At 43.0% G+C, this 101178-nt stretch overlaps 2 protein-coding genes across 2 annotated transcripts; one reads left to right on the plus strand and one right to left on the minus strand.

Annotated features, from left to right (window-relative positions):
* Positions 1 to 17361: 17361 nt before the first annotated feature.
* On the plus strand, positions 17362 to 54301 carry ATF7IP (activating transcription factor 7 interacting protein). The gene is made up of 15 exons (XM_054167622.1): positions 17362 to 18427; positions 22472 to 22552; positions 23399 to 23544; positions 24722 to 24859; positions 26373 to 26438; positions 27114 to 27187; positions 27692 to 27780; positions 29009 to 29626; positions 31183 to 31259; positions 32626 to 32928; positions 43169 to 43247; positions 45014 to 45178; positions 46100 to 46285; positions 49543 to 49655; positions 51041 to 54301. Exons 1-15 carry the CDS (start codon positions 17365 to 17367, stop codon positions 51455 to 51457), a joined length of 3615 nt encoding a protein of 1204 aa, XP_054023597.1. The 5' UTR covers positions 17362 to 17364; the 3' UTR covers positions 51458 to 54301.
* Positions 54302 to 59837: 5536 nt separating this feature from the next.
* PLBD1 (phospholipase B domain containing 1) lies at positions 59838 to 98324 on the minus strand. Its single transcript, XM_054167851.1, has 11 exons — positions 98224 to 98324; positions 89601 to 89820; positions 83425 to 83508; positions 81406 to 81544; positions 73693 to 73857; positions 72005 to 72149; positions 64746 to 64946; positions 64494 to 64634; positions 62625 to 62810; positions 61444 to 61550; positions 59838 to 60038 (listed from the first exon to the last, which is right to left on the minus strand). Exons 1-11 carry the CDS (start codon positions 98294 to 98296, stop codon positions 59871 to 59873), a joined length of 1629 nt encoding a protein of 542 aa, XP_054023826.1. The 5' UTR covers positions 98297 to 98324; the 3' UTR covers positions 59838 to 59870.
* Between the last annotated feature and the right edge of the window lie 2854 nt (positions 98325 to 101178).

The following is a 101178-nucleotide window of genomic DNA, read 5'->3' on the forward strand; positions in this document are numbered from 1 at the left end:
CACTGTGCTGTAATAAATTTGTGCTTGTTGGTACTACTGTGTGGTATGTGGGAGGTACTTAACTGCACATAGTTGCTGCAGTGCTAATAGTTGGCAGCTTGGAAGGCAGTACAGAGTCCGTCTGGAGGCACTTGCAGTTGCAACGTTGCCTTGAAGGCAGTGGCATGCTCGGTGAGCTGCAGGAGCACTCCTGACACATTCAGCCACTTGTGTGGAGAAGTGGGAGTTGCAGCAGGCTTTAACAAGCAGATATAGGCTACTAGCCGGGAGGTACAACAGCACAGCTCACGCTGGCTAGAAAATAGTATTCATGCTGCTATGTAAACAAAGCAAGATCTTAGTATCAAGATGGCTGACTTGGAAGTCTACTTGTAGCTCCTGATATTTATGCAAATGAGCTACATGTCAGTGGCTTGCTCAGAGGAGGAAGCTCATTTTGCACGTGCCAGGTAAGAGAAGCAACTCATTTTCTGCATTAATGTTTAAGAGGCCTTTGAAGTTGCCCATCCCCCCACTTTGGCATAATGCCAGGAATGATATTTAAATATGAGGCATTTTCTGAGAAGCCCACAAGTCATTTGTTCTTGCTGTAATTATTTTTGGGTTGCTGTTGTTACAGGGAACTTTAACAATAATTACAAAATATTTACTTAAGTAAAACTGGAGACTTCAAAATTACTCGAAATTTGAATATCTAGTTCAAACCTCTGCTGTTTTGCTACCGAGTTGTGGGGTTTTTCCCCCTCTACAGTGACTCTAGTTGATGTACATGGAGGCTAAACAGTACTGTGAGCTTACCCCTAAAAAGGGTGCAGAATTAAGAAGGCTGTTTTGGGTTTTGGTGGGGTTTTGTTGTTGCTTTTGTTTTGTTTTGTTTTTAATTTATTTATTTCATGGCATTCTGAAGAAACTTCATAATCCTGGCTGTAGTTTGGATTATCTTCTTTTTGAGATGACAAAGTCTGGGACACTGAACTGTTGTTCGTGTACCTGTTAGTATAAATGCCCATTCTCAAGTGCATATTTGTAAATTTGGAAAAGGTTTGTGTCTAGATAAGGAAAGAGATGAGACTATGAATTTCTCTGCTCAACCCCTTCAGAAGACAATAAGCTTGCTTTAAAGCAGCAAACTTTAACAAAACAACAGTATTGCTCATTACATAATGTGTTGTGGTTATGCATGCAGTGCATGAAATGACTGCATGGGGCAGATGCGCTAGTTCTGCACAAATGCATTTGTTTTGTTTCTATTTTACAAGGAAAAACATTGTGACAGTGTGGGATACTGGAAAAGGGAGATAGCAAAAGAAAGTTACTCATTCTGGCAAGTCTCTGAGCTAGAGAAAAAGATTATTGTAGGTGCGTGAACAGGCCAAGGAAAACATGGTTGCTTAAAGGCAGACAGCAACTCAAGATGGGGATGTGGTACTGGCAGTAGATGGGCCTGGTCTGTCTGAAGGAAGAATGAGATTAATCAAAAGAGAATAAAACTTAAAAGGTAGAAGGGTAAAATAGGCAAGTGGATTATTTGAGTTTAATGATGGTGTGACAGTTTTAGGCTGTGCCTTTAAGGAAAAGGATAGTTACCACAGATGGTGACCAGGTCTAAAGGTATTGGAGCCATACTCAAATGGACTATGAATTAAGGCCAGCTGAGATGGTGTAAACTAGAACTGGTTGATATTGAGGAGGAGGAAATTGAACAGTAATAAAGGTATCCCTCTGTGTTGTCATGGCAAAGTGAAATGCTGCATGATAACAACCTGGGCCAAATGAGTCCTCCTTTGGTATGTATCTCATTTAATGGGAAACTTTGAATAAGGTTTTTTTAGTGATAACATTTTATATAGGACACAGTTTTGCTTGTCATTTAGAAGTCTGTTTATAATCATGTCTAGAGTAAAAACAAATACAAAATGGTGTGTGTATGGGGGTGTGCATGTGAGAAAGTATGTAAGGAGGTGTGTGATGGATTACCTCAAATAAATTACCATAGAATTCACGGTTAACAACTACAAAGGTTGTCCATTAAGGGAAAAATTCAGTGAAAATTAGTCTTGCTTTCACTGTAATGTGAAAGAGGCAATTCAGGTCCCCTCCCTCCTTTTCTGTAAAGTGTAAGTGCAAGGACACTTCTCCAATGGCATTGAGTGGGGCATTAAAAATGTTGAAAACTGATGAAAAGAAACAAAGTGTTTCTTAGAGAAAGCTTGGAGTAGTAAAGCAATGGATAACAAAGGTGAGATTGTTAAAAATTGAGAAATAATGCTAACAAACGCAGGTGACAAGGATAACGTGATTCACAGAGAAAAGATAGAAGATTACAGTAAATGTTTGGGGTGTTTTTTAGATAGAAGTATATTTATTATAATATCTGGCAGATAAATTTAGTATTTAACATCTAGAAGTTGCAAGGAAAGTACCAAAGAGTCCATAACAGGCATTTCTTAACAAAGGCTATAATAGCAGGTATTCATAATCTCTGCTCAGGAGTTCTAAAGTGATTGGCTGACAATATTTTTTTTTCCAGAAGTGTCCCTCCCAGCATCTTAAAATAGAAGAAAAATTCCACAAGATCTTAAAAACTCATTTAGAAAGGTCAAGCAGGATAATCTAAACAATTACTTAACCTTGCATCAGTTGTGGCGACACATAGTGGAGGGACAACTGAGTGATACAGTAAACATGAAAAAATATTATTTGAATTAGTGCTGAGGTGGTTTCCTAGAAATAAACCTCTACTATAAAAACAAGGATGTAAATCTTAATATGATTTGGTTTAGAACAACGTTCCTTGGTGTCAATGCCTGATGTGTATAATGCAATTATGCGTTGATACAATCTTTTGATTAAAAACCAAACAACTCCCCTCACCCCTCTCCCAATCCTGTAAGAACAAAAAATTGATGTTAAAGCTTTTTAAAACTTTTGAAGGGGAGAGAGGTTGGAAGAATAGGCCAAGTAAAGTTACTTTACAATGGGCATTGAAAAGCAGTTACTTCTGTTAACTTCCGGAGGCTACAAAGGACTCTTACGGTGTCATCTGGATCACTGACAGAGTCATCTGGATTGTTAGCTTAGTGAAACCAAATCAGTCTACTACTGCACAGCAAAATCTGAAGTTGTACATTAAGAAAACATCTATTATAGAACATACCTACTTAACAGGAAACCTTACCCTGGAATTAAATAAGGGTTGTAGAACGAAAAAAGTGAAGTCCCAAGTCAAAAGTTAATGTACAGGGGCCAAAATTCTGCTGAATACAAAGAAAGAGTAAAGAAGTCGTACATTTGTCTCTAGTAATCTACTTTGTTCATATGATGATATGAACTCTGCGTCAGTACAGGTTACAGTCCTGTTGTCCATAGGAATTTGGGGGTTTTTTACAGTGTTGAAGAACTGGGAAATGGCCTGGGGAAAATATCTCAACACAAAACTGTACAATGATTTAAAAGTTTGCAAAATCTCCACAGTTTTTAATCTCTAAACACAATTTGGTTCGGGTTGGTTTAATTTGGTTCATGGGATTTGGGGTTGGTTGGGGTTTATTTGTTTGTTTTAATCTTAAGCCTGTTAATGAAAGCAACATATATCCCTGATTTATTAGTCCCTGTTTGCTGCTAACTTACCCTTGATGAAGATGGAAACACTTTGGCGATCATCTAGTTAAGGTAAAATGGAAAAGAAACTTTTCCCAAACAACTGTGGTAATTAATGATTTGGTTCAGATGTAGTATGTAGCAGTTTGAAAATTTGTGACAGGATATTTTTCTTCACACACTGAAGGATTGCTGTGGTACTGCTCCAGCTTCTCCATCATTTGGAAAAGGCCATGATACTCTTAGTGGCAGCCTTCTCTTTGAGAATTACTCACTTTGAAAACAAGATGGAAATTCTCAAGATTCATTGTCTGGTCAAAAAAAAACAACAAACAAAACCCAAGACATGCTAGTATCTACACCCAAACTTTTGTCTTCAATTGGTTCTGAATAATAGTGCCAGCCTGCAATTATTCAAGTTTTGAGAAGAAACCATTTGGGTTTCCAGCACTGCTGTCAGAATCATCAAGAAGGCTTGTCCAGAGTGGCTTTAGCACCTACGCAGACAACGAGCACTGTAAACCTGAGCTAATACTGTGAACCCAAGCCCACAATACCATTATGTTACAACGTGGGAGTCTAATGCTTTCAAACTTTATCAGAAGCAGACTTAAGTCTACCCAAAACCACAATGACCAGATACAATTCTACAATTGCAGGCTGTCTCTTAACACAAAGGGCCAAATGCATGTAATGGCATACTAGACCTCTCTTGCAATTATCCTGTGCCATATGACTGGTCAAATAATTAAATGCAAATGCATTGTGGCATGGATAAAATGTCATGAGATTTCACCAAACCCTGACACCTGTGTCCCAGCTGTGGGAGTGAGAACATTTCTGTGGATGCCAAACTGAGCAGATACTTACTAAGTTTTACAGCTCGCTAGAAGAATTGCTTCTGATTTGCAATACAGTTCAAGGTGTAGAGATGGTTTTGATTAAAAGCATTTTCAGGTTGAGGGTGACTTATAACTGGATTTCAGTCTTCCTATTTAAGATTCACAAGTAGATTGTCATATTCTGACAAACAGCTTGTTACTTTGCTATATGTCAAACAGGTGTTTCATTTCATGAATTGCCCTTGTTATTGTGTATCAAGTCACTTACCTGTTTCAGAGATCAATCACTGGCTTAAAAAAGTAACATAATTGGAAGTAGCTAGTTGGAAGAACAGTCCAGGTGACTAGTAGTTTGTCACCCAATGACCCCTCCCCAGCCAAGAAGGGGAATTGGGAAAATGAAGGTTGAAATGGAAACACATTTCATGAAACAACAAAACTAATTCCAATGCCAGTTGAAAGTATATAAAGTTATATTCTGCCTAGTGAAGATACCACAGTCACATTCAATTGGAAAGCAGTCCTCAGGAAGAGCCCAAGCAAGAGGCTGCCCTCTTTCTCAGCAAACTTTGCCCATTCTACTGAACCTGACATGTATGGTATGGGATACACCTGTGAGCCAGCTCAGGTCAGCTGCCCTGGCTGACTCAAAACTCCTACCGGCTGCCTTATGATTCTGTCCCAGCAAAAGCGGCACACCTGGTGACTAGCTGAAGCTTTTTTCCATGGATATTGTCCTTGCCCTGGATCTCCAGTTGTTGCACAAAGAAGTTGTTGCTACACCATTCTCATCCCCTAGATGTCTGGGTTTGTTCTCTCTTTCGGTTTCAGTACTTCTCTGATTTTACAGACTGGTGCATGCTTGCTAGTGAAGCTCTGCTCTCGGCATACGAAAACTCGGGAATCTCCAGGCCTGACAGATGCTGAGAACGTATTTGACTACTCAGAGCTGAGCACATGTGCTGTCTGCTTCATCTTCCTTTCACTGCTTGGATAACCTGGAAGATCATGATGTTTGCAGTACAATGGATCTTTGAGAAATTAAAGCCCTTCCTATGGAACCTCAGAGAGGTGTTGCCTGAACAGGATGATTATGCAAGAATCTGAGCATTTTGACTTAATATTTGATGAGACTGCCTTTATGCCTGGCCTGGTTATTGATTATCTTTCTGGGAACTGAGACTTTTATACGGGAAGGAAAGACTGATGAAGAAAATAGTTGCTTCCAGAACACCCTTTGGTGCCAAATGTTCTGTTATTTTTAGGATTCAGTTCTTTGCAGAGTCTTGTGTGCTTCTGTACAGCATTCTGACCATTCTTCTGTCTGTAAGACTTTGAGACAACCAAGTTAATCACACCTATATAGTCTCTTGATGCCCATCTTAAGACGTGTTTCAGATGTTTTGCAGGGTTATATTCAAGAATACCTTCTAGGGTGGTCAGAATATGGACACGTATCATTCCCAAGCAAGCGGTGTGGAAAGGATTATGAGATACTGCTTCAGACACAAAGAAACTGCTCTTCTCTCCCACAGCCTGTCTTGTCCCATTTCATAATTGTTAGTGCCACCTTCCTCAACCAGAATTGTAGAGGCAAGGTTACCAAGACACATACATATCTATTTCAAGCCTTAAAATGGATTTCATTACCTCAAGGTAATCCTGAGACATCTATGGAGTTCTTATTGTATGGGTGCACACGTTTTCTGGACAAAGCAAGAGGCCTGCTCCTGCTATCCCCAGACAATGCAGGAGAGCAGATTTTTCTATGGCAAACACACTGTTTGGGTTCCTTGCTTTATCACAGGGTAGCACAAGCACCGTGCTTCTTTTTCAAAAGTAGATCAGCTTGCTGTATTCTTGTACTTGCAGTCCTTGTGCCATGTTCTCTTAGCTTAGATACTGGGAAGCTTTAGGCAATGGAATGGACAGAAAAATAACAGAGGGCATTCCAAGATGAAATTTGGGCATGCTGCTGTGATAGATCTCATCCCATAGAATTTATGTATTTTTCTCAAATTACTTGGTAAGCCAAAGAAAGCTGAGTTAGCCACCTTGTTTAAAACACATGTAACTATTGTCTTACTTGCCTACTATGGAAGAGCAGTTCCCTAAAAAGGTGTTGAATTGCTTTTGTGTTTTTAACCAGTCTACTTCCTCTGCTATAGTTGTGATGGCTTAGTGAGATACACACAGTCTCTGCTCCAAAAGCTTAGCATCTTGAGTCCAAATCTTCAGATAAAATAGGGGTGGGGGATGTTATGTTTGTGTAGCTGTTAGTTTGAGAAGAGGGGGAGGGAGAGTTATGGCAGGCATTTATGTAGTTCATATTGGGTTTTCACTAAGCAAGGTCTCTAAGGAATTATTCTAAGATTTGGGTGGGGGTTTTTGTTTGTTTTTTAATTCTTGATCTTAACTTAGAAGGTTTCTCTTCATTTTTCTGAGCATTAAGATCAAGTACATTAAGATCTGCACATATATTTAGTATGAAAAGAGTCTGAACCAAAACTTTATGGCAAAGTTTTCTCAGCTCTTGGTTTTCATTGTGAGAAAAACACAAACATTGCAATGTCCAAGAACCATTTAATTGAATATTGGATTGTGCCAGGACTTGCAGAGGTGAATCAGTTAAGAACAGTCAGAACTTCTCTGTTCGTTGAAAGCTAAATCCATTCTCTGGAGTATGTCTGTCATGTCAAGGATCAATTGTTTCTTGTGTAGTTTTCGCTGAATCTGTACAAGATTTTAAAGAAGCCAGTAACAGCTTCCAAAGAAAATGGCTGAGAAAGATTCTCAAGTGTCTATCCAGCTCAATAGCTTCTGCTGCCCTTTCCTCGGAGTCCTATTACTTAGAGAAATTCTTGCCCAGGAAGGTCCCATAGTGACAAATGAATGGATTAATATTCACCTTTTGGGTGCAGATATAACTGAAAATACAAGCTTAGAGTTGATCACACATACAGAATCATCAGGAGAGTCTGGGGTTAGTCAGCAAAATGATCAGCCACCATATACAAGAAGCATGCAGACAAGCATTGTAGCTTTCTGGTTCACCAGGCAAAAGTCAGCCTGTGGAGGAGCTACATTTAGAGTACTATTTTTGATATTGAAAGAGAAATACTTCTGGAAGTGCAAGCTGATCTCATTTGAGGCCTGTAGCTTTCTTATTCCAAAAGGTAGAGGTCTTTATTTGTCAGGTGGAACATCTCTGTAGTCTTCCTTTTTATTTTGCATTTGTGTCATCTAAGAAAACCTGCAGCCTACTGTGTTCAAGAGGAACACCAAGAAGATATTTCACCTGTAACATTTTTCTACTTTCTTCAAGGACCTTTGTCTGAGAAGTTGAGAAAACACAATGGTAGATTCCTTCTTGGTTATAGAGATGTCTTCAGACTACAGATTTTCATTTCATTTGCTTATGTTTAGAAATCCACCTTCCTTTGTAATATTAACAAAGAGCTGTAATTCAAAGAAAATATTTCAGATTTGTAGTCCTAGAGTTTTGCTACATGTATGGCTGTTGACATTTGGCCATCTTGCAACACTAAAGTTAAAGCAAGCTACTCAGCAGCTAGAGCACAATGTTTATAGAGGCTGGTGATTGGAATCCAGTCCTGAAATGGAGCTGAGTGAATATGAATTTGCAAGAAAAATTATGAAGCTGAAAGTATGCTTAAGATTTGCTGTACTTACTCCTGCAGCTGGCTGAAGTAGTATGCCAGACTTGAGAAGTCCTCTGCAAAGGTACCTCCATGGAAAAAAATAAGAGTGTATTGTATCTAGAGCAGAGACAGTGCTAGAATGCCAGCTGCAAGCGTCCCTTGAAACTTTGTCTTGTCAAATGGATGAAGAAACAATGCGTGCAACATAGCCATCCTTCTCCCTTATTAAGGCATTTGGGATGGACACTTCCAGCTGGAGATGGGCAGCCAGTATCATCTTTAAAAACAATGTAATTTCTTTTTCCCTGAAGAGGCTTAAGAATGTTCTGGCAAATAAGGGCATCTAATTCATCTGCCAGACAATTCCACTTGCCCATGAGAGTTCGGCTACTGACAGGGTAACAGTGGGTTTTATGATCCATATAAAAGGAAGAACCAAGTCCTTGTTCTTTTAGAGAGCCATTATGCCTGGATTTTGAAACAGAGTAGGATTCTCAGACTGGTACCTCCAGGAGATTGTTCAGAAATGTATCTAAAACATCTTTTTCCTTGAAAACTACAGTTCATGTGTGTGTCTTGATACAGAAGATTGGGAAACAAAGAAAAAAGAGCATAATGGACTTAAACTTGGTCATGCACTTCCTGTAGTCAGAAACTTACCAGTTCTTTCTCAGTGTTGATGTGGTCTGGCAGCATATCCTCCAGAAGGTTCTAGTCCAAGTCCTGAAATGAAAACAGAAACCCTCTGTAGTGTTTCCTTTGTCAATCTGATACTGCTCTGAAATCATCCATGAGACTCATTTTTGATAGAGTGATATAAAACTCTCTAGACTCCCTAGCTGACACCTTTTTATTAAGAACCATATTACAACAGGAGAAAGTGCAATAGCGGGATTACTTCTGGCTAGTTTTTTTTCTTCTTCTTCTTTCCTTACTCTGCATTCATGAGGCATTGATAGAACATTAGTTTGGTTTATCATCTCCTGGGTAAGTTAACTAAGTGCTTTTTTACCTTGCGGAGTTTAAGGCTGTGATTTTAAGAGCAGTTGCCTGAAGTGCGTGCATGATACCACTTAACTTAGTTCTCATCCCAAGGGCATACATAGAATATCATCCTCTTTCTCTCTCTTCCACAATTCTTACTCAGCCCAAAGGAAAATGTGACAGCATATAGTTCATGTAACAGAAGAACTCTTACTACAAAACAGTCAGGAATACTTCTTAAATATTACTTAGTAAGGTGAGAAGAGAGTTTATAAGAATGGGACTCTGTATGAATGCTGACTAAACTATTTCAGTCAGTGTTTTTGCTTATTCTGATAGAGTTCTGGAAAATTCATTGCCTTTTAAAAATACTGCTACTCTATTTAAAATGTGCAGAGTAACCATGTGGGCCACAACATGCTGGCCTGTAAGGTATTGTTTGGTAGTAAGCCTCTGGGTTAGATGACAGTCTCTGTGGGCAGTGTCTCAAGGAGCAGTTAACTCATAGCAGTACTACCCATGAAAACATGCTAACTGCATGGATGTTTGCAGCCTCTTTTCTTCTGCCACTGTGGAATCTGCTGCTTGAACCTGGCATATTGGTAGAGTCGCCAAAGATTGTTTAGATAAAAGGAGTACATGTATAGGCACATGTGCAGTATTCTTTGAGAGAGCTCAATCTCGTATATAGACTATTTGTATTCCAAAAGTAAAATAAATCTAGATAACATGCTAACTGATCCGTGGTGTGAGGGGTTTTTTAATATTTATTACTGGTGTTACTTTTCTTACATTAAGTGGAGAAACCAGAAATCAGAAAAGGCAACACAGTCACTGAAACTGAGCAGGGTTTCTGTAGCACTGTGATGACTGTTTCTTGTTACATGCAACTCTTCAAAGACATTTTATCTGCAGAAGATATACACAGATGTTTAAAAAATGTATTGGAGAACAGAAGGTTTTCTTATTTTACTGCCTCTGACTTTTGATGGGTTTTATGTGCAGATTTAGGGAAAAGAGTCTTTATGGGAGAGGATCACCACAACAGGAACTGTATTGGCAGATTCCTGTTTATAAAGAAAAAGCACTCACTGGTTCCCCCAAAAAAATCTGTTTGGTTTAATTTTATAAAACAGCTTTCAAGAGCTCACTTTTTAATTTGGTATCTGCTCTTACGTAATTGGTGCATTACAGATCTTTGGGAAATGAGGAATGAGATGGGGTTATTAAAAGAGCATTAGGTTTCAATGACTATTCCCAAATGGCAATGTCAAAACTGAGATCAAACTAAGAGATGTTGCTTAGCAACGGTGGTAGTCTCTGGTGGCCACAGATGAATGCAGTGAGTCTTTGCAGCAACACTGTTGCTGTGAAGTGAGGCTGTCTGAGAAAAGATGTCTAAAGAAACCAGTTTTCCTCATGAAATTCGAGAACGATTTTGTCCTCATTCTGGTGAACCTTCGAACTGCCTTTGTCAGGGATGGGGAAAAAACAACCCATCAATTAAACAGAGTGTGCAAATTAATGTTTCCTTAGTGACAGACAACATTTTTCTATCAAATATTTTGGTATTGTATTTTGTATTATAGTAGCAATGAGCTGTAGTCTAATTCCTTGAATTGTCTTCAGAATTTGAGGCAAGATTATAATGAATCAAGTTGTGCATAGGCTATAGTAGCAGAACTGGGAGAAAAAAAAATCATTATATCTGAGGATAGATTGTTTTCAATACATATTTTCTTTTGCTTGTTTGGGGGTTTGTTGTTCTTGTTGCAATGTATGACCCTTGCAATGTTCCCTGCTGTCCATTTATTCAACTGTATTGTGCATTCTTGCAGTGCTGCAAACCCTACTTGGCACAGGTTCATTCCTTTTCTTATTCATTTAAAAATGCCTTAGTGTGAGCATGTTGAAATCTAACCTCTTTCTTACACAACTTGTGAACCATTTGGAACATTCTTCTTGGGGAGTTTCCTTTCTGGATTCAGCTTGCTCGCCTTTAGTGTGAGTACACAAATTGTACAGGCGTGTCTGGTGAGGTGTGACTTGCTAAGCATAACTTTGGGAGCCAAAGAGGAATCTGTAAGTATGAAGTCCACTTTTCATGACAATTTGATAACATCTGTTGCAGATGTTGTGGATAACTGAATTTTCATGTCACCAAACTGACATAGGGCATTAAACAGAGCAAGAAAGACTTTTGTTGCTGTTCCTGCACGCTTAGAAACGAAGACAAGAAAGATGATGTGCAGCTTACATGCTTATCTTCTAATGGTAAAAGATAATTACGTCAGAATTACTTTTTTTCCTTCTCTTTCAAAAATACCCAACAAAACATACAGCCCTCTGAGCGAGCTAAGTGTGCCATTGCACCTCTAACGCCTTTGATTTTTGGTACAAAACTTGACGGTTGCGTGCCCCTTGGTTCCTCGTGTTTGCAGCGCAGCGGTTCCCCTGCGCCTCCTCGGCAGCGTCGTGGGTGCGCTCTCGGGGCGGCGGCAGCCCCGCACGGCACGTTCTCATCCCCGTGCCGTGTTCTGCCTGCGCTGCGCCACCTTCCGTCACCGCCGTGCCTGCGCTGCGCTCTGTCTTGCCCCGTTTTGGTGACGCTGAAGGGCTCCCGTTCTATTTTTAGCCGGTTGCCGGGCAGATTTGCCCTTGGCTCCGCCTCACGGTTGAGGATTGGCTCATGCAGAGGAACTCTCCCGCAGCCAGATTTAAGTTTGGAATATCAGAAGTTGAGCAAGTTTTTGATTGTAGATGTATTCTGGCAGTTAGTGTCCACCTATGGAATTTATGTAATATGGGCTTCCTGTTTATATTTAAGGATAATGGCAACTCTTAATCCTGTGCTGAAGATGGAACTTCAGTATAGCCTTTAAACTGTGTATAAGAAAAGTATTCAAGAAATGTCTTAAAATGCATAAATTCAGCTTTATAGATAAAGCTTCTGTTTTTTACAGAAAGAAATATACATAGTGCTTTAGTTTGGGCTAAAAAATCAGTCAGTAAGAAAGCTGAATTTTGCTGTTACAGAACCAGCAGTTCTCAAATTGAAAGCTTGTGTTTTGAGTTGTTGATAAAAACTGAAATCTCTGATACTTGTGGGAAATAAGAAAACACAGTATCTACCCCTGTTGGTCTGGTTGAGTTCCACTCAAGCAGTTTTGCTGGTTTAATGACCTTTACATGACTCTTAAAATTTAGTTTACAGGAAAAGTAAAAACTCTTCTTGGAGAATGAGCTTAAGCTTCATGTGCTAAAGAGCGTGTGTTTCTAAGGCACTTGAGTTGCTTGTATAAGACTACTCAGGATGTGTATTTTAATTAAAAGTTGCCTAGGAAAGATTCTCACTTGTTTTCCATTCTTCTGTTTTCAAAAGCATGTGTTTTATGTGTAGTAGTTACCAAGGCATAAACTGATGAACCATGTAAGGACTATTCTGCAAGACTACCAGCAGATGAAAGATCTTAGTTACGTATATGGACTGCCAGTCCATTTTTGTCATGAGGAATCCATTTGTCTTACAAGGCATGGGAGCCTCATGGAGGGGAAAAAAACCAACCTCCTGAAACTAGTAATGCAGTATGAGACACAGGTTCATGAGCTAACGTCAAAGGTGCTATTATCCTCTGGAGGTAGAGGAATACACAGGAAAACTGCTTAGTTCACTGTGACACCAAAATGATGAGAGTGTAGTTCAAATTTGTATGTGAAGTGGTCGATCAAGTACACTGCACGAGACCGTACAACTTCCCTGAAACTGTACTGACAGTTTACTCTGGTTTACCAAGCTTGTAACTATACAATTGAGCGTTTTTCTCCGGTATAGATACACCTGTGGACTTAATGTTTTACGAGCTGGTTCTTCAAAAGGCAAAGTTTGCAAAGGTGAGAGAGAAGTCACATTGCACTTGTGAAAAAATGCCGAGTTCCATGCGTCTGTTGGGACACCTGAAAAGCGTGTGCACTGCACAGTATTTGAAGAAAGGAAACCAGCTGCGGTATTTGAACCTAGGCTGGATCCTCAGCAGCTTTTCAGGTCAAACGTCACAGAAACTCAGTAGTCTTAAAATAGTCTAAAAAATGTGCCTGGACGTTAAACATTGAATCTGTGCACTGCACTCCAGGTTTAGCACTCCTGTGCCTCTCCAGGTCTCAAACTGAAAACCCGTAACTTTTTCTTGTGTCATTTACCAGCTCTTTGGAAAACCTGGTTAGCTGGATGCAAAGCCTGCTTGCCTGCGCTGTGGGCCCCGCGTTCGTGGCCGACTTCTCCCCGACGGCCTCGTGGGGTTTTGTTGCTGGGCAAGATTTAAGGAGCTGCCATCTGATTGGCTGCCGTGCAGCTGCTGCTTGCAGCCAATCGGTGCGGGCCTCGAGCCCGTGCCCCCCCCCTCTCCACACCCCCCGGTGCCAGAGCACATCCCGCGGGGAGGGGCCATAAAGGGGGCCAGGGCTGCGGCGGGCTCCCCCTCAGGCCCGCCTGAGGAACTACAGGGCTGTGCTGCGGAGGAACGTGCTGCTGTTTCTCACACTGCAAACCTCAATTCTGGATATTAAACACGGGGAGGGGGGGGGAAACACAATAAGCTAAAGATTTGTTTTGATTTTTGTTTAATCGCAGTGGAGCATGTTGTGCTGTCTGTGCACTAGGTGCAATAGAGCAGGATGGTGACGTACCTTTTTCTCAGAAAATGGCACCTCCTTTTCACTTTGTTCAGCCAACACTAACATAGCTGTAGCCTAAAAGGGAGGAAAAACTCAAATCACTTGTGGTTTGCTAGAAGAAGCTTTATTTGCGCTTTTCGTGTGCCCTCTGTTTTGTTTATTGCGCTTTAAAATAAAGGCATCGTTTTATGTGCATCTCGGGTGTGTATCCTGCACTCAGTCACACCAGTAGACATATTAGTGGCAGAAAAACAGATTGCTGTCACATGATTGCAGCACATGTTCTCCAAGAAGAGATCACAAAGGGTTATTTTTTTTTCTTTTTTTGAAAATAGCTTTTAGATTTCTGACAATTCACATCAACACTGCTATAGAGGATTTCAACCGAAACCTGCTTTTTATGAACCACTACTTGAAAGGTAGGTTCTGTTCACCACTTTCATTCTTTGGTGCTCTCCATCTGGAACAAAATACTCCTCGCCATTTGCTGCTTTGCTTTCCGTGATTTGGCTGTGCTGCATTTTGGGTGGAGTTGAATATTTGAGCATTGATTTTTCACGATCAAATGCTTTATTTCCTCTATGTAGTTCTTGTGCATTTGGCAAATGTTTAATGGTTATGGTGTTTTTAGCTATCACTGTGTGCGCTTCAGGAACCTTGTGCCAGCGCTGTTCTAGACAGGTGATATTATGCAAACCCCATTGTGCACTATTGTTTAGACTCCAGCTTACTCCCCCCTCCATGTTTCCATGACCTTCTTTGTCTGCTGCCTGTTACCAGGCAGGATTCAGGCAGCTGCTTGCTGATTGGCTGCCGTTTTGAGCAGCTCTTGGGCTGCTCATAGGAGTACATGCTTATAGGCTAATCTGTAGCAGCTAAGTGTTAATGCCTTCCTTTGATGCTTTAGAGTTGCAGTCGTTCTGCAGAATAATAATAATAAAAATAAGGAAATAAAGGGGGAAAAAATTGAATTGGCCGAGAGAGGAGTCCTTCACAAGTTCCTAGCTACACTGGTACATTTTGGTTTTGCCATGCAGCACACATTTCATCATGAGGAAGAAATCTGCAAATACTGGAGGGAGGTGCCTAATGGTGTGTTTGCCTCTCATGCTGCAGTATATATCCAACTTTAAAATGAAAGATGGAATCTTCATAATTTGTATCTAAACAAATATGCACAATGTGTGTGTGAGTGAGTGTTTCGAAATTGATTATTGTGTTTAAAAAATGTCAAAGCAACCCAAAAACCTAGCACCTTATTTACAGCATCTGACTGCTACACGCTTAGCTCTACACGAAGGAGTCAATTTGTGCATTCTGTACAAACGCCTTTCTTCCAAATCAAAGATGCCCTTCCATTGCTTATTGCTTGGGCCACTTGGTTCCTTGTTCCATGGTCGCGTGAACTGAAAGACACAAGCATCAGGTGAGGGAAGTGCATAGCAAACATAGCTAAACTGTGTGTTGTTAAGTGTAAGGGCAGGCTACCAACATACAGCAATTTTGAACACTACTAGTTTTAAGCTTTGTATTTGTGCGAGACTGAATTCGTGTAACCCGCTCTGCGTTGCTCTCTGAAGGGCGGCCTCCTCACCCATATGAAAGAGTGGAAGGCAATATTTATCAGATGACTGCTGATTGGCTTTTACTGGTATGACCAAACCTGTCTGGACTGGTTGCTGATATATTTGTTTCTTTTACTCAGCTCTCACGTGAGATCTGGTAATTAGCTGCAGTGTGCTCCCTTGTGGGTATGGCTGGAAATACTTTTAAGGCTGGTCTGCGGTGGTATATGGTACTTTGCTGTTAGTGAGCATTTCATGATCATAGTCTTATCTATCATTATGATTTTGTCATTTATGGTAGCTTTTATTGGTCATTATTTGATTTCAAAAGATTGTGAAATTGAGCTGAAAATACGCATGAGTTAATCACCTAAAAATGGAATTTAATGGGAAGTAGTTTTGTTGTTTATAGTTTCACTGTAGAACTGTATTAGGCTGGAAGATTTTAGATACAAAATCCTAAAATACAAGATAAATATAATTTGGAACTATATTAGAAGTTCAAGCTTATTAATGCAGTTACATAGAGGCTATGAAGTCCTTTGTGTATTCTATGACTTGGTTTTACAAGATCATCAAAGATCTGAGCTAGTGTTGGCAAGCATCCTGCTTTCTTTATATATATTAAAAAACCCCTCATACCTTACCTGAAAAGACAAAATACAGTTTATTAATTAATTTCTCAGCTCTATGAACTAAAGTGGGTTTGGGGAAGGTACAAAGTAAACAGTACTAAAGCTATCCTTTGTGTAATAATTCTGCTGTATCAGTAAATAACATTTACATACCTGCTACTTGAGGAAAAAGTAGTATAGAAAGAATTGCCTTAATTTTTTCCACTTGATGTAGTATCTTTTAACTACTGTCATCCAAGTAAATACTTGCATGTTGTGAAAAACTTAAGAGCAGTAGTAACTTAAGATGATGTAGTAGCTCCAGTAGAGCTAAATTGGTTAGCATCAGCTGATTCCAGATCACAGTTGCTGAGTTTCATGTAGGATATAGAAAGTGTCTTGTCTGATTTCTGCTATTGGATGATACTATCTTCTAATCCTTTTAAACCAGGTCCTAAAACAAGACCATGTGGAGGGAAAATGTATTTTAAAAATCCCTATGTTTTGTTTAATAAAAATAAATAAGATTTTGTTGTAGTTAAAGAAATGCAATGCTGGATTAACTCCATTTAGCTATTTTTTTAAAAGTAGATCTTAAAACATTTTTCTTCTTTTTTGCATGAATGGATAGAATGAATAAAATAATGCAGAGGGCAAAAGCCTCACTTTGCCTTGAATAGGAAATTTTCATAGAATCAATAAGGTTGGAAAAGACCTCAAAGATTATCAAGTCCAACCTGTCACCCAAGACCTCATGACTACTAAACCATGGCACCGAGTGCCACGTCCAGTCCTGTCTTGAACACCTTCAGGGATGGTGACTCCATCACCTCCCTGGGCAGCCCATTCCAATGGCTAACAACTCTCTCAGTGAAGAACTTTCTCCTCACCTCCAGCCTAAACTTCCCCTGGTGCAGCTCGAGACTGCATCCTCTTGTTCTGGTGGTGGTTGCCTGGGAGAAGAGACCAGCCGCCTCCTGGCTACAACTACCCTTCAGGTGGTTGCAGAGAGTAATAAGGTCTCCCCTGAGCCTCCTCTTCTCCAAGCTAAACAATCCCAGCTCCTTCAGCCTCTCCTCGTAAGCTTGTGCTGGAGGCCTCTCAAAACTTCTGTGGCTTGCTATAACAATCCTACAAGATGACTGGTCTAAAATGTGTAATCAGAATATCACTGCATCATGTTATGATGGGATCTCAGCGATCTTCACATGAAAGTGTTCATGCAGCAGAGACGTGGATACTTCTCTGAGTAAAAACAAGATTTAAGTGTGTGGTCTGGTGTTTATTTGGCTTTGTAGATCCAGTTAAATCAGTTTGCTTTAAAATGTCTTAAATGCTAACAGCCTTTCATAGGAACTGTGTAACTTGATGATAAGAAGTTGTTGCCTTCACAATCCTTTCTCAACTCTTTTTTTCAAGGTTGAAGATGGATAGCACAGATGAACCTCAGAAAAAAGTCTTCAAAGCACGAAAGACAATGAGAGCAAGTGATCGGCAACAGCTTGAAGTCGTCTATAAGGTTAAAGAGGAACTGTTAAAGACAACTGAAGTTAAATTGTTAAATGGAAAGCATGAGAATGGAGATTCTGATTTAAATTCCCCTTTAAGCAGTACAGACTGTACTGAGGACAAGAGGGAAGTTAATGGCGTAGTGGACTTGCGTGTTAACTCTGAAGAAGAAAAACCAGTTTCTGATGAAATTAGTGAGGCCAAAAGTCCTGAAAATAGGGCAGGGAACACAGTCAGTGACATAGAATCCAAACCCCTAACGCTGTCTCCAGAGAATGTTACTCCCAAGCAAGATAAAGACACTGAGACTGATAAAAGTACTTTAGCTTGTGAGATTAAAAATGAAGTGTGTGATAGCAATAAAGATAATTTCCATGAAGAAAATAATACAAAAGATCATTTGGACCAAAGAGAGAGTGATGTCCCATCAGAAGGTGAAAGTAAATCAATCTGTAATACTAGTGACCCTTCAGAAGAGAAGGAAGAAACAAATGACTCAATTATTAATTCTAGTACCTCAGATGAGGAAAAGAGAGCTGAAAGAGTAACTGCTGAAGGTGATGTTGGAGAAGAGGCCATCTCTAGCAGTGTGGAAGCTGATCAGGAACCAAAGGACGACAAACAAGACAGCACTGCAGATCTTTTAGATAGCACTGTTCAGAAGACAGAAAAGCCAAATGAAAGTATCTTGGACACTACTGACTCTATGGAAACAGATGAAATTATTCCAATTTTGGAAAAACTAGCACCTGCTGAAGATGAGCTGAGCTGTTTTTCAAAAGGTCCTCTACTTCCAGTGGATGACACAGTCCCTGATTTAGAAGAGAAAATGGACAGCTGCTTGAGTTCACCATCCAAGCAGGAAAGCAATGAAAATCTGCCCAAAGAGGCTTTCTTAGTACTGTCTGATGAAGAGGAACCCTGTGATGAGAAGGAGGAATGTGCTGAAGTGATGCCACCAAATGAGCCAAGTCTTCCAGGTAAGAATTTTCTAAATTGATAGATTCTATTCAGCTCTGGGATTTTGTTAATTTCTTAGAATGGCACAACTGGGACATGTTTCTTAATCAAAAGGGCAGCCATACCCACCAATTCCATGTTACATAGTCTTAAAAATTTTCAAGGATGGGATTTGAGGCCCATAAAAGAGTGAAAGTAATTCAAGAAACTATTGTTTTCAAAAATTGGTTTGTTTGGGGTCCTTTCCCTGATACATTTTGCAAACTGGGGTGATGGGTGAAAGAAAGGAAAGATGAGTAATTGCCAGACATAAAGAGAAAGATTTATTGGAAGAGAAATGTGTTAATTTACTGTTCTAGAGGGGAAGGAGGGATTTGAACTTCCTTTAATGTGTGAATAAATAGTAACGACAAAACCATGGTGCTAATCAGGCATGACACAAGTCCCATTTGATTAAAAAGTCTTTCTGTTGCTTTTTCACCAAGAGACAATATTGGAAAGGTTTCATGTAAAACACAAGTCCTGAATGGTTTTCATCCCATGTAGCTATTAAGTCATAGTGGTTTTTGTCTAACTTTATCTGGTGACTAGGCCAACTGGTTAACATTTGAAAGCATCAAGTGTAGAAAGCTGGTGCTTTAATCTCTTCATGTAGTTAGCAGACATTTTATGTTGAACTGAATGGATGTCTTCTGTATTCTGTCATTGTCATACACTCTTCTAAGCATATTTATTTATTGACATAGGGCACTCATTGTCATACTGTTAACACTGTGGAAAATAACAGATGAATAATTAATGTATAAATGGACACTGCTTTTTTATCTGTAATTAAGGACACTGTTGTTTCAAATTATCTTGGGGAGGTATTTTTCTTCTTTTTTGTTTCTTTTTACACACAACCCTCCCCCTTGTAGGGCTTTTTATGAAATGGTGACTATGCTAACTTGAAATGTTAAAACATATCTCAACTGGATAGGAGTTCCGTAGATAGAATCATAGAATCAATAAGGTTGGAAATGACCTCAAAGATATCAAGTCCAACCTGTCACCCAAGACCTCATGACTACTAAACCATGGCTTCAAGTGCCACATCCAATCCCTTTTTGAACACCTGCAGGGATGGTGACTCCACCACCTCCCTGGGCAGCCCATTCCAATGGCTAACAACTCTCTCAATGAAGAACTTTCTCCTCACCTCCAGCTTAAACTTCCCCTGTTGCAGTTTGAGCCTGTGTCCTCTTGTTCTGGTGCTGGTTGCCTGGGAGAAGAGACCAACCCTCTCCTGGCTACAACCTCCCTTCAGGTAGTTGTAGACAGCAATAAGGTCTCCCCTGAGCCTCCTCTTCTCCAGGCTAAGCAACCCCAGCTCCCTCAGCCTCTCCTCACAGGGCTTGTGCTCACCAGCCTCGTTGCCCTTGCATTAAATAAGATTCAAGTCTTCCAGTCTCCAGGAAATCGGTAACCATAGCTTCTCAACTCTGGTACCACTAGTGATGAAACTGTTTCTTTCACTAGCATGTGATGGCATTCTGAGACTTCAGTCTCTAGAGAAAGGGAAATAAGTATATATCTCTTAAGCCATATTTCAGGCTCTTCTTCCTTTTCTGATATTTACCTTTACATTTATGCCAGTTAAACAGACAAAAGGTAGTCTGTGTAGTTTCTTCTGTAAGGATCTTTCTTAGATGTTAGGTGTTGCAGTGTTTGTTGTGCAATTAAAGTCTTCCAGAAACTGTTTGGATGTGGTGACAGGAGAAAGAACATTCAGTGAACTTGTGTCAAAAATGTATTGTGTTAGAGTCCTTTATAAAATGTACATTGCAAAGGCACAACTACTGCATATTTGATCCACTGAATCTGCAAACCAGAAATCAGGCACACTTCTGTCCAGCAGACTTTGGAGGACTGATTAATGGATGTTGAATTCATCAGTAGTAATCTTTAAATCCTTTATGGGTTTATATTTTTTTTCAACTAGATATTTTGCATTTGAATCACTTGACTAAAACAAAAAACCAAATTACTTTTTTTTAATCAAATCTATTTTATGATAGACAAGATGAGTTGTGACCAAGTAATAGAGTAGTTCAAGTTGGGAGGGACCTCAAAAGGTGTCTAGTCTAGTCTCTCCTGCTCAAATTAGGGTCAACTATGAGATCACAGTATCACTAAGGGTGGAAAAGACCTCGAGGATCATAGAGTCCAACCTGTCACCACAGACCTCATGACTAAACCATGGCACCAAGTGCCACATCCAGTCTCCTCTTGAGCGCCTTCAGGGATGGTGACTCCTCCACCTCCCTGGGCAGCCCGTTCCAATGGCTAACAACTCTCTCAATGAAGAACTTTCTCCTCACCTCCAGCCTAAACTTCCCTTGTTGCAGTTTGAGCCTGTGTCCTCTTGTTCTGGTGCTGGTTGCCTGGGAGAACAGATTAGACAGGATAGCTCAGAACTAATCCAGTAAAGTCTTGACAATTTCTACTAAAGTCATGAAAATTTCTACTAGTGAAGACATAGTATTTTATAGACATTCTTAAGTACGAAGGATGGTGTCTTTCCATGGAACTTTTCTATCTTTTCCATCTTTCAGCTGAATATTAAAATGTGTAATTCACAGCAGAAGCACTGTTGAACTTAATGACTCTTCTGTAGATTCTTTGAGTCCTATTTTATTGGTAACAATTAAATACATGAAGCTTATCCATAAGTCTTAAAAACCAGGTGGCAGAGGCACTGTGCCATTTCATTTCCTTAACAATAAATCAGCTTGGTTTTGAAGAATTCATGTGGTATGAATATTATTTCTTGCATAAATTAACAAAATGAAATGTCTCATCATCTCAGGTCTTGGGGTTTGGACTCCTTTATTTTTCTGATTTATTAAGCAACTTAGTTGAAACCTTTCTGATGTTTTTTTGTGATAGAAGTTACATTTAGTGTTAAGAGAGCATCAAGCATATCTTTGCTGCCAATTTCTCCAAAATATTTTGTAGTAGAATAGAACAGAATTAACCAGATTGGAAAAGACCTTTGAGATCGAGTCCAACCTATCACCCAACACCATCTAATCAACTAAACCATGGCACCAGGTGCCCCATCAAGTCTCTTCCTAAACACCTCCAGTGATGGTGACTCCACCACGTCCCTGGGCAGCCCATTCCAATGGCCAATCACTCTTTCTATGAAGAACTTCTTCCTAACATCCAGCCTAAACCTCCCCTGGCACAGCTTGACACTGTGTCCTCTTGTTCTGGTGCTGGGTGCCTGGGAGAAGAGACCAACCACCTCCTGGCTATAACCTCCCTTTAGGTAGTTGTAGACAGCAATAAGGTCTGTCCTGAGCCTCCTCTTCTCCAGGCTAAGCAACCCCAGCTCCCTCAGCCTCTCCTCATAGGGCTTGTGCTCACCAGCCTCTTCCCCCCCCCAGTACAAAACACATAATTGAGGTTCATAGAACATACAGTAGAAGTTTTCAGAAGTGTTAGCATTTTTCCTTTCAACCAGTGTGTTTTGGGAGTGTTATTTCAAATTTTTTTAAGGATTTCCTAAACTGTATGGTTTGGACTGGGTTTATGTTACGATGCTTTGTGCTATGAAGAAACTTCAATTGAAAATTCATACTTCCTGAGAAAAGAAGAACTTTTCTTTGCATAAAGTTTATAGTTGAATGTATCATTTACCAATAAGGAAGCATATTAGTATTTGTTACTGATATATATTGGGGGGGGGGGGTGGTATTTTTTTCATGATGAAAAATGAACTACTATAATTCCATAACTTTCCATTGAAAATCCATTGTTTCATTTCAGTGTTAACTTTGAGATGTTCTGTTGGTTTAAAAGTCAAGCAAAGCCAGAAGTGAATCTTACTGTGTTGTGTGGTAGCTCAAACCTTTGCTCTGAAGATGTCCTCTGGTCGTTTTTCATCTCTGCATTCCCTCTGTGTCGTGCTTACTTCTTGCCTATTGTTTTTTCATATGTATTCTAAGTTCACTAGGACTCTTGTAAGATTGTTGTAGGTCAGCATAAGTAACATACAGGGTTTTGTCTTCTGTTTCTAGAAGAGGTGAAGGAGTGGAAAAAGGAGAGTGAGAAGGTTAAAGGAGAGCCCCAGGAACAAGAGGAGAAATACACAGAGAAAAGTACGTAACATTCAAACTGATGTGTTTCACTGGTGGCACATGTTAGAAACACACAATCTTTGAGGTTAAAAGGGACCTGTGGAGATGACCTAGTCCAAACCCCCTGCTCAAAACCAGGCCAACTAGAGCAGTTTGCTCAGAAGCCATGTCCAGACAGGCTTGTTTCATTTGTGGATCTTTTGAAGGATGTCGTGTCAGGAGCTGGAGGAGTGAATGAAGTCTCCAGTTCCTTTTTGATTCGTCACTGTGATAAAACATTACTTTTATAATCAGTTCTGGTTTGAGCCTGTTCTTTTGTTAGATTTTTGCTTGCTTTCTTATCCAAGAAGTGGCAAAAAATATTTGAATGATTTTTGGTCAGAGATTGGAAGTACAGGTTAAAACTTCATGGCAGGTAGAAAAAGAAAGTTCACTGCTGATACAGGCAGTATGAAGTGTAATTTTATTTGTCTGAAATCCTGAGTATTCCTTTCTCAGAAGATGATTTTGGTTTGTTTCTGAGAAGCCATGTTTCACTGTAGGATGGTGCTGATAGGAGCAGGAAGAACTGAAGGCAAGTTCTGGAGAATGGGATAGTGATACTAGAGCCATTTTTCATTTGGGTCAGTGCTTTGGTGAATGACAAAGCAGAACTCACCAAAAAGGCAGCGACCTACAGAGACCCAGAGGACTGGTTTTCTGCTTCGATGTCATCAAATAGCTTGTTTTTCCAAAGGTGTTCTTACTGGTTTAGGATAAAAAAAAGCTTAAACTGGGTACAAATGAAGCTTCACAGTAATTGTGGCATTTTATAGGCACCTGTTTTCAAAAAGGTCCTTCATGAGCAGTTGTATCTAATTGTTCCAGGTGAAGTGTCAAGGAGAAAACGTTCCAAATCTGAGGACATGGACAATGTTCATTCTAAACGCCGTCGGTACATCGAAGAAGATTATGAAGCAGAACTCCAAGTGAAAATTACAGCCAGAAAAGATGTTGACCAAAAAATAGAAAAGGTAGAATGGAGAGGAGCAAAGTGAAGGCGGCAAACACACACTTGTCACTTGTACCATCTTTAAATCAGCTGTTCTGTCCCCCACGCATGCTCGCTTGCTCGCTCTCTCTCAAACGCTTCCTGGTTTTTGTGGTTGAAAATTGGACATAATTAAAATTACAAAGGTGGCTTCATTTTTATGAAGTCCCATATAGCCCTGTTCTTGAGACCAAATATCATTTGAAAACTATGCTGCAGCAGTTCTGTTTGAAATGTCTTAAATACTTAAATTCTTAAGTCTCATGTGACTGTAGATGGAGAATCTTAGCAAAGGAGGTGCTACAGTGTGGTAAGGGTTAAAATTGTGTACCTAGACTTAAAGAGAGTCTGTCTCCAAATAGAAGTGCAATCAACACAGAGTTTTGCAGGTCTGTTTAGAGCTGTTAGTTGCCTGATTGCACCATTGGTATGGAAAGAAATCTGTGGTCTCAGGAAAAAAAGAAGTGCCCTTCTGCCATTAATAAGCTACTGCATGTTGTAACCTCATTAATGTAGGATGCAGAAGACTGAACCACATTTGTTGCTTGTTTATTTTTGTTTCCTAAGGAAAATTTTTGTACTGCAATAGTTATAGGAGGGAGGGAAAATAGAAATAATAAGTGTGTCAAGTAAACCTTGTGGAGATCAATCTCTCCATTTTTAGCTTCTGTAAGAAAAGCAATGCAGGGCATTTCTGCTAGGGGGAAATGCATCTCAGAAATCAAGTTGTGTTGAAGGTCTTTAGTTTATCTTCTCTGAATGTCAGTGTCCCTGTCAAGAATGGCAAAGTCAGAGAAAGGATTAATTTGTGTAAAGAGAATTTTATGAAATAAAATGCATTCTCTTGTTAAGGTTCTTCTTATATGTAAGAAGATTTTATACACTTTCCATGATGCAGTGAAATGAATTTCCAAAGTTAATGGCAAAGAGGGGCCATTTGTATTTACCAAAAAAATAGATATAGTAACTTTTCTTATCTATGTAGCCACCTGCTTGTTGGTGACTGGATTTATTTGATTGGTGGGGCACAGCTGTTGTCAGTGTCCTGTTTGTTGCAGGATACTTGTTCAGAGTTGAGCATATTTTCATAGATTTATCTCCTAATTTATGAGATTGCATTGTTATTTTTCTTCTTTCCTTTTTTCATCATAACTTTGCAGATTATACAGAGACTGTTAGAAGAAAAACTTGCTGCTTTGCAGTGTGCTGTATTTGACAAGACTCTGGAAGACTTGAAAACACGAATAGAGAAAGTAGAATGTAACAAGAGGCATAAAACTGTGCTTACTGAACTAAAGGTGAGTCTTTGTTTGTCAAACTGCATACTAGAGTCAAATTTAAACATAAGTTCCTCAACTTAATAGGAAGCCTCCTGTAGTTGTCAGCTGAGAAGTAATTTTGACTCCAAAAACTAGATGGGGGGGGAGAAGCAGCATATACTAATGTTGCTTCCAAGCTGTAAAATTCTATTTCTCTACCCAGAAAGAAGGCAGCAATCATCAAAAGCCAGAAATTTGCTTAAAAATGAAAAGTAGTACATAAAGGAGAGGACAGTAGCTCTGGAGTGTGGCCAGCAGGTCAAGAGAAGTGGTGGTTCTCCTTTACTCTGCTCTTGTGAGACCCTGCCTCGAATGCTGTGTCCAGTTCTGGTGTCCCCATCATAAGAATGACACAGAGCTGTTGGAATGAGTACAGAGGAGGGCTACAAAGATGATACAGAGCTGGAACACTTCTGCTATGAGGATAGGCTATGGGGTGCTTTGGTTATTCAGCCTAGAGAAATGAAAACTCCAGGGAGATCTTGAGCTGCCTTGATCCTGAAGGGACCCTACAGGAAGGCTAGAGACTTTTCATAAGGGTGTCTGGCAATAGGACAAGGAGGAATAGTTTTAAGCTAAGGGAGGGTGGGTTTATACTGCATCTTTGGAAGAAGTTCTTCAGTACAAGGGTGGTGGGACTCTGAAATAGGTTGCCCAGGGATGATGTGGATACTGCTCTCTGGGAAAGCTCAAGTCTAAGCTGGATGAGGCCTTGAGCATCTGAGTCTGGTTAAAAAGTGACCCTGCCCATGGCGGGGAGGTTGGAGTAGATGATTTCTCAGGTTACTTCCAAACTAAGCCATTCTATGACTTTATAAAATGTTCAAACAAAGAAACATCATGTAATACTTCTCCATGTTATTTCCCCAGAAACGAAATAACCGTGTTCTAGTAGGGAAACAAATAGCTAGCACTGACCACAGGATGCTTTGTGTAAGTGGTGCACATAGTAATGGCACAAGGAACATCAGAGAGAGAATTTGGAAGCGACAATTAAGAACTTACATCATAGCAAATTCAAACAATAAGGCCACTTAATTTTAACATAAATAGAAGTATGGAGTTTGCCAGACCAGTTTGTACTACATAACCCTTCCCCCTTACCAGCTCAGACAATTTTTGTTGACTTTTGAGCAGATCACATGAAAGGTAAAAAGAGGTGCAGTTTCCACACAGCTGGTACATAAGATATTCAAATAATCAAATACTTTCAGTTGCTTTCATTCTTGCAGATGGATTCTGTTTGTGCAGTTATGAATAGGCAGGAAAATAAATTGACTGTAAGATATGTTGATTGTGGTACACCTGTGTGTCTTCTGCTTTGAAGTAATTTGCTTGCACTGTGTATCAAGGAAGGCTAGTCTCTCCTAATATGAAAATAGCCTGTGAACTGATTTTTTAAAATGATATCTCCTTTAGTTTATCTGATTTATTTGGTGGTTCTGGGGGAGGATATTTATGGTGAGTTTCTTTTCATCTTCTTCCCATTTAGGCTAAAATTGCCAGATTGACAAAGCGGTTTGGAGCAGCCAGGGAAGACTTGAAGAAAAGGCAGGAAGTAAGAACTGGATTTGTTCTTTGTTTTTCTGAATTGGCCTAACTCTTGTGTCAAAAAAATAAAGCTGTTTTATCCACAGAGAGATTGGACCTGGTAGTTCACAAAGTAGATTTGTCTTGTTTGGTTAAAGGTAATGACAGGAAATAATACTCTTTTAACATCTGATAGGTAATTCTGATTTGTACAGAGGGTTCTTTAGGCATTATTGGGGTGAGAGCACCTTAAACTGTGTGTAAGTAAATCTAACTTACTTCAATGTGAAGATCACAGAGTAAGAGTGAATCCCAAGTACCTTGATTTTGAGGTGGAGAGGTGAGAGGATGTGAATGTATACATGCAATAGTATTTCTCTGTGTCTGTAGTGGAGATCTTGAATTAATTACTGTGAAGAAGTGGGAGGTAAAAGTCTATTTGCATTCAAGAAGAAATTTTGATTCTCATCTTACAAAGCCAAGTCAAGACTTACAAAAAAGGGAGGATGAGGGAAAAGGAGGAAAGGAGGACCAAGAAGGTTTGGGGGGGGGGATTTTGAAACATGTGATGTTCTCCTACAGTTTTGGCTCCAAAAACATTTTATCTCTGAGGGAAAAGGAATAAATTTGAAATATATTGAAAGCATAAGTTTTCAGGCTGATTCATGGCTGTTTAGTTATGGGTTTTGTTTTTGTTTTGTAGAATGCACAGAGTGCACCCCTGTCTCCAGGGAAAGCAGCAAGTGATACTGTGAACACAACCAACACAACATATCGGTAAACAAACCATATCACTGTGACTATGTTAACATTTGCAATAGGACACTGGGGATACCTACTGTAAGGAATAATCTCTGTATATTCTTTTTCTGATTAAAGTACTCTTCCTTTTCCATCACTGCTGTTTGTAGTAAATGTCAATCTTCTTTCACAGAAGTCATAAATGGACAGTATTGAATCCATTCTTAGGTAAACTGAGATGAATGTTGGTTCAGCAGTTAAAAAAAATAATGGATAAAAATGGAATTTTAATTTCAAGGAAGGCAAAATTCTCATGGTGAAAGTCAAACTTGGCACAAACACTTGAAAATTTACCAACGGTTTTTCTGGGGGGACTGAGGGGGAAGTATCCAAAGCTAATTTGCAGGAGCAGCAGAAAATAAATGGGTTTGGAAGATCTCAGTGAAAAATGTAGCTCTAAATTTTTTTTCATCATTGTACTGTTCATAATTACACCTGATGTGGCTCATTGAGAAGAGCTAACTGAAATTCATTCCACAGAAGTGCTGGCACAGTGAGGCAGATACTGGAGTCAAAGAGGAATGTAGGAGAGAGCACACCAGCAACTTTTCAGGCCCCTGTGAATACAGGTAAGAAACTGCCTATGGATTGTAAACACACTTCTTAACAGTAATACTGCTTTCCATTAGGAAGCAACTAATGGAAAAGGGTAAAACTGGCTTTTATGACTCTCTTTTTTCTGACATCAGAAATCATTATTTTTAGCTTCCTACCATTTTCCCAGTTTATATTTCTTGTGCTTACCAGATAAATTAGATGCTTCAGCAGACTGCTTACTGGGTATGGCAGCAGAACTTGGCAGGCTCTCAGCAGTATATGGCTCACTGGAGATTTTATTGTATTTGTGTTTTCCAAGGGACCAGTTGTTGTAACATCTCTGGAAGGAGTGTTTAAAATGCTCTGGTTTATGTGTTTTCAACAGTTAAATTTTGAAGCTTTCTTCAAACCCCATTTGTGTCACTGTTCTTTATGTATCTTAATTTTTTTGCCATTTATATATTTTTTCAAACAAGAATACCATATTAACTGTATCTTTACCTAGGCCATTGAATATCAGAGTGTACAACAGAAAAAGAGTATCTGTAGCCTTTCTTTGCAAAGAAGTTAATCATATACCATGTTTTCCATAGACACATTGAACGGTTTGGGTTGAAATGGACCTTTAAAGATTGTCTGGGCTGGGATATCCTTCCACCAGATTAGGTTGATTAAAGCTCCATCCAGCTTTAATTTGAATACTTTAACAATAATAGGACATTCACAATTTCTCTGGACAACCTATTCCAGTGACTTGCCACCCCCATCATAAATCATTTCCATTTGCTGTGTTGGAGTGAGCCCTATGAGGAGAGGCTGAGGGAGCTGGGGTTGCTTAGCCTGGAGAAGAGGAGGCTCAGGGGAGACCTTATTGCTGTCTACAACTACCTGAAGGGAGGTTGTAGCCAGGTGGGGGCTGGTCTCTTCTCCCAGGCAACCAGCACCAGAACAAGAGGAGACAGTCTCAGGCTGCACCAGGGGAAGTTTAGGCTGGATGTTAGGAAGAAGTTCTTCACAGAAAGAGTGATTTGTCATTGGAATGGGCTGCCCAGGGAGGTGGTGGAGTCACCATCACTGGAGGTGTTTAGGAAGAGACTTGATGGGGTGCTTGGTGCCGTGGTTTAGTTGATTAGATAGTGTTGGATGATGGGTTGGACGCGATGATCTCCAAGGTCTCTTCCAACCTGGTTAATTCTATTATTCTATTCATGCTTGGTTTAAATAATTAATTTTTTTTTTCTTTTTTTAATATTGTGCCAGCTCCCAGTCTTGCAGCTTCTTCAGCAGTTGTCAGTGCACAGCCTAAGCCTCAAACTCCAATGACCTCCACCAGCTCCTTGACAACAGCAGTCCTTCCCACAGCTAACACAGCTGCAGTTGTAGGCGCTAGCCAAGTGCCTAGTGGCAGCGCTCAGTCAGTGTCTGTCTCGTTGCAGTCTTTGCCTGTAATTTTGCACGTACCTGTTGCAGTGTCCTCCCAGCCTCAGCTTCTTCAAGGCCATCCAGGCACATTGGTCCCTAACCAGCAGGCAGGCAGCGTTGAATTTATATCCGTACAAAGCTCGTCTACGATTGGTAGCCTTAGCAAAACTACAGTGTCTTTGGCATCAACTAAACCAAATAACAGCACGTGTGTGCCCAGTCCTGGTACTCAGAGGAACTCTCCAGCTGCATCAATAGGCACAACATTGGCAGTGCAGGCTGTTTCTACTGCGCATCCTGTTGTCCAGACCACAAGGACTTCTTTACCCACAGTGGGTACTTCAGGACTTTATAATGCTACCAGCAATCGAGCACCCCTACAGATGAAGATTCCCCTCTCTGCGTTTAGTAACCCAGCTCCTGTGGAACCACCCGTCAGTACAGCGCTTAGAATCGGTAAGTTATGCTTGAATGTTGACACTAGCAAAGGAAAAGAGTTGTCAAAGGGAAACATAGAACTGCACTCCTGTGGAAATTTGTTACTGTATTTTACTGAGGTGTTTCTTCTAGGTTGCCTTTCTGTTGATATTGTCAAGGTGAAAATCATCTCTGTCGTGGATGTGTTCAAGCCTTTGTTGAAAACAATCTCTCCTTAGGAGTCTGCAGCGTAGCTGTGGAAGCTTTGTTTTATTTAGAGCTTCAGTGGTATCATTCCTAGCATGAGGTCAAAACCTCCTACCATTAACAACTTAGTATTTATTTTTAATGCAGCCTCTCGAGATAATCTGGCTGCCTGTCTAAGCAAAGACCTTCTGAAAGGAAAGTATAATCATTAGCTTAATTTTCACAGCACTTAAAAGTAATGGAAATGGGGGGGGGGGGGAAACTGCAGCTGAATACCAGCCTAATTCAAAAGAAGTACATTTATTGTATTGAAAATAAAGTCTCTGAGTACAATGAATCTTCAAATAATGGTATCTATATTAATTATTTTTAAATGCTTTCCATCTGTGCCCATGCTGCAGTGATTCTCTGCACTGTTGATTTTGCATGCCTTGAAACATTTGTTTTTTCCTAAGAGGTCCTCAAGATTTCTAATTGAGTTGGAATTATACTAAAATTCTCATTGGTACAATATAATGCTAAAATGAACTTGTGCAGACCTTAACATCAGCACTAATTTTGTTCCATTTTCCTATCTCTAACTCAGCTATGTTAAAATATGTCTTTCATAGAGCTTAAGAGTTGTATGCTTTTGATTGATTTTTAGCTCTAAAGCTAATATAACAATTTAAATGCAACATAAAAAGGATTGTGATAATCCAGGCACAATGACCAAAACAAGGACCTGTGTGTCCAAAAAACATCTCTCATTTCATGCAGTTCACATAACCTTGGTGCGTACCTGTGTAGTTTTCTCCTCAGAGTTTGAAACATTGGTTTGGGTACTGATAAACTCTGGTTAAAATGAAAAGGAATGAGAGTGATGCATTTGGATTTAGATGTTTACATCATATATTCAAGCAACTTCCTAAGTTGCTAGTTTAGATACATGGTTTGGCCCAGCTAATGAAGATGCTCAGTGTCTCTGCACAGATTGTCTCTGTTACGGATTTTGCAGTCCGTTTAACCATCTGTTAGCCAATTTTTTGTACAAAAGTACTAAATAACTGTAATGTTTTTCAGTTCAATATCAGTTGACATACAGAACAAGGAGAGGTTGGAATATGCTTTGTCCTCAGATAGGCGAGGGAATTGTTCACAAAACATTTTGAATACACTGTCAGGCTTGTGCAAAAGGGAACATGTACTGCTTCTAGGCCGGGAAGTGCTTTGCTGTTCCCTCTGAAAAAATGACAGTAGTCAAACTGAATAGTTACAATTGAAAATCAGAGCTCAAAAATGTTAAATGTGACACATAATGAATGTTGAATGTCACCTCCAAATTTGTGTAGTGGATAGCACTTAGTACTGGTTGGATACTGTAAATGAACAATTTCTTGACCCCTCAGAAAACCAGACAAGCAAGCCACCGACAGATACTTCATCAGCTTCAGCAAACAAGCGAACAGCTGAGGGAGCAACACAGGTAGGTTGTTGATTGCTTCTATATACAATTCTGAAGTTACAATCCACAGGAGAAAAGTTCTTTACTTGTAATGCTCATAATGAAACACCTTTAGGTTCTTGGTTTTTTCTCTACTATCCTTTCCAGCTTCTGTCTGTTTGTATTTTTCTTCTTCTGATCCAGAGTGTTACTTGGAGCATGAGCTTCTAATAATCTGTTTAGAAGTTTTCTGTGTATGTAGATAAGTTAGTGAGGAGCACACTAAAAGCTTGTCTGATTAAACAGAGCTAAGATACAGAAAAAAATGCCCAGTTTTTGTTTGAAGGGCTTGAACTTAAAGCTGCAAATAATTAGTAAATTATTGCAGCTCTCTTATTTCCACTTAAATCCAGAAGTTAATGAGAATTGGAGTTCTATTATATAATTGCCATATGACAGAAAAAAAATCCCAAAACAGAAAAAAGACTTTGTGAGGAGTAACTGCTTCATGATAAAAGAGAAGGGAGAACTTGCTGCACTTTCAGATTCCTCATCTAAAATTTATTCAGCTTGCTTTGAAATGTAAAGGTTTAAATTAAGCTCTTTAAAATGTGCCATAATTAATTTTCCTTCTGCATACAGCTACTTCACAAAGCACCTCATACTTTTATTGCTGTTAACTGGAAATCATTTTATTAAGGGGAATAAAATTATTTTCTTCTAGCCAAAATTTCCACATTTAATGTTTCAGGGTACAGTTAAATCTGAATTGTACTTCAAATTAAGAAAACACACTAGACAAGGTTCTGGTTTTGGCCTGTCAGAAATGGTCTGGCAAAGGTAGCCATTATCACAGGGTATAGACTGTGCCTCACTCTACCTTTTTCTTAAGGCATTTCATAAAGAATGGTTGTTTGGAACTTCATTTTTCAAAGATACCTGTGGATTATAGCTATTGCAACATTTGCCAGTGCTTGATACGTAGGAAATTCAGTAACAGAGTGGTTGAGAGATGTATGGGTTTAGGATCTAATTTTCCATATAAGCTGCATATTTGGGAATTTGTGTTGTTTGGTAGAGCCTGAAACCCGGAAAAGATTTTGGACAAGCAGACTGTGTGTGATTGCGGTATTTAATAATGGGAGTTAGCAAGGAGGAGGGAAATCAGAGACTCACGATGCTTTCCGGTTTTCAGTCTTCTCTTACAATGTATGTCTCTAAGTTTGCTTTCAGTCAACTCAGTTAAAGCATGTGTAATGCCATGGTTACTAAAGAAGGACTTGATTCATTTATAATTGGCCAGTGAGGTATGGGCTTGACATACCATATGATTTGAAAATTCCAGTTAATGCCACCTGCTTTTTGTTATGTAAATCAGAAATACTGTGTATTACTCCACACTTCACAGCACTCAGATCAAAAAGTAGTGCGCTTTGTGCCGTATACCTGTGGCATATTTGATGGTACAACTTTGATCAATTGTTTCGAAAAGCAGTTGAAACAGGAAGAGGCTTCATCAGAAAATAAAGCAGCAGTAGAAGCAGCAGAGACGAATTTTAACTTCCCCGAGGATGTCCTCTTTGGCTTGGAGGAAGAGGAAGAGGATGCTAAGAGCATCAAAAACACCCACAAGCAAACTGGCTGGGCAGCTAACCTATTAAAACAATGGCTGGCCAAAAATGGCAAGGATCCTAGCTTTGAATTGGTGCCAGTAAGTGAACTCAATGATATCTTGAGAGAGTTTTATTACACGATAAGGAATCACGATGGAAATACCTACAGTGTGGCGAGCTACAAGTCAATGCGTGCCGGCTTAAACCGGCATCTCAAAATGCCACCTTACAACCGTCAGCTTTGCTTGATGAAGGACAAAGAGTTTGCTAGTGCAAACACGGTGTTTGTGAGCGTGCTGAAGATGCTGCGCATGCAGGGAAAGGATGAGACTCACCACCACCCTCCCATAGCCGCTGAGGACTTGCGTAAGATTAAACAGTCCGGTGTGCTGGGATTGCACAGTCCGCTGGCGCTCGTCAACAAGGTGTGGTTTGATTTGCAGCTGCATTTTGCCAAACGAGGGAGGGAAATTTTAAGAGATCTGGCTCCAGATGCTTTTGTTGTGGAGAAGGACAAGAATGGGCGTCGCTATGCTATGTTTAGGTATCCTGGCAAAGGCAAAAATGGAGACGATCCTCATAAAATGGGTAAAATGTATGATATGCCGGGGGACCCAAACTGTCCTGTTTTTTCTTTGGAGCTTTATTTGTCTAAGTTGCCTCCAGAGCCCCCTGCCTTCTACCTGCATCCTTTAAAGCTGACATCGGAGCAAATGCAAGAACAACCTGTCTGGTACAAAAGAGAACCAATGGGTGTCAACTACTTAGGTACCATGATGCCCAGGATAAGCGTGGCAGCCAGGCTCTCTCAGCGCTACACCAATCATTCTCTCCGAACTACCACCATCCAGCTACTGTGTGAAGCAGGACTGGGGCCTAGAGAAATAATGGCAGTGACAGGCCATCGCTCCGAGTCTGCTATTAGACACTACTGGGGAGCTGCAGAAGTTCGCTACAGGGCTTGGTCAGATGTAATGCAGAACAGTGCCCCCAGTTACCTATATAGCAAGATCCCAGATGAAGTGATAAAAGAATCGTTGTCTGGTGCCTCCACCTCTTCTATACACCATGTTGTTTTAGGACAAAGCAAAATTTTATTCCCTAAGAAATCCGTGGTGCCACCTGGCACTAATTCTGTGACTTTAGTCCCTGGGGGACAGTCAGCTCTGAATTCCAAAAGCCCTGTCCTGTTGAACCACAGTTCTTCCAAGGTGTTTCTTTCCAAGAACACAGCCAGTGGGAATATATCTACTGGTTCCCTTCAAGGCTGTTGTAATGAACCCGTCTTTATAGAGCATGTGATAAAACAAGAGCCAATGACTTGATGCTTCTGTAATGGAACTGAGTTGAAATTAATTACTAAAATGGAAAAATTACCTTTTCTTTTTTTTTTTTCTTTCTTTCTTTTTCACTTGGTCTAACAATGAATTTTCTTATGGTCTAGTTCAGCAGGAAGTATCCTGTTGGCAGTCCTGAAGTGAACTATTGAACAGAAACTGACAGAGAGCAGGGCTCAGAGTTTGTATGATTTTCTGTGGCAGCTGGGACTCTTTAAGTGGCTGAGCAGATACTGATTTCCACTTAGCTGAAGAGCTGTGCTTGTTTCACTAAGGGCATGGCTTTTCTCTTTTGTGAGGAGTGTATTTATGATACCATTTTGTGCCTGCTGGCACTAATGTAGCATCTTACAAATCAAATACTTGATTATTGAAGAGCACGGAGAAAGCAGAAGCTGAATATTTATACATATGCATGAAAACACCTGAAATTGTGTGACCATTGTCAACCTCTCTGTTCAGATTGTTTTCAGACCTATCAGAGGACTGTGCCCTTTTTTTGTTTGTTGTGTTTTTTTTTTGTTTTCCCTCCTAACATTATCCAAAATTTATTTTCTCTCTGAGCTATGGATTTATATTGCAGGTCTTTCTCTTTTCCTGTGTAATATTTCTGGCTATGATTTCAGTCATTCTGTTCTCCAAAGGCAATAGCTGATACAAACTATATTAAAACTGGGATCTCTTCAGTTGTGCATGAAATGGAGAAAATTTTCTCCAAAGAGTTGAGGTTTGTTGCTTAAATGGCAACTTCAGTTGGCCTTGACATGGTGTCTCTGCATGTGCTTGTCTTGTGAGACTCTTGTTTTGTATTTCCTCTCACCTACTCCTTCCATTACATTTCACATTGTCTTTGCAGTATTGTCAGTGTGGTATTTGTCACTATAGTGTAATTCACACCCACCAAAACCTATCCAAGTATTATTTTGGTTTTAACTTTAGTTCACTATAGTAAACTGATCCTATCATTTCATTTTCCATAGGAGATCTTTGCAGGTTAGAAATTCGTAGAATAGTGGATGTATATTTTGTTAGAGAAATGAAATTGTAATTTAGAAGGTTCTTTAATGAAGGAAATAATGGCAAATTAGGAGGGCTAGTCACAGTTCATTTTTATTGAATCACACCTGAGAATCTAACCAATGTTTTGTCTCTGCTATTCTGTGCCATCATTCTTGGAAGATCTAAGGATCTTGTAAACAAAACCAGAAAACTGGTCATCAGATCACAAATTATGGCAGTTCTACTTCAGAAGAAGAAACACTGTAGCATTTAAAATTGTTTTCCATTATATTAGCTAAATTAAATGACTGGCTTCATCCTTTTGAAATGCACATGTGTATGTGTGTACACACTCACACCCCACACACACCTAGTATATCACAGTAAGGACTTCACTGTATGTGTTTGTGTTGCTCAGCAGTGGACAAAACAGAAAACAATCCCAGCTGAAATAACAAATGGACCATAATGAACTCCTAATTCTGTGGAGAACCTCCTTGCTAGGAAAAGCTTTCAAATACTGAATGAGATTTGAGATTCGAATACTGAATGAGGAGTTGATGCCTGAACTTCAGTTTTCCTTTGTGCCCTTGGGTAGGTCACTCACACTTACTGCATCAATTTTCCAAAGTAGAAGACTAGCACAGAGGGTTCCATTTTCTGGTGGATCATGTTAAAGATAAAAAGGCTTTGAAAGTGCTGTATTTTTCTTAGGTGGTGTGTTTACAATCACTTTTATTTGCTGCTGTTTTAAAGACTGACCAGTTGATCAGATAAGATGATTAATATAAAAATTACTTCTGCACAATCCTACACTTCCTTAGTTGCAGCATTAATTTATAGCATCATTGACTAGAAGGAAATCATGAACCCAGGATTATTTTGTCAGGCCCAGAGTAAATTGAATGGGAATGGTGAAGTATTCCTTTCTAATGGCTAGAAGTAAAAAATGAACAAACAAAGCACAAAGAGTTCTCATAATGTAGGAGAACTGTGCAGTAATTTACTCTAGGATATTCTAGAATAACATAGAGTTCAAAATTCTAGGGTTTCATAATTTGGCCAGTGTAGCAAATTTAATTTCTCATTTGAAGACATTTACTCTAAACTTCCACCAAGTGTTGTATATACTGTGTTTTCCCCCAGATCTTTATGCCAGGTAGTTATTTGTTCTAGCATGCTGGTCTTGATTATTTATCCTGCAGAAACAAGAATTTGGGGTTGCCAGGAGAGAATCCTTGTTTCTTGCAGCATACTGTGGTCATACTGACCACAAGCTCTGCTCTGGTCCTAACTGCATCTAGATAACTCACTGTAACAGCATCTTGCTCACTGCTTCATTCCTTAACACAAATCTGTTTGCTGATTCAAACTGGAAAAGGGAACCTTTTGGCCCACCTGAGCATGTCTCTGAATATCTTTTAATTATCATTTGGCTTCTAACTTGACTTCCATTCTGTTTGTAGTTGGTTCTTTTTTGCTACATTCTAATTCTATTGGCATCAATTATGCAATGTCCTCTTACTACCTTCAGTTTGATCCTGATACTTCAGAGTCACTGACTGCAGCATGGCTGGCTTTTTAATGGGATTATCCCCTTTTTAATGGGATAAATTATTTTCTACAATGAGGAAAAGAATTCCTGGTTTGAGCTGGAAGTATTACTGCTTCCCAAAAGCTGAAGTCAATATTCATTAATCATTCCACTAATAGGTAATGAATAGAAAATACTTCTAACCTTCCAGAACCTCCTGTATCCCCTCCCACCCAGAGTGTTAAATAAATCTTTCCTACATGTATTTCCTGTCTAGAAATGGTGGAGTAGGCAAACAGGATGGGTATTTTGCTGGAACATTATATAATACATTCATATATTTAGGTTTGTGTCTTGTTTTCATAACGAAGCTTTGGTACTGGTGCTGTGAATTTAGAACTCGCCTCTTATGTGTTTTTTCCCTGATCAATTAGGGAATCTCTGCTGTTACTTCAGGGAGTAATTGCTTTTTATTTTGAAGAATTTTTAATTCTTCTATTGATAATGAAGTAATCCACCCCCACTATAAGGTACTGAGATCTGCAGTGTGGGAGATCTAGAAGGTAAATGTTCTTCATGGTATGTGCCCCCTGAACGGCTCCATTGTGCACAATGTCAAATACCTGAAGGAAGGATGCTTTGAAATTGAATGTGTTCTTGGCTCTGGTGTGGTTTTGGGCTGGTACATTTATCTCTTTGGTTGCCCTGAACTATGCAGCTTCTCTGTAGCTGCATACTCCTAAGGTCAGGATAGTCCGCTTTTTCAGTAAGCAGCTTGGACTATGATTTTGCTGTATGACTGTTTCTCCTTTTTTGGCCTTCCTCTGCTTCTTACTCCAAAAGGAATGGCCACAGGGATGTGGGAGGGGGTATCTTACTGTGTTTTTCTTAGTCTCTCAACTTCAGCTTTTTCCTGTGTACACAGAAATTTAAGTGTTGTTATTCAGCCCCAACCACTTTACCAATGGCCATTCCGGTGCCTCAGGTCCTGGAATTGCATTTCTGAAGACATGGCAAGAGCTTTTAATGTGTTAGGGTAAATATTACTGTTACAGAGACAAAAGCATCTTAATTATATAACAAACCTTTAGGATGGTTTAAAAGTATTTTATTATGAATCCCAGTTATAGATACAGGATTTCTATATATATTATATCTAATATATAAATACAGTTATGGTATATTGAGAGAATTTATGAAAGCAGCTTTTATTATTTTATGACTTACAATAAATTTGAATGGGGTCAGGTGTGTTAAAAATGACTGGCCTTGAGTCCGTCTGCTCAAGAATTAGAGTTACTGCAAACACTAGGTCAGGCAAATAGTGTTCCCCACTCTAGGTGCACCTTATTCTCCTATGGAGTAAATCTTTTTCAGTCTGAATTTCACCTCTGCATGTCACCTTTTCAGATAATATTAAGAAAGATAAAAGCTCATCAGTGTCCTATCCATTTCCCATTGGTTCTGACATGCCTTGATTTGTTTGGTTGAACTACAGTGTAGTGCAAGCTCTTTTGCTGACTACTGGGAATTCATCTGGTACAATGTCAATAAAACACATTTAGAACTCCTGTCACTTTACTTTGCAGTGTGTAACAAACTTGGTGAATGTCTGTTGGGAAACAGTGTGCACAAAGTGGCTATGTTAGCTTACAATTTAAAGCAGCTATTAATTCTATATTGTTGAAGCATTATTGGTGAACGTTTCCTTGCGTTTCACTTGCATTTTGTCACTGAAAATAAACATTCATAATTCTGTATGTAAAGTGGGCTACTTGACTTCTGTGTCTAACCCCCAGGGTTATGTTTGTGCTGTTTTAAAATGGAACCAGTTCTCATCTGTGAGGTGGAACCTCTACCTGAAACTGGAAATCTAAATCACAAAGATGCTAGCAGGAGGGCAGTTTAAAAATTTGAAATAAAAATATGATCTGAAAAATTCCCAGCAGAACATCATGCAGCTGAACTGAGTGGCTAGTCCCAGGGACAAAAATCAAGTGAATCCGTTCATGTATGACACTTGAAGTGACTTCCCTGAGACCATATTTGCATTACCAAAGCCACCACCAGTTTCTGAGAGCAGTTTTCAAGAAGTAAATATATAGACTTTGTCATTCATAGCCAAAAAAAAAATTGAGAGGAACATTAAAGCAATTTAACTGATGATGTTACTACACCAGAGATGAATAATAGCTTTTAAAAGCTGCATTAAACTAATCTGAAAAGTACTCAATTGTAAGTATATTTTAATTAACATGATTATCTTCCATCATCCAAGATGGCCATCCCACATAATGCTGTTGGGGATCTGGCAGTGACATTTGGCCAAGCAAGGTAGATGTTTCACCTCAGAAGAACCAGTAGAGATCCAAGTGTATACACCTGTGTGCACGTATGTGTTTGCTATATACCCTTTTAACTGTTTGATTAAGGAAAAACAAAATCACAGCAGTAGAGAAATATCTTAAGCATTGTGTCAAGTGTTCCTTCAGTTGGAATTAAGGTTGCTGGTGCTTAAGACCAGCATTTCTTGCAACCAGTCTCTGGGATGGCTTTCCTAATTTATGGTTCTTATGAATATAGGGGTAGCAGAGGCATGTCTACTCTTTGCACAGAAGAGATGAGAGGCTCTGTGAAACACAGGGGTTACTAAGATGGTGGTTCATTTTCCCTATGCTTGTATGATTCTGTAGGAAGCATTTCATGGTACCAATTAATGGTAAAGGGAACACAGCAGTCTTATAAAAGCAATACATAAGGTGTCTGTTGCTAGTATTTGAGTATTATACAAGTATGCAAACACACACTAGCAGAATACCTATTGGCAACCCTATGACATTTAGTTTGTGATCTCAGTAAACTGCTAACTTCATTGCATTACCATTTGCATTGTTATCTTGGTAAGAGGTGACAAATACATGTGGTTCCTGATCAAATTTCATGGCAGCTTTGCAAGCTCTGTAAGGTTAAATAATTGCTTCAATTTTGTGGGAGTTACTGCTTTGGAAAACAAACAAACAAACAAACGTTTAGGGAGTGAGAAGTCTGACACTGAAGCAGTTAGTGACCGAAATATGTTCCAAAATGTATTAAAAAATAATTTCCACAGCTGCTTAAACTGTGCTTGAACTCTGTAGTTTTGTATATGGATGTCTGGAAACAAAATACAGGCCTTAAAGTGATGCATGCAAACACAGCACCCCCCTCGCTTCCCGCAAGAGATTTTCACTATCGCTCTCCGGGGTTTGATGTTGATGTTGCTATTATATAACGCCTTGGTGCGTCATGTGCGATTGTGGTGGAGTGAGGCTTCAGGAATTGTCTGCTTTACAACCCCCAGAAATTTTTTTCTGGTTTGTTGCTGTAGAAACTGCTGATAATAAAATTCTCCACACTGTGTGAGTATGCCACACATCATCTGCAGAATTTGAACTGTTACTTCCCCGGAACGAATGTTTATTTTGCACTGTGGTTTTTGTGTTGTTGCCTTCTTTGTTGTTGTTTTGGTGTGGTTGGGGTTGTTGGTTTGTTTTTTTTTTTTCTTTCCCCCTCAATTTTCACTTTTACATACCAAAAGTGTTCCATTCTGAAAAGCAGGTGGCATTAAAGCATTGTTACCTCTCTGTGATGAACTGAACCATGGCGTTATATAATACCAAACCCTTCCTTTAATCTCGTCTATCAGGTGTGAATAGAGAAGCTCCTATTCAGCACTTCCTTCAAATTGCTAACATCTAGCTCTTGGTTTTTCATGTGGCACAATAATGTGCATGTTGGCATGTGTATGTCAAGGTTCTGTAACAGGTAATGTTGTTCAGTTTGAGGTTTAGGCATTTCTTGCCACTTTCTTCAGTAGTTTGACAGATGTGTGCTGTGATGTTGGCAATTGTAGTTGTGGGAGATGCCTCCTTTTCTTGATATCACGCCTACCATATGTGCTTTGGCCTTTACATTCACCTTCCTTGTATTTGTTTTCCTTATGGAACTAGGATAGCATTTTTCTCTCTCCACACCACACACCCCTTTTTTCACATTTGGCATATGCAAAACATCTTAATTGGGAAGGTGAAGAATAAAGATGTGGCTAGATTAAAATTAGGAAGACGGGGAAAGATGAAGTCTTCTATGTTTCATTCTTTGGGTGAAGTACAGCATCTTCTTCAGTAACTGGAGTGTGTGCCCTGCAGGTAGGACTGGAGGATGTAGGACAGAGCACCACTCAGTGCTGTCCTGCAGACCTGCAGGTTCTCTTGTGGGTCATAAAAGAACCTAACTACTTATGAGTAGTTCCTGTTGAGATCACTGCCAGGTTGTTTAGTAGAAAACCTTGCATTGTGTGGCAAACTACAAAAAGGTCTTCCCTCCTGAGAAGTGCATGTGTGAAACCTTTACTGCTGATTGGATTTATTATTTAATAGCTGCTTGTTTAAGTCAAGATTTTGGCCTTCCAAACACACCCAAAAAAAGCCCCCACCAAAATAGCATGCCAGGACACTCGCTGACTTGGAAGTTCAAAGAACTTTCTCAACTGGCAGAGTTAAGCAGGGCTTTAAAATAGCTCTCCTACAGAGTGGTTTTCTAAGGATTCAGATTTCCTTGCAGAGAAAGAATTGAAAGGAAATTACTTCAGACTAATGCATTTTATAGTGGGGAGGAATTAATAGCTTAGTGCTAGGGTTTTTTTCTTCTCCAGTTCTTTATAAATCTTCCCCTTCATTTTTCAATCTACTTTGTCCTGGCAGGGAGAGCCATAGTTCAAAATACACAGCCTCAGCTGGGAAGATTATCAAGTTGGAATGAAATTCCTCTTGACTCTATGCTAATCAAGTAATCATTGATTACTTCAATGTGCCTTTTATCTTAAGCTTCAAGTGGGTAGATCAGCTCATCGTGCTAAGACAACTGCAAAGTCTTTGAAATAGAAATCACTCAACAGAAGAATTCCATGGTTAATAAATATGAAAGATGTTTCTCTATATATAGCAATGATAGAATCCCTGCAGAGGTCCCTTCTATTAGCTGTGAACATTAGTTAGATATTTCTTACTCAATTGTGTATCATGTAGAGTATTAGCAGAATGTCATCAGGGCCAGCATTGGAATGTAAGAGGAATTCAGGTTGTAATAATGTGCAATGAAGAGATTGGTCATGTCTGGCATTCCAAATTCAGGGACCAATAATTTGGACAGAGCTTCTGTTTGCCCTTGGCAATCATATATATCCCTCTTCTCAAAGCCTTGCCTGTGTGGGAATTGTCTTCAGGACCTCCTTAAAGACTTAGTTTTACCCAAATGAAAGGTCATGGAGCAGATAATGAAAATGCTTAGGCTTTGTGCATCCATCCCCATCTAACCACAGACAAAAATCTCAAGTCCTTCTTGGATTGGTTATGTTGGCATTTGTACAGGCCATGTGGGACTCTTATGCTTTTTTTCCACTTCAGTTGTTCAGAGATTTGGATAATTATGTTTTTTTCCTAACCCTTTGTCTGTCCTAAGGAACCTGTTGCATTCCAATCCATAAAGTGGTAGCAGCTCAATCCAGCAGTAAATGATTATATCGTGTATCAAACAAACAAATACTAATTTTTGCAGAAACTGTAAGGAACTAGAAATAGACTTAATTCAATATTTTAGTCTAGAAAGTATATTTAAAACCCAAAAAACCTATAGGATCTGCCCCAACATTTTTTCCATCACCTAAAGTAACCTGTTGGTGTCCTTCCATTGTGAACAGCCAAGGGTTAGTAATTGATCCAGGAGTTGAATCCTGTTTGATGATCCTCTAGAGGTTTTTTTAACAGGATTTAGCCTTCACAGCACATTAGTAATCCCAGCCCACTGGAAATCCCTTTATCCTCTATAAAGAGATGGTTACAAATGGCTTCCTATGCAGCATAATAGAATGCTACAATTTGTGATAGTGGCTCGAAATACAGTAACGAAATTACACTAAAAAGCTGGATACAATTGGAGTTTCCTGGTGGCTTTTGATGATCTGTTTTAGAGGCATACAGGTTCCACTGTAGCAAATTTCTTTATAGTCACACAGGCCAAGGTGTCTGAAGATAAGTAGTAGATTGTCCTGGTGACTGTTCTGTCAAAAGGTTATGCTACCATAGGGAAAAGCACAGCTTACCACTGGGTTAAAATGTTAAGAGTCACAATTGAGAGTGAGTCTGAAATGCCAAGTTGTTATTTATCCACACAATAACAGCATGCTACTGGTCAGCAGGGCTTTTTACTCTGACTTTGATATTTGGTACCACAACACAGCTATTTGAGGATTGTCTGTTTTTTCAAGTCCTGGGAAATTTGTCTGAAATTTCCTCTTCCTGCTCATTTCTTCTGTTCCTCTCTGAGTGTATCAATTCTGAGAGCTCTCCTTCTGAATGTTCAATTCATATCCCTTTTCCACCTCTGTTCCCTGGATTGGCTTTTGCAAAATGAAGGAGTTTTGTCTTTCAGAGCGGGAAGGTCACAGGAACTGATTCAGGAGGCGTCATTGATCTTACCCTGGATGAAGAGGATGAGAACTCTTTGCAAGGTAGGTAAAAAAGGGTTTGGTAGCTGCAGGGGTAATGGAGCTACATGCACTGTTTCACCTCCTGAATGACAGAAAGGAATAAACTTCTGTTTCTGCTTGGTGTATTACTCTGTGGTGTTCCCATTGAACAGGACTGTTAAAGATTCCATGACTAAGAATGCTCACTTGACTTACCCAATGGCAGCTGACACTGCAAATACTCAAGTGTGTGTGTCTCTGTAGGAATCTCTTCAAAGAATTTGGTGAACACTGGGAAATTTCTACTCACGGACGACAAAAGAAGCTTTAATCAGAAGAGCTGTTAGTTCATGAAAGAGCAGAAAACAGAATCATAGAATGGTCTGGGTTGGAAGGGACCTTCAAAGGTCATCTACTCCCAACAGCACCCTCTGCAGTAAGCAGGGGCATCCTCAACTAGATCAGGTTGCCCAGAGCCCTGTCGAGCTTCGCATCTCACCTTTTGTTTCCAAAATGCTCATCCCTTTACTGCTTCTCTTACAGACTTTGGGGGAAATGAATTATAAAATGATTAGATTTTCATCAAATGGCTTCAGTGAAGTAGCTCAACTGTTCAGTCTACAGAGAGACAGCATGGCCTGCAGTTTGTATTGTGTTGTATTTTGAGGGTCTTCAACCGTATTTAATTCACATAGCAGCTTGTAAAGGGTACTACTACTACTACAAGGTGTTAAAGACAGCCTGGTGAGACCATCAGAATAGTCTCTAATTGCTAAAACCCCATTTTGAGCTGCACTGCCATGAACCCCATTCTGAGTGCTTTGAAATCTAGTCCTGGTAGTTTCTAAAGGTGTTCTTCAAAACATTGCTACAGATTTTCTCAAGAGTAAAATACATATTAACATATCTTTTATTACTCTGTTATGTGCTCTTTTTACTAAATCAGTGGCTGCTGCATGTGCAGTTTGGTTAGAGTAAACCTGTTTTGAATGAGTGCCCTTTAAAGCCTACTCTTTTATGCTGTGCTTTTTAGTTTCTGATGGCGCCTTCTCTGCCCACCACTATTGTAATCTAGCTCAAATATCCAGGTTAAGGCTTCTCAGTTCATGCACAGCCTTGGTTATGTACAGACTTGCCCTCAATATTATGTCTTGTCACAAATAAGCAGGAAAAAAATATTGCTGTAGGAAACTGCAGGCACTGTTTGTCGCTTCTCATGAGTCAGCCTTGGGGTCGTGTGAGAAGGGTGATGCCAGTGTCAGAGAACAACCTGAGATCTCCTTTTTAAAGTTTTCTGTAAATGATAAAGCAATTCTCTTTTTTTTTTTATTAAGAAAATAGCATGGAAATTCAATAAAGCAACAAACAGGCCTGACTGACAAGGGAAAGAGTCAGCAAATAATTAAAGGATGGAAGCATCAAAGATTTATTTAGGAAGCTCTATCGCTTTTTTAAAGCAGTGAATTGAGTACAGCAGTGATTGTTAAGGATTTAGGCTATTCTTTATTGAATGGAAACTTTTAAAGACTTTTAATTTAATGGGACACTCTGCCAGGTTTCCAAATTATGCTGAAATATGCAGACTTCATGATGATAGAAGAAAATGCTGTGGAGTATGGAGGGAAAAAGATGGAGGTGATGAAAGTGAGGGGGGAAATGTTTTGTTTGCAGAATGAAAAGATCAAAGGAATGGCATACTGGGAAATACTCTTTGCTAATCTGTGACTGATGAGGGGGAGGAAGAGTTCTAAAACTCTGATGTTCTCATTTCTGTTTGCTATTGTCTACAACTGTATTTTGTTTTAAAGCAGATACCAAGAAGCAGAACCAGACCCAGACAGCTGTAACAGGGCTGAGCGTATCTACCCAGCCCTTGGCTCGACCCGCACAGCCTTCGCAGCCAGCCCCTGTGCAGCAGACAGGTGTGCCAACAAGTGGACCTTCCCAAGCCACCTTACATGTGTTACCTGCAGGTAACTTCATTTTTATACCATGATGTGAATGCAGTGACTGCTTTTTTTCCCTTAAACTGAAGCCTTGTGTGTTCTACATTTTTGCTAATCTTTTTCAGGTGAATATTCAGAACGTTTGAGTCACTTTCTAATCTTCCATTCCAGTCAGTCTCCCATAACTGCTTTTTCCCAACTGATTAAAAGAAAGGGAAAGCTAGTTTTATTGTTCTGGAAAAATGTAAGAATCAAATCAATTTCATGAAGGGAAAGAATTCTTGTTAAGGATGGTCATGGAAATTATGAAGGAAAAGAAACCTTGCAGCAGTTCCTTTATTTAAGCAATAGGAAAAACCCCAAACATTAGCAACATCACTTCTAGATGTGTGCACCTCCACAAGGTAACTGATCCTTCCAGCAGAGTGAATGGGAAGGCTGACAGTGAAGTTCCAGCCCTAGTTTACTGTTATTTTGTCTGCAGGGTGATTTGTTTCTGTGGTTTTATTCCCTTTTCTTTCTAGCATAAAGAAACGTAGGTTCTCCTTTTTCCCTCTGTTTCACTCTCTTTTGTAGATGATTGTTGAAGATTAGTTGTCATTGGAATTGCCTTGTGACTGATCTGTTCCACTGATTGCTTGGTGATGGGTTTCATATGGCTCAAAGCTATGACCTTTGATTTTCCTTTTATTTGATGGACTGTTAGGTGTATCTCCTCTGTTTGGAATTTGTGTATGGATATTGGCATTATCGCTTCAGGTGAAAATTACTCTTTGTTTAGGCTGGATTTTCTAGCATGGTTATTGCAGATAGAATTTCACAAGAGACAGGTTTTATTTTGCATGGCTCAGCTGAGTGAGCTTTCCAAAGGTGTGCACTCTGGAATAGCCATATCAGCTTCCTGTGGTGGAATTCCATTCTAGGTGTGGTCTGTCTGTCTTTTTCCAGCTTCAACAACAGTGAATGTAACTCATCGGCCAGTGACTCAAACTGCTGCAAAACTTCCTATACCAAGAGCCCCTACTAACCACCAGGTGGTCTACACCACCCTTCCTGCACCACCAGCTCAGAACCCTGTAAGAGGAGCTCTCATGCCAAGCCCAGGTTTAAGGCCGGTGAACCCGCAGGCTGGAGGTAGGGAATGCTTCCTTCCCTGTACATTTTAGCATGACACAGCTTGATGTGTTCTACCTGAGGTATGTGGGGTGTGGGGTTTGTTTTGAGTTTGTTGCTTGTCTTTTTTATGATACTAGTCCAAATTGTAGAGGTTAGGGGTTTATTCCAGCTTACAGACTTGAGAAAATCACAGGCCGTTGTCGGGAAGAGAAATCCATCGGCGAGGGGGGTGAGGGAAAGACTCGCAGCAATCAATATGATTGATAAGCAAGCTTCAACTTTATTGTTCCACACTTCCTTATTTATAGTCTTATCTTATACATAGTTAATTCTATTCTAATTTAACACACACTATTGGTCTCTCTCTAAAAGGGTTACATCATTGTTTGCACTACTCTGTGGAATTTCTAGCTCAGTCTAATTGCTCCTTTTCTCAGCTCCTTATCTTGTTTGCCTCCCATCTAAGGGGCAGCTTGACTTCAGCATACCAAGCACCAGAACTTTTCCACAACTCCTACTCCATTGCTATATTAATAACAGAAAGTCCTTCAAGGCCTAATTTGCACAGATGTTCAAACCATTTCCCGACAGGCCATGAAGAAATGATTTCCCCCTGTAGGAAAAATAGGATTTAAGGTGCTGGCTCTGCCAATTAAGTGTCTCTGGGTGACATGTATGATACTTTTACAGGGCAGTGGAGGGTAATACTGATTATCAATTATTAATATTAAAAAGATTAGAGCATGTAGTAAATTGTGTCTAAATTCCTGTCTGAAAGTTACAATTCTATCAAGCATCCCAGTGCAATTCCATAACAATCTCTGATGTCCTATGCCCAGCAAATTCTCTTATGCTCTCTTATTTTCTCAAGGCCTGGAAAAATCAAATCTATCAGGTGTCAGCAAATGCATCTTGACTTCACTAACATGTGACTGATAACCTTCCCATAACAGTAAATTCATTTTCTTTAATGAGCAGTGGTAGCTGTCAAAAATGAAGACCTTACAGTTAAGTCATGGTTTATATTTTATTACAAAGTGGTGGATCTTAACTACTTTTTTTTTAGCTCCTCACAGTTTCTGCACTAAAGTTATTTTTATGTTAAACATAAATTTCTCTGTTCTGGTGCACTCTGAACCTACTCTTTTGGTGAGGTAGTGAAGCTGTAGAAGCCAAACTCAGAACACTGCATGCTTGAGCCTTGAAAGACTGTACCTGTGTAGGTTTGTGCAGAAAGGATTGATTCATTGTTTTCAAGTGGTAGTTTTTGGAAAGGACAAAGCCATTTATGTTTGTAGCCATTTAATTCTAAGTACCTCTTCTGTCTGGATGCAGCTGCATCGCCATAGGCTGTGAAAAATCACCTGTGCTACCTAAACACAAGCTGATCAGGTGGCTCTTGAGCTACCTCTATGAAGTAGCAGGGTGTGAGGAAATTGCTGTTCTGTTCAGAGTACTTGCTCATATTTCCTAAACTTCTTACACTCTTGTGCCCTGTGAATTTGAGCTCAGGTTCTACTGACCAGCAGTATATTTTGAGGGGCATGTTTGCATCTTGCATTCTTGTTTGCAGAAGGTGAGGTAACCTCAGCTCGCACCTAGTGTTCGTCATCATAACCCTTAGCTGCAAGTTAGACATGTGTGATCTACCTGTTGTTTTGGAAGGCCTTTTGAGGACTGAAGCATGCATTGACTTAGGTCAATTGTTTTTAATAATATTTTCTCTTTTTTTGGTGCCAAAATGCATGTCTCTGTCAAAGTCTGTCACTTTATAGAGCAATTATTATGACTAAATACACATCACTAGTATTAACAACTGCAGCATGCCTTTTAGTGTCATAGGTGCAAGATAATGAATGTGTGGTTGCAGAGCACATTACACTATTTTAAGGCTTTCTCCAAGAGAGCTCAATGAGGTAGAGAATTCATGGGTTTTGGACGAGGTCATCCAACAACAGATCTGTGTAATATGCTTCTACCTGATGGTCCAGAGATCTAATGAATGCTTTTCCTTCAGTTGTCTGCTTGCAGATTCCTAGAAATCAAGGCAGGTTTCCGCCGAAACAATTAAGATTCAGCTTGACCAGGCCCTAAATAACCTCATCTAAGAGCATTCTTTTGACAGAAGATTGGCTAGACCATCTCCAGAGGCCCCTTTAAAGCTGGACCTTTCTGTAATTCTATTCTGTAGTTCTATTACTCTGCCTTGCAAAGTATGTCTGCATTCTGCAGTGCTATTATCTGCCAGGCCACATAAGACGTAAGAATATGATGTGCATTTCCTGTACCTCAGGACAGTGAAGCCAGGTGGTCAACCTGAGTAGATAAAAGACCAATTTAGTCAGAGCACAGGTTATTTCAAGGCTTCATATTTGTGTACCAGGCAAAGAGGCTTCACATATTGTTAATTAAAAAAAGCAATGAGATAGGTTATGATCAGATAGAGCCTTCTCATTACTTTCTTTATGCTTCCATCTTAGACAAGTGGAACTAGGGGATGGTGGAGATTGTCCCAAACCTTGCATTTCTGGGCAGGAGTGGACATCTTAGGCAACCCATAATAACAAGAAGCAAAATCTTTGAGCTTACAGAATATATATGTTCCAACAATAAATGGGCGAAATGTTACTTGAGAGTGAGATGTAGTGTAAAAGAATGAAAACTTGGTAGCTTGCAAGAGTTCTGGGTATCATCTACAAGGCTGGAAAATGGCTGAGTTTATTCCTGACAGGTCAGTTTGCTGTGGGAATGAATGGGATGGTAACACCTTCAATATTGTGGGGTCCATTCCCATATAAAGTCCCTCCCCAACTTTCTGGTAGGCCCCTTTCAGGTACTGGAAGGCCACTACAAGGTTTCTCTGGAGATCTTCTCCAGGCTGACCATCCCCAAGTCTTGAAGCCTGTCTCTGTAGGGGAGGTTTTCCAGCCCTCTGATCATCTCCATGGCCCTCCTCTGGATCTGCTGCAGCAGTTTGTCACCAAAACTGGACACAGTGTTCCAGGTGGGGTCTCACAAGAGCAGAGTAGAGAGGGAGGCTCACCTCCCTCATCCTCATCCTCCTGCTCACACTTCTTTTGATGTAGCCCAGGATCATTGTACAGCTTCAGCTGGTTTTGTGGTTGAGCAGCACTTCCTCAGTCTGCTGTCAGTTTGTGTGTGTCATTTTGAAGCTTATTGTCATCCAGCTGACCCAAGGAGCTGGTCTTCCAGTGCTCTGTGTTGAGCTGATTTGAGGTATTGAATACTCCACGTGCTGCCTGTGCTTCTTGCAGGTATGACAGTGCGGATGCCTCAGACGGCTGCGTACGTCGTGAACAACGGACTGACCCTGGGGTCTGGAGCGCCTCAGCTCACGGTGCACCATCGGCCGCCTCAAGTGCACGCTGTGAGTTGTCTTTACAGTCACTTCAGGCCCTTTGCAAGCTTGTCTCTGCATTGAGGGCTTTCAGATTGCTTCTTAGTGTGAGCTGCAGAATAGTGCAATGTCTTGTAGGCACTTTGCAGCCAATTCACGTGCATAGTGCCACCTCCCCACCTACGGCACCTTCTGCCGAGAAGGGTAAAAGCTGTGCTCCTGCTAGCTTACCCCACAGCTTCCCAGATCACTATGAGCACATTGAAAAAGAGTGCATGAATTGTCTCCAGGTGGCTTGTGGAGGCAAGGACACAGAAGAACTGCCACTGGGAAGTTTAGTCATGATTTGGCTACAAGTTGGATGAGTAGTTTCTCAGTACAGCTGTTTGCCAAACAGAGCTAGGGGAGCAAGGTACAGACAAGACCCTCAGGGTTGCCAGCTCCCAAATTTCAGAGGGGTTTTATCGCTGGCTGGGAGCCATTCCTTCTGCATCACTTCAAATGCCTTTTTGAGATGCCTGTTTAAGAATTTACTCTGACTCATTTCATAGAGTGTTTGTTGTTGGGACTGAACCAAATGCAGTGCCTGCATGTTCACTGCTGGGCAGTCACGTCACTTGTGATACCCTGAAGTGGTAAAGATGCTGCCAACAAGGTAGCTCACCATTCTTTCACTCCAGACACCAATCAACTTCATGCATTCTCCAGTGATAAACAATGAGAATAAATCAAGCCAGTATCACACAGAACACTTAAGATGACAAAAACTACCCCAGATTCCAACCTGAAAGGCCCCTGGCTTGAGGAATAACATTTCATGCTCACTGTAACCCCATTTCCAAATTCCTCTCAAGATGTAAACGAGAGACCTGGGACTCTTCTGTGCCACAAGGAAAAGAAAAAGGAGAGCCCTTATTTCAAAATGTTTTGGAATCTGAGAGTGAGCTTTCTTGGTAATTCCAGGTGATAAAACCCATGAGGCAGCATCACCCATTCTTGCTTTTGTGACTGAACATTTGCCTGTAGGAAAGATGAGTTGCTGACCACCTGGGGTGTTTCAGTAATGTGGCGACAGCAGCTCGGCTGTATGAACCTGCCTGCTCAGTCTTGGTAAAGGGCACAGTGTTCAGTCCATCAGCCCTTGGGTGGAAAGCAGAGAGGATGTAGGGAAGTAACTGTGGCAGTGATTGTACAGCTAGAGATTGAGATGTGAAGAAGAACAGCTTCTGACATGCTTGGTCCCACCCCTTCTCAACACTTTGCTGCTGCTTTCTTGCTTTTGCACGCAGGACTTAGAGCTGTGGTGTCTGGGTGATTAAAGACTAATTTGCTTCCATGTGCCTGGGGAAAGATGAATGAAAGCTTCCTTCCCCTGCTGCAGACTGAATTTTCCCTCGTTGCTCTTACTCGCTTAGGAGCCGCCGCGCCCTGTCCATCCTGCCCCGCTCCCGGAGGCGCCGCAGCCCTCGCGTCTGCCCCCGGAAGCTGCCAACACTTCTCTGCCTCAGAAGCCACAGCTGAAGCTGGCCCGGGTGCAGAGCCAGAACGGGATTGTGCTGTCCTGGAGCGTCATGGAGGTAGACCGGAGCTGTGCCACTGTGGACAGTTACCATCTTTATGCCTACCACGAGGACCCCAGTGCCACTATGCCCTCGCAGTGGAAGAAGATCGGGGAGGTGAAGGCCCTGCCGCTCCCCATGGCATGCACTCTTACACAGTTTGTGTCTGGCAGCAAATACTACTTTGCAGTCCGGGCTAAGGACATCTACGGGCGTTTTGGACCCTTCTGTGACCCCCAGTCCACAGATGTGATCTCTTCCCAGAGCAGTTAAACTTGAGATCTTTGGAGCCTTTAACCTGTCCTACTACCAAGAATCACCCCAGTTTTGGAGGGTTGATCCCATGCATGAAATTCACTTTTAAATCCACTTTCTGCAGGATTATTTTAGACAGTTGTGTCATACACTACATGCATTCAGAACCAAAAAAAAAAGAGGGTAAAAAATGAAGTCTCCCCTGCAGCAAGAGAGCCTGCTTGTTCTGGGGAGGGCAAGTCATGGGCCCTTTGAAAACGTCATCTTCCCTTCCATGACAGCTGTTCCACCTACCTAATGTTTACCCAAGGGCAGCCTGGATGCCTGGGATTCTGCTTCAGAGCAGGAGCGGAACAGTAAACGGAGCCAAGCGTGCACGTCTGTGACACCTGTCGAGGCACTGAACGCGAGGGCAAGAGCGCAAGGACAGGTTTGATTCTTGCCCCCGGCTCCGTGAGCAGGCATGGTGCGCAGGGTGGTCTGAGGTCTCGCCTCTCTACTGGAAGACTGAGTGGTCTGGTGTTACTCTACAAACCATAATGAGCTCTCTGAAGGGAGGGAAGGGAACTTGAGTCTGGCCAGGGAACCTACGTGTGTATGTCTGGAGGTGGTGGGAAAACACCCACAACAATACAACAAACCACCCCACTACCTCCTACCTCTCCTAAATGAGAACACTCCTCTGCTTCTACCATCCTCCCTGACTCACACTGGGAGTGTTCCCAGGTCAGATCTGAAAATGAATTGTAGAGATTGCATTTGCACCTGGCTGGCACAGATAACTCCTCTGCCCCTCCCCTCATACATCCAGCCCTATTTTTTAGATTTATTTTGTGCCTTAAAGAATAATTTCAGAAATAAATGTAGCCAGATACCTTGTGGTGTTCTTCTGTTTGCTTGGAGTTCTTTTTCCCTTTTCCTTCCTAGCCTGTCATTAATGGTTCTCCTGTTTCCTGGCCCAAAGTAGTTATTATTTCTGTAAAGACCAGGAAGTGGAACATGTGCTGATGGTGGATTCATTTTTATCTGCACTATCATTCATCCCTTTCCTCACTGTATTCTTGAGTAGTTGGGTTTGTCCTGTCAAGAACATTATACAGACAGTATTTCCCACCAGAGCCTTTCCCTGTTCTTGTGGGAAAGCAGTATGCTGCAGTTCAGCCAAAGAAGAAACCTCTGTGGTGTGGCACCGTGAAAGCTTCTAGTTGTTTGCACTCGGTTTGGATGTGCAGTTGGTGCAAAAAGAGAGAGTTGGCTTGCCAGTCCTCTTCTCCATCCCAGTCACCTGCTTGCCTCTGCAGAAAGCTGAGGCACCCAACACCACTTAAAAGCAGTTTCAGTTACTGGCCTAAAGTTTGTGAGCAAGTGCAAATGTTCATAGATGCTTTCATGGTGCTTCTGAGCTGAGAAAAGAAATGGGTACCTCTGGCCCCGTTTCATTCCCACGTTGTGTTTGCCTTCTGCAGACCCACATCGTACAAGAAAGTGTCTGTCAGGTTTGGCACTTTGCAGACAAGGACAGCACTCACATTCTGCCCTGCAGAGCCAAACAGTGCATTTATAGAAGAGAAAAGAGTCCACCTTCACCATGGGGGTTCTGTAAAGCTGTAGCAGATAACATTGTGGTGTGGTTTGGGGTTTGTTTTGGTTTTTTTCAGTGCTCTCTCAACATTTTAAAGACTGAAAGGGCAGGCAGCATGGAATGGCTGATGAAATGTGCTGTGAGCCAGCTCTTTAGTTGTGTTCCCTCGGAGGGAGAACTTGGATCAGTTAAAGCAACGGCAGCGCCGCAGGGTCTCCTCTGTGCTGTTTTACTGTTGAGATTGTCACTTCTGTCAGGTCGCTAGCAAATATTTTCTGTATGGAAACTTGCATTTGAGGGGCAACAGTTTCATTGATTTGGGTGGGCAAAACTGTAAATCCAGGGAGGGGAAGAGAAGGTTTCCCACCGAAGCTTGTATGCAAACAGTGTCACCTTTCACTAGCACTTGTTTCTGGTGCCAGTAATCAACAATGCCTTGAATTTTTCTATGCTTAACTGATGTTTTGTCTGCCTGGTTCAAGGAATGATTACTTAACAATGTGTTTGGTCTACTTACAGAAAGTTGAGCCCTTATCAAGCCAGTTCTGTAGTAAAGGTTAGAGCAGTTCATTCCAGTTGACAGCTGTCAAATCCTCCTTGGGCAAGTTTTTTTTCTTCTCATGTATCTTTGAGGTGGTACCAAAGGGCCATTGGCCACATCAGTACAATGAGGTTTTATAGTTTGAAAGTTAAAATAAACATTCAAATACAACCTAGAACTTATGCTGCTTATTTAATAGTGAATCCTGCCCAGGCTACACAGTCTGCTTGTGTTCAGGTCATGATTTGTTCTTAGCTTTGCCTTCCTTGGGATAGGTGGGGAGTGAGAGTCCTGCATGAGAATCTTGTTCTGGCCTCCAAGGGAGGCATTATTAGGGATGGTCTGGTGGTGTGTTTGGAGGGTTTGTGGGCTGGGTCTGTGGAGAAAGACTTTTGTTTTCTGGGCTGCAGTGATCATGCACTAATGCAGTTCACTGCCCTAAGGGGTATGAAGTCCTTGAGAAGCATAGTTAGGAGCTTACATTTTAGGAAAGCAACATTCCAGCTCTTCAAGGAGTTAGTAAATAGGACCCTGTGGGAAGCGGCCCTCAGGGGCAAGGGAGCAGAACAGAGCTGGCAGATCTTTAAGGATGCTCCCTATAGAGCACAAAAGATCTCTATCCCCACGTGTAAGAAATGAGGCAAGGAAGGCAAGAGACCACAATGGCTGAGTCCTGACCCGCTGGTCAAACTAAAGGGCAAGTTTGGGCTACACAGGAAATGGAAGGAGGGACACAGGAATGGGAGGGTATAGGGATGTTGCCTGGTTGCATAGAGATGAGGTCAAGAAGGCCAAGGCACAGCTGGAAGTGAACTGGGCAAGGGATGTAAAGAAAACCAAGAAAGGCTTCTGTAGGTACATAAACCAGAAAAGGAAGGTTAAAGAAAGCATAACCCCCCTGACCCCCCCTGAGGAGCAACAGTGGGGAATCAGTGTCAGCAGACCAGGAGAAGGCTGAGATTCTCAACAGGTCTTTTGCCTCAGTCTTCACTGGCAACCCCTCTCTTCAAGGCTCTCATGTTGATGGCCCACAAGTTGGAGACCAGGGAGACAAAAATCCCTCCTACTATGAGCAAAGACAAGGTGCATGATTATCTGAGGATCTACAGGAACATGGGACCTGCTGAAGTGCATCCCAGAGACGAGGGAATTAGCTGCTGTAGTTGCCAAGCCATTCTCCATGCTGTTTGAAAAGACTTGGTAGTCAGGTGAAGTCCCTGGAGATACTCAAGGTGAGGCTCAACCAGGCTCTGGGCAACCTGATCTAGTTGAGGATGCTCCTGCTTACTGCAGAGGGGGTTGGACTAGATGACCTGAGGTGCCTTCCAACCCAGACCATTCTATGTATGTATGTATTCTATGTGGTTCTCAACTGATATGAAAAACAGCTTCCAGCCTTAATAGCTCCATTGCTGCTACTTGTGGCAGAGTGCAGCTGATTCCTTGTGAGCAGATTAAACCAGATAGCTCCCATCTGTTGACTGAAGCCATCATGCTGTGAGGCGAAGGTCCAGTTTCAGGATCTTAACAAGCAGTGGTGGCAAAGTATGTGATAAAAGCATGGCTTGACTTTTCACATGCCTAGCTCAATTTGATGACCTTGAAGGCAGCTGGTCCTTAAATCACTGACACGAAGAGAGAAGCCATTCTGGAAGTCAGTTTTGTGGTGGAGCAGATCCCTGCAGGGACTGCTCACTCCTTATGCTACCAAACAGAAGTACTGCTGGATTCCTTAGCTCAAGGCACTTTCCCCCATGTTGTGAGGTGGGTGGGTGGTGATTTTATCATTCTTTACCTCCTAGAAATAATATAATGAGAAACTAAATTCCTCCTAACAGCAGCAACTCAGAAGTAATTGATTTAGTTTAAAAGACTTGATTTTAAATTACTACCAATGTAGCTGTGAACATTCAGTCCAGCTCTGCTAACACTCTGCTTCTAAACTGGGCACTTCATAAAGACAGCTGGAGGCTTCCAATAATCCACTTTCAAATAGGCCTAAAAAAATCTCTGTATGGCAGCATAATCATAGAATTGTCAGGGTTGGAAGGGACCTCAAGGATCATCTAGTTCCAACCCCCCTGCCATGGGCAGGGACACCTCACACTACAGCAGGTTGCTCAGAGCCACACCCAGCCTGGCCTTAAAAACCTCCAGGGATGAGGCTTCCACCACCTCCCTGGGCAACCTGTGCCAGTGTCTCACCACCCTCATGGTGAAGAACTTCTTCCTAACATCCAATCTGAATCTACCCACTTCTAGTTTTGTTCCATTCCCCCCAGTCCTATCACTCCCTGACACCCTATAAAAAGTGTCCCCCCAGCTTTCTTGTAGCCCTCTTCAGAGCCTTTTCTTCTCCAGACTCAACAGCCCCAACTCCTTCAGTCTGTCTTCACGGGAGAGGAGCTCCAGCCCTCTGCTCATCCTCATGGCCCTTCTCTGGACATGTTCCAGCACCTCCAGATCCTTCCTGTAATAGAGGCTCGAGAACTGGACACTGTGCTCCAGGTGGGATCTCACCAGAGCAGAGTACAGGGGGAGAATCACCTCCCTTGACCTGCTGGCTATGCTTCTCTTGATGCAGCCCAGGATGTGATTGGGTTTTCTTCTCTGCACCTAATGCAAGTTTTTCCATCTTAATTTTCAGTATGCTTGTATAAAGCTGCTCCTGGTGGTGGTTTGCTCTTGCCACTCGGTGTGAGACACTTCAGCAGTACTACTTTGGGTCTGGCTCCCTGTGTTTCAGCAAACACAGCGCTGATTCCACAGCTGTGTCCTGGCACTCGCTCACTTTCTGGTGTGTTTTAGGTTTGGGCTGTTTTCCCTTTGGGAATCTGGATGTGCAAACTGAGTTAGCTCTGGTTTTCTGGTTGGAAAGGAGCCCTGCTCTGGAGTGCTTGATGGCAAACCTGCCACTGGTCTTGGCCTTTGCTTCTTGGAATTATTTGTGCTCCCACTGGCCATGTTGGATCCTGAGACCCCCATCTCGAGGCCTTTAGCACAAGGCTGGAAATGCCCATGGTGTCCTCCCTCTAAAACCAAGAGGGTCTCACTCTGCTTCCTTTGGAAACAACAGCAAAACCCCTTGTGCCTTCAGTGGGAGTGCGACTGGGCCCACTAGCAGGGTCTGAGCATCGTTTTGTACAGTAACAACAGTCACTTCAGCCACTTCCCCACACTATCAGCCCTCTCTTTGTGCTCTTTGTCTTAGAAGCCAAATAAATAGGAATCTGTGTTGTGTGTAGGGACAGGGCACATCTGTTCCTGCTCCCCCAACAGCTGTTCCCCAGTACTGGAGCCTTGCTCACACTGTACAAAAACCAAGCTGTGATCCTGCTTGCTCATAAATTCTTCAGTGCTTTCATTTGAAATCTCTATACAGATTTGTGTACAGAGAAGCTGGAGATACCAGATACCTAATTAATAGTGTGTTGGGCTGGGTAAGGATGGGCTTTGGAGGAGAACACTGGCAGGAGTGCAAATGACAACGAGCCAGCTCTGCCCCCCAGAATCTGCATTTCCTTCCAAACACCTGGGAGGCAGCAGGGCAAAAATAGTAGCTTAGAGGAAGCAAATTAATGAATTTTCCTTTTCATCCCTTCCAAGGATCTGTTAAAATGCATCTTTATTTCTCATTGTCATGCCCCAGGCTGAGCATTCTTCCCTTCTCTTTTAGAGATACATATATATATATATTTAAAGTGCTATCTTAATTTAATGGGGGTATAGCTGTAACCAAGGTAACTGGGTAGCAGCTGGCTGGGGAGCCCTGTTCAGCTTCAGTAATTTATTGGCTACTGGGTGCAAAAATCCTTTGTTTGGAAACTTTGAATCCAATTTCTTGGTTTGTTTTGCAGCTGGACTTGTAAATCAAAGAGGTGCAGGACTGATTGAATGTCCAATTTCAAGTGGGCAGCTGCAAGCTCTCCCCCTCTTTTTGGCTGTGCTGTAGGCTAGTGGGTGTGGGTCTGTGCTAACTGTGGTGGGGTTTTACCTGACAAGCCTGGAATTTGTACTTTGAAATAAACTGCTGGGTTTGTAACATTGTCAGTTATCTGTGCTTAGTTCCAGACAGCTATGTGGAGCACTGGGGCTTCTGCTGCCTAACAAAGAGAAACCCAACAACCAGGAATGGCCCAAGCTGCAAGCTGAGCCAGCAGCACAGCACCAGGACACTGACCAGGAAAGGAAGTTGGGTTTGCCCTAGAGTGTTGTGCAGCCTTTGCTTAGACAGGTGCTGGTTAGATCCTTATGGGAGTCTCCAGCTAGAAGGGCTGAGGGTGCTGGGGAGAGCTTGTGAGAGCTGAGGTCCCTGCATGAACTGGGAGGGATGAGTTTGTTACTGGCTTTCAGACAAAGGGGATGGTAAGGGAAGCAAAAGCTTGCATGAGCTGGGGTAATGCTGCTGGTCCTGCTGGGAGGATTCATTTCCTCTGCAGGCTTTCTGTACTGACTGAGCAGAGGGTTATTGCAAGAGAGGCTTAGCACGAGCACCTGCCCCTTCCATCCTCCCCCAAGTCAGTTCCTTTCCAGCCAAGCCTGAAAACCTGAAGTTTAAAACCACAGGACTTGGAAAAGCCTTCCCAAGGTAAGTGACACAGCAGGTAGAGCTCCTCTGCATTTCAAGCTGCCAGAGCCCACCAGAGCCAGGCTGGTGAGATGCTGCTGGTCATGCTCGGAGGCACATCACAAGTCCCCACTGCCCTGCTGCACTTGGTTCAGCACAGCTGCAACAGGGCAAGGAGGGGTGCCTGGGATTGCAGAACACTACATGGAAGTGGTCTTTGTGCACAGAGCTTGGGACAACAGGAAGCTACACAGGGCCTGTAGTTGAGCAAGACAACTTCACTGACAGAGAACCTCAGGGGTAGGAGTAAAGGGAGCAGGTGCTGGGACTAGGGCTGCCTCCTCCCCACTGCCTCTGGTGGACAGCCCCTGTGCAGCACTGCCCTCTTTCAGCTCCCAGGAGGCACCAACTGAACATCACACTGGTCCCCCTCCAGCACAAGCACTGCCACATCCAGTGACCCTGTGGCTGTGGTGTGTGGGTACCACAGCTGGGTGCTTTTGCTCAATGAATTTTACCCAATGAAGTAGCTCTGCAGGGAGTACTTCAGCAGCCATGTTCCACAGTGCCCTGCTACGCCTGCAGGTGGCTCAGATGCTCCTTCCAGCCTCTCACCCTTGCCTCCTCCAGCAAAAACATCACTCCCTGCATGAGTTTTCATTCACAACAAAAGCTTTGCTGTACCTTCTGCTCTGGCTCTTCTCCTGGCCCTACTGCTGACAGCCAGACATTTAAGGCACAGTAACTCACTCCCTGCCCCATCACAGCAGCTAAACCCCAGTGGCTTGATCAAAACCTCACACTGCTCATTCCTCACAGAGGGCAGCAGTGCACTGCTGGGCCACCAAGGCCATGGAGGAAGCTCTGTTTAGTTCATTTAACTTAATGACATGTGTAACATCTAGCACAAAACAGCCCAGGGACTGGACTCCTCAGTAAGTAAGAGGTAACTAAGAGTAATACAGCCCCAGCCCTCTCTCTGTCACGTTCCACATCTGAGGGAGCAGCCAAAGAGGTCACAATGGGCTGATCTGGAAGAGCTCCATTTCATGGACCCACACAGTTCTTTCCCTGCTGCCCCCATGGGCATGTGGGGAGGATGTTTCTGAAAGCATCAAGCTGCCTCCAGAAATCACAAGGCACATCCCTTCACTACCTCTCACAACCTAACCCTTGAGCACTGCTATGGTGAGGCAAAGGAAATCTTCCAAACACCACTGAAAGCCTCATCCTGCAGCCAACAGGCACCCTGGCCTGCCAGGGAGGACACAGCCTGGACTTCCCCCTGCTAAGTGACATTCAGGATGAGAAGCAAGGCACTGCTCAGATAAAATGCACTGAGATAAAGCCACCACAATCCAAAGCAGCCACCTGGCTTGGCCCAGCCCTGGAGGCAGGTCCCACCTTGCTACCAGAGATGGAGTGCTCTCACTGATGGCACTGCAGTTCACTCCTGCTCTTGGAACAGCTGTGCTGCTGGCTCAGGTCACCGGTGAGCAGTGCCACACCTGTCTCCCATCAATCCCAGTCAGAGGAAGGGCCACCCAAAATAGCTCAGAGGAGCAGAACATGCACCGGGCTGCACCTAGGAGACAGGTGTGAGTACAAAGTGCCTAGCAGGCAGAGAGGGGGAAGCAGGCAAGGCCCTGGGCTGTGGACACCCAGGTCCATTTATTACACACAGGAATGAAAATTGCCATTCAAAATTAAAAAAATCCCTTTGGGAAAGCTGATGCTGGCTTCACAGGATCGGCCTCATGGTGACAAAGTTGAAGTTGTAAGAGTCTGGCAGGCCCTGGTGCCGAGTGCTGTTGAAGTGCCTCCAGCTGAAGACCGGCAGCCCGCCCTGCACCGGGGGGCCGTTGATGGCAGTGGCTGTGAAGGCCGAAGCCAGGCGGAAATCCGACACCTGCAACACAGGGCAAGAGGTCAGGCTGCAGGGCCACGTGGTGGCCCACGGGCACCCATCCCACGGGCAGCAGCTCCTGGAGGTTCCATCGTAAAGAAGGCAAGCACGGGGCAAAGCAGGCTGGCCAGGCAGCGTTCCTGCCACAGAGCACAAGCTGCCCTCCTTGTGCCAGGGTCAGAGCAGCAGCAGCACCTCTCCAGACAACCCCCCCTGGGTTTGTGTCTCCAAAGGAGCTGGAGCTGCAGCAGGCGACCTAGAGGGTCTGACCCAAGCTCTGCTGGTGCTAAGCCCTTGGGCTGTTCCCTGGGGCACATCAGGGGAATTCAAGAGAGGACAAAGGCAGCAGACTGCCCATTTCCTTCAGCCTGCTCCATCCTCACAAACTCAGAGACACTAAAGTTCCTTTAGTGTTTTTGATTGCCAGGTTTTTGCCTCCACTGTGGGCTATTTCTCTCAGTGCTCCTAGGTCCCCTGTCCTCCCCCAGCCTATTCCCCCCGTGCCCAACTGTGCTGGCAAAGGCACCACAACCAGCATGCACTGACCTACTCCCTTACCAGATGCCTCTGCACAGCAATTTTCTGCATTCATCTTGTAGTAACAAGCCCTGGGAGCTCCTGCCTGCCACTACAGCTGGCAGCTGGCCTGGGCTTGGGCAAGCTGACTGGACACACAGCACCAGCAATGCCAAAACAGCCTCCACAAGGCCCATGCTAGCAAGCAAGTGCATAGCCCTGGAAGGCAGTAGGCTGGACCCCACAAGATCAACCTCAGTATGACTTCCCAGCACACCAGGGCTGGACAGCTGCCCCTCACAGTGAAAACATCAGACAAGCCACCTAGAAAAACTTCCTGCAGGACAGGGGGTGTGAGGAGTTTCCTGCATCCCCTCAGAAAGCAGCATGATCTTTAACAAACTGCTCAAAGCACTTTTACAGCAAGGTGGAGCCCTGGAGCTGGGTGGCTCACAAGAGAGCCAGGTCTTTGTAAAGGTAAAGCTAAAATGAGGATGAAAAGAGATCCCTGTGGGCTCTGGGGAGGCACCCACAGAGTCCCTGTGAACAGGAGGGCTGAGGCTGTACCACAGTCACCTTCCCCAGTGACGTGAAGGCTCATTTCAGCCTTCTCTCAGGCTCCTCCTCCTGCACCACACTGCCATCGTTATTCCTCACAGCTCCCCCTGTACCCTCTGCCACTGTGCCAGTGCTGGCCTCAGGGACAGGAGCTAGGACTCCACACAGAAGAAACCCAGCTCAGGATCTGCGCAGCCAGTGGGCCAGCATGAAAAGGAGGACAGACAAGCCCAGCTACACCTGCCCTAGAGCAGGGAAATATGCTGCAGGTCTGACAGGAGCACAACCAGGCTGCAGCAAACTTTCAGCAGATACTAAAATGGAGGTCATTTACCTTGGAGTCATAGCAGCCTGCAGGCACTGGAAAAGATGGATTCAGATCTTCCCGGCAGCAAATCGTGTTGCAAGGATTGTGTTCAGCGTAAGGATCGCGCTGGTAGTCTGGGGAGAAACGTGGTGGGGAGAGAAGGAAGAAAACAGCTTGGTCTCTTCAAAAACAAAGCACCCAAGCCACTAAAAGCTGTGTTCAGTGTGCTGGCAGAGGCACAGATCTGTCTCACTGCTCCTATGCTCCAGGTACCAGCTAGAAGCCAGTGCTCGAGAGAAGGCATTAAGACGACAAGCTCCTAATCCAAGTCCGTGCAGCTCTTCTGCACCCCAGGGGCACTGCTGCCAGCCTCTGACCACAAACACCTGCAACTCCACATGATGAAAGCTTGCAGGAACATGGTCAGGAGAGAAAAGCAGAAGAGGAAGGGAAGGAGAGTGTGCAGCAGTGAGAGCCTTTGTTTCCCTGTTGTGGAGTAAAAGAAGTGGCAAGGAGCAAAGCCTTTCAATACCCACTGTGGTAGCTGCAAGCTAGGAGGGGAAGGTGGACAAACCTCAACATAGGAGCATGTTGCCTCTTGCAGTCTGAACAGGAGCAATACCCCACCCTGGGAGAGGCCTCCTAAACCCCAAGCCCAGTAATCAGCATGCTCCCTATAATTTGGAATACTAAAACTATCTGTACTTAGAGATGGGCTTAGCCAGAAGTTAATTAAGGTGGGTTTCATGCAGTTAAGGAGAACCCTCTCAGGGAAAAGCAGAGCATTGCCTACCAAAGAGTGTTTGCCTGAGGAGGGAAAAAAGCCCTGAAGCCTTACACTGAATTCTCTGGTCTGATCTGACCTGACTCTTGCTTAGGACTTAAGGCTTTCAAGATTGACAGACTGTAGATGTATTAGGTAACAGCAGTCCAGAGTCTCTTGGGAGTGTCAGAAGCTCTCTGGAAAGGTCAAACAGCAAGCCCAAGGGCCCTTGTTCTAGAAGGAGCCCTGTCTTGTTGCTGCTAGGGTAATTTCAGCCTGGTCTCCCACCCCAACAATAAGCTTGGGCTTCCTTTTCTGCTTTGTGTGTACTCTGCACCTAGGGCAATGTAACTGATCCGTGTGTGAGGCTGCAGCTTCCCCTTGTAACCCAAGCACAGTAACACTGCCTCCCTGAGATCAGCTCCACAGCACAAACACAACTTACTGTTGTATCTCATGATGTACTTCATGTCTTCCAGGCTGGTCACTTTGCCCTGGTCTCGACGGAAGATTTTTGCCCTGGGAGCAAGCTCATAAGAGAAGTCCATGCCATACTTCACTACATATGCTGCATACCCACTGAGATCATAAATCTTCTTATGGAAAGGGATATTGTATGAAGGCCAGTAACCTGCCAGAGGGAAAAAACAACTCTCTGTTAATCACTTAGGAAAGCTGAAAGCTCTTGCTCGTATCAGAGAAGAAATACAAAGCATTCTCCATGCTGCACTGCCTGAGCACTGTGTCAAGGACTAACACATCAAACTGGTTTGATAGTCACTGCCATGACCAGGGTTGACTCCCAGTGTAACACCACTGGAGACTGTACCCAGGCAACCCGCCCCCAGACTTCCACCCTGAGGATTCATCCTGCAGAACAGCTGAGATCAGGCTTGCAGGAGTCTGAAGTGAACACACAAGCAGCCACAGCCCTCCTGCAGAGGCTTCCCTGCTCAGGCTCAGAGTAGTGCTTAGCTCATTTACCTCCACCAAACTTCCCATCCCAGCAAGGCTTGAAGACACTGCCTCTTCCCTCCCAGCTTCCCATCTCCCCAAGGCAGAATAAGTGGCCACTGTGTGCTCAAGCCCAGGAGCTGGGTTCAGTCCTACAGGGAAGCTCACACAGCAGCTCTCTTTGGTCACTGCTGAAAAGGAACCCGGGGAGCCCACTGAGCCTGGCCTGCCTGCACAGCTGCATGATGTGGCTGCACTGTTTCAAATGCCAGAGCTAGAGAGGGCTCCATTAGTCAGCAGCCCAACCCACAATGCAACACAGAGGAGCCCAAGGCATTTCAACCATCTGGAGTACACACAAACACTGGAAGAGAAGATGCAACAGCCTACTTGTGTATCTTCAGCAGATAAAGGAGCCAGAGAAGTGTAAAGCAGAGACATGGGATTTTTCCAGTAGCCCACAAACCCATACTGACGTTGTGGCAATGTCTCAGATAAACCAGGGCTTTCCAGGGAGCCAGACACAGAGAAAAACAACCCAGCTGCTAATGCAAGGGCATTTCTAGTAATCTGGGTGATGAAGAGCAACTCATCAATCCCCCTCCTGCAGATGTGACTGGAGAGAGCACAAAGCACCATGGGTACACTTAGATCTGTGGAATGAGCTCAGACTTTTGGATGCTGACAAAGTGTCCAGAGAGCCCTTGTGAATGAAACCTAACAGTGGGTGTTTGGCTTCACCTCTGGCTTTGTTTGCTTTGTTCCCACCAACTTGTCGCTGGTCTTGCTGGAGGGTTAAGGCATCTTTTAAACAGAGAATATCAGCTACCAGAGCTCCAGAAAAAGCCAGGAGCTGAATTTAACAGAGAACTTCTCTCATCTATAAAAGTTCATCTCCTTGTAGGGTGAGCCACTCACCAAACACTTCAAGTAGGCCACAGTGTCAATTGTTTGGTGTTACGTCAAACAGACCTCACCTTTCCCCTCACAGATCTCTAAGACAGGGCAAAATAATAACAGCAAACAAGAAGCAAACAAGTAAGAAGCATTAAGAAAGGGGATGGCTTCTCTTCTTCCCCTCCCCTGACTCTAAGCAGATGCTCACCCCATGTGGTGGTGTGAAGGTTTAATCCTCCCACCACCCAAAGCACAGCTAACTCAGACGGAGAAGCACACCCCATTTCTGCCATGGATTACTGAAGCAATCAACACTTTCCAGACCTGGCAACAGAGGGATGCTCACACAAAGCCTTCAAACTTGAGACTCAGCAGCAGTGCTCCATAAACCCTTCCCAGGTACCAAGCACAGCTGACACAAAGAGAGGGCTTCCTGAGGCAGGGCTGCTGCGGGAGCCGTTACCTTTGCGGAGAACGCTGGTCTGGTCGGAATACTCCACCAGGGTCGGGATCTGCTCGATGATGTACAAGGCACCATCATCCAGGCTCCTCTGCAGCTTCACCTTCTTCAGGTCCAGCACCATGTACTGATTGTTGTAGGTCCCTATGTGTGCGAGCAAAGAGACAGCTCAACATCTTGCCTGGGGGAAGGAAAAGGGGCCCAGGGGAAGAAGGGACACATCCTGTTGTAAGGCTGATGCGAAAGGGCACTCACCGGAGTTGCACCTCGAGAAGATCTCTGCCCAGCTCTTGCCACCATCTGCCATCATGTTAGCGATGCGCACCCTCTGCCACGCAAACAGAGACTCTGGCACCACCTGCTTAATGAGGCTGTCGTTGAACACGCTGTTGGTGGTCTGCAGCATCACCAAGCCACTGCCTAGTATGTAGAAGTCATCCAGGGACACCAAAAAACCTCAAAAGAGCAATAAAGCAAAAACTGTTATCTGTGTGAACTCAGAACAGAGACAAGCCAAGAGGAGATGAATTAATGTGTGTCTGTCTGTCTGTCTGAAATCCAGCTGTAGCACTATTCAAGATGAGCTGCTGGTTTCAGCAAGTCTTTAAGCCCACCTGTCAGCACAGTTTCTCCTTTGTCATGCTCTCAACACACAACCAAATTCTCTCTCTAGAGCATTTGCTTCATGTTTGCATCCCAAGCTTCAAAGTCTCTCCTACATATGTCAAGCTGTCTTATTCTTATGCTGAGGACTGCACACTGTAAATGCCCAGTACTTGTTTCCAGCAAAGAAATTCCTCTTTAAAAATACAACAAACCAGAAGTACAAACCCCACAAAGAGTTTCATCCATCAGTTTCAGTTGCAGATTTCCACTCTGCAAGGACAAGAAGTACTCCTTCAGATTAATCCCTTCAGGACTAAATCATGCCAAGAACCTTCCTTCTAGTTTAATCTTTTCCAGTCTAACTGTTCTTCAAAGCATCCCCATGAAATGGGCACCCCTGCAATCACAGATCAGCCTTTACAGGAGAGAAAGTTTTGTCAGAGAGAGGAGCAGGTCCTGGAGGGGGTTATGCCTATCAGCCCTGCAAACTCAACAGAGCAATGGATCTCTGGGCAAGATTCCCTTCCAGGTTGCATGCCAACAGAACCATGTCCAACTGCAGATCCCCTGCCAGGAGGTGGTATGCAGAGCTTCAGGGTCAGCTGTAATGCCATGGATAGGATGGTGACTACTTCACAAAGCAGAAATAACTTGACTTTGAGATTCCCCAGCAGGTACAGGGCTGCCAGGCTGGGGAAGAAAGGTTGCTAACTGAGCTCCTGATGAGGAAATCATCCAGAAGCTGGTCTCTTGCTAATGAGTTTGTAATGGAATCACTCTCCAAAGAGTACAGGCTGCTCAAATGCTGCATAACAGAACAAGAGTTGAGTTCCACTACGAAATCTTCCACAGCAGCTTTATTGATGCACTCTGCAAACACATTAAGGTCACTGACACACGACAGCTAGAGAGACAACTCAGCTCTGCCTCCTGCTCTTGGGCTTCCATCAAAAGTCAGACCTCCTTCAAGCAAAAGTAACATTTAAGGGCTCCACCTCAGCAAGGTTTCTTTAAAACCTCAAGTTCTCAAATCAGAACAGATGCAGGGGAAAAAAATACCTGTTCTACAAAGATGTATCAGTACAGAGCTAGCAGAGCACCTTGGAGGCTTGTAGTTTCAAGTGTTTTGTTCTTGGAGGCAGAAAGAGAGTATCAATAATGTACATCAGGGTACTCTAAACCCAGCTCTGCCAGCCTACTTTGTACAAAGACATGGGACAGGTCAATAGTAAACTGCTGCATAACAAGTCAAGCATTTGCCCAAATGGAAGTAAAACTGTCCAAACAGTTGACCTGAACACCAGTTCCCATGTGGGTTCCAATGCCCAGTGCCCCACTTCCACACAAACCAAATAATTTGGGGGTTTTGTTGTGTGGGGTTTTTTTCCCCTCTCCAATCAACAGCTGAGATAAAAGGATTAAAACTCAACTTGAAGCAAGTGTCAACACAAGGAACAGCTCTGGAGTTTGAACTCTGTCATCCAAACACACTGCAAAAGCCAGCTGAGCTGAAAAGAATACATAGAATACATAGAATAAACCAGGTTGGAAGAGACCTGTCTGTCTACAACCTCCCTTCAGGTAGTTGTAGAGAGTAATAAGAGGGAGATTTCCTTCTGGGCCTTGGGAATTACCAAGTTTTATCCTGCTGTGTTTTGTAATACATGATACACCATCCCTAGCCTAATTATTCTGAGGCAACAGACACCATCCTGACTTCAGGCACAGGCACCCCCAGTTAAAACACACATAACCAGCTTTACCCAGGGCAAAGACATCCACAGAAATGAAATGTGGGTGGCAGAGATATCAGCAGGTATCTGATGTCCTCTTGGATCACCCTTGGCCTGAGTAGCTGAAAAGGTCTTCTACATCAGCTACAATCTCACTGTATGGTTCAGCTACTTTCCCTGTAAACTCATCTTTTTTATTAGCAGCTCTCACACAATATTTTTTTCCCTTTTTCCTCCCCCCCCTCCTTTTTTCCTCCCTCCAATGAACCCAACTCTTCCTACACAGACACAGGCAAAATCACTTCAGATTTTATTGTCTGGTCTGAGCTGTTTAGGATCAGTTTCCAGTCACTGCTGGAAAAGTGAAGTTTGCAGAGTCTGGAGTTCCATCCAGCATGACAATATTAATCAGCCAAGCAAAGCCAAGGATGTTTTGAAGTCTGAGTCACAGTGCTCTCCAGAGAGTCAGCACAGCAGTGTGTGTGAGAGGTGACACGCTCCTGGCAGCTGCTGCTCTAAAGAGGCAGGCTGCTGCCTTCTGAACCAGATCACAGCAGCTGGCTTGGTGTTTTAGAAGGTCGTTGTGCTCAGTCAGGTACAGAAAGGGTGGATGTCAGAGACATGAGGTCCAGCCAGCCCCTCACAGGCTAGCACCCAGCTGAAAGGTTTGTTCAATACTCTGGGCTATCAACACACATGACAATGGAAATGGAGAGGTCTTCTCTGAATTAACTTTCCTAGTCCCATCAGCAGCTGCTGCTCATGCCCAGACTGAACTCCCACTAGCTGTCTTCCACTTGCAGACCTCTCTTAGGCACTAAGAAATAGCACATCCCACACTATAGCTCTGGCCTCTCATTTCCAAAGTGCATCAGACACTTAACTTCTGCTTCCCTCCACATTTTGGACAGTTGTTGTAGGGAGCAGGGAAGGAAGAAATGGTCAGGCAGTACCTCGTGGGCAAGCTGGGTCTCTGAACACAAGGGCTACTGCCCTTTTTGTGTTCTGTTCCTCCTAGGTCTTGCTCAGGCTGTGGGGAAGGATGATGCTGTACTACCTAACTCTGCACTAATACCAGCTTATTTCAAAGCAAGGCACACAGTGCTTCTCACACCTGCCTTAGCAGTACACATACAGCCATCCATCAAGATAACGTGTTCCGTGTCACAGCCTGTCTCAAGCAAGCAAGATCCCAACTGCAGACTAAAGGAGCAGAGCTGGCAATAAAGTTCTTCTCAACTGCTCTGCTTGAACAGCTAAAAGAGTAATTTAGCAAGACTGTGGCCCAGCCCAGGCCACTACCCAAACCAGAGGTAGGCTTCCTTTCTTAAACAAGGCTCAAAACTAACTGTTCAAGCTGTCCAGCCAAACAGACAGAACCCTTGGGAGCTGCAGTCCATGGAAAACTTCAAATTTCATCACTTAATTGGACTAGTTTCTTTGAATGCCTCAATGTGGCAGTGTAAAGCAGTGACTGGATGACAGGGGTGGGGGAGAAATGGGGATGTGGGGACTTTCTCTCTGATCTTTTACTATGTCCTACCCAACACAGCACCTACCTAGTCTGTCATCACATTTCTTATCCCCTCAACATTTGTGAGCAACTATAAAGTGTCTGTACAATGTAAGTGCTCTCTGCTGTGCATATATTCATCAACCACATGAAGTAAGTACTTATGCCCAGAGCTTGAACAAGACACTTAAGTCAGGGGTGCCCAAGCATTCAGCTCAGAGACATTCCTCCTGTCCAGAGGTTCACAGATCTGTCCTATATGCAACTCTGCACAAATGTTTTCAGCAGAACAGAAAGCTAAGGCTATGAACAAGCAGTTCCAGCAAGGATTAGGATGAGTGTGGAAAGAAGCAGCAAGTGGCTAAATCATTCTGCCAAAGGAGAGATTGCTACTACCATTTATTTCCACTTGACTGTGCCTCTGTAGCACCACTACTGCTCTGAAAGGAGCAAAGCAGCAGAGAGTACATACTGTAACAGTGGACACTTGAGCATGCTGGCAGGAATGTGAGGACCTGCTGGGGAGCCCTGCAGGACAGACTCCACAGTTCCTGCCTGCCTTACTACCTGCTCAGCCACAGCAGAAGCGAGGAAGCGGGAGGCCCTCTAGCTGTACCATAATGCACAGGCTGACAGGCATCATGGTTAGCAAGCAGTCTGGGATCCTGTGAGTCACCACAAAGACTCATTTTTGCAGTGCAGTAACCTGTCTCTGGCAATTCAGTAAAACATCTGGACAATTTTACTCTGTATGCCCAGGAGAAAGCGAGGAGTTGGCACATTTCTTCTGAGAAGGCAAATGACTCTCTGAAGCTTTTCTGACACAGCTTTTGCACAGCAGAAGAGTTTTACTTCAATCTACTGGACCAGAGAAATCCTTTAAACGACTCAGACCTCACTGAAGGTCTGCAAGAACATCTGTCTTTAATGCTCTTTGCTTCCTCCAAAAGTCAATACTTGCATGTGCATTAGGATCAGGAAAGCTTACCAGCTTGGCTGTTCTTACTGGTGCTTAGGTGTCTATCAGGACTAAGAATAATAGTGGGAACCTGCATGAAGAGTGAAGTTATCAAGTTGAACCATGGCCAGGACTTGCAGATTCCTTGGTCAGATGCCCTGAAATTATTGGCTTCATCTCACCACAGCAAGGGGCAGACAAACGTGGCAGCTCTGTCCTTCCTGTGTGATGTCCCTAGATCATTACCAGGGCCATGCTTTAGAGGTTACTCATCCCCTGGAAAACTGCAAGTTTGTGACTTACACCCAGAGCTGCTGCAGTGCAGGGATTATGCTTGTCCAGTACTTGTGGTGGTGTCCTGTAATTAGGCCTTCATGTACCACAGGTCTCCCAGACTTCACTGGAGCCACGGGAACTACATTTTGCAACTGGCCTACCTCAGTTTTGTTGGTAGAAGTACACTTCACCACATCACTCCCTCAGAGCTGACCCAGCACAAGCAAGCTTTTAAATGAGCCATCTCTGCAGAGCTCAACAGCCTCAGGGAAGCACACTGGGATTCTGTACAGCAGTGAACAGATCCCAAGCACTTCAGCATCACAGGAGTTGATTTTCAGGTATTCCTTGTGATTTATCAGTCTCAGCAGAACAGAAGAGTTGCATTTCACTTTACACAAAGAATCCACAAGAGGAACAGCCCAGAGACAGCACCAGAGGTACCCACTAGAAACAAAATAATAAATGCCCTGCATGGCTGATGCTGATTCCCAGTTGCAAGCCTGCAGCACAATGCAGCATGCAACAGCTGCAAAACAGAGCCACATTCTCCTCAAAGAGAGCAGCACCTTCCACAGTATTTCTGCCAAGCTATGGGGCCCAGGAAACCTTTGTACATTCAGGTGATGAACACAGCTCAGACAGAAACCTTGGCCCTTTACCAGGGTACAAAGCCTTGCCAAAATTCCTTGCAACTAGCAAGTGCAATGTCTCCAGGGGAATGGGAGATAACCCAAGCCCTTCAAAAGACTTTGCACTCTTCCTCAAAGCAAAAACCCCAGCTGTCAGCAAACATTACACTCCTGAGGAGAATCAGAACCTCACAGAAAGAGACTTGCTTGCAACATGCAATGAATGCAGCTGCTTTTCAGAACAGTTTTCCAGGCACAGTCTTAGGCTGCCATGAAGGACCTTTGCCTTTGTAGCAAGGCAAGCCCAACACAAATCATCAACCCAGAAAACTTTATCATAAGGAGGAAGTTCTTTACAATGAGAGTGGTGAAGTACTGCACCAGGCTGCCCAGGGATGTGGTTGAGGCCCTGTCCCTGGAGACATTCAAGATCAGACTTCATGTGGCCCTGAGCAGCCTGATCTAATTGGAGGTGTCCCTGCTCACTGGTCAAGATGACTCTTGAAGGTCCCTTCCAACCCAGAGCAATCTGTGAGACAGTCTCCTACAGCACATAGTTCACTTTGAAATGTTATGAACATTCTTCAATGCTTGGATATTTTTGTACTGGAAATTCTACCTTCAAAAGCTTATGCAATGCTAACTCACTCCTAGATTTGCTTTGGCTTTCCATGTTCACACTTTTTGGTGCTACACTAGCAAGAGCACATGTTTTGTGCCAGCAGTTAATGTTTCAGGGGAAATTTGTAACCTTCTTCCAGGAAACAAGATCATTATATGCTACTTATCTTCCCAAGGGAGCTTTTCAGTGTCCTGTCTCATTGTATTACTAACACATACAATAAAGATGAAAAACACTCCCCTCTGCAACAGGTTAGAGAGAAGCTGGAAGAGGGAGGTGTGGGGGAGGAAAAATAAGCAAGCTGAAGGTTTGCTAAGCCAGCAGCAAAGAAGCTGATACACTTTCAGAAGGCTGGTGTTTGATGCTCTCTAATAATCCCATTACAGCATGAGTCATGCCACAGTGGTAAACATAAATGTTCCAAACTTATTACCAAACATGCAAATGCTGTAGGCAAGGTGAGGAATTCAAGAGCTGAGATGACTACAGACTACACAAGCAGAATTCAAAGCAGCATATTTGTCCCAGAGGTAGAATATTTAACTAGTACTATTCAGAGCACTGAATGTGATTAATCAACAACAAAAGACAACAACAATGACATTATGTTCAAGCCAGAAAATTAAAGACAACATTCTGTCCTCTCTAGTAGCAACCATTGCTTGTTGAAGTGTTACCCTATTCACAGAATCATAGAATTATCAGGGTTGGAAGGGACCTCAAGGATCATCTGGTTCCAACCCCCCTGCCACGGGCAGGGACACCTCACACTACATCAGGTTGCTCAGAGCCACATCCAGCCTGGCCTTAAAAACTTCCAGGAATGAGGCTTCCAACACCTCCCTGGGCAACCTGAGTGTCTCACCACCCTCACAGTGAAGAACTTCCTAACATCCAATCTGAATCTACCCACTTCTAGTTTTGCTCCATTCCTATCCTATCCTTTGCTCCAGTCCTATCACTTCCTGACATTCTAAAAAGTGCCCCCCCAGCTTCCTTGTAGCCCACTTCAGACACTGGAAGGCCACAATAAGGTCTCCTCAGAGCCTTCTCCTCTCCAGACTGAATAGCCTCAACTCTCTTATTCTGTCTCCATAGGGAAGACATCTACCAGGCAGGAAGCTGGTCCATGCCACCCTGGGTATCCACATTGCTTTGGTTTTGTTGAGCTTACCTGGGTAACTGCTGAACGAGACACGGCTGGTGCTGGTGTATGGATCAGCTATGTTGAAGTTCCAGTGTTTATATATTCTCAGGGTGGCTGCATATGTAAACCAGCTGGAATGGGCAAAATAGATATTCTCATAGCCAGGTAGAACCTGGAAGACAGAAGCAGAAAGATCATGAATTTCAGACTCTACCATACTCTATATTCTTCTGTGCTTGATAGAAACTGGGAGAACAACTTGCTTTAAGTAGATTGGTTAACTGCATTGCTCAAGAAGGAGCAGATTCTTGTGCTTTTACCTGTGCACTTCACAATGCATTTCTGAAACCTCTGGAAAGAATTCTTGCCCCTGTGCTGTTTTCAAATAATTAACTGTCATTTTTCAACATGAAACAGCTCAGGGCTTCTGGGGACACCTGCAGCTCCTGGTATGTCTTGTTTTCCCCAGTTTCCTGATAGAATAGAATAGAATAGGAATAGAATAGGTTGAAAAGGACCTTTGAGATCATTGAGTCCAACCTATAATCCAACACTATCTGCTCAACTAAACCATGGCACCAAGTGCTCCATCCAGTTTCTTCTTAAACACCTCCAGTGATGGTGACTCCACCACCTCCCTGGGCAGCACATTCCAATGGCCAGTCACTCCTTCTGTGAAGAACAACTTCCTAACATCCAGCCTAAACCTCCCCTGGCACAGCTTGAGACTGTGTCCTCTTGTTCTGGTGCTGCTTGCCTGGGAGAAGAGACTAACCCCCACCTGGCTACAACCTCCCTTCAGGGAGTTGTAGACAGCAATAAGGTCTCCCCTCAGCCTCCTCTTCTCCAGGCTAAGCAAGCCCAGCTCACTTAGCCTCTCCTCATAGGGCTTGTGCTCCAAACCCCTGCCCAGCTTTGTTGCCCTTCTCTGGACACTTTTATTTACAAATGCAAGTACATTCAATTTGAAAAGATGAATACATATAAGGAGAGTACATCTTTTCAAAGCATTTCCCTGCTTCTCAGATTTGTTACTAGCTCAGAAACCTCTTGTTGCAGGCAGATGCTTGAATGAACACCTCTCAATCTGATAAGAACACTGTTCCTCTAGGATACAAGGAGTCTCCATATGCTGATTAGATCCTTGACCACTTTAACTGAAAAATTTAATAGCCACCACGATGTAGCAGACACATTCCTCAAAAGCATTTTTCTGTCATTACTCCCACTGGAAAGCTGTCCCAGACTGCCACTGTCAACACATCACAGTATCACCACTTAGAAACCATTAGCCACTCGCACCCATTCCCTCCTGTGCTACCACTGTCCTTCAGTTTCAGTAATCCTCTTCCCTGCCTCCCTGCCCAGTGTGTCTGTAGACATTCACAGCACCCCCCTTCAGGCTTCCCTTGGCCAGGTGAAACAGTTACTCTCTTCCCATCTCCTCCCCATGGTAGCTCCTCACTCCCTAGCAATTTGAGTAGCTTTCCATTTGCCCATCTCAGTGGGTTTAGTGTTTTTCCCGTCCTGGACCACAAGTGAGCAAAACTGGACCCAAATTCCTACTGGGGCACAAATGACAACTGCCTAAAAGCACCGTGACTGACAGGAGTCTCTTTATGCACATGCAGCATAAACAGTGAAGACTCCAGAAGTGCAGAGCCAGGACACTACAAATCAACACAGTTCCTGGAGATGAAGTTCTGGGTGATTACCTTGATGAGTGCAGAGCAGTGACCCATATCCCACTGATACCTCCCATGGCCTCCTGGCTCCACGTTGCACTGTCCGCTCCGTGTGGAATACTCAAACAATGCAGGAATGAGGTCCAACAGGTCTCCAACTGCATTCAGAAATTGGACATCAAAAGTGCTCAGTGGCTGAGGAACAGGAGAAAAGAGAAACCACAAAAAGCACATTCAGCAGGGAAGCATCAAGGCAGTCTCAGCTGCTAGAACTTTTCTTTTGCTCTGAAAGGAAAGGGCTCTTACATGGTTCACGAAATACCTGCTCACGAGGCCTAGATGCTCAAATCCAGCGTGGCACCTGGCTATCTCTTTAAGGATCTGGCCCTTGTAGTGGCATTACCAATGCCTACATTTCTAAGGGAAAAAAGGAGACTCTAGCAGTAGCTGAGGCAACTTTTGTGTGTCTTTGCAAGCAGCACAGCAGTCTGCTCTTGCTGTTATACTTGGGCAATGAGAAGATTTCAATTTGAATTATGCTTTTTTTTCACCTAGATGCCTGCAAATAGCTTTACATTAACAAACTCTCTTGGGAGTTGGGGGATTTTTTTAAAGACTGCAATTTAAGCCATGCTCAGGACTGAGGAGGAAACAAATGAGGCCAGCAAGATACGTTAATAATACTAATCAAGTACAGGAGCAGCTGAAGAAAGGAAGTCAGTCAAAAGGCACTCTGCTATGTGCTTTTGAAAAGCCCTTGCAGTTGGAGCTAGCCAGGGTTAACTACACACAGCTCATTGTGCAACATGCTCTTCAGAGCCTCTTCAAAAACAAGAGCCTTAGCAGTGGTCAGACCTCAGCCTTCAAAGATTGCTTTCTAAATCTTTCCTGTTCCTGTCTGCAACATGCCTTTAGCCAAGGCAAAACTGAAGGAAAAGAAGTCAGAACACACAGCACTGCAGGGCTGTGAGCAGTAAGTTTAGAATGGGACATAATCACATAGCAAGGAAACAGATTGCTTGCAATGCAAATCACTGTTATTAAACCATCGAGCTCACCTGTCTACAAACCCCAATAAAGGGAAGAGAAGGGCAGTGAAAAAATAAGCAGCACCAATGTTCACTTACTTTTTATACAGAAGGCAGGATCCTGTGTTATGCAGCTGCTGCTTTGGCAGAGCAAACAGCCAACAGGAAAACCAAAACAATGTAAACTCCAGTCCATATATCCCAGGGGAAGGAATTAAACCTTCCCACAACATTTACCAAGCCAAATGAGAGAAATAAGCCAATCTCACGACTGAAATCACACACCACAGAAGGTCCTACCAGCAGCTACAGTTTAAGGAAGAAAACCAAGCAAGTCTTCCTAGATGTATGGCTTTAGCTCATAGTGGTCTTGCTGTAAGGACCCAACCAGGCAGCACCCAAGGCCATAATTCAAAAACAGAGAGATGCATCTTTGGATAGTTTTAAGCAACCTGTTGGTGTGAATCACTTATAAACCACTCCCAACAACTGCCCTCTCTCTGGAATCCACAGAGAGAGACTTGGCACTGTTTCAGCATCAATTTTTCCCCATTCAGCTGCACCTGGAGGTCTGCAAGCCCACCACACAATGAGGACAAGCTGCTTTCCAATGTGTGGTGGTGAGAGAAAGTTCAGTTCTCCCCCCCACAGAAAGAAACCACGGCTTACTTATACAATCATTACTGCAGAGTACTACTAGAAGGGGAGCAAACAGGACTGCATTGAGAATGCTCAGCCAGCCCTGAGACATTCTGATTGTCCTTGCCACCCATTTGCTACCACTCCATGATCTCCTTCATAAAACCTGCATTCATTGCAACTCCTACAGGTAGCTGTGCTGATACTGCTGCAGCATCATCTGGAATTGCCTGTGTGTTTTCATATTTCTGTGCTATTTTACAGTCCTTCCAAGTCCACAATTCAGTAATTACTAGGAAGCCCATTCAAACTGGGAAAAAAGGTGCCAAAGAAGCTATCAGACCCACTTGGGCAAAAAAGCAAAGGTTATGTAAATTCCTAGGGCTCCACTGGGTGAGATTACACTGCCAGCTCCCAAAGCCAACCAAAATATCAGAGAAGAGGAACTACACTGTTAAACACCCACTAGGGTTCTGGTTTTATTCTCCTTTTGAGGGGCAAGTAAATTTTGTTCTATGGCTCTGCTTGGATAAACCTGGGTTTGCATTTAAGATGGTCTGATGCTCAGTGACACCACAGAGCTTCTCTCCAGCCTCAGTATAAGAATGCATTCAAACAAAAGACTCAGGTGTCTGCAATGCAGGCCAGACTTGAGAGTTTCTAGAGTGACCTGAAAGATAAGGCAGCTGCCACAAGGCAGAGAGCCCCAGTCTGGAAATAACTACAGCCCATTTCCAGGACATATGGAGAATCTTCTCTCCAAGGAGTTAATCAAGGTCCACTAACAAGAACTGAACAAAATAAGCAGTGCAGGGCATATTACAGTTTGCAATCACAGGAAAACCCTTTGTATGTCTAGGTTGCATCCTGAAGAGCGAGTTAAATTGACAAGCAGAGGTACAGCTATGACAAGAGGAAGAAAGTTCTTTTGCTAGAATGTGGGGCTCCTCCAGGGTACCATCCTGAATAGCAGGGGGGAAAAAAGGCAAAACAAACTAACAAACAAACAAACCCACAACACCACAACCAACCAAAGAAATGCCAAACAAACTCAAATGAAGCTTGACTTATATCAGCTTTAAGGAGAAATAAACTTGGAAAGGGTGGCAGACAGGAAAGAGCCAACCTCAAATGCTTGTCTGCATGGGCCATTAAAATAGAGAAGTTAATCTCTAACAATTGTTTTCCAGTAACTTCCCCATGGGTGAGCATTCTCAATACAAAATAAGGAAGTACAAATGGAGAACTGTCCTAGAATCACTGTATTTAAAACACTGACACCTTCTTATTCAGGAGCAATTTCCCTGCGTAGACAAGCCCCAGATTAATCACAGCGTTGGGAGAGCATTAGGCAGATGAAAAGGCTTGATGTTCTTTGAGTGCCCCTCCTTCAGAAATTGTCTTGGCAAAAGGGTTGGGTTTGTTTACTGGCTAGAAAATGTTGCTAAACCAGATGGAATAATGTCACACTTTAACATGAAAACGTATTCAGGTTTTGCCATTGTTCTTTATGATGCCTGTAACTATCACATTCGATACACATTGCCTTCATGAAGGTCTTAAGGGAAGCCCCAACTCAGAACAGCCCTGCAGGAAACCAGACTCCATGCAATTAAAACCAAGTTTGCTTCATACACACAGGAATAAAAAACATGTACCAGTATCAAACAGTTCAGATTCCCAATTTTCCTTCTGTACTAAGGCTCAGTTATCTGTGGCAGACACAATGGTTCTACAGCATTCAAGTGAAGTAAACCTCAAGTTTAGAGGAGAACAGGAAAACAGAACATTTCAGAGGGACCTGTGTGCACATAACCCAGCCCTCCTTTAGGCAGTATGTGGATTTGGCACAGCTTTAAACTACCATGCATTGTACAGGGCAATGGAAAGACTTTTCCACTTGTCTTCCTCAAAGACACCAAATGTCTAACTCCAGCCACTGGCAAGTTTGAAAAGCTATGTGTACTACTGATAAGAAACCTTGAGACATGGACTGTGTAAAACTCAAAGCAGATCAGCTACTGAAACAGCTTGTTTCCATCCTCCTGGAAAGGAAACAACTTCCATAGAATCATTAGCATTGTTTCAGCTGGGAAAAAGCTCCAAGATCATCAAATCCAACCTAACACCACCATGGTCATTAAACCACGTTCCCAAGTGCCATGTTTACATGTTTTTTGACTGCCTCCAGGGATTGTGATTCCACCACCTCCCTGGGCAGCCTGTTCCAATGCCTGACCACACTTGCCATAAAGACATTTTTCCTAATACCCAATCTAAACCTCCACAAGTGCAAGCTGAGGCCACTTCCTCTTGTTCTACCCCCTGACACTAGGGAGCCCAACCCCAACTTCACTACAACTTCCTTTCAGGTAGTTGTAGAGAGCAATGAGGTCTCCCCTCAGCCTCCTCTCCTCCAGATTGAACAATTCCAGTTCCCTCCTATCTGCTCCTCGTAAGAGTTGTTCTCTTGACCCTTCATCAGCTTTATTACCCTGCTATGGAATATGCTCAGGCAACTCAGCACCCTTCTTGTAGTGATTTGATTCAACTTTGCTCAGTGTTGAAAACCACAGACTCTGTAAACACAGCACCTCTTCCCTGTCCAGTTTAGATCTTTTGGCCCATCCTTGACAACCAACCAATTTCCCAGTGTTCAGGACAGCACTCTATCCATGTATGAGCATTCTCTGGAGGCAGAGGGAAGGAATGCAGGATCTCCAAAATCCATCTTCTCCTTTCCTTCTTGTCCTGATGTGGCTCATCTTTTGGGAGTTAAGGAAAAAGGCTTCCCAGCCTTTCTTTTGTAATATTTATTCTTCTTCTAAGCTTAGGGCAGTGGGGGGAAAATGCCCTCTGTACATAGAGAACAATCAGATTGAGAAGTAGGCAGTTTTTCCCAACAGCAGTCAGAACATCAGGCAACAAAATACATAGAGCCTGTCACATGCTGGGTTTTGCCTTGGGTTTTGGTTTTGTTTGGGTTTATTGGCAGGGCTCTGTGGTGTTAAAAGAAAGTAAAACCACCACAGCCCACACACAACATATTCTCAGTATCTCTGACATTCATTAGCACCATGAACCCAAACAACTGCACCACTAAAGATAAACTTGTTCTCAATAATATCAACAACAATCCTAAAACACTGCACAGCTAGAAAGGATTTGTTTTTTAAAGGAACAAAAAACTAGGATCTGCTAAAGAAAAGAGGCTCCCAAAGCACTGAGGAAAATGTGCAACAGGAATGAGATTTGCTGTTAAAAACATTCAACATTTGTTTGGGGCTGGGGGGGCTTCAGCTGCAAGTTTCTTAAATTCTTTTTGAAAGGTGAGAAATGAGCAATGGAAATAGTAAATATTTGTTACTGCAGCTATTGCCCAAAGAAAGAGCAAAACAAAAGACCAAGAGCAAAACTGAACCAAAGTACACTCCTTAGAAATGAGAAAAACATTACTTAGAAACAATAACAATAATAATGAAAACCCCACAACAAAGACATAAGAAAAAATTCACCTCTTAGGAGAACTCATATGACAGACATCCTAACTACTCATAGTCTGAGAGTAAATATAAGAACCTATTTAAACAGCCTTACAGAATAGAATAGAATAGAATAGAATAGAATAGAATAGAATAGAATAGACCAAGCTGGAAGAGACCTTCAAGACCATTGCATCCAGCCTATCATCCAACCCACCTAATCAACTAAACCATGCAACCAAGCACCCTATCAAGTCTCCTCCTGAACACCTCCAATGATGGTGACTCCACCACCTCCCTGGGCAGCCCATTCCAATGGGCAATCACTCTCTCTGTGTAGAACTTCATCCTAATCTCCAGCTTAAACCTCCCCTGGTGCAGCCTGAGACTGTGTCCTCTTGTTCTGGTGCTGGTTGCCTGGGAGAAGAGACCAACCTCTGCCTGTCTACAACCTCCCTTAAGGTAGTTGTAGAGAGCAATAAGGTCACCCCTGAGCCTCCTCTTCTCCAGGCTAAGCAACCCCAGCTCCCTCAGCCTCTCCTCATAGGGCTTGTGTTCCAAGCCCCTCACCAACTTCGTTGCCCTTCTCTGGACATGCTCCAGCAAGTCAACATCCTTCCTAAACTGAGGGGCCCAGAACTGGAAAAAGCAAAGTTGAAAACAGCCTCTCTTTGGAGGGCAGGTGTTGTTTAGTCACATGAAATAAGGAAGATACTGTTGGCTCTTGTTTTCTCTGTCAGTTTTGTTTGGATTTTTAAGAGCCATGGGTTTACAGAAGCTGGGTTGATTCTCAGGTAAGTGTGGATGTGTCAGAGCTAAAATACTAGACAGTGACACTGCATCTTCACCTGTTTTTATTGCCTGTGTAAGCCCAACACAGCAATCTTCAAGCTCTTTATTTGCTGAAAGGGATCCTAAGAGCAGTAAGTATGTACAGAAGCAGCACTATTGTAGCTTTATCTCCCAAAAGCCTTTGAAGGTAGCACGGTATCCAACAAAGTACTTTTGCAGAGCTGCCAGGTATCATTCTGATGACAAGGAAAACCAAACATCTAGGTGCAAGAGCAACTGCCCAAGCTGTACTCAAAGGTAAGAGATTGATGTTAACTTACTGGCTTTGGCAAAGAGGAAACTGCAAGCACCATCTCAAGTGAGAAATAGCTACACAGGTAACAATGCCCAAAGCTAAAACTGTGAATGCCACAGGAAGGAGTCCAAACAAATCCCATCATATTTGGGGAAAGAAAGAAATCCATCCACTGTATGTAATTCAAGAGTAGAGGACACAAGTACTTCAGACAGAACCACATCTGAACTTCCTCTAAATGCACCATTTTTATACAGGCATGCTGATGAGAACTCTGAAAACAGGATAAAAATGACTCAGTCACTTCAGAAGTCAGTGCTTTTTATTATCAAACACACAGGTAAGTAAGTACCAGGGAATAGATGTTGCAGGTAGGATGTGCCTATTGTGAAGAAATAGTTCAGACACAAACTAGTGCTTCCCCTCCCCACATCTCAGTCTAAAGGATTCTGAAGCAGCCAAGAATATTGATGAGCCTTGCAGGGCTCTTCAAATACAGGTGTTATTAGAGGGAAGTAAAGAGCTCTTTTGCTAGAAAGTCAAGGCTTCCTACTGTCTCCCCATCAGGAAGGATTACTCAGGCCCATCAGGATGGATTTTTCCATTATTGTGAACATTCTGGATTTGTTTGTTTGAGCTGATTCCCCACTCATGAAAGCCCCAGGATAAGTTCTACACAAGATGTGCATTTTACTTAAACCCCAATTGTTTGTAATTCAAGACTCCCAGCTTCTCTAAATGCTTCATATGGTTAAACCAAGACAAAAAACGTTCAACTACTCAAGTCCTCCTTCTCACACCGAGAAACCTATTAGACATTAGACTTACAGACAGCACTGTAATTACCACAGCTCCACTGGAGTTAAAGAAAGCTTTGCTATTACACACAAGCTTATGATCCAGAACACAATTCTAATTGATTTTTTTAGAAAGAAAATAAAAACCCCCACAAAACAAAACCTAACCCCAGTGCTGCCACAGCACTGACCAGAGATTTTCTAATGAGAGACTTGGAAGACTGAAGGGAAGACATTAGGCAATGTTAAACATCCTCCAAAACAGAGAGGCTTTAAAGATTTGAAATCTGATGCTTAGAAATAAGAATGAAAGCTTTAATACACTCCCAACATGCTGATTCATGCTGTTGCAGCTACTCTTTATACCTAGAGGGTCATTTGCTCAATAACAATTTCAAAGTGACAACAGCATGAGTTTTGAGGAGTCTCTGTCCTTCCAGCATTCAGTGTGGATACTAAAACCACCCCCAGTCTAATCAGCAGAGGAGCACCCAAGGCTCAAAGTTCAGTGCACAGCGTCTGTGGTGACATGAGTGCTCAGCCACATCACATAACCCTGAGCAGCCCTGAAACTTCTGCAGAATGGCATGCAGAATGAGCTCTTGACACTAATCACCCTTCTTTTCTTTTTAATGTCACATTTCCTTCTCCCTTCTTTGTCCTCTGACATCCCCTCCCCAGCTACTGAAAAAGAGGTGCAGTAATCTTACTGTTTGTTTGTGTAGTTTAGCCCACTCGAGGGCTCCCATGTACAGACCATCCAACTGTTCAATAATATAGCCAGCATGCCTCCAAAATGGGTCATCCTTATTATTTCTGATTTGTTGTCTTGTCCATTGTTCTTGTTTCCTGCAGAGGAACAAACAGGTTGGGACTTTCTTGGGTTTGTTTTGGAGTATACTTGATAATGCAGGGAAGGCACAATTGTATTAGGACCCAGATGATCCAACCTTCCCAGTATTTTGAGGCAAAGTATGCCTCAAACCCTGCAGACATAAATGTTATATCCTCTGGGTACAGATGTTCAGATCCATGCAACCTACCCTACAGTAGTGTGCCTCTACCAGATTTTAGTATCAAAGGAAGAGCTGAACTCCACTTCTGTGTGGGACTCTGGTACATCAGATCTAGCATCCCCTCAGAGTCAGTAAAGGGCAACAAATGTTTGGCCAGTCAGATGAACCATTCCATTTAAATTGCCTGTTTAAGGATAAAACAGACTGACCTTTGAAGAGCCTATTTCTCTCCCCTAGGTACAAGTGCAATGAAAGCTTTCTGCTGGTGGTGTTCAAACACTGCCACTGTGCCAAGAAACACTGCTCTGCACCTCCAAGAAAATGGTGGGAGGCCAAACAAACATCCCATGAGCCAAATCCAGTCAAGAGGTTACTAGTCAGATAACCCAGCTTTAAAGCTCAAGGCAACACAAGCTGAACAGACCCTAGGGCAAAAGCAGACAACATTCTATGGATCTCTCAGGGTTCCCTGTTTTGCTATGCACAAAGGCCCCCAGAAGAACCAGAGGTGTTAGAGTATGTCTGGTCCAGATTTCAGCCTCTTTCCATTCTCCTGTATCTCTCCATCCAGCACTGTGTACAGCAGCAAAAAGGAGAGAAAATAACCTGACAAGGAGGCAAACTCTTCCAGTAGTATATGGGTGATAAAACCAGCCACATTAAGTTTTCTGGAAGTAACAGGAAGCAAGAAGTATATCAAAGGAAATAGGGACCTGGTTAAAACACTCAGGGCTGAAGACTTCCTGGACAATGCATCAGCCCATATTGCAAAACTGCTATGAAGTAAAGCAGTGATGCAGGAATCCAAGATATGGGCAACAGAAAAATGATACAAGGCCACCTGGTATTGTCCCCCTCCATCTAACAACACAGCTATGCTGGGTCACTCTGGAAAAGAAACAGAGCATTCACATTGATGTGGTAGCTTTCCCATTTTTCTCATGAGGACAGCAATGCCAGGAAAATGACAGCAAGGGAGCACTAAGGTTTGCATTCTCTTCTTTTTGGATAAGCTAAAACAAATCCACTTTATATATATATGCACCAATAACAGAATCAGTCAGCTGTACAACTCCTTGAGGAAAGCACATGATGAAGGAAAGATGGAAAAAAAATTGTCCCCAGAAATGATCAAAGTTTCACAGAAGTATTTGTAATGGAACAAAACATTAAGTCTTGGGAGATCTAAGTAACTGGTGATTGCAATTGAGCTCCCAGTACCTGGGCCTGATTCTTCTCCCACTTGTTGTTCCCCACTAGCACAGCTGCAGTATTTAGGCAGAATTACTTTTGATTTATACAGCTCAAGAGGAAAGGGAATCAGGACTGTTGTGATTAGACCAGAATTTACGTCACTGGCAGAACAGACAAAATGCTAACCTAACAGAGAGAGGAAAGCATACACAATGCTAAAAAGATTAAGGTGCCAAGAGACCACAGTGTTCAGCAAGACATTCAAAATAGCAGCTCTCTAGAAAGTCACTTTGACCAGAATGACCTTCAGAACCCGTTGTCATTATCCAAACCCCTTTGTAACAATGACTCTAAATACTTCTTTGACAGACTCAGAATTGGGGAAAGGCATATGCCCTTCTTCAGAGGAAAGGAAACATGTTTTCTTTCATAAGGAAGAGAATCAAACACCCTCAAAACCTCTGTCATCCTCCAGCCCCAAGCCTTGAATAATTTCTTTTCTAATAACTAAATACATACGCCATAAAATTCTGAACTCCACTTCGAACCATGGGATTCTTTATTAACTGTGGATACATGTTTGCAGCGTGGTCATACATGTGCCTGGAAGAACAAGAGGAGCAGAAGTTATTCTTTTGCATCTTCCCTTCCTTTTGCTTACCAGCCCACTGATCAATGCATTGACAGACAAGCAACACAGTCCACCAAGTAAGCTTTTCCTCATCACAGAAATTACTTACACAGAAATTACTTTCTCATCACAGAAATTAGAGCTCCCAAACAGAGAGGGACCTGGGGGCGCTGATTGACAGCTGCCTAAACATGAGCCAGCAGTGTGCCCAGGTGGCCAAGAAGGCCAATGGCATCCCGGCCTGCATTAGGAATAGTGTGGCCAGCAGGAGCAGGGAAGTCATTGTGCCCCTGTACTCTGCATTGGTTAGGCCACACCTTGAGTCCTGTGTCCAGTTCTGGGCCCCTCAGTTTAAGAAGGACATTGAGACACTTGAACGTGTCCAGAGAAGGGCAAAAAGGCTGGGGAGAGGCCTTGAGCACAAGCCCTATGAGGAGAGGCTGAGGGAGCTGGGATTGTTTAGCCTGGAGAGGAGGAGGCTCAGGGGTGACCTCATTGCTCTCTACAACTACCTGAAGGGTGGTTGTAGCCAGGAAGGGGCTGGTCTCTTCTCCCAGGCACCCAGCACCAGAACAAGAGGACACAGTCTCAAGCTGCACCAGGGGAAGTTTAGGCTTGAGGTGAGGAGAAAGTTCTTCACCGAGAGAGTCATTAGCCATTGGAATGGGCTGCCCAGGGAGGTGGTGGAGTCACTACCCCTGGAGGTGTTCAAGAGGGGATTGGACGTGGCACTTGGTGCCATGGTCTAGTCATGAGGTCTTGGGTGACAGGTTGGACTTGATGATCTTTGAGGTCTCTTCCAACCTTAGTGATAGTGTGATACTGTGATACTTCAGTGAATGTCCAAACAGCAAAGGTAACACAAATGGATTGTTGAAATTGAACATAAAATAAGTGACCTTGCTAACACCTCTGATCTCTAGAGGTCCCTGCCAACCCCCACCACTCTGTGATTACTGGGCCCCAGTGAAAGTTTATGTGCTGGCATACAAAGGTCCCTGTCCTGATTTGAAATACACTGCTGCACAACAGGAAGATGAGCAAGAATGAAATTGAACTACTTCAGAGCACAACTTCACGTTCAGAGGGTATTTGTAGGTCAAAAGCCTTTTGAAAGCGTTAGCACATTAATTTAAAGCACAACAGAAAGTTTACTAGAGAGCTCTTCTATTTGGAACCAACACAAAACCCCAAAACACAGAGGTGAAAAGAATATAACTGGCTGATTCAGTTGTGAGAGGTAACTTCAGCCTGGGATCTATCAGGTTTGACTTGCTGTTAACCGTGTTTCTTCCCTTCTCATTAAGCTAAACACACTTTAAAATAGAGGTGTTTAAGTTGATCCTATGTGTTCCCACAGAAATTCCCACTCAGGCCAGCCCTAAATGCACTCAGATGTATGGAGAGCAAAAGTACTGTGCATTTTTTGTAGCTGTAGAATTCAGTTAACTGTTTCATCCCCTTTCACTTACAGGAACAAAAGTTGTTAGGGCTTATTTGGTTGGTAGGGGCTTTGTTTCACTGAAGTGAAGTCCTTCACATTTCAAGATTAAATCAGTTGCCAAAAATGACCCTTCCATGTTAGCTGAATGTGATTCTCTGGTTCGAGCCAAAACAGATCTTCAACATTTCTTAACGTGCATCAAACTTAACCAACATTTTTTCCCAGCTACTGACTAGGGGGAAAAAAAAAGGGGGGGGGGGGAAAGAGCAGAATAACTAGCTTTATGTAGAAATCAGCAAAAAATTATTCTGCTGAGGTCTGGAGTTGATGGAACTACCCAGTCATCAGTAAAATTAGCTCCCACCAAGTGCTGATAGAAAGAAAAGAGAACTAAGAAACAGACACTAGCCAGCAGCACAGAATTCCCTGCATTATAACTCACAAGGGCAACTTCTTATGGGAGGGATGAAGACAGAAGCTCTTCCCTTTTTCCCTCAGGGAAAGGCAGCCAGAGATGACCAAATGGTCTGCTGACAATTAAAGAATTATCCACTGACCTTCTTCCCGTGCCCCATTCCCAGCTGTTTGAGAATTTGACTGCCTGACCATGCTGCTTCTTATCTCAGCTCTGGTACCATTCCAACTACCAAATCTCATTGTCTGCATACAGTCAGACAAAACACTAACCAACAGAGCTGGTGCAAGAAGGCAGCTCTCTGCAGTGTTAGTGGATGAACTGATGCATGAAAGGGCCTGAGCAGTGCCAGGATGCACACAAATTGGGTTTGGGAAGGCAGGTGCTGGGGCAAGGCAGGTGAGCCTTCAGCAGTTTGGCACAGTTACATCTTTCATTACACTGCAGCTACAGTGTCAATTTTAGTTCTAGAGCTTCCTTTCTCCCAGGTAACACAAGCCTGCATAATCAGAATTAACTTTGTCCTCTTCAAGAACTAGAAGAGTTCAATATTCTAGGGAGATCAATATTCTCTAACCCTGCAGTCCCATAGAATTTATCAAAGAAAAATCCCAAGTCATTTTAGGAAGGAAATTACAGCATAACATACTCCATACTACATGCCAGAGCTCTCATGGCACTGGAGCAGAGGAGCAAATAGCACAAGACAGTTTATTTGTTAAATGGCCTTTCAGGGGTGAGAACAAGACAAGCAGGATAAAACCAGCCAGGACACTACTCGAATCACTGCCTAGGCCAGGATGGACAATCAGGTTTCCAGGCTCAGCTATCAACTCTGCTCTTCATTTTGCACTCAAAGGTTATGTAACACAAGGCAGATTTTACACTATCAGTATCTTTAGGCTGTGATGGCTGAGGTAAAGACTAGGTTAGCTCAGAATCAGGGGACTGAAAACAGCTTCTTTAATGGCCTTTCTTCTTTTATGGCCCCTGTTAGCATATACAGCTCCTGGAACTAAATTTTCTTTTCCCCTCATTGCCCTGTTTGGTTTTTCTTGTCTTTAACAAGGCTTTTATGTGCATGGCTTGCACATAGGGATATTATCCTCTGAAGTAAACTGGATCATTAGAGTAAGGCTAAGACTTTGCATCTGTATCTAAGGCCAAACACAAGGCAACTACAAAGCAAGAATTCAAAGTGTAAAAACAGCAAAACACAGTCCTGCTTCTTCACACTGTGGAGGAAGATGACAGGACTCGGGTCAGCTGAGGTTATGTCAAAGAAGAGTACAATTAATGTTGCTTCAAAATTAAACACTGCTCTTAGGCACATGGAATGCCCCAGTTGGAACTGACTAAAAGTATGTGCTTAGTGTCACAGATCTGGATGAGGTTTGCCATTCCCCAAGTAAAGTGAGACCCCATTAACACTTCTGTTTGTAATAGGCAAACAGAATTTATACCAAAGAAAACCAAAGCATACATTTTTGTCTGGATGTTAGGACTGGACCTTACAGGAAGGCAATAGACTGGTGATAAAAACAACTATCTGATCTTCAGACACCACAGACAATAGATTTACTCTATCCATAACTCCGTGATTTCAACATAGACAGCTACTATCTGAATCAGGTGCCAACACTGGAAAAGATGATTCATGCTCTGGAAAATGCCTGTGTTTCTACTCTTGCTGGTAAACAGGGCTGACTAACTTAGTTACTGCTTTTTCTACCACAGACCTGCATAGGTAAGAGCTCAGTCTAATTCTTCCCCAGCAAACTGAGATGAGACAGTCTCAGCATGGGGGTTTTTGGCTGGTTGGTTGGGACTCTGTTTGTTTGGGGTTTGTTGGGTTTTGTTTATTTGTTTGCTTGTTTCAAATCTGGTCATCTTGCATTCTGCTTAAGCTCCTATTAAGGCCAAAGTATGCACTTTTAGGGACTGGATGAAAGGCTGAGAAACCTCCAACTTCTCAGCCTGGAGAAGACAAGACTGAGAGGGGATATTCTCAATGCTTAGTAACAGCTAAAGGGTGGGTGTCAAGATGGGGCCAGCCTCTTTTTAGTAGTGCCCAGTACCACAGGCACAGAACAATGAGCACAAACTGGAACCCATGAAGTTTTATCTGAATGTGACCAAAAACTTCTTTGACAGTAACAAAGCACTGGAACAGACTGCCCAGAGAGCTTGTGTACTCTCCTTCTCTGGAGATATTCAAAACTCACCTGGACATGACCCTGTATCACCTGCTCTAGGTGAACCTGCTTTAACAGGGGGTTGGACTAGATGATCTCCAGAAGTCTCTTCCAATCCCTAGCACTCTGTGATTCTGTTTTCTGGTTTTACTTCAAAAATAAACTTGTGTAACTGTCCCAAAGAACAAGTATCTGCCTGCATGTTAATTAGGATTCTGTGAATCTGTAGGCAAGATAAACAAGGAGAAATGGAGGTCTGAGAGCAATCTTAACATCTGCAAACTTAGTGATTTTTCACTGCTCCCGTGGCTCAGGAAATTGCAAACACAGTGTAAGAGGATTCATTAGCTGCAATTTGCTGAATAAAAACCCAACAAGGTCACAAAGCTAAGACCTGAAGTAATAGATTCTTCATCTGCTCAAGCATCAGGGAGTGCATCACTACTTCATCTCTGCTCCTTAGCTGGAGCATTTTCAATATGTATTCTCAGCTTCAGAGAGAAGCCTTCTTTATCCAAAACAGCTTTACAAGACCTGAAGGGAAAAAAAAAGCTTCTTTTCACAACCCTCAGGGAGAAATATGCTTCCATTACAGCTACAGATGTACAATGGGGCAAAGACAAGTTCAGCTGGTGCGGAGGGTATTTGATAGCCATGTCAGTGATGGTAAAAGAATTTTTAGATTGTGCACTGTCTGAGAATTTCTCTGTATAGTTCCTCAAAATGTTTCCTCAGAAAACAAAGGTGTTGGCTACTTCTAGTTTTCCACCTTAATCCATTCTCACACTTAAATCTCCTTTTAAAGAGTTGAGTTTCCCACTTCACTTAAAAGCCAAAGCCTCAAACCCTACTTTTCCACACTGATATGAACCCTCAAGTTCCACATGACCTCTGTTCATTACTACTTCAGCTATATGCATTTCTCTATGAAGGGCCACTCAGTGCTGCAGCAGGGAGCCCTACAGTTACGAAAGTACAGTAAGCACCTAACCTATGCCCAGGGAAGTGGTGGAGCCACTATCCCTGGAGGGACTGAAAAGCTGTTTAGATGTGGTGCTGGGGGTTGTGATTTAGCAGTGACCTAGCAGTGCTGGGTTAGTGGTTGGACTTGATGATCTTAAAGGTCTCTTCCAACCTAAACAATTCTGTGACTCTGTGACTCTAAAGAAGGCAAAAGACTTGAGCAGAGTAACCTGCTAAGTATCTTCACTAAAGAACAAGATTATGGGGTGTTTGGGGGGTTTTTGTTGATTGTTTGGGGTTTAGGGGGTTGTTGTTAGCTTGGGGTGGTTTTTTTTTAATAAAAACACAGCTCTGTATTCATAACAAGTACAAAATTCTGTCAGTGTCTGCATTGTGGGAGAGATTCAGGCCCTTATCTTCTCTTCAAAGGGCTTTCAGGAACGCACGGACTCTTCTAGACACACACCAGTCTGCCCGCAGGCCTATCAGTATAGCAGCACAGTGATTTCAATTTGTCCAAGAAAAACTGAACTCCCACATGCTGTGAAGTTTCAGCATCTGCTCCCCAGCAGCTTCTTGACAGTGTTTGGTTAAAAAGATCCTTAAGGAAGCGCTTGCCAGCAACCCTGCCAAGTTGCTTTTGATTGTATTAACTGTTGTAGATCAGCCACCTAACTACAGGCTGGGGAGAACTATTCTTTCTGCAACCTTTTGGTAATTACTTACAACACAAGGGGTTATGCACTTCCTTACACTTGCAGTATTCTGTGATTACATTACTTTATCAGTAATAAAGGTAGAGTACTCATCTATCTCACCAACACGTTAAGAGAGCCTGCAGGATGAGGAGGGAGCACATCTTAACCCCATGGAAGATGCCACACTTCCTCTCTGCTACTTATTAAAAGAATGGCACACAACTGCAAAATGTATGGTTGGTTTAAATGGATGGCAGCTAAGGGAAAGCACAAAAACAAACAAAAGACTTGCAAGCACACAGAAACCCAATGAAGTGTCAGAACTTGAGTTGTTTCCTGAGGTACTTACGGAGCGGTGAGATAGCCTTCCAAGAAGCCAGCTGCATACATGATGTCTTCATTGCTTAAGGTCTGATGCCCATAGCCTGCTCTGATCTCCAGAACTCCCCAACCTGTCGTCTGTACAGTGTCATTGTAGAAACCATAGGCATCTCCACTCCTGTCCAGGATATTCTTGACCTGAAGTGTTTTTTCAGCTTTGTTCCAGTACACGGTTGCATAGCGCATTTCTATGGTGGGGAAGAAAGGGGACAAGGGAAGCAAAGAAAGATGAGTAGGTATTTCCTATTTAATACCAAAATGTCAAGACAATATTTTGCCAATTAAAAAAAATAGTCCATGTGATAGCTTTCCATCAGGTGTAGTGTTGCTTTCTGCAGCAGAACTGATGTTACAGCACTGAAAAGTGACATGGAACTACCTGGACTTTTAGCAAGACAAAAGCTTACAGGTAAAATATTCTCATGTTGCTCTTCTGGAAATTATTTACCACTCCTGTGCTACAGAGCTCCATCACTGCTGAATCTTCATTTAGAAGTATTTCCTTCCCTGGCTCAGAAGAAAATTTATATAAAACTCATTGAATGCAACTTTAGATGACAGCATGCCTTAACAGCTGCAGAGGCCTTATGAATTACTCTCAACTGCTTTTCCACCTGAAGATTCAAAAAGGCTGTAAAAGTTTCTTAAACTGTCTTTCTGGGCAGCTAATCCTGGAGGTGGCACTACCAAACAAGAACATCAAAATTCAGGGGCTCACAGGCTTGAAGACAAAAGCACCACAGGTATGCAATCCTTTATAAGACACACAATCCCTATCACCTAGCCCGAAAAGAGATGATCCCAACAGTAAAAGCAATGAGAAGGAAGGGCACTTGACTGCTCAGAGTTCTGCTTGAACTGCTGTTTAGGGAACATTCTTCATTAGTTGGGTTTGAATCCTGCTGAGATGAAGAACAAAGAGCAAGGTAAACTACTTTCCAAAGAAAACCAAACCCTACAACTCTAATTCATCCTTCCTTAAGATGGGATCTGATTATATGAGATTTCTATTCACAACTGATCAAATCACTGCTACCACATTGCAAGTGAGAAGAGCTCAAAAATCACAGTCAGGGTTCCTGGAATTAGAAGTTTTAAGGGACAAGTTCACAAAGATGTACAAATGCTAAGAAACCAGCAGTAGCTCTATTCCCCTGACTCTTCTGCAGTGAGAGGCAATCAGTCCTGCCAGTCCCCTGGCTCTTCCCCAGAACTCCTCTGGTCCTGCCAGTTTACAGCAAGAAATTGCAATTTGGTTACTACTGCTCACAACAATTCATTTTATGCACCATGCCCAGTAACAGCTGCAAAACAGAGAGCTAGATGTGATTCTGCATGCTCTCACACAAAATACTTTGCATGCATGCTATGATAATGGAACTATAAAAATGAAGCAATACAAGGCCAGCACAATACCTAAAGCTCTGTAAGCAAAATGTTTGTGATTAAGCAGCTAGTCTGATTTCAAATTAACTGCATCCACTTTATCCAGTGCTTTAAAACACAGCATAAAAAAGCTATTTTTTATGAAGAGCCATGACCTATTTGAATAAAACAGCAAACACATATTCTAGGAACCCAACTCCCTCTCCAACTAATCACCTTGACACAGCAGTTACTCCACTGCTTCAAGCCAGTTTTCATCCATGCTAGCAGACTGTTGAGTAAGTTGTGTCACTGATTGTTGTCTGCTAGTGTCCCAGAAAGAACAGCTAAAACAGTTTCCTTTTGAGAAAGGGTGAAGTTGGAGGGGAGCTCTGGAAGTCACCTTGTCCAAGCCTTCTGCTCAACCAGGGTCACTTACAGTGAATCACCCAGGATTCTGTCCAAACAGCTTTTAAGTATTTCCATGGATAGAGACTTTTACCACCTCTCTGAACAGCCTGGACCAGTGCTTGCTCACCCTTATAATAAAGAGGTGTTTCCTGATGTTCAAGGAGAGTGTCCTGTGTTTCATTTTGTGCCCACTGGCACTGGGCACCACTGACAAGAACCTGGCTCCATCTTTACACCCTACCTTCAAGTATTTTTACACATTGATGAGATCTCCCTTGCACCTTTCTCTTCTCCAGTTGGAGCAGTCCCAGCTGTCTCAGCCATTCCTCACACAGGAGATGGTCCAGTCACCTTCATAGCCCTTTGCCATGCTTTCTCCAGATTTGGGAAGCCCAGAAGTGGAACCAGCTCTCCAGCCATGTCTTTACCAATGCTGAGGAACCTGCTAGCAACACTGCACCTGAAGCAACTCAGAAGACAGTTACTCTTTTTTGCCATAAGGGCGCATTGGTAGGGTCATGTTCAGCGTGGCATCCGCCAGGACCCTCAAGCCCTTTTCTGCAAAGCTGCTTTCAAAACATTCAGCATATATTAGCACATGGGGTTATTCCTCCCCAGGTGTAGCACTTGGCATTTCCCTTTGTCAAACTGCATGAGGCTCCCATTAGCTCATTTCCCCAGCCTGTTCAGGTCCCTCTGAATGGCAGCAAAACCCTCTGATGTGCTCCTCTCTGGTTTGTCTCCAACAACAAACTTGCTGAGGGTGCACTCTGCACCATCACCCAGATCATTAAGGAAAATGCTGAACAGTTATCAGTCCCTGGCACACACCATTAGGTATTGGCCTCCAGCTAGACTTTGTACCACTAACCACTGTATCAGTCTTCATGAGGTACTAGAGACTAGGAAGTGTTAGCAAAATCAGAATTTTAATAGGAAAGGAACTGAAGGGTTGTTTCCCCCCATCCCCCATTCCATGAATAGAAGTTTCTACATGAATCTCTGTTTAGAGATGAAGTCACTTCATGGACTTGGAACACAGCATTTAAAAACATGTTTTTCTTCTGCCAGGTACTGAGGCTATTTAAAGGACTGAGACATGACAGACTTTGGGTAACTCTTCAAGCAGCTATAATCATACTTTTTTGTCCTTAACTATCTTCCAGTAATACATGGGTCAATTGCTGCTTTATCTTAGGGGTAAACATGGGGAATCACTCAGACTGAAAATTTACAGAAGAGCAGGCTGGTAAGGGTCATCACTGAAGAGAGACAAAGGCCACCTTACACAGCTGAAGTTCACAGAAGCAGAGAGGTCCTGGATAGGGAGGTCCTGTGAAGAAGTGATGCAAGGGGTTGGTGCAGAACACAACTAACCTGTTCAGCAATAAAGGGGAAAGCTGACTCCAACCAAGCAGCCCACTGCAGGACAGAGAGGTGGGCCATGTGCCCAGTACACAAAGATAGCTGAGGAATGGGTAAAAAGCACAAGAACAATGTAGGGTAAAAGGTGATCTTCTTCCCACCTCTTCAGCAGGCTGTGGAGAGGTGGTGAGTAGTCAAGAGGAACCAGGGCAGCTGGGTATTGTTATTAGTGCCCACAGACCGAATACCTATGTCAAAGAAACTCTCTTCTGCCTAAAGCAAAATAGCCATTGCTTGCATTTTTTTATTTAAAGAAGGCTGATGCTGGTGCCAGACAGACTGATCTGACACAGGTATTCTAACACAGGAGGCTGTTGCTTTGTTTTATGCTCTGCCAGAGCATGAACACACAGAGCTGTTCTCAAAAGGCAGAACAAACTTTAAAATTACCCTTGAGGTTGGCCCTGCCCCAACTTCACTACATGACAAATTTAAACTGAAGATCACCAGGACTAGAGGAGGATGAGAGAGATGGGGAAGCATTACAGGATCATTTCCAACATACTTAGAGAGGCCTGTAGGGGAACAGCATCAAGGTAGGAGTCATAGATGTTAGCTTAACAATGATGCTGAAAACCATTTCCCATTAATGATTTTTTTAAATCCCCCCCCCCCCCCAACTCATCCCCTCATCACCCCATTTCACCTTATTCCTTTTTATGTTGGCTCCTGCAAATCTAATTGCCCTGGTGAAGTGTCAAAATTCCTAGGTATGAAATTGCTGTGTTCATTTGAAGGAACACATGTGTAATTATGCAGTAATTGTTGTAATTTAGAATGTAAGCCTTTATCTTGCTACAGATGGAGTTAAAACTACAAGCTTGTAAACGTGTACACTTAAAGCACACACCACCATGTAATGGAAGCATTTGGTATCACCTAGTCTGTCTGAATTTTTGTGTTCATCTCAACCAGCAGCACCACCTTTGCCAAGAAAACCATCCAGAACCAAAGTACAACATGGATTATAGGTATCTAAGAAGCAACTGCAACAATCTCTTATGTGTCCTGCAGCAACAGGAACAATGCTGACTTTTCTGTATTTATTTTTGGAGGGTGAGGCAGAGGACTTAGCATCTCTTATCCCACTAGTTGTATCAGTAACTTCTTAGATATGAATCAAATGCAACACCTCAACGAATCTACTGATCATCTTTCATCATCCAAGTTGGACACTCAGTGCTTAGCTGAGAATGCTGACAAGTACTTCAGCCTATTAGACTCTGAATAACAGAAGAGACCATGATAATCTGTGGCTATTCCAATAACCTAAATAACAAGCCAAAGCACACACTATTTACTGCAACAAACAACTTAAAACCCCTGGGGACAGGGAAGGTCAGTGGAATCACGTTTCCCTCCATGCAACCAACCAGCCAGGAGATCTGCCCTGCATCAGTTCCACCACAACCACTCTGTGCTACACACAATGCTGTGTGATGGAAGACAGAGCTGGAGAAGTGCAATGACAAAGCAAGCCTGGAGTTAAATGTTCCTTCTCCTTTCTGTAGTCAGCAGGGACTGAGAGGAACTTTTCCTCAAATTGCCTGTTTTTAAAGGTACATCAATGCTTCTGCCAATAAAATATCCAGAAATAGGGACTATAGTTGTTGGGAGTGATGGAATTTCTTCAATAAGTGAGAAGCATCTGCATTTTGCCAAGATTTTATCCTAAATAATGGGGAAATGAAGGTATTTCAGCCAATGGCTAGGAGATGGTTTTCAGGCTGAAATGCCAAATCTGTCCTCTGTGGTTTTGACTCAATACAGGCGCTGCCAAGGTTATGCCAAAAATGGAGTCTGTCTTTGGTGGCAGCAGGAGAGTGGAAATACATGTTCATGACAGTGTAAAAAAAACAACTAAAAGAAATGCTAAGTAATAGGATTAAACAAGATAAAATAGAAGTCAGATGCTGGAGGGGACATGAAAGAGTAGCAGCAAGGAAAGACAGAACAGGCAGAGAAGTCTGAGGAAGAACTATGAAGAGCAGTACAGCAAGATGGCCCAAGAACCATCTAACAAACATGGTATTTGCTAGCCTCCATTAGTATTTACTAAATAAATGTCACTTACAAAAATAACAACCTGGAATGCCTTGAGAATACCAGTAAAATTTGTTTGACAATATGCCACAGCTGCTTTTACTTATGCTTTCCCAACCAGGAGGCATTTTTAAAACATATATATATCTAGATAGGCTACTGACTTTCTAATTGGAGAAATTAACAGAAGCCCCTTTTCCTTGAGGATTCAAGAGCTACAAGGTTTCAGAGGGAGAATTCATTTTCCTGGGTTTCCTTAGTCTGAGAAACAAACTAACTCACAATCAACAAAGCACTGGTTATGTTGCACGTATCAAGCCAAATCAACAACTCAAAGCACCTCCTAACAGGAAAGCCACTGGCTTTCTTCAATACTGATTTTTAACCTGGGTGTTTATTCATGGCTTTTCAAAGCTGATGCCCTTTTGTTTGTATTGTAGAGGTTTTCAAATGCACTTTGCAGACTCCACCTACACACTTTCCACTAAATAAGGAAGCTATCACTGTTTCATTCAAAACTAGTTTTGCACAACTCAACTACAAAACACCCGGCCTAAAGCTGTCCATCTCTCTTGTCCAGTGTACCCTTCTCATACAGTTAACATTCAGTAGCAAAGATTGTATTAGCACAGAGAGGCATTTAAATATTTCAGGCCAACCATAATGAGCATTTGGTATTTCTGCTCCATTTTGTAATTTGATAAGAGTTTGCCCTATTTTTCCCATTAAACATTTTTAGATCCATCCTTCTAACTGCCTAAAAAAGTACAACTGGCATTTCAAAGGACAGTTATGATTGGAATCCATTACAAAACAGATGTTAAGAACCTCAGAACTTCTTTAGAGATTATCATAAACCACACAAGAACTTAATACAAAACCCAGTAATTTTCAATTAAAGGAGAAAATGCTTTCTTACTCTGCTTGAATCTAAGCTATTTGCCTTTTCTGTTCTGCTGGCCTTAATTCACCTTACTTCTTCATACATTTCAAGTCTAAGTAATTTTTCAATTTGCCTCTAACAGGCCTGTCATTATTTGAAGCCTAATTCCCTGATTTGTGCTTGCATGAAAGAAGCAATTTTCAAACAGGAACTATAAATTAAGGATCTGAGCCTTGCTTGGTTTTCGTGTTCACTAGGATACTTACTGGCAAAGCTTAGCTGATACAGACAACTCAATGAACAGTTACAGGTCCTCAGTACAGGTCATCCCAAGGAAACAAAAATAATGTCACAAGTAGCTATACTAATCCAAGTCCCTAAATCTAAGATATTTTTAACAGAGGACATTCTCCAGAAAAAGCTTCTAAACAGTACGATGAAGACTCTCCAAGACATTCAAAGTGCTAAAGAGCAATGAAACATTAAAATCTAGATCATTCACAGTACCAGAGGGCCAAGTTTACTCCATTAAATAGCCTAAAGGCATTTCCATTTGTTACTTTCTGTTTTCTGCCAGTACGTCAATTATGATGCATGGAATCAGCCAGAATCACAGAATGTTAGAGGTCAGAAGGGACCTCCAGAGATCATTGAGTCCAACCCCCTGCCAAAAGCAGGATCACCTAGGGTAGCCAGGTATTAGCCAAAACTGGTTTATACCCTAAACTTCTTTTTTCACTCCTTCTGCACTGTTCACAATTGACCCTTCCTTCAGTCCTGCTGATGGACCTTCCTTAAGTTTTTGCCAACACAGGTAAGTTTGAAAAGTAAGTCTGCAAGATGAGGTAGGGCGGTCTGCAAAATGATATGCTTGCTAACATTTTGGACACATCAAAGTAACTGTTACCTGAGTTTCTCCTTGTTTTATGGAAATTAATAAATTAACTGGCAATTTCCTAGCAGGTAAGCACAGAATCCAGCCCTAAGGATCTTCAAAATTTAGTGAAATCTGCTGAGATTTGCTTCCCAACAACCCTAGCCATGCCCTCCGTATAAATGGTATCCAGAATTCTCTAATGGCCATTCTGCTCCAAATTGCTGCCATCTTTCACTAACTTTTACTGATCTTTACAGAGGCAGTTTCACTTTCACATACTTCACACTTCCTCAGCATCACTTAAATTCCCTCCTTTAGTGACTCCTTTCCCCACCCTTCCAACTGCTGGTAAGTCCATTTCATACTTTCGATATGAACATAAAAATAATAATGCCATGTTCAAACGCTCACTAGCACATTGTTGGACACCACACTGTGCATCCACAGTTCTCAAGAAGAAACTCAAATTTTTAGCAAGATGCTAAGGTTCTACGGGAAACTTAAATTCACCAAAAGATACATTACTGCGCTTGCCAAATTCTGTTTGCATCTAACTCTGAAGCTGCAGCAAGAAAAGCCATAGCAGTCACCAAATGGAAGCTCCAAAGCATTACAAAAGTTTCAATTATAGAATTACACTAATTGAAGCTTTACAGCTTTGACTGAAGAAAAAAGAATTCTATTAGGCAAAGACATGATAAAAAACAACCGTGAGCACAAATGAAGTGGTGAGTTTTAGAAGCTAACCAGGTATTTAAAGTTCTTACTCAAACGGCAACATAAAAGTTAATCTACTCAGAAAGCAAGGATCATGCATAGGTACAAGTTCTGAACGCTGACCTATACCCACAACCTAGCACTAAACCCCTGTTAAAGATGCAAGTCACAGCATGCTGTAGGCCACAGCACCAAAGCTAAGTGTCCATCCTAAATGGTACCCGTGCACGCAGATGACACTACAACACAGCACCACCAGGGGCTCAAGGCAACTTCCCAGCGTTTCATTTTTTCGTTTGCTTCCCTTCGACCATTCGGGGAACGAGAAAGGCAGACCGAAAGTATGCTGGCATGAAGTGCCAGCACTTGACACCCACGAGGCACCACGGCCGAGCCTGCCCCAGCCGGCGGAACAAGAGGCGCCCCCGAAGCAAGCCCATGAGGCAGCCGGTTCCTCCCCGGCCGGCAGGGTCTCTCCGCGGGGTGGAGTGGCTTAATCACCGCGACGACGACCCTGGCACTGCTGAGGGACGAGGCCCCTCGCCGCCTCACACCCGTTTCCCAAAGCGGCACGGGGGAGGCTCTGCCTCTCGGATCCAGCCGGGAAGGAGAAACAGCGAGGAGCAACTGCCCAAGGCGAAGCTCTGGCGAGCCGCGCTGCCTCCTCAGGATCCACGGCTGAGCCCCGACCCGGGCTCCGCCGGCGGGACAGCCCCTCCTGGTTGCCAGGTTTCTCCCTCGGATGCTGAAGGCAGCCTCGCTCTCTCCCTTCCTCCCTGCCCGCCCCGGCGAAGGATCTCCGGGGAAAGGTCCCCCACCTCCACCCGCTGCCCTCTTAGGGCTTGCCTCCCGCCCCCTCTCTCGCCTCACCTGCTCGGCCCCCCACCGCCGCCCACAGGAGGACGAGACCCCAGCAGCAGCACACACCACCGAGCCGGGCCATGCTGCTGCTCCCCCGCGCCTCCTCTGGGCACCGGGAGGCGGCGGGACTTTAAGAAGTTCCCTAGCTCAGGGCAGGTCTCGTCGCTGCTCCCGCCTCCTCCGGTGCCCGCCCCGGCCGTGGCTCCCCGTGCTGTGGGTGGCCGTGCCGGGGACGAGGGCAGCCCCGCGGGAAGGGCTCCTTCTGCCCGTCCGGGACCGGAATGCGCCCCAGGGGGCAGCAAGCGGCGACGGCAACTTTTTACGGGCGCTTCCCGCCCAAAGTGTCGCGGCAGAGGCCCCGAGGCAGCGCTGGGGCCAGCAGCGCCGGCTGCCCAACGGCTGCCGCACTGGCCCGGCCGATGCTGCCCGCCGTGCCCGGCCACAGTCCAGCGTGCTGGTGGTGACAGCAGGAGGCTCTGAGGAAGGTGTTGAGGCAAGCTGGGCGGTAAGCTCAGGGCCTTTAGAATTCTTCTGACCCTGGCACTTGTTTGCAGCCCCAAAGGCGAGGCCAGGATGTGGGGTTCACACCAGACCAAGGTCAGGCTTCACCACCACACCGGGCAGCCCTGTAGGGCGTGAGGCAGTGAGGAGGGAGCCCCGGGCTGGTGCCTTCTGAGCCACTGGGCTGGCTGGAAAAGGGTGAAGGTTTATCAGGAAAGGCCCAGGAGTTAGGTGGTGTCCTACTTGTTTATGCTTTTTATGCAAGAGGAGGAGCAGCTTCCAGCCCCGTTGAGAACAACTGCTGTGTATGTCCCGGCAGAAAAGCTGAGGGATGATCCTTTTCTTGGGGACAGATAATTTCGAGATGTGCCTTTTCTTCTCCCCCAGTGCTGGCTATTCTGTCACTGTCCTAAACCAGCAATTATTAGGACTTTGTGTTTAGATAATTGTTCAAGTTAGTTCAAATTTGATACTGGATCATGTAATAGCTTCATATAACAAGGTCACATACCAAGCAGGTCAGGCCAAATAGCAAGACTTGGCCTCAAGCCCAGGGTAAAAGCACAGTAATGCTACTGCTGGCTGCAGGGATCCTTCCATAGCCACTGCTGTTTTGTTCTGGGCTACTTTTCAGTAAAAGATAAGGATAAAACACAGTGCCATTGCTTTTTCTCTGCCTCCTCAGTCAAAAATAATTCTTGTGACTCTGGTCATAAGTGGTGTTTCCCAGAGCTCGGTTTTGGTGCCAGTCTTATTTAATACCATCAGTGGTCTGGATGAGAGGATTGAGTGCATCTTCAGTGTGCAGATGACCTCAAACTGGGTGAGACTGTTGATCTGCTTGAGGGTAGGAAGTCTCTGCAGAGGGATCGTGACAAGCTGGATCAATGGGCTGAGGTCAGTTGTATGAGGTTTAATACTTGCACTTTGTTTACAACAAGCCCATGCAACGCTGCAGGCTTGGGGCAAAGCAGCTGGAAAGCTGCCCATCAGAAAAAGACCTGGGGGTGCTGATGAGCAACTAGATGAACATGAGCCAGCAGTGTGCTCAGGTGGCCGAGAAGGCAAAAGACATCCCAGCCTGTATCAGGAATAGTGTGATCAGCAGGAGTAGGGAAGGGATTGTGCCCCTGTACTTGGCACTGGCAAGGCCACACCTCACCTACTGTGTTCACTTTGGAGCCTCTCACTACAAGAAGGACATTGGCTTACTAGAGCATGTCCAGAGGAGGGCAGTGAAGCTCATGAAGGGTCCAGAGAGCAAGTCATATGAGGAACAGCTGGGATTGTTTAGTGTGGAGAAGAGGAGGCTGAGATGAAAACTTACTGCTTTCTATAGCTACCTCAAAGAAGGTTGCAGTAAGCCTCTTCTCTCTAATAACAAGTGGTAGGACAAGAGGAAATGGTCTCAAGTACTGTCAGGGAAGGTTTGGGTTGGATATTAGGAAAAATTTCTTTACTGAAAGAATGGTCAGGCATTAGAATAGGCTTCTCAGGGAGGTGTTGAAGTTGCCATCCCTGGAGGTGTTCAAAAACCGTACAGACATGTCTATGATTCTATGACTGGACATCCAGTCATGTTTTTGATGGCAGAGAGTTATTTGATCTAGCATTTGATAACAAGATGCAATGATAAGACACTGAATCTAAGATTTAAACCAGAAACCAGGAGCAAAAATTTCAAAGGGCAATCAAAATTGGTTTTATTGTGGTGTATGGGTGTCAGATATGTGCAGGGATAGAACCGTGTAGAAAACAAACCTACTAGAAGATTGGTCCACCAACTCATTGCTAAGGGGACAATTTATCTTCAAATAGTTCTATGAAAATTATGATCTGAAAAATGCAGGAAAGAGAAGGGCTACTGAAAACTAAGCACTGTTTGAATTAATTGTCTCAATCAGTGTCAGCAGACATTTTCTCTAAAATAAATTATATCTCAGATGTCTCAAGGATCAAACTTGTAAAACTCCTCTCTAAACATAGACTTAAGGTCATTTCAAAACAACCAGAGCATCTCTGCTCATTTTAGTAGTAGTGAGCTTCTGCAAGCTTGAGGGGTTCCAGGGCTTGTCACTGCATTGCAACTGTATTTGTTGAGCATATCACACAGCAACCAGAGTGGTCAAGTGCAGTCCAGTGCAGAAGCATAGCAGTCACACTCCAGAATGCTGACATAGAGATGAAGCTCATTGATTGGCACCACAAGACAGCACAGAGCAGTCTTTATACTTCTTTTACTCCACTGGTAGTCTTTTTAAACATACCTACCAGTTTTAGAATGCCTGACATTTTTTTCTGTCCTTATCCCATAAGAATACTTCCATTAGGACACAGTCCAAAGAAATAAGGGTATCTTACTGGTGTCAGTCCAGGTTTAAGACTGGTTACTTATAATCTGAAAGACATGACTGTTGGTTACATGCTGCTTACTGTTTCTGTCTATCCCATGTTCATAGGTGT

This window comes from Dryobates pubescens, chromosome 15, assembly GCF_014839835.1.
Source record: "Dryobates pubescens isolate bDryPub1 chromosome 15, bDryPub1.pri, whole genome shotgun sequence".
Classification (NCBI taxonomy): Eukaryota; Metazoa; Chordata; class Aves; order Piciformes; family Picidae; genus Dryobates; species Dryobates pubescens.

What these genes read in the sequence shown, in the direction of transcription:
- PLBD1 (XM_054167851.1), bottom strand. Translation starts at nt 98,296, where the DNA reads ATGGCCCGGCTCGGTGGTGTGTGCTGCTGCTGGGGTCTCGTCCTCCTG. An exon ending in GGAGTTCAGAATTTTATGGC is followed by an intron (nt 81,545 to 83,424) that starts GTATGTATTTAG and finishes GTTCCTCTGCAG; the next exon opens with GAAACAAGAACAATGGACAA. An exon ending in CTTCTCGAGGTGCAACTCCG is followed by an intron (nt 64,635 to 64,745) that starts GTGAGTGCCCTT and finishes TCGCACACATAG; the next exon opens with GGACCTACAACAATCAGTAC.
- ATF7IP (XM_054167622.1), top strand. Translation starts at nt 17,365, where the DNA reads ATGGATAGCACAGATGAACCTCAGAAAAAAGTCTTCAAAGCACGAAAG. An exon ending in ACTTGAAGAAAAGGCAGGAA is followed by an intron (nt 26,439 to 27,113) that starts GTAAGAACTGGA and finishes TTTGTTTTGTAG; the next exon opens with AATGCACAGAGTGCACCCCT. An exon ending in TCAGGCCCCTGTGAATACAG is followed by an intron (nt 27,781 to 29,008) that starts GTAAGAAACTGC and finishes ATATTGTGCCAG; the next exon opens with CTCCCAGTCTTGCAGCTTCT.